At 37.4% G+C, this 144,179-nt stretch overlaps 1 pseudogene; it reads left to right on the top strand.

Moving 5' to 3' along the window:
- The first annotated feature begins 41,776 nt into the window (after window positions 1-41,776).
- LOC140519825 (calpain small subunit 1 pseudogene) lies at window positions 41,777-140,097 on the top strand (annotated as a pseudogene).
- The last annotated feature ends 4,082 nt before the right edge of the window (window positions 140,098-144,179 follow it).

Raw genomic sequence — 144,179 nt, 5'->3', positions numbered from 1 at the left:
CTCTTTAATTCCTCAGGATATATTTGTCAGTTTCATTCTATTCAGTATGATCCATCCTCCAGACCTATTAAGGCTATTTAGAGTCCCAATTGTTCCATTAAACATGTGAGTCATCCCTCTCAGCTTCATATCAGTTAGAGAGGAATGTGGGTGGCACAGCAGGCAGACTGCTAAACCTTGATTCAAGTTTAGAACTGAGTTCAGACTTAGACTCAGATACTTATGAGCTGTGCTACCCTGGGCAAGTCATTTAACCTAGATCTGCCTCCTTTACCTAATATGTAAAATTGAGCTAATTATTGCATCTACCTCTCAGAGTGGTTGTAAGGATGAAATAAAATAATATTTTTAAAGTGCCTGGCACACAGTGTGTTCGTCCTTCGTTGCCAAAGAAGACCAGGCCATCAGAGAAATAATGGCATGACTTACACTTGACTTTGTTTTTGAGTGAGGGAGGGCTGTGCAGGTCACCAGCCTCACTTCTCCAGAGGCATCTGAATCCAGGGACCAGATATTCACCTGGAGATGACCCAGGATGAGGCAATTGGGGTTAAGTGACTTGCCCAAGGTCACACAGCTGGGGAGTGTCAAGTGTCTGAGGTGAGATTTGAACTCAGGTGCTCCTGACTCATGCTTTATCCACTGCACCACCTAGTTGCCTATATCAAAGAGTATGCTCAGATGAAAACACCAAAGAATAAAACTGGAAATATTGCACACAGTAGGTGCTATATAAATGCTACCAGAATAATGATTTATGTAATGTATGATATAATCTCACTTGTATTGCTGCTAGTCAGTCATTTTTCAGTCAGCGTCTGACTCTTCCTGACCCCATTCGGAGGTTTCTTGGCAAAGATACCAGAGGGGTTTGTCAGTTCCTTCTCTGGCTCTTTTACAAATGAGGAACTGAGGCAAACAGGGTTAAGTGACTTGTGCAGGGTCACATTACTAGTTGAGGCTGGAACAGAACTCCAGAAGATGAGTCTTCCTGACCCCAGACCTAGCACTACAAAGGACTTAACTGGTACATAGATAAGTGAATATATGAGGTAATGGCAAAACTGGGTCATGCTGTGGATGCCATGCTTCTGGAGTCAGAAGACCTGAGTTCTAATATGGCCTCAGATACAGTATAGCTATGTGACCCTGGGCAAGTCACTTATCCTTGGTGTGCCTCAGTTTCTTAGCATGATAGCATGATAATAGCACCTATCTCCTAGGGTTGTTGTGAGGATAAATGAAATTTATCAAGGTCAAATAAAATAATAAAACAGTTGTAAAACACTGGTATGTCTATCATACGCACACACACATATACATATATGTCAGTTTATATATATATGTACATATATACGCACATACATATGTAGTAACAGCAGCAGCAGCAACAGAAGCAGTAGTAGTAGCATCGGCAGCATCAGTAGCAGCAGCTGCAGTAGAGTCTGTTGGCCCCAACAGGAGTTCTCCAGGTGGACTGAGATTCATTCCATGGTATATACTTTTCATAAGGAAAGAGTTCAATCATAGAGCTGAAAGAGAGATTAGAGGTGGCAGCTGTTGCTCCTTCCCTTTTTTACCTTAAGTTTCTCCCGACATTGCGTCCCTGTCCCTCAACATACATCTTGTGTTGCCTCTCTCTCTTCCCTGAATTTTATGGATTATTTCATGTTTACTGTGTTAGCAAAAGTACATATCATCAGAATGAATATTTTGTTATAAAGAATTGTATGTAGAAGCAAAAGATCACAGTTTTTGGTGGTCACAGGAACCTAACTCCCTATTTCCCATCGGTTCAATGTATCAATATTTGTATTTTTTTTTTTTTTACTTTAGCACCACCATTTTCTAAGAACATTATCCCTAGGAAAGTGGAGGACTGTTGTCAATGGGATCAGAACCAGCCTCTAACCTGGAGATTTTGGGAGCCAAGCAGAGCAGGCCAGAGGCAGGTGTGCCAGGGATTAAACAGAAGTTTAATTAATTTCAGAGTGAGGAAAATGTTTGTAAGCAGAATCCCCATACCCCCCCAAAGAGGGCTTAACATTCTGGGGCAAAGACAGGGCTTATATACATAAAAAACCACAAGGGAGTTAGACCACAACATAATCATTTTTAGGTGCCTGAGAAAATTATATTTCAATTTGTACTCAGAGTTCATCAATTTTCTCTCTGGAAGTGAATAGCAGTTTTCATCATGAGTTCTTCTGAATTATCATGGACAATTGCAGGCATTGATGGGTCCTTTGGTAACAGTCTCCAGATTGATTTTCTCAAGGCTTAAGGATTGTTGAGCCTTGTGATTACTCAGTAACTAATTAGTATTAACCAGAGTTAGCATGGCAGGAACAGGAGTACAGTACTTGGTTTGGTTCACTTGGCTGTTACAAGAAACAGGGATTGTGAGCATGTTAAGAGATGTGATAGATGGCTTTAGATTGCAGTACATTGGCTCTCAGGTCCCTGGGAAATCGGGGGAACTCCAACAAATCTAAATAGTTATTGATTAATATAAAAATCATAAATCCCTCAGTGAATTGAGCACCTGGTGCTGATCAAAGTAATACACTTTGCCAGAGGGTGAGATCATCCAGAACACAAAGGATTGTTGTTAAGCTAAGCTCTGGGCACAGCCTGCTGGCCCAGATTTAGTTCTGGGAAACAGGATGTCTCCAAATATCTTGACACTGTGTTTGTTGTTTGTACTTTGTTCTCAAAGAGGACCAATGACATTAGGAAGGTGATTTCTTGGAGGCAAAGCTGTGCGAAGTTACTAGCCTCACTCTCTCCTCCAGATCCATCTGGGTCTAATGGGAAGACACAGATCAGGACAAATGGAGATGGCCCCAGATGCAATGGGAGACCTTGGTGTTTTTAAACTTTCTTTCCCAGGTCTCAGTTTATCAGAGGCAACACTCATCTAGTGATTAAATTTAGGTAAGAAATGAGGCAAAAATGGACTCTTTTCCTTAGTCAAAAACAATAGTAACCAAAGCATCAATAAGGAAGGGGAAGACCCTTGGGGTTTCTGATCAAAACAGGAACAATTATTATTCACATTCACTCTGAGCCATCAAAACCCAAATAATCCACAGAGCATTGACTGTAGAAGGTGCTGAAAGAACTGGTGGATGTGATTGCTAAGGCACTGTCAGTGATCTCTGAAAGAATACAGAAATGTTGAGGTGCCCCAGGACTGGAGAAAGACAAACCTTATCCCAGTTTTCAATAGAGGGAAGAGGCTGGATCCTGCAAACCATAGACCAGTGAGCATGACTTTGAATTCTGGCAAAATACTAGAGTGCATTATTAAAGGGGGAGTTCATGAACATCTAAAAACAGAAGCAGTGCTCACGGAGGATCAGCATAGTTTCATCAAAACCATACTATGCCAAATAAAATGTATTTTCTGTTTTTGCCAGAGGTACCAGACTTGTAAAAAGGGGAATATTATGTGAACAGTTTTACAGTTTTCTTTTAAAAATATTTGCCAGTCATGCATTTAGGAGGATTGAGAACTGATTGAATGATTAAGCTGAAAGAGTTTTATATAAACTTGCAAGGAAGTTTTGAGTGGAGTCATAGGATTCTATCCTGAGTTCTGCTCTATTCTTTTTCAGTGATTTGTAAAAAAAAAAAAAAAAAAAGAAAAAAAAAAAAGCAATATCATGCAAAACAAATTGCAGATGTCACATTGCTAGGAGGTACAACTATCATGTTGGAATAAAGAGGCAGGATGCAAAATGAATTCAACTAATAAACTAATGGATTGAGTAAAAAAAAAAATGTAATCCACATAAATGTAAAGCCACAGAATATGAGAGTTGGGAGGACTCTCAGTGATCATTTAGTCTGATCCTTGCATAATAAAAATTATAATAATGATAAAATAATAAAAATAGATAGACAGTATTAACAATGGGGCATCATGAGTTAAAATGGCAAGATACCCATTGCCCGAATGAGAGACATTGTGCCCAGAATGAGAAAGGTGATAATCTTTCTTGACTCTGTCTTGGTCAGATCATATCTGAAGCACTATATTAAGTTTTAAGCATGACATTTAAGGCAGGTATTAATCTAGAGATCACACAGTGGAGGGTGACCATCACTGTAAGTAGCCTTTACCACATGATGATTAGTTAATGGAACTTGAAATGTTTATACTTTCAAAGTGAAGACTTGAGAGAGAGGGTAGGATGTTGGCTTTAATTCTTTGAAGGGCTAGTATGTGAAGGAGAGATGAGAATGTTTCTGCTTTCTCCCAAAGGACAGGAATACGAACAGTGGAGGAAGGATTTTTAGCTAGTTGGTTTGTTGTTTGTATTAGACTAGGTCTCTCTAGCTTCCCCTGGCTGGAAGTAGAGTAGCATCTCCAGGGTCCAATCCCATTACTCATCAGCACAAGAGTTCTTATCTGTTCAGTTCTTGATCTGATCTGGACTGGTTCACTTCTCTTTAGGCAATCTAGCAACCACTGCTCTCATTGACTCATCGTATTGATGCAGGACTTAGTTCAGACACCTAATTGGCTTAGTATATTACAACTCAAAACTCCTATACACAAGCAATCCACCATTCTCAGTCTACCTGTTATCCAAGATTGTAAGCATGTACCACCACATCTGGCTTTAATGGGATAAATTAAGGGGGTGGGGGAGGTAATAAGGGAAATTCCTATAAAGAAGGAATGTGCTGCTTCATGACTTTGTAAGTTCATTTTCACTACAGATCTTCAAGTGAAAAATGGATAACCACTTGAGCATATTTTAGAGAAGATCCTTGATCAAATATGGATTGGACCACAAGGCCTCTGTGATCTCTTTTGAATCTGATACTCTATGATTCTGTGTCATCCATACAGTTAGATTGATAATAAGTGACAAAGGTAGGAAAAGAAAGAACCCCTTAATTTTTGACTCCCACCACAGTTCTCTTTAGAAACAGTCATGCCTAAACTTATCTCAGTGCACATACCTGTAATGTTAATTAGGAGTTAAAGATCTTCCCATTAATAGGCCTCAGACAACTTTTGTTAATTTCTGAGACACTGGGTCACAAGGGTCATGACGTTCTCCAGCTCTGAAAAGTGTATATATACTCTGAAGTGAGATTTTACTTATGTTTTTTTTTACTGTTTAAAAAAATAATATTTATTGGTTTTCAGTTTTCAATGATCACTTCCATCAGTTTTAAATTTTCTCCCCCTCCCTCCCTGAGATGGCATGCAGTCTTATATGGGTTCTACATATACATTCTTATTAAACACATTTTCACATTAGTTACGTTGCATAGAAGAATTAAAATGAGTAGAAGAAACCACGAAAAAAACAAAACAAAACATAACGCAAGAGAAAATAGATTGCTTTATTCTGCCTTCTGACTCCATAGTTCTTTCTCTGGATGCGGATGGCATTTTGCATCGAGTCCTTTGGAAATGTTTTAGGTCTTTACATTGCTGTGAAGGGCTAATTCTATCAGAAACAGTCCTCACACACTGTGGCTGTTACTGTGTATAATGTTCTCCTGGTTCTGTTCATTTCACTCAGCATCAGTTCATATAAATCTTTCCAGGTTTTCCTGAATTCCATCTGTTCATCATTTCTTATAGCACAATAGTATTCCATTACATTCATACACCACAACTTGTTTAGCCATTCCCCAATTGATGGGCATTCCTTTGATTTCCATTTACTGGTCATGACAAAAAGAGCTGCTATAAATATTTTTGTGCATGTGGGACATTTTCACATTTTTATGATCTCGTTGGGATACAGCCCTAGAAGAAATATTGCTGGGTTGATGAGTATGCACATTTTTATAGCCCTTTGGGCATAGTTCCAAATTGCTGTCCAGAATGGTTAGATCAGTGATGAGGTTTTACTTTGAGGATTACTCTTTGGAAGATGGTTCATGTGCCAGATGAGACTCTGGGTAGCTGTTAAGAAGTTGCCTGCTTTGAAAACCCAGATGTTGGTGCTTCTCTCTCTGGTAACTATGTACGTATGTATGAAATGGTCAGACATTTAGATCTGCCTGTTGATCTGTGATGTATGTATTGCTTATGATCAGACAGTTAGAAGCCCTGTCTATTGGTTTTTATTTCACTGCTTGTATTTTCTGTGTTGACATATAATGAAAGAAGATTGTTGACCCCTCAAAAGTTGCTTTCCTTTTAGAAAAGCAGATCTAAGAACCTGTACAGCAAGCCTACCTATGTATGCTGGGTGCTTACCAATACAACACCTACATACAAAATGAATCTAATTCAATAAGATTTTATTCAGGATCTGTGTTAGGTAAGGCGCTATTAGCTAAGCACAGTGGATAGGATGCTAGTGCTAAAGTGAGAATCATCTCCCAGAATTCCAATCTGGCCTCAGACACTTACTAGCTGAGTGATCCTGGGAAAATCATTTAACCCTGTTTGACTTAGTTTTCTCCTCTGTAAAATGAGCTAGAGAAGGAAATAGCTAACCACCCTATCATCTTTGCCAAGAAAACCTCAAATGGCATTATGAAGAGTAGGACACAATTGGAACGACTGAACAAAAGGCACTGTTAGAAGCTAATAATACAAGGATAAATGGTGGCACTACAGTCTGTTCTCAAAGAACTTATATCCCAATGGGGAGTCTAGATTCTGATAGACTGCCTCAATGCCTATGATTTCTGAATAGATTGGTAGGGGTTGGCAGACTATGATTCAAGTGCTAAGTTTGGCCTGCTGACAGTTTTGGTAGACCTCACAAGTTAAGAATGACTTTTGACATTTAAAATGCAACTTATTGAATAATTAATTTTACTAAAATGGTCTATAATTATATATAATAAATATTTAAATATAATTTATTTAAACACACAAAAATCATTCCTGTTTCATCAGTCATTCAAAAATAGGCAGCAGGTTGGATTTGCCAGTGAGTTGGTTTGCTGACCCCTGATCTAAACAATAGGGAGTATCTTGGAGTATCTTGAAGCAGTCAGAGTTTATTTACTACTGCCTCTCATCATACTCACAAACCTTTGTCCAAGGTTAAAGAAACATATTTATAAGAATTTCATACATTATCAAAAGCATATCACCAGAGAAACTAAACAAATGTTATATCTGAAATACTAAAGAACCAGAGAGTTCCTCAGAATATTGATTAGATTCTCTATGTCAGATTTATGAGAAAATATGGACCAGAATCATGTAGGACAAGATTTTTTTTTAGGGGAATAAGCTTTTAAGAGCCAGCTATGTTCCAAGCCCTGTGTTAAGCATCTTACAAATATTATCTCATTTGATCCTCAAAACAACTCTGTGAGGTACGTGTAATTATATTTTTCAATTTTTTAACATTTTTATTTACAGTTTTGAGTTTCAATTTCTATCCTTCCCCCTCTTTGTGAGATAGTAAGAAATCAGATATAGGTTATATATATATATATATATGCAACTATGTAAAACATTTTCATATCAGTCATTTTGTACAAGATTGAAATAAAAGAAAAAAGAAAGTGAAAAATATCATGCTTCAGTCTGTTTTCAAACAGTATTAGTTCTTTCTCTGGAGGCATATAGTATGCTTCACCATTAGTCCTTTCCCACTGATACACCACTCTGCTTCTTAGTCAATACCAGATTGCTTTGATAATTACCACTTTGTAATACAGTTTGAGATCTGGTACAGCTAGACCACATTTTTTTCATTGATTCCCTTGATATCGTTAAGCTTTTATTCTGCCAGATGAATTTTATTATTTTTTATTGTTATTATGATGGTTCAGCCTACCCGTGATCAATTAATATTTTTCCAGTGGTTTAAACCTGATTTTATTTATGTGAAAAGTGTTTTGTAATTGTATTCCTATTGTTTCTGGGTTTTTCTTGGCAGATAGATTCCCAAATATTTTATATTGTCCACAATATAAATTTTTTCTTTCTATCTCTTGCTTCTAGACCTGGTTGGTAATATATAGAAATGCTGATAATTTATGTGGGTTTATTTTGCATCCTGAAACTTTGCTAAAGTTGTTAATAATTTCAAATAGTTTTTAGTTGATTTTCTAAGTATGACATCATATCCTCTGCAAAGTCACAGTTTTGTTTTCTCATTGCCTATTATAATTTCTTTAATTTATTTTTTCCTGCTTACTGCTATAGCTAACATTTCTGATGTCATACTAAATAATAGAGGTAGTAGTGGGCATCCTTGCTTCACTCCTGATTTTATTCAGAAAGCTTCTAGTTTATCCCCATTACTGATAATATATGATAATACTGATGTTTTTAAATAACCATTACTTATGATTTTAAGGTAAGCTCCATTTATTCCTATGCTCTCTAGTGTTTTATTTCATTTTTTTTTTTAAATAGTAATGGGTGTTGTATTTTGTCAAAGGTTTTTTCTGCATGTATTGGAATGATCATAAGGTTTCTGTTGCTTTTGTTATTGATATGGTCAATTATACTGACAGTTTTCCTAATATTGAACCAGTCTTACATTCCTGGTATAAATGCCACCTGATCCTGGTATATAATTCTTGTGATATATTGCTGTAATCTCTTTGCTAGTATTTTATTTAAAATTTTTGCATCAATATTCATTATGATGACTTTTTCTAAGTCCCTAACCACTGTGTCACAATGATTCACAGAAAATAGTCATTGTATGTATTTTTTTTTTTAAATTATGGACCCTGAAAATCCTACTTGACTTAGGCAAGCAGGAAGCAATGGAAATAACACTGGCTTAGAAGTCAACAGATATGAGCTCTATTCCTCACTCTGATAATTTTATGCATGTCATTAGACATGCCATTTCCTCTCTTTGACTATGATTTCTCTCTGTATAAAATGACAGGTCTGGGCTATCTACATCTACATGTCTCTCCCTTCAATGTTTTAGGATTTTATTATTCAATAACTTTTTTGTTAACTTATATGTTAGTTTAAACACAGTCTTATTTCATAGGTCATACAAAAACAGGCACTAGGTTGGATTTGGTCAGTGAGTTAGTTTGCTGACCCCTGACCTACACAATAAGGAGTATCTTGGACTATACATTGAAGTAGTCAGAGTGTATTTGCCTCTAATCACATTCACAAAACTTGGTTCAAAGTTAAAGAAACATATTTATAAGAATTTCATACTTTGACAGCTTCCTGCCATTAGCACAGAGCAAACATTAGACTGTAAATGCAGAGATTTGATTTCAAGTCTTGGCTCTGCTTCTAACTATCTGTGTAACTTTGGATCAGCTACCTTCACCTTTAGGATCTCTGGGACCTCTGATGAGGCATTTGGATTTAGATAACTCAAATACTCCTTTGCAAATCCAAAATTCTATAGCAACCTTTTAAAGTTTCTGTTTCTTTCCCTCTCTTTCTCTGTCTCTGTCTTTGTCTCTCTTCTCTCTCCCCTTGTCTCTCTTGATCTCTATCTCTTTTTCTATGTCTCTGTGTCTTTCCTATCTGTCACAGACACAGACACAGACACAGACACAGACACAGACACACACAGACACACACACACACACACACACACACACACACACACATTCCAGATTCCAGATGAGATATTAGGCCAAATGACTCTTTTGATTCCCTATAAATTAATTATTTATCAGGTTTCACCTTACTCTACCCAAACAGACTAGTTCAATAGTACATTGCCCTAATATGGTTGAGGCATACCAATTTATTCATTAAGACATTTCCCATGTATAGCCATCAGAATCTTAAGGTTTTGTTCTGAAACTTTTTTTTGACTCATATAGAGACATATAAATATGGTTTCTAGCTACATCAGTTAGTCTATATGATTAAAATTCATGTAATTTATTTTGACTTTTAAAAGCATCCAGCTTTTTGTTGTTGTTGTTCCAATTGTCTTTCTCTTACTTGTGTGTTGTGGCTGTTGCAGCAAGTTAGAAAACAGATTCCTGAGAGCATTATGAATTATTTAGTATGAATTTGCATACTCTCAGGTTGTAAGTGCTTTGCAAATGTCCTATAAATATGTGAAAATATTACTGTCTAGCCAAGACAGGACAACCAAGTTATATTATAGAATTTGTAGCATATTGTCATGGTCAGAGCCCAGAAAGGAAAATGTCATAATTGACTCTTGATTCAATTCAATTAAAGAAGCATCTATTAAGTACATACTGGGTATAAGACAATGATATTTGTCAGGAGTACAAATGCAAAACAAAAAATAGAATTCAATAGAATTCTATGAATTTGTACTCTATAGCATCATGGGGGTAGAAGTACAATATTTGCACAGATAAGTAAATACAAGATAATTGGAGAGGGAAAAGTATGCTAAAACCTAGATAGATCAGGAAAGACTTCCATATGGATATAGTGAATCAGCTGAACTTTGAAAGAAGCTAGAGATGCTAGGTAATTTTAAATAAGGAAAAAGGGAATTCTAGGAATAGGGGTCAAACTATGCAAAGGGACAAAGGAGGAAATAGAATGCTGATTTCAGGGAATATCAAGTTGGAGAGTTTATTTATATGGAAAGTAAAGAGTGGAGGGTGGGGCAGGAAGAAATGTGAAACAAACCTGGTGAGGCAGGTTGGATCCTTATGGTTAAGAATTTTAAATGCCAAGCTGAGAAATTAGTATTTTATCCTACAGGCATAGGCAATAGGGGACAAATTGAGTTTTCTTGAACAGGGTAATGGCATGGTCAGAATGCTTACAAAAAGATTATTTTGGCACGTGCACAGAAGATAGGTTAGAGAGTTGAGAGTAATTAGGAGGTTATTGTTATAGTTTAAGTGAGAGATGGTGTGTGTCTGAATAAAGGTGATAGCCCTGTGTGTGGACAGACGGAGAATAAATACAACTTAACAAACCAATTATTTGGGGTGGGGAATGATGTTGAAAAATAATGATGAGTAAAGTATGACTCTTAAGATTTCAGAGCTGGGTGATTGGAAAAATGGAGGGCCTTCAATAGAAACAAAGAAATATAGAGGAGAAAAGGTTGGGGAGGAGGGTGGTAGTAGATTTTCTTTTGCATATGCTGAAGCTGAGATGCCAATGAGATATCTTGGTGGAAATGTCTAATTATTAATTAAAATTATTAATGTGGTATTAGTGCTCAGGAAAGAAATGAAAGTAAGACAGATTTTGCAGGTACCACAGTTGGTCAGGAAATATTTTTTAAGCTCTTACTATATGCTATTCACTGTGCTAAGAGATGGGGATATAAAGAAAAGTAAGAGATAACCTCTGCTCTCAGGGAGATGATAGTCTAGGCACCTGAATAGAGATGGCAAGTGGGACAATAGTAGGGAAAGAGAGCACCAAGAAAGAGTCACAAATTTCAGAGAGGTCAAGAAGAATGAGGACTGATAAAAGATCATCAGAATTGGTCATTAACTTTGGTAATCTTGGAAAGAGTAGTTCTAGAAAAGTAGTGGGATCAGAAGTTATACCTCAAGGCACTGAGAAACAAATGGAAGATGTGGAAATGGAGATGAGTATGTATCACTTTTTTCTGGAGTCTGCCTGAGAACTAGATGGGGCTTGTGAGCATGGGATGGTCGGCTGAGATTTCTTAAGGATGCAATGAACTGCCATGTTAGTAGGAACCAAGGAAGGATTCAGTAGAAAAGGATGCACTGAAGATGAGAGGCAAGAAGGATATGAAAAAAGTGTGTGCCTGAAGGATGTGGAAGGACAGAAACAGACCTTTAGTCTTTTCAAGGAAAAATGTCATCTTTTCATCAGAGACTAATGAAGGAGAAAAAAAGAATGATATTTAGTAGGCTTTAAGTATGTAATGGGAGGGAATAAAAAACTGACAATAAATGGTCTTTATTTTCTTAGTAAAGTAGGTGGTCAGGTCCTCTCATGAGAAGCAGTAGAGATGAGTTGGTGTAGGAAAGTTGAGAATATGTAGAATTCACTCTGTATATAGCCTGTTTGTACATAGTTGTTTGCACGTTGTCTCCCCACTTTAAACTTGGGGGAGATGGTTCCTTGAGAGTAGAAACTGTTTTTTTGTTTTTGTTTTTGTTTTACTTTTTTGTATCCCCATCACTTAGCTGGCACACAGTCAGGGTTTAATATATGTTTAATGATGGAAATATAACTACAAGTTATGAAAGTGAGGCTCAGAATGGTTGAGTTGCCTAGGGTCACATTGGTAGTATCAGAGGTAAGATTGCAATCTGGCCATGGGTCTAGTACTCTTCCTACTGTACAATGCTATTTTTACAAGAGTTGTGATAGTGAATAAAATACTTCAGCTCTCTGCACCTTAGTTTCCCCAACTGTAATGAGAAGATATTAGAGGATTCTTAATTTTGCTTTCGTATCTAAACCCTATGACTCTAAATTTTAGTTCTACCTGGAAAATGAGTGACCCATCCCAATATCTATAGATATACCAGAATAAACATCTCAGCCTTCTCTTTTCTGTGTCATTCCATAATGCTCTTACAAGAGTCAAGAATGCTATCTTCATTACTTCAGAAGGTCTGTAATTACATTATTCTAGACCTCCTTTCCATTACTCCCATTTTTAATCTGCTCCCTGCCCCTAGATATAGCAGATAGATTTTCATGAGTCACCATGACAACTACATCATGAGTCACCATGACTACAACAACTAGGACGGTGATGACAACCATAACAACAATAGTAATAAGTCTTACCTAGTAGTTAGCTCTCTGGAGATTGACATCTAGCCTCTCTCCATGTCACTTGGTTTATTCACTACCTGGTCTGTCTTCAAAGCCTTTCTAATTTGTAGGAAGTATTCTACTGGCATAGTGGAGAAGACTGAGCATTACCTCCATGCCTTGAAGCTATCATGGTCATCCTCATTGTCATCGTCATCATTATATTTACATAGTGATGTGATTGCAAGCAAGATAAGATTCTTTTGTTATTATTTTTTGGAGTTCAGTTTCCCAGGCTCTTACTAAATTGTGAACATCTGAAGGATTAATCTCCTTTGATCCCTGGTAATTTACAGCTGTAACATATGAGGTGCTGAGCCAAGTAGGATTTTGTGCCTTCTGGCTCTGAGTCTATTAATTGAAAGTGTATATATATATATATATATATATGTATATATATATATATATATATATATGTATATGTATATATATGTATATATATGTATATATATATATATTCTGAGGTGAGATATTGCCTTGGGGTTCACTCAGGGGAAGAATGTTTCACCTGAGGTCTTTTTGATTTCCCTGGATGACTCTGTATAGTCATTATTAAGCCCTGCTTCCCCTCAGCTTTGTGAACCCAGATGTCCATACTCTCTTTGTCTGGTGATGTATCTATTACTCTGTTTAGACAGTTGGAATCATATCTATTGGATCTTTACTGTCTACTTATTCCAGTTATTGTATTATTTTGCTGTGCCCAGAGCCCAGATAGGAGCAGACCCTCCTCATGTAAGGTTGGAGGAGAACTAGCTGCCCCAGAGTTGGAGTGGTGCAGATCAGACAGAAGTTGGGGGCAGGAGCCCCTGAAGCCTGCTGTGCCTGGACCCTGCAGGACCAGGAAGAGCTTGGATAGGAGCAGTTCCATGATCAGAAATGGAGAGCTGCCTGCATGTGTACCCAAGCAGGAGGTGAGAGTGGTCAGCCCCTGGACCAGCAGGAAAAACCATGGAAATTGAGACTCAACCCCAGGTTGAGATAGAGGCTTCTCAGCAGGGCAGGAGTGTGCTTCCCTACTGTATTCCCCTGGGATGAGTTGGGACGGAGTGTGTTGTGTTCTCTGCAACCCCTGGGGATGTACTGTGCTAGGGAAGATTCTGATCTGGGATCCACTGATTGCATAAACAAGTATTTTGGGACTATATTATATTATATACTGTTGTGAATGCTTTTGTGTCGTTGAAGGGTATGTGGTCACCTTGGTAATAAATTGTTATGTTGTTATGACTTGTGAATGTTTCAGTTTCTTGGCTCAAGGTTTAATTTTGAATAAACAGAGTAATTATTATACTGTGTGACCCCACTGTAAATATATTCATAGCAGATACCCTCAAGTGTGCTCTGTTGATTGGCATTACAAATGCTTTAAGTTTAGCAAAGTAATTTACATATATTACATCATCTAGTCCTTTCAACAATCCTCTGGATGAGATGCCATTGTTATCCTAATTTTTTTAAAAGAAAGGGAAAATTAAGTTTAAGAGGTTAAGTTACTTGCCCCTCCTCATATGGCTAATAAGTATCTGGGTCAGAATTTGAACTCAGGTCTTTCTGATTCCAAGTCCAGCATTCTATCTACTGCACAACCTTTGTACCTAAAAAAATGAAAGGATGACTGATATCAACATGTTGTTCAGTTGTATCTGACTCTTTATGACCCTGTGGACCACACCAATTGGACATTGGGGTTTTCTTAGGAAAGACAGTGGAGTGGCTTGCCATTTTTTTCTCCCATGGATTAAGGCAAACAGAGGATGTGACTTACCCAGGGTCGCACAGTTAGCCAGTGTCTGAGGTGGGATTTAAACTCAGGTCTTCCTGACTCCAGACTCAACATTCTATCCCCTGAAGAACATACAATTGTACATACAATACAATACAAAGAATATATAATTGTAAATGAACTGAATAAAGGAGGAAATAGATTTGATTTGTCAAAATTCAATAGGTAAAGGATGTTTTCTGTATGAGGTGGATCTGTTTGTGTGCGCACACAGGCATGCTAAAATTCTAGGACCTACCTAAAAGGAACAACAAAAATACCCTATGATCTTATTTTATCACTCATCATTTCCAGAGGACTGTGTAAGGGTCTAAAGAAAAGAAAGAGGCAGGAGTGGCTCAGAAGGATGTAAGTGGTATTGCCTGCATATAAAATTTACATAGCAATAAAGGTAGTTTAAGAGGCCCCCAAGAAATGTGCTGCTTTGGTTTAAAGCCCTTAGAGCTTTTAAGTGAATAGATTTGTTTGGGTAATTGTAAATGAGGATGTTCTTGTAAACACTGGAGACTATTGAGTTTAATTCAGTTACAGCTGGTACCGATTTGAGGTTTACATAATATTTTTGTTTTGATATGGAGTGTGATGATAGATGGGGATTTAGGATGAAGAATTCATCACTGCTTTTCTTTTGCTATTATTTCTGCTTTTGCTCCATTGTCATTCCAGGAGAGTATCACCTAAATTGTGATAATAGCCTCTTAGACTGTTTTTCTGATTCCTGCCTGTCTTCTCCTCAATCCATACTTCATGCAGCTACCAAAGTGATCTTTCTTAATTCCTAGACCTCACTGTGTAACTCTTCTCTCAAAAACTGTCATTGTTTCACTACTGCCTATGGGATGAAAATAAAAATTCCTTACCTGGCATTTAGGAGGGCTCCATACTCTGGCTCAGATCTGCCTTTTTGAATTTCTTTTTCTTCTTCCTTTCACATACTAAACAATCCAGACAAGTTGTAAAGTCAGCTGCTCCTAAATCTCGTCTAGACTTCTCCTACCTATATGCATTTGTATAGGCTGACAATTCTCAAAGCTTTTTTATCTCAAGACCCCTTTACACTCTTAAAAATTATTGAGGATGATTCAATGAACTTTGGTTTAAGTGGGTTATAGCTAGTGCTATTTATCATATTTAAAATTAAATCACCATTACAAAAATAGTTTGACCTCAAGGACCCCTTGGGGTTCCCAGATAGTACTGGAATAGAATATTCTATGTCTGGACATACTCCTTTCATGTTTCTCTATTTAGGGACAGTTTTCCTTATAACACACAGCTCAGGTGTCTTTATGTGTCTTTCCTATGCCTCCTCAATGGAAATCATTTCTCGCCTCACATAGTTTACCTTGTTTGGCTAAGGGTCTCTTTAGTCATTATTACATACAACACTGTATCACATTTCACAGAATCATAGAATTTGACAGTTGAGAAGGAAAGTTATAAAGTTTAAAAGTTTAACACAACTTAAAATATGAAAGGAATCCCTATCATAAGATAATGTTAATAAATAATATTTATATAGTGCTTACTATATGCTAGGCACTGTGCTAAGCACCCTACAATTATTATCTCTTCACAGTCTTCACAGGAGGTCTTCACAGTAACCTTGGGAAGTAGAAGTAGAGACTATTATGCTCATTTTACAGGTGAGGAAACTTAAAGCAAACAGAGGTTAAGTGACTTGTCCAGTGGCAGACATCTAGTAAGTGTCTACAACCAGATTTGAACCCCTGGCTGTCTGGACTCATAGCCTCGAACCACTTAGCTGCCTGACACAACAAGATATGTAACAAGTAGTCATACAGGCTCTCCTTTAAGACCTCCAGCAAGGGGAAACTTAGCACTTCTAGAAGCATATCATTCTCCTTTGGGGAAGCTTGAATCCTTAAGATGTTTTTCCTGACAGGAAGCCTCAAATGACTTCTTTGCAACTCCCACCCATTGCTCCTTGGTTCTGTCCTCTGGGGCCAGGCAGAATGAGTCTTATCCCTCTTTCACATGACAGCCCTTCAAATACTTGATCACAGCTGTCATTTTCTCCCTTGAGTCTTCTTTTTTCTAGGCTAAATATGACCATTTCTTCAGCCTTCAACATATGTTTATGCATATGCCCTCTTTCCCCTGGAGATAAGGGACTTTATACTATAGACTCATTGAAAGAAGTGACTATTATTTTTCATATTCATATTCCTAAATCCTAGAATGACACCTGGTACATATAGGTCCTTATTCCAAAGGGGCTGCCAAGATTCAGAATGTGGTTAGAAAATCTTTTGGATAATGACCTTCAGAACTACTGGAAAAAGATGGATTATGGAAAATGCATTGGACTTGGAAACAAAGATTCATATTTGAATGTCTCTAAATGCAGGCTTAGAAAGTATCAGATACCAAAAGCCCAGTAAAAGAAAGCACAGAGTTCACCACAAGAAAGGAAAGCAAGGAGAAGATAACACACAAAATGGAGCATCCCAGTGGGACTCTGTGAAACCTGATGGGTGTTTATAAGATCATCATTTGCATCTGGCAGATAAAAGTTTTATCTGGGAATATATTTTGGGGGGAATTTTAATATCTGGTACCCTAGGACCCCCATCCCCAAAAGGGTAACCTCTAGCTTTTTTTTTTATATGTTTCAGGTTCACAAGCCCTCAAAACAAGAACAATTTTACTTAAAGAATAAAAGGGGACTAAATTGAAAGGGGAAATACTATAATGTATGCATATAGATGCATACATTAATTTTTAAAATAGTTTTAAAAATCAATCTCACATTTCTATATTGTTCTACAGTTTATAAGATGATTCCTAACAACATTTTGAACACAAATTTTATCATCTCCATTTTATGTTAGAAATTTGAGACAAAAAGGTCCAGTGACTTGACTATGGTTACTTATCTAGTAAGTGTCAACAACAGGATTGGAACCTAAGTCTTCTGATTTTAGACCCACAACTTTTTCCACTAGAGCTACATCTTTAGTGTACAGGAAAGGGCATGACTTCTAATGAAAGAAATCATAAAGAAGATGACATTTAGATCTTGAAGAATGCAAAGATTTTAATTTTTACATACATGCCAATGGTATGCAGGGCATGTTCATCCTCATACCTTTGGTGTGAGGCCTGCTGAGCCCTTTCAGGATAGCTTTCCCCCTTTGGTGTCTACCTGATCCACCTAACTCCCACCTGTAGCTCCAAGAAGCTGTACGATGTGCAGCGGCCACACCCTAATAAACTGTTTGGGCAGATGGGCTAAACCAGATTGAGAATAGCAGAGGGATCTCAAACCTGTAAATGAGTTGGGAGGTGTCTACCCCAAGCATGTTAAGACTTCCCCTGGTGGAACAGGAGGATGAGAACAATTTGTTCCAATGTCCATGAAGGCAGTTGAAGCAAGGACTGCTGAGTACTTAGAGCTTGTTTAGTCACCAAAGACACCAAGGTCATCCACAGCATCTTGAGCCACAACAGTCATTTTCACTCTGTCCTGCCACTGGACTATGATGACACTTGAGGAGAGAGCGAGACCAGAGACTTTGCGCAATTCTGCCTCACTTAAGTTCAATTTACACATGAAGCAAAAGGTATCACCTATACCATTTTACCATTTTACCAAAGTCCTGTGGCAACAGGCAAGTGACAAAGCAGCAGGTGTGGATACACTGGGAGCTGTAATCATAACCCTGCACACAGGCAGCCGAGACTATAGGATCACCTTCTGACTAGAAGCAGAAGTGGAATTCGGCAGCCTCCTAAGTGTCTGAGTAGCCTTTTAAGGCTCTCACTGCTCACCTCCTGATGTGAAGGGGGTGCTAAAAAAGATGCCCTAAAACTTGTCTGATTACCCAATCCTGGCCTGATTACTGTGGCAGGTGGGGATCCCACCCTGTGGTAGAAACACAAAAAAATGTACAAAAACTTCTGCAAAGATGATTCCACACACCTCTAGTACATGGGATGTGTACACACTTATAGACAACACAAAATCCAGTAGATCTGAAAGTTGAACAGGTCTTGTTGCAAGAGAACTCAGCAGCTATGTACCCAAATAGCAGCCTTGAGTAAAACAAGGGTAGCAAATGAAGGCCAGCTTACTAAAGCTGGAGCATGATACATGTTTTTTTTCCTGAAGTGGCCACAGTGAAGAGGAGCACCATGAAGCTGGCATATGTTTTGCAATTATAATTACTTTATTCAACAAGCTTGTATGCCTACCAAAAGAAGTGAATGACAGACTCATGATAATGTGATTGACACTTTTGGAAAAATGCCATGCCACTATCATCAGTGCCTATGTGCCCACCATAATGAACCTTGATGAGGTCAAAGAAAACATTTTATGAAGACCTGGAGACCCTTATCATCAATGTACCAAAGAGCACAAGCTTATAACTCTGGGTGATGTTAATGCCAGAATAGCGTCACACTACTAATCATGGCAAGGATTCCTTGGGAGGAATGGAGTTGGAAACAATAATACCAATGGTTACTTATTACTGAAGACTTATGCATCTCATGACTTTCTCATCACTAACACGATTGCCTAGCCAACACTGATATTTAATTAACTATGTGATTGTAAGAGAAGAGACAGACAGAATGTGAGAGTGCAGAAGGCACTGTGTGGTGCAGAGTAATGGACTCATCATAGACTTATTCTCTCCAAATTAAATATTCACATTCAACAAAGGCAGTGGCCCCAAGACAAAAATGACTTCTAGAAGAATTAATTTCAGTAGATTAGAGCACTTCTCTGAACAGGAACAATTTGTTGCTAAATCAGAGGGAAAATTGAGCCAATACACAGTTAACAACAATGGAGCATAAAAGGAGCAAGCAGCTTTCAGAGATTTGTCATATAACACTGCATGTGCTCATCTGGGTCAGAAAACTTGCAAACATCAAGACTGATTTGGCTAAAATGTTGGGGAAATTCAGAAGCTGCTAACTGAAAAATGAGAACTCCACAAGGTTTACCATCCAGATAGTTCATCCATCTCTAAAAAGATAACATTTAATTCCATCAAAAGCAAAGTACAAGAGTTTAGAGAGATGCAGGATGCTTGGTTCAGTAAGAAGGCAGATGAAACTAAGTTTTATGCTTATAGTAATAATCTGAAGTGCTTTCATGATGCCCTGAAGGCTATTTATGGGCCAAAGACCTACGGCGCATCTCAATTACTCAGTGCTAATGGAGCCACATTGATTAGAGGTGAGGATGTGATCCTAGAGAGATAACGCTGAACATTTCCATCGTGTTTTCAACAGACTGTCATCAAGCAATGCTGAAGTCATTGGCCATTTACCTCAGGTTGAAGGCAATCTCTCCTTAGCTGAAGTTTCAACTGAAGAAGAGGTTTTGAGGGCCATTAGGCTCCTTTCATGTGGCAAACACCTGGTCCTCATTCTATTCCAACTGAGATTTAAAAAGGGGGAGGTCCATTGCTCATACAAAACTGACTGAAATTTTCTAGGTTATACGACAAAAGGAGGCTATCCCCAGGAGTTCAAGGATGCCTCCGTTGTCCTTCTCTATAAAGTAAAGGAAATAGATTGTCCTGTGACAATCATGGAGGGTGGAGGGGTTCTTTCTCTTAGTCAGTGCTGGCAAGATTCTTGCCAGAATTCTTCTTAATGGGCTGGTCCTTCAGTTGGAAGATGTTCTTCTACCTGAGGGCCAGTGTGACTTCAGAAAGGGCCAAGGAACAGTTGATATGATATTTGCTGCCTCAACTCCAGGAAAAATTCCAGGAGCAGAACAGAATTCTGTACACAATGTTTATAGATCTGACCAAGGCATTTGATACTGTCAGTCATGAGGGCTTAAGGAAAATTAAGTTGAAATTTGGTTGCCCAGAGAAATTCATCGGTATTGTATGTCAATTTCACAACAGCATGCTTTCCCAGGTTCTGGATAATGGACAATGATCTTGCACTTTCCTAGTCACCAGTGGAGTAAAACAAAACTGTATGCTTACTGTCATGCTTTTTAGTGTAATGTTTTCCACCATGTTTTCAAATGCATTCAATGAGGATGAACCCAAGGTCAATCAAGGTCAAATACTACATTGATGGTAAATTCTTCAACTTAAAAAGGCTACAAGCCAAGACTAAAATAAAGGGAGTGTTGGCGCATGATTTTTTTGTTTGTAGATAATTATGCACTCAATGCAACCTCTGAAAATGAGATGCGACAGAGTATGGATCAATTCTCTGCTGCTTGCGTTAGTTTTGGCTTAACAATTAACACCAAGAAAACACAGGTGCTGTCAACCAGCACTGCACTTTCCATATGTGGAACCATCAGTTACAGCAAATGGAGTAGTTTTAAATACTGTGGATAAGTTCACTTACCTTGGCAGTATACTTTCCAGGGATGTATGTACATTGTTCGAATGCAAAACATATAGTTGCCAAAAAGAGTATTTTATGGAGAACTCACACATGGCAAGTTCTTGCATAGTACTCAGAAAAAAATGATACAAGGACACTCTCAAGATCTCTTTTAAGAACTTTGGAATTTGTTGTGTGACATCGGAGACACTGGCACAAGATTGTGCCCTCATCAGAGAAGGTGCTGTGCTCTGTGAGCAAATTAGAATTGAAATAGCTCAAAAGAAATGTGAAATGTGCACATTTACAGAGTCCACCCCAAATGTTCAAGTGGAGTATTTGTGCCTAACCTAGCAGAGCATTCTGAGCTTGTATTGATCTGATGAGCCATTGTGAGACACACTGTAATGTGACTAACATAACGATGTCATTTTGGTCCTCTTTGGACAATAGCCAACCAACCAATCATACTTCACTCTACCATAGTATATAGATAACAAGGTCAAAAGACATTTTCCCTGTGCAGTCAATCCTAGCATTATTTTTATCTTTTTTTTTTTTTTATTTCCCAGCACTTAGCACAGTGTCTGGCATATAATAAGCACTTAACAAATGTGTTTTTTTGTTTGTTTTCTATGGTGAGGCTGCTGCTGACTACTTTTGCTTGCATTCATCATTTCTTTTATATAATCAGAGAGCAAAGCTTAGTATCTGGATTTTCAAATGACCTGGAACTGAGGAAAAACGTAATAATATAGATAATGTTATATAATATAAAACCATATAATCATAGGTCTGGAGTGCTGGACAAACCACAGGACTCATGTAATCCTATACATTTAAAATTTTTCTCTGCACAATATAAACAGAGAGTTAGTCTGGCACTGTAGAAAAAAAATGCAAGCCTGAAAACATGCATGTCAGGAGGCATGGGTTTGGATGCTGTTACAGGTATTTTTTATCATTATTAAACATAGGTGTGAATATAAATTACATGATTTAGTAAAGAAAGATCCCAAATTCAAATCCAGAACTTCATATTGCTGTCCAACACTATTTCTTACAGTGGGAACATAAAAGTGATCTTTAAATATTTGATGGACTGTTGTGCAAAAGGGGATTTAGCTTTAGAGTGCAGAGCTAGGAGAAGTGGATGGAATTTAGAGAAGCAAGTTTCTGAAAAACAGAAAGACAAATTTTCTAATATTAGAAATACTAAAAAGTTGTAGTGGTTTTCCTTAGAAGGTAGTGACTTTCTCTACAGCTGAGTTTAAAGAAGGGATAGATAAGCTCTTCTCAGAGATGTTATAGAGATGCTTACTCTTCAGATAGGGGTTGAAATCAGGGCTTCTTGGGGTTTAGGAACTTGAAAAAAACTGATAACTGCATTTCAATAAAACTGATTTTCTTTATAATCTCATATATTTTATTTTTTGCATTGAAAATATTATTTTGAAAAGAGGTTCCCAGACTTTCCCAGAAGGAAAGGAGTCCACAACTAAAAAAAAAAAAATATTAAGAACCTCTGATATAGACAAACTCAACTCCCTTCCAACTCATAGAGTCAGTGGTTCTATATTATCTTCCCTCTTTTTCCTGTGGTACTTCTGTAATTCTACATTTCAAATGTCAAACATTCAAGCATGCCAACCATTAAAGAAAGTACTATCAAAAGGCCAGCATTTTCTGATAGTTACGAAATATTTAAATAAGTCTGTAACTGTAAATTTATTCTGTTGTATAATCCACCTGTGAACTATTCATGCTAATTGGGCATCATTTTTTGTGATTGTTTATGGACAAAGGCTGAATTATTTGCCTGATTGGGTAAATTTGTAAGGATTAAAAAACTTTCTTTTTTTGTGTTATTTTCTGTATTTTATTGTTTATCTTTTGTAGAAGCTGATAATGGAAATTATGTTTCTCTATCAAAACTGCCATGAAGATGCCATCAGTTAAAATCCTTTTTGCAATATGGCATTAGTAATGGAGCAGTGAACATGGGAAAATGGCATACTGTCTTGGAAAGATGACTAGAGTGACATCAGATGACTGAAAATAATATCCTAGCTTTGCCATTCTCTGAGTGACCATAAGAAATTTTCTTCGCCTCTTTGGCCTCAATTCTATCTCTTGCATGCCATGCTTTAATAAACTGTGTTCCAAGGTGACTGCCAGCTCCAACTAGCTCTGACCTATGTTTCTACACTCTGTTTTACTGTAATTTTAGCTCTAACTACTTCATTTTCTCATTCTGAATTCTAGATTTAATTCCCCCTCTCCCCTTCAATGTACATTCTTTTACTTTCCGCTTTACTCATATATCCCTCCCTTTCTTCTGCAATCCATATATTTTCAAATCCCTTACCCAAGGACCACACAGATCCATGTGTTTTAGACAGGAGGTGAGGAGGAGGCGAAGGGGGAATGGGAATGCAAGAATGAGCTGGAGAGCACAAGGGAATTGAAGAATGGGAAAATAGAAGAGAGCAGCCGGGAGCGGTGGGACGAGGCATTCTGTGAGTTGAGACATGTAACATTTATAGCCCAACCTTATGTCTTCTGGACCACTTTTGGCTCTGAGTTCTCCTTTGCCATGCTACGCGTGACATTTTATAGTTATGCCAGACCCAGAACTGCAGGATGAGTGTCCCGTAATTTTGTGATTCTCAGGGAATTTATGACAGCGTTTAATGATGTGTTCTGCAATCGTTTACCACTCAGTTGATATAATACCTTGCACTTCTTCAAAGCTTTTAACTTTTCGAAAATTCTTTCCCATGTGTTAACTCACTTAGTTTCACATTCTCACAGCATTTTATTCTGTGAGATGGGCAGAGCAGGCATTATGATCCAATTTCACAAAGTGAAAATGGAGATGCAGCTTTCAATGCATTAGAATTACAGCGTCTTCAAGGTGAATGGGGTTTAGAACATAGATTATTCGATGTGTCGATTCAATTCTATATTTACCCTTCGCTTAATTCTGTTCTGATTACTCACATTATATCTCTGAGACCTACATAGGAGGCAGCTAATCATCACAGAGGACCTTACTCTAAATCTGGTCTCAGAGATTTACTGGGATTCTCAGCAAATCACTTAATCTCTGTCTGCCTCAGTTTCTTTATCTACAAAATGGGAATAATAACACCTACCTCCCAGGATTGTTGTGAGGATAAAATGAGATATTTATCATCACTTTATAAACATTAGAGGGCTGTGTAAGCGCCACCATCATCATCATTAGCCTTAACATTATCATCATGATTTAGTTTTTCTTAGATCTTTACATACTTTGTCTCCTCTGCCTTTCTCCTTCTCAGTTTTTGATCATTGCCTACTTTCTCCATTCCTCCCCTTTGACTTTTGCCAAAAATGACTCTGGTCACAGATTTGTTCAGGAATAAGTATGGTGAGAGACCAGTTCTGCTACTATCTGTCTGTAGATCCACTTTTCCTCATCGTTTCCTCTCATCTCTGCCTCAGTGCCCTCAATGTGCAGCTTCAGCTCTATAATGTTTTTTTAAATACAACAGGCAATCCTTCCTATCAGTGTGCAGGCGTCTTCTACCCGATTTCCCCTGATATCCTGTCATTACTGGGCTAACATCCTCCAACAGTCCCATCAGTCAAAACTGGTATTTATTCACAAATCGCATAATTCTTTGTTTATATTTATGAGATAATATTTGCAAAGCATTTGACACAAAATTCCTGGAATACAGTAGGTACTTAATAAATGCTTGTTCCCTTCCTTTTCATTTATACCTCTTTTAGTCACTTAACATGTTGTTTTTGGTCTTCTGGTTATTTGTGCACATGCTCTCTTAATAGTCTGCTTTATGGTGGGAGAATTGTAGAACACAATAGAATATTCATTGACCAAAGTGCAGCTTCTGCACTCACCTGTCTAATCTCCTGCCTGACTTCTTGTTCAAAGAGAAATGACGATTTTTCTGACTGTACTCCTTCTATCTCCTGCTGTTTGTACCCTGAAAGAAGAGAAAGAAATAGTTTGCATTGTCTCTTGCTTGATCTTCAGCTTTCACTGGGAAGATGAGTGGTAGCTACCTTTTCAGTGATGAACATTCTCATGACTGGTCATGCCCTGTAGAATAACATCCAAGTGATTCTGAACTCCTGTGACTTATCATCCAAACCTCTTTCCCCATTCTCCATGATTCCTTAGTCTCATCTTTTTTCAATCTTACCATCTCAATTTCTCAAACAATCTAACGCATCCCTGTGCCCTGTGGATTACCTATTTCATTACCAACAAACTTTTCATCATCTTAAATCTTTTCTTTACTCATTTCTTCTAAATTCTGCCAGTCACTAAGACTTGACTTTCCTCCTGATGATACAGTGTGCTTGGCCACCCTTTCTAGTACTGGATACACTTTCAGTCACCCTTCACTCAGTGATGAACATTCTCATACCTGGTCATACCCTTCATATCCAAGTGATTCCAGACTCCTAAAGATAATTAACCAAATCCCATTCCCTACCCCCTCCCCACCACTTAATTCCATATTCCCATCCCCCTCAACCTTCTCACCCCAATATTTCAAACATACTCCACCTAGGTCTTCCATCATGTCCTTCAGAATGTTTCCTCCATAGGCAAGGAGCTTCTCTTCATTTTAAATCTTTTCCTCTCTTACTCCTTCCACCCATTAGCTATTACTGAAACCTGGATCCCTATTGATGACACAGCCTCCCTAGTCACCCTTTCTAGCACTGGCATCACCTTCACTCATTATCTTCAGCTCACTGGTTGAAGTGGGGGAGTTGAAATACTACTTGAAATACTTGCTCCATGTTGCCACTTCCAGATTCTCTCCTTCTCTACTTCATAACACTTCGTTCTTTGAGGTTCATGCTGTTCTTATCTACCACCCAATCAAAATACTGGTATTTATTGTCTACAGATCCCCCCAGGTCACTTCCCTTCTACTAAATTCTTCAGTCTACTCACTTCCCCTGGTCTACTCTTCCATCCCAATTCTGACATATACAAGGATGATTATACCCTTGTAACCATCCACAAATGTACTGCCTCCATGTTCAAGCATTCCCAAATCTCCTTATCCAATAATGATCTATTGGCTTTTCACATCTCCCTTTCCCTAATAAAACCCTAGTCTTTATCATCATGTTGATCTCTCATCCCTTTATCCCCTAGAGTCTCTCTCAGGGCATCTCTCTTGAACTCATCACTGTCTCCTCTTTTTTCCATCTCGATTTACAGGTGAACTAATTCAATTCTCCTCTGTTCTCCTCTCTTGAATCTCTGACCCCTTACTCATATTGTTACTTACACCCAGGCAAACCTCAGATGTGGATCACTCCCACTATTCTTCACCTTTGCTCCTACACATGTGCCCCAGAAAGAAGGTGGTGAAAAAGCAGCATCTTTAGCTCTGGGCATTTTCTTTGGTTATCTCCTATGCCTGGAATGCCTCCCTCCTCAACTTTACCTACTGACTTCTCTGACTTCCTTTAAGTTCAAAATCCGATTCCTTGCTGGAAATCTTTTCCAATCCCTCTTAATTTTAGTGCCTTTCCTCTGTTAATTATTTCCTAATTATCCTGTATATAGCTTGTTTTGTATATATTTGTTTTCAAATTCCTTCCCACCATCCTCCCACCCCCAATTTTAAGCTGCTTGAGAGCACGGACCGTCTTTTGCCTATTTTTATAATCCCAGCACTTTAGAATAGTACCTGACACATACTAAGTGCTTCATAAATGTTTATTGATTGATTGATTCTCCTCAGCCTACTGGTCAAGGCAGAGGAGTCAGAATATTCCATACTCCCAATTGCCACTTTTAAGATCTCCCCCTATCTTGATCACTCAGTAACTTCTTTGCTCCTTTGTGGCCCATACAATCTATGCCTTCTACCCAATCAAAATCCTGATAGCTGTTTTCTACAGATTCCCCTTCCTTCTGTGGAGGTCTGATAACCATATACTGAGATTAGGGAACCCTAATGATGAGGTTTGGGGTACTTGGGACTCTAAAATACCAACATCCCAGGTTCTGCTGAATTAATTCAACTCAAGCCTTCTTTCAGCCCAAGTGAAACAAAGTTTATTAAAAATTAGCCATATTAAGTTGACTCTTAAGGAGCCTAATCATTTCTGATGCTTGTATTGGCAAGTGGGCCAGATAGAATCTCAGGTAGACAGAATCTGAGCTGGATTGGAAGCACCTAAACCTCCCATGCCTCCTACCTTCCCTATTACTGTAGAAGGCAACACTATTCTTCCAGTCTCTCAGCGTACAACTAGCAGTTTTCCTTAATTTATCAGCATCTTTTTTTTTTTCAGCCAAAGTAAAACAAAGTTTATTAAAGATTCACCATGTTGGGTTGACTCTTAAGAAGCCTCACTATTTATGATGCTTGTATAAACAAGCCAGATACGATGTGAACTAGACTGAGTCTGAGCTAGATTGAATCTGAGTGCCTTCATGGAGGCAAGATTGAACTTCTATGCAGAAAGACAATGGGAAAGATCTAGAGGTGGTGTAATAGTCTGGCAGGAGGGTCTCAGGACGATCTTGATGAGACTGGGGTAACTAGTGATGTAATCAAGGGTGGGAAAAACTGGAGGGAATTGGGAGGTATAAGACAAGGGAGGGTTTTGGTGGGAAGCAGATGGGGACATCCAGACCTAATTGATAATGGAGAGCCAGGCTAGGTTAAGGGTAACAGATTTGAGTATGAAAGGCCAGATTAAGTGGGAAGATTCAAGGGGAGTTCAAGGAGGTTCCCAGAATCTATACCCCATCACTTCATCAATAAATTCAGAACCTGCTTCACAATCTTTCTTTTCTCCCCAAATCTTACGTTTTTACTAGTGGAATTCAACTTACATATAGATACTCCTTCAAATACTGTAACTGTTCAATTCCTCAATCTACTCACTTCCCATAATCTACTCCTCAACCCAACGTAAGCCACACACACACACACACACACACACACACACACACACATACACACACACACACACACACACTCAGATCACACTACCTGTGGAAGACTATAGGGTTTTTGTTTCTTTGTTGTTGTTTTTATTTTTGAAGAATGTTTTACTTAAGGATTAAGTACCTTTTTGGAGTAAATCTGTATGACTGCTTTCTTGAGCTAAAAACTAGTGCTTATCTGTTTCAAATTTATATTTAATTTTTGTTTGGAATTAGAAAAGCAAATCTAAATAAAATAGATGAAAACTAAGAACAAAACAAAATAATAAAAATGATTGCTCTCGGGTCTTGCCTGGGGAGCCACATGTTTTACCTCCATATTCAAGAGCTTTGAAATCCACTCATAACTATAATCTATTGGCTTTCCTTCTCTCCCTCTGCCTTCTCATACCAGACCATACTTCTTTTTCTACTTCATGGCCTCCAGTCCTTCAGTCTCTCAGTTTTCTCCTAGGATATCACCTCTGTACTAGCCACTTTTTACTCTTTTCATTCTTTCGACCCTCTGGTGAACCAGTTCAGCTTTATATGACTCTTCTCTCCTGATTCCTTGCCCTTTATTATACTGCTCCTTGTGTCTTGCCAAGCCTCTGTCTTTCCTTCTTCACCTATGCTACTGGATGAAGGTGGACAAAATCATGCAGCCATCTGAATGGGTTTGATTGGATACAGGTTCTGGAAACTCCCTTGAACTCTCTTTGAATTTCCTTACTTGATCTGGTGATTTTTTGGGGTTATGATCCTCTCAACTGGCCTTTCATTACCACTACCCAATTCTCTGTTACCCTTAACCTAGCCTAGCCCTTCATTATCTGTTTCTTCCAGATTGTCTCAGGCTACTTCCCACTCTTGATCCTATCTAAGACCCCATTCTCTATGTCTATGGTAGTCACACTCCAGACATCCCAGCCTACTGGCCACTCCCATCAAGATTCTCCCTAGACCCCTCCACCAGTCACCCAGACTACTTGGTCACTCCTAGATCCCTCCCACAGTCTTTCTGTATATAAGATCCATCTTGTTTCCATGAAAATGCCCATTTTCAATCTGGACCCCTTGCATTAGCAATATAAATGCTTTGATTCTTTAAGAGTCTGGCCAATATGGTACATTTTCAGAATCCACACACCCACCCCGTATTGATGTTTTAATAAACCTTGTCTTTGACTGAAAGGAATCTTGGTACTAATTCATTTGGGCAGGACCAGTGTATTTTGGGGTCTCAGCATCCCTAAATCCCAACAGGTCTGATGGGCTTCAGACTCTGAGAACCTTCTTGAACTCACCTGAATCTTCCCACTTAATCTGGCCTTTCATATTCAAGTCTATTGCCCTTAACTTAGCCTGGCCCTTCCTTGATTGCTTCCCACCCTAGCCTTCTATTGTCTGATACCTCCCAATTGCCCTGTTTCCCACCCTATATTACATCACTAGCTACCCCAGTCTCATCAAGATCCTCCTTAGATCCTCCCCACAGAATACTGGACCACCTCTAGATCTTTCCCACAGTCTTTCTATATAGAAGTTCCATCTTGCTTCCATGAAGGCGCTCAGAATCAATCTAGCTCTGACTCTGCCTACCTGAGATTCTATTTGGCTGCTTGTCAATACAAGTGTCACAAATGATGAGGTTCCTTAAGAGTCAACACAATATGGCAAACCTTTAATAAACTTTGCTTTACTTAGGCTGGAAGAAGTCTTGAGTCGAATTCATTTGGCAAGGCTAGACGTGTCGGTATTTTGGGGTCTCGAGCTCCCCAAACCTCATGTGGTTCCCAGACCTCAACAGGTCCACCACAGATTTGTTACACAATCTCAACTGTGCTCTCACTGCTGTTAGGTAATCCTATTATACTTCCCTTATCAACTCATCTCACTCAGCACAGCATGCTTTCACACATTTTTAACCCTTCTAAACCCTCTCTCCACTCTGAGAACCTTGTCTCATATTTTACTGGAAAAATTGGGGCAATTTGCCATAAGCTTCTTTTTCTCCCCTCCTCATCTCTTATCACTCAGATATACTCTATCTTTGAATTTTGGGACACATTTTACATACATTATCTCACTTAAGCCTCACATTGACCCTGTAAGATAGGTATTATAGTCATTATTGTCTCCATTTTGTATGTCACCTTGTTAATCCCTCTGCCCAGAACAAATACATCTGGGAATACAGGCTCTGTTTGTAAGAATGGAATTCAGTGATTTGCTAAGACCCATGAGATAAAGAAGCACTGAATCTGAAAGACTCAGTACTGTTTCTTCTCACCTAGAGCAAAATATATATAAGAAGAAATGATGCAATCTGGAACATAAGAGTGAGGGGCATGAAAGCATACAGGGTATATGGATAGTTCAAGAGAAGACTTCATTTGCGGTTTGATAAGTGGAGTAGGAGAGCGATGCTTAATTTTGCTCTTACCCACCATGTTTCACTTGCATGATGAAGAGCTCTGTTACTCATTTATCCCATAATAATCTCCTACATTTCATCCCTTGCTATGCTGTTCCTTCTTCTAAATCTATTTTTCATCATCTCTGTAACTTCCAATCCCTCTGCCCTAGGTCTTTTCCTAGGCCATTGCACCTCTTCTTGCTACACGGTTCTTCCTTCCTGATCTTGACCCATTAGTGATCCAGTTCAATGCTACACTCTCCTTTTCTCTTGCATCTCTTGCTTCCTTGTCCTATCATCCTTACTTTCCAAACTTCAGAGCTGGATTACTCCCCCCATCTACTTTTTCCATTCTTATTTAGGAATTGCTGAATGGAGCCAGAGGAAATCATGTAATTATACTGACTGAGCTGTATGTTTGCAGCAAGGCAATTCTTTAACTAATTGATCCTTTGTCTCCATCTCCTCTTGCAGTGGCTGTTCCAGACCTTTTCTTTTCTTCTTTGGAATGAGAAACAAATTCTCCTGACTCCCAGCATAGGGGCTATTCGTGGTGCCACTGTAGGCTTTAATGAGGCTATTAAAAGTTTTCAAAATGATTTCTGAAATAAAAAAGAATTTTTAAGACAATCATTACTTTCACTTGCATTTTAAAAATTGATGGAGTGATGAACAATAATAACAACAGCCAATATTTACATAGAGCTTTAAGGTTTGCAAAGTACTTTGCAAATATCACATCTCATCCTCACAAAAATCCTGGGGGGGGGGGGAGGCGTGGTGCAGGTGCTATTATTATCCCCCATTAAAGGTGAAGACACTGAGGCAGAAGGTGGTGGAATGACTTTCCCAGGTCACATAGCTAGTAAGTATCTGATGCAAGATTTCAACTCAGGTCTTCTTGATTCCAGGCTCACTACTCCATCCAATAGCTGCCAGGAGGAGGAGCGGGAGACAACGTATTGAAACATTTCTTAAAGCATATGCAAACCATGTGCTTTGAAGACAAAATCAGTAGAAAAATAGAAAAAAAATAAGACAAAAAACTGATATCTATGTGATATAGTATGTTTTACAATATCCCCATGAAGAAGGTAATGCAATTATTATTTTTCTCATATTGCAAAAATAAAAAAGAACTTGAGGCTTAGTGTTTCAAGGTTACAAGTTATAGTATGTAAAGCATTGGGCTTGAAATCAGAAGCCCTGGGTTCAAATTCCTGCTGTTCCACCTATGGGTTGTATAATTTTAGGAAAGACACAACCCCTCTGTAAGTCAATTTCCTGATCCTTACCAGAAGGTATTAGACTAGGTAATCTCTAAGGGTCTTTCAATCTCTGAAGGCCTACGTCTAATTCTACCACTTTCCTGCTGTCACATGGTTAGTAAATGACAGTGATTTGACTAAACCCCTAATCTCCTGTCACCAAGTTTGATATTCTTTCCTAAGGGTCTGTCCTGAAGGAGGGTTATGGAGATACCCTGCTAGGCTGCAGATTTAAAATATCTACCTCCACAGCAGGCAGGAATGAGTGGAAACATTTAGCCAAAGAATAGGGAAACACCTGGGAAGTACTGATCTAATTATGGACAGTTAGGCATGATTTCTCTTTTGTAAATTTATGCTAACAATGCTCTCTGAATTTTTCAAAGAAATAACAGAAAGAGCTGAGTAGAGGAAGTGTGGACGTAATTTCTCAGGAAATTTCAAAAAGCATTTGATATGTAGTAGAACTGTACAAAGAACTAATCAGCACATGGCGGTGCAAATGATGAGCTCCTCAAGGGATAAAGCTTGATTTGGATATCAATGACAGGAGCCAGCCACAGCAGTGTCTGGCAAGAGTTCACAATGGGAGGAAATGGTGTAGATCTGCTCTCCAGAATCCACAGAAGAACAGAAATGTCCAGCTTTCTCATTTTAAATGGTGTGAGACAATATAAAGGTAAAACCATTGTGATAATAGAAAGCTAGAGAAAAACAGAAAGTTTAAAAGAGGATGAAAAGAGGCTAAGTTTGAACATACAAATAGAAAAGAGAGTAATATGCTAAACAAATTGAAACACCACCATCCTAATATCCCAAGCTTTGGTTCCAACATAACCCAAAGGTTTTGGCTACTCATTTCAGGGTCGTCATAGAACTAGATCAATTAGGAAAATCTCGTCAATTGTTTCCTTTTTTTCAAAATGAGGAAACTGATGCCTTGAGATGACTTGTCCAAGATCACATACTTTGTCTTTGTTTATCCTATAAACTGCCATATTAATGCCAGCTAATTATTGTTGTTTTTATGCTTCCATTCTCTAGGGACCTGTGATTTCATTGCAGGAGCTCCATCTGGTAGACTGTATTTGAGTTACAATGGCCAATAAAGAAGGTCAGTCTGATCAGCTCTTTTAAAAAGAAAGGGGTAGAGGGAATCATGCATATGGAGACAGCTAGAGTGGCCTTCGGATATCCATTAAAACAGGGTCTCGTTCCAAAGATTTCTATCAATTTGCAGAACTGGAATTCAAACTCTAGTCCAGTGACTCTATATTCAGTGTTTTTTCCACAACTTTGGTGCACCAGATTTGAGACTGTAGGACCTGAGTCTGGGACTTGGTCCTTTTCATTATTAGATATGTGACCATGGGTAATTTATCTGTATGGCACTCAGTTTCCTCATCTATAAAATGAGGACAGTGAAGTACCATGAAAGCAACCTTGGAAATCATCTGATAGAACCCACTTCTATTCTAGATGAAGAAACTAAGTGCAAGGAAAGAGAAATGATTTGCCCAAGCAAGTAGAAGATAAAGATTCATATCCAGGTCCTTGATTCTAAATCCAGAGCTCTTTCAACTGCTTGCTAATATTGCTTAACTCCTGGAGCTTTTGTAAGTTAAGCACTATATAAACTGTAAAATATATACAAATGTGAGATATTACTAAACTCTTTTGAAGTGTAGAAAATCAGACTATAAGAAGTTGTTGGGGAGGTTTCCCATTTCAAGGTGAATAAACAAAGGCAAGCATTTTATTGTGGGAAAGACACTATATAAAACTGTAAAGCACTATTAGGAACATGAGCTCTTACCATTTGAGTTATTTTCTTTGTCTTTGTTCCTCCTGTAAACTGCTGTATAAATGTCAGCTGTTATTATTGCGGTTATTATGCTTTCATACTTCAGGGACCTGTGATTTCATTGGCGGGGGCTCCATCTGGTAGACAGCATTTGAGAGTTACAATGGCCAATAGTGCAGGGCACTTCCATTAGCTCTGTCAAAAAGAAAGGTGCAGGGGAGTCACGCATATGGAGACAGTTAGAATGACTACTGAATATCCATGAATACAGGGTCTCATTCCAAAGAATTCTAGCCATGCTGTTGTTTAGCCTTATCTGACTTACTTGAAATTGGTACATTTGTAAAAGCCTCTAGCTCCCTTTGTGTGTCTCAGAATAAAATATGACCACCTACAAGATCTACACATCATCTTTTCCATTCTTGTTTGGATAGAGCCCACTTTCTGGAACGAACTACCTCTGCAGCCTTATGTTCCTGGCCCAGCCAAGGATGGGGACCAAACCAGTGGAAGCAAAGCTGACCCAAAATGCAGACATGTCTTCTCCAACCATCTTGTGTGAGGGAGAATGCCCACGTGTTTTGCGTATCATTCTAGACTCTGTAGTTAAAATAGCTTAATGGGAGGTTTTGTCTATATTCCCTAAAGTCCTGAAATTGACTAGCAAAGTCTGAACATTTTATTACCCTTATGGCCAGCCTAGTGATTTGAGCACCTGTATTTAGTTAGTCTGGTACTAGCTTCTAACCTCTGACTCCAAGAAGCTCAGTGGCCACATTACAGTAAAAGCATTTTGGTAGATGGACTAAATCAGGTTGAAAGTAACCAAAAGGCCTGAAACCCAATGGTGAATTAAGGGGAAGCCTACTCCAAGCATGCGAAGACTTCCTCTGGTGGAAGGGGTGGACAAGAACAGCTTTTTCAATGGCCATGAAGGCATTTGAAGCAGGCTTTATGGAAGACTTAGAGCTTGGTCATATATTGAAGATGTCAGTCATCCATTGTATCCCACATGGGCATTCTCTCTTACCCAAGATGGTTGGAGAAGACATAGTTCCATTTTGGGTCTGCTTTACCTCTGCTGGTTTGGTCCTTGACTGTGCTAGGAACATTAGGCAGCAGAGCTCACTGGTTTCAGAAAGTGGGCTTTATCCAAAAACGAATGGAAAGGATAATGTGTAGATCTTGTAGGTGGTCATAGCATCACTACTCATTTTGACTTTTGTTTTGTCACTAGACTTTCATGACTCTGGAACAGAAAGTGAAACTAATGACTGAGCAATTCTGCCTCACATTAATCCAATTCATGCACAAATCAAGACTACCTGGTAATGTCATTACTCCTTTTTGAAAATGAAGGATGTACAGAGTACAGAGTACAGAGTAAACCCTCTACAATCCCCTCTTCCCACCCACCCCCCAACTCCCAAGTCCAGTGCCTAGGTCTCACTTTCCTTAACAGAGAAATGAGAAGTTTGAGCTTGTACTGGGATAGGTTTCCTATAGCAGGTGGCATCTAAGCTAGGTCTTAAAGGAAATCAGCAATTTTAAGATGGGGAAATAGGGAAGAAGAGCATTCCAGACATAGAAAAGTCAGTGTAAAGGCATAGAGACAAGAGATGGAATATTCTTTGGGAGGAGCAATGAGTAAGCTAGATAATATTACCATCTGATATGTGTGTATTTGTGTGTGTGGGCAAGAACTATTTCATGTACCCACTGAATGTTCTCTTGAAAGATACCTACCAATCACACATTCCCTTTTTCCAATACGTTATTGATTTTTACCGAGAATAACCCTATACAGTCCCTTTCCCCTTCCCCATCCCTCCCACAACTGCCAGATCCAGTCCCTTATGATTCCACACTGTCACTTAGATAGAATTAGACAACAAAAACAGATAGCTGAAGATATTTCTTACATGAATATTATAATATATGAATACTATAAATAATCATATCTAAATGAAATATAAAATAGATATTATATAAATACTATATTTTATAATAGTATCAATCACATAAATATATATTTATTATCCAAATACCTACATATCTCTAGATATTATATATCTTTATATTTATATATAAATATCTATCTCTATATGAATCTGTTTAAGAATGAGGGCAGTGACTGACCCAGGGCTAACAAAGGATCAAATTCTGGTTGCCCTTTGCCTCTCTTTCTCTGGTCTGGCTAAATATTCAAACGTCATTGGGCTAAGCAACTTGTTATGTAGAAAGAGGGAGTGATCTGAGAGCTATAACAATAAATGAATGTGGAGAATGTGCCCACGGACCATTCTTGTGCCTAATTATGCCAGTATACAAATCAGTTAAAGCAGCTGTTTGGGGGACTGCATTTCATTGACTCTGGATTAGGAGAGCTTTCCAAAGGTATTCATCAACTGTGACACCGCGCCTGTCTTTTTCATCCTTCAGAGCCTGCTCTGTAAGGTGCTGTTATGATTCACACGTCATTCACACTGGAATATCAGTAACAAAGCAAGGTTTCAAACAGGAGAAGTTCTAATTAGGAGTATGATATTTCCTTTTTGTCAGTGCCTAATTAGTTTCACCATTTTCCTGTTTATAAAGGTGGCTTGGTTATAATCACAGTTCAATGAGGAAGAATTATGTAATATATTCTATTGTGTAGGAGTATGGCTAAGATCCCTAGAGGTCTTCCCCTTCATTCTGTCCACACACCAACACTCATAGCATAGAGATATCAAATAGTCACATTTCACTCTCCTTACTATTTCCTTCACAGTATGACAGACACATTAATCAGTAGAGGGGAAAATGTATTATTATTTTACCATCCAATAAATCCCATTCCAACAGCTCATAGGTTTGTGAATTTTTCAATCATTAAAGGTTCACAGCATTTCTCTCATTTTGTGGGAAGTCTTTATTCTTTTTTTCAAGTGGGGTGGAATGAGGTGTGCATGACGGAAAACTATACATTGGTAAAACTATGTTAAAAAATACTAAAATTATATTTATAAAAGATTTAGGATGGATGGTACCCCAAATACATGTTAGAAGATAGAATGCAAGAGCCAGAAGGGGCTTTAAAATATGGAATATCTCAGTAGAAGAACTGGACTGAATCTGAGAACATAGGATGCTAAATCATATTATTGAAAGTTAGAGCTAGAAAGAGACCTTGGACATAAAGTATCTTTTCATTTTGCAAAAGGGCAAACTGAGGCCCAGAAACAGAGGTTTGGAGATTTATCCACAGTCACTTATTGTAAGAAGTAGGAATAGAATTTACATCTTCTTCTTTCTACACCAGTGTTCTTAAGATAAACGGGAGCAGATGCAAAAATCTAGATAAATATGTCAGGATATCTACTGGAAAACTTGTATTCCTTTTAAGATGGCAAGTTGTTTTGGATAATCTTTTAAAGGGAGTCTGTGAATAAATAGGCATTTGCATTTGTGTCTAGAGAGGTAGTTATATATTATTACATAATATTAGTATAATAGAATTAGACAACAACAGGTCTAGCTTGGGAAGAAACAACAGAGGCTAGCTAGGTGGTACAATGGACAGTGCATTGGTCTTAGAGTCTAGAAGAGCTGACTAAAAAAGACACTTTTTAGCTGTGTGACCCTAGGCATCTGACCTTTTTCTTTATAAGTGAAATGAGGATAATAATGGTAGCTGCTTCATAAGGGTTTTATGAGGATCAAATGAGATCTATATAAAGTACTTTGAAAACTCAGGGTGCTATATAAATCCAAGCCATTATTATCATTAGCAAGTCCAACTCCTTTATTTTACAAATAAGGACAGAAGAACGTACATGGGATCCTTGAAAGCAGAGATTTTCTTTTGCTTTTCTTTTTAGTGACTGGCACATAGTAAACACTTAAGAAATGTTTATTGACCAATTGATTGTTGTTCTAAAGCTAGAAACAATCCTCAAGAGTATGAAGACCAACCCCATCATTCTATAAATATGGAATTTTCATAAGTACCACAGATAGCATAGTCATTCACAGAGTGATGGGCTGTGTACATTTTTATGGGTTTGGAGGGATGTATCCTAGGATGAGAATTACCATTGGCCTTTCCATCCTTCACCTCCCCTCCCTTCCCTTTACCTTTTCTTCCTTTTTTCCCCCCTCTTTTTCTTTCTTTTCCCTGCGAAATTGACAGACAATATGATGTAACAAGGGCAGCTAGGTGGCTCAGTGGATAGAGTGCCTGGCCTGAAGTCAGGAATGTGCACATCTTCCTGAGTTCAAATGTAACCTCAGATGCTTCCAAGCTGTGTGATCCTGGGCAAGTCACTTAACCTTGTCTGTCTCAATGTCCTCACCTGTAAAATGATATGGAGAAGGAAATGGTAAACCACTCTAATACCTATTCCAAGAAAACTCTAAATGGAGTCACAATGAGTGGAACAAGTGGAACTGAACAAGAACCATGAGATTAGAAGAGATGAGTTTAAGCTGAAAGTGGAATCCTGTTTCATGGAGTTGAAACTGGGCAGAAGAGCAGATGCAAAGCAGAAACCCTTTTAGGTTTCCAACTCTTTGATGCATCCCCCAGGTGTGTGCCCATTGTTAAATTTCCAAAGTAAGCGTTCACACCTTGGAAATTGGAAAATACTACAAATTGGACTTGATTTTCTGTTTTGTTGATTGTCTAGATTTTAGAAAGAGATGGAGAAAATGCTAATCTTGAAGATTAAAATTTAAAAGTGTGTCATTTTGTTAAATATTTACTATCAGACTCCTTATTCCTTCTAGTTATCCAAATCTCCCCAATGAGAAAACTTTTTCCTCAAGGACAGCCCTCTCTTTAGCTGTCCTGTGCTGCTAAATTATTCTTCACTCCTCTTTAATAAGTATCTTTAACTTTTCCTTTAACTGTTCCTGATCTAAAATAAGAATTACTCTGATTAATGTAATATACAATATGCTTTCAAAGTCTGATAAGATTAACTTGAATTAGAGATATTCTTAGGTTGAAAGAGGAGTTAAATTAACAAAAAGAAACTTGAGAAGAATGTCTGGGGGAGATAGTCTCCCACTTTGCCTCTGACATCCAAATCTCTTGATTACTCCAAAAACAATGTCAAGGACGTATCTGTGATGGGATTTGTGAGACAATCATTATCATCCAAACCTTTCTTAAAGGTTTGCAAAGTATTTTATATGAATTTTTTCATGTAAGCTTTATATCAGATCACTAAGTCAGGTACTATTATTAGCTCCATTTTACAACTGAGTAAACTTAGGCTGGGAGTAGTTAAGTGACTTACATAGGGTCACGTAGGTATTTCCTGTCAGAGGCAGGATTTGAACTGAGTTCTCTTTCTATGTTTAGCACTCTATCTACTGAACCACTTAAGTGCCTAATTTTCTGTGGCCGAGATCTCCAAAGTGAATACCATGTTTCTATAAGAAACAAAATAGCACATACCCAAACTGACACTTAGTGAAAGCAGCTAAGGAAAACTAAGCACTGGCATCTACAGTATACCACTGTGAGGATTTCTTGTTATTTGGTTCATTAACTCTTCCTTCTTCAAGGACTTTAAACTTTAGTAGAATGGACTAGCCTTTAAACAGTAACAAAAGGGACCAGGGGGGAGAAGAAAGGAACACATATTTATTAGGTCCCTACTATGTGCTAGCTATTTTACCAATGTGGTCTTACTTGATTCTCACAATAACCCTGTGAGGTAGGGTTATTATTATCCTCATTTTACAGATGAAGAAACAGTCATAGAAAAGTAAAGTAACTCATCTTGAGCCACATGGCTAATAAGTGCTTGAGGTCACATCTGAACTCAGGTCTTCCTGTTTATAGGGCAACAACTCTATCTACTGAGTCAGCTAGCTGCTTCAAAGAAACCTTCCTGATCTGGGATAACATTTATTCAAGGTTGGGTGTGTGTGTGTGTGTGTGTGTGTGTGTGTGTGTGTGTGTGTGTGTGTGTGTGTCTGTGTGTCTGTGTGTCTGTGTGTCTGTGTGTGTCTGTGTGTCTGTGTGTGTGTGTGTGTGTGTGTGTGTGTCTCACAGAAGATAGATAGACCTTGAATCGTCAGTCTATTGGCTTGAATTATTGCCCTGAACCTATATGGTTCAACTGTTAAGTTTCCAGTTTGAGGTAAATCCTCCTCCTCCAAGCTTCCTATGAAAAAATGGGGGCACCACACAAGACACCCCGTTTCTGAGCTATTAAAATGCAAATAGGCTGTGGCCAAGATAATGCTTGAAGCCTTATTTGCTTACATTGTAGTGTAAATAAGTTCATCACAACCTTTTTCTGGAAGCAGATTTGGGCAAGTGAAAAGGAATGAAACAGAACAGAAAGAATCAGCCACTTGAAGAGGAAAATAGAGATGCAGGAGAGGACATTGAAAAGTGATGCGAAATTTGCATCTTTAAGAAATATGCCCACTGGAAAAAGAGATAGTGACTTAATGGTAGAAGACTTGAAAACTAATAGACATTTCTGGAAAGAAATTTAACAGTATACAGTAAAAGTTTCTAAAATAACCATACCCCTTGACTCAATAATAATATTGCTGAGAATAAACCTTGAGAATATTATCACAAAGAAAATAAAAAGAACCATCTCTTTAAAGATTTTTATAGCAGCATTATTTGTAATTACAAGAAACTGGAAGCAACCCAAATGTCCTACAATGAGGGAATGCATGAACAAATTGTGCTACATGAGTGTAATGGAATACCATAATGCAATTAAGAGCAACACGTATGAAGAATATAGATAAACCTACACAAGGCTTTTTGAAATAATGCAAAGTAAAATACAAAAGCTGAAAGAAAGACTAAACTCATATACATAATTGCGAATATGAATGAAAATGAAGAGACAAATGTGAACCAAGTTGACTTAGAGGGAATTTCTCAAAAGTAGTTGCGATGCTTAATTTATTGAAATGTAAATAGTTACAAAGTAAGTTTGGTTTCATAGATGATTCATGTCCAATTAAGGATAAATTAAAAACTAAGGTATACCTGGGAAGTGTAAGATACTTATAAAGGATAAAAGGCAATGGGAAATCAACATAATGGGTTTACCTTCCATTAGCAGCATCCTTTTTCTGAACCTTATTTTTTTCATTAATAAAATGGGAATAATAATAACTTTCATTATCTAGTCAGAATTGTGGTGAGGAAAATGTTTTGTAAATTGCAAAGTAGTGTAGAATTGATCTATTGTTATGTAATAACCAGTGAGCAATGCCTAATAGCACTTGCTATGTTCCTTGATTCTCAACTCATGCCCATTTCTATACTCTACCTATCTTAGGTGAATTCAAATACTTTTAAAAAAATACACTTGCAGATCATCCTCTAGTACATATAATGGTAGAACAATTTAGAGGTAAGAATGCTGAATTTGGAGCCAAAAAAATTAACTTCATTTCACTTTAATTCAATTCAATTTAACCAATAGTTACACTGTGTACAAGATGTTATTCTAGGTGCTTGGGATCAAAAACATACAGAAAACAAACAAGCAAAACAATATGAATAAAATCTCTGCCCTTAGGGAACTGGAATCTGAGCACTCATATACTCACTGTATTCTCTTTTATAAAATGGGGAAAATCAGACTCGATGCTCTCTAAGATTTGAATCTTATGACAGAATTCATCAGCCTCCCAATTTGGGCAAGAGCTGCCTCCATTCAGATCTTCTGGTATTTCCCAATATCCTTAAGATTTCTATTGTGATTTAGCAATGAATTTGAGAAAATGACAAAGAATAATGACAACACAAAGGCACCTGCCTCACACTGAGCTCTCAGCAAATTCTACTTGAGCTGTAGTAAAAGAACTCTTTAAATAAACTGTATAATCTTCATTGTTCAGTCACATTAACATGTAACTTTAAAAAAAACAGAATTAAACTTTGGATCCTACCATGGTCCATTTTTCTGTGTCCACTTGTCAACAGTTTGCTCTGTTGCTACACATGCTTAATGAAATTAAGGCTATGGGTTTGACTAAGCTACTCAGTTTAGTGCTACTCATTGATCACAAACTACACTCCAATAGATGAGAAACCATGGATGACTCAGGGCAAACTGATGGCCACATTACTAGAAAAAGGAAAGAAAAATCAAAATAAGACAAAACAAAATATTCTAGTTATGGGAAGAGTCAATTTTTTCATCTGTGAAATGGGAAGCAATAGCTACTTTATTGACTTTTCAAAGTTGTCCAGAAAATCATATGAGAAGATAGATGTAAAAGTATTGTATAAACTCTAAAACATTATATGAATGTGCAGAAGCATTGTTGTTCTCTCTCTCTCTCCCTCCCTCCCTACACCACCCATACCCATCCTCTCTCTCTCTCTCTCTCTCTCTCTCTCTCTCTCTCTCTCTCTCTCTCTCTCTCTCTCTCATTTTCCATATTTAGTTTGACCACAGAGAAGGAGTCAGCAAGCTACTTGTAGATGGACAGTTTGCCCAGAATTTCATGGGCTCAGCTTTGGGTTTTTGGTCCCTGATCTTGGAGAACCAGAAAAGTCAAGAACAGAGAAAAAGTGGAGGGCACAGTGGTGGTGGTGGTGGTGGTGTGAAGGTGAGCTGGACAGCAGATGGTTGAGAAAGCCATGATAAGGAGAGAGACAACTACAAACCATCATTAGGAACATCTTCTGACATATAAGCCACAAATTCCTACTGGAAAATCAGAATCAATCCTGTGTTGTAATTGACCATCAGCAAGAAGGCAAGTGTCAGAGTTCATGGCTCCATGATAATGAGAGTTGGTCCCAGAGTTGGGATTGATCTTGGGATTCTTTTCACCTTGTAGCAAAGCCTCTTGTCCCTTTTCTAGTTGCTTCTTAATTCTTTATCCATTACTTCCTATTTAGAGTTTGCTTACTTTCCATAAAGTCCTGTTGGCTGGCAGAAATGCTAACTTGCTGTTTTAGGAGGGGATTCAGCTATACTTAATTGTTGCAAGTACTAGAGATTTGTCTTTATTCCTCATCATGCTAGAGTCTAGCCACAACTTTCTATGCTTTTTCTACTATTCCTCACCATGGAAGTTTAATCTGTTCCCTATGGCCACTTCCTTTGATCAGTTAGGTACTCCCAAGACCTTCATTTTAAGAAAGTTCCCAGCCTTTTAAAGGATCTCTTAGGGGGCTTCCAGGAGCCAAGATGGCAAACTGAACATGAAATTATCATTACTCTCCTATATTCACCTCAAACAATCAAAAAGCAGCATCCCAAAACAAATCCTGGAAGAGGAGAACCAGCAAAAAGATGGAGTGAAACAGTCTTTTAGTTCGAGAAACTTGGAAGATTACCAAGAAAGGTCTTTCTCATTCAGGTAAAAAGCGAATGCAGTCCTGAATGGGAAATGTCCCAGCAAGCCCTGCCTCAGCAAACTCATGGAGATGCTAAGCCCCAGTGTCGGGGAGCAGGCAAATGACAACACCAGGATCCCTCACATGTCTCAGCAGAGCCAGGGGAATGGGCAGCCTCCAGCTTTGAGAATCACCAAATGCATCAGCTTAACCCCAGGCAAACAAGCAATGTCTAGTGCCAGACTGTCGTGTGCATACGCTTAACCCTGGGCAAACAAGTAGATGCCAACCTTGCAGGTGCTAAACAAATGGGCAGACACCAGCTCCAGGACCCCACACATAACCCAACATAGCCAGCAAACAGGTAGCCACCAGCACTGGGACCACCAAATATCAGCGTAGCTGAGGAAAGCAGGTAGAAGACAACACAGAAACACCCAACTGGCCTCAACACATGCCAGACACGGGCACTGGAACTCTGGCTCAACACCAGATAAGTGGCCAAATGCCTGTGACATCCAGAAGTTCCAGTCACCCCACCACTTTACTGCCTCAGAATAGCACTAGACTCTAGGCTTCTGTAGGCCTTAGGACAACATCAGTGCAGCACCATGGAAAACAGCCAGGGCCTGCAGCTCTTGGCACAAGAAGCCTGAGAGAGTGCCCCTTCAACTCCAGGAGCAAAACTCATTTCAAAGAAAGGAAAAAAAGGCAAAAAAAAGATGAGCAAAACCACAAAACAACAACAACAACAAATATGAAAGTTATTATGGTGATAGGGAAGATCAAGACACAAATTCAGAAGAAGACAATAATGTCAAAACACCTATGGGAAAAATCCCAAAGAAAAATGAGAAGTAGTCTCAAGCCCAGAGAGAACTCATGGAACAGCTCAAAAAGAAGTTTAAAAAGTAGAGAGGTAGAAGAAAAAATTGAAAAAGAAAAGAGAGTAATGCAAGAGAATTATGACAAAAATCAATGTCTTGGAAAAAGAAAATGATTGTTTAAAAAGTATAATCAGCCAACTGGAAAAGGAGACACAAAAATCTGCTGAAGAAAACAACTCCTTAAAAAGTACAACTGGTCAAATGGGAAAGAGGGTACAAAAACTAACTGAGGAAAACAGTTTTTTAAAAGTTAGTATTGGGCAAGTGGAAGCTAATGACTCTATGAAACATCAAGAATCGATAAAACAAATTAAAAAGAATTAAAAATGGAAGAAAATGTAAAGTATTTCATTGGAAAAACAACTGACTTAGAAAATAGATCCAGAAGAGACAATGTCAGAATGACTGGATTAACCCCAAAGCCTTAATCAAAAGGAGGACCTGGACAGCATCTTTCAAGAAATCATCAAGGAATATTGCCCTGATATCCTGAATCCAGAGGGCAAAATAGGCACCAAAAGAATCCACCAATCACCTCAGGAAAGAGATCTCAAAATACAAATCCTGAGAAATATTATAACCAAATTACAGAACTATCAGGTCAAGGAAAAAAAAATACTGTATGTGACCAGAAAGAAAAAATTCAAATATTAGGGAGCTGCAATCAGGATTTCACAGGACATAGCAGCTCCAACATTAGAGGACTGGAGGTCATGGAACATGATATTCTGGAAGGCAAAGGGATTAGGGCTACACCAAAGAATCACCTAGCTGGCATAATACTCTGAGGGGAAAAAATGGTCATTCAACTAAATAAAAGGATTTAAAGTTTTCATAAGGAAAAGACCACAACCAAACTAAAAATTTGATTTCCAACATCAAGACCCAGGAAAAGCCTTAAAAAATAAAAATGGGAGAAGCAGAAAGACAGACCTGTAGAAGCTCCTCCACATACCCCATAAAATACCTGTAAAAAATGACTCTAAACAAATCCTAGAGCAGCAGAAGCCCCAAAACGACAGAGTGAAGGAGATTTCCAGCCCAGGACATCCTGGAAGACCAACAGGAAGGGTCTATCACACTAGATGTGGAGCACAGCCCAGCGTGGGCCATCTGGCACAGCAGGGACAGGATCCAGAACAGGCTTCAGGGAGCTACCAGCAGCAGCAGTTCTCAGATCTCTCAACCCACAAACATCACAGACAGCTTCAAAGGTCAGTTGGAGGGCTCCTTCACCCAGGAGAGGGGAGCGCAGTCTGGACCACCAGCAGCAGCCACTGCAGTGGCAGCATCCATTTTTGGAGCCCTCCACTTAGAGCCCCTGGGGGAATTGAGCAGCTGATTTGAATCTCAGTCCTGAACTCGGCCCTGGGGTTAGGAGCAATGCTGCTGTGGTGGAGCTGGAGGTTGTTGGGGAGAGGGAATTCTACTTGCAGATTCTGGGCAGAAAAGCTTTTCGTTGCTCCCAGACCAGTGCGCAGGCCAGGAGAGGAGTAAATTCCTCTCCCTTGATTGTAGCACTTTGGAGGAACTCAGAACTTACAGGTCCCCAGAGTATACCTTCCTCTTGACAAAGGACTCAAAAGTCAAGGAACTGTCTGGGAAAATGCTGAAAAGAGGGAGAAAAAAATAAGTCTATAGAATTTTACTTTCTCATCTTTTAGATGAGAAAGAACAATGCATACCCTCAGAGGAAGTCAAGGCTTCCACATCCAAAACCTCCAAAATAAATATGCAATGGTCTCAAGTCATAGAAGAGCTCAAAAAGGATTTTGAAAATCAAGTAAGAGAGATGGGGGAAAAATTGGGAAGAGAAATGAGAGCGATGCAAGAAAATTATGAAAAGCTACTCAACAGCTTGCTAAAGGAGACCCAAAAAAATGCTGAAGAAAACAACACATTTAGAAATAGACTAATTCAACTGGTAAAAGAGAACCAAAAACCAATGAGGAGAAGAATGCTTTAAAAGGCAGAATTAGCCAAATGGAAAAGGAGGTTCAAAAGCTCCCTGAAGAAAATAGTTCTTTAAAAATTAGAATGGAGCAGATGGAAGCTAATGACTTTATGAGAAACCAAGAAGTTACAAAACAAAACCAAAAGAATGAAAAAATAGAAGATAATGTGAAATATCTCATTGGAAAAAACAATTGACCTGGAAAACAGATTCAGGAGAGACAATTTAAAAATTATGGGGTTACCTGAAAGCCATGATCAAAAAAAAGAGCCTAGACATCATCTTTCATGAAATTATCAAGGAAAATTGCCCTGACATTCTAGAACCAGAAGGTAAAATAAATATTGAAAGAATCCACCAATTACCTCCTGAAAGAGATCCAAAAAACAGAAACTCCTAGGAATATTGTAGCCAAATTCAGAATTCCTAGGTGGAATTTATACCAAGAATGTAAGATTGGTTCAGTATTAAGAAAATTATCAATATAATTGACCATATCAATAAGAAAACCAACAGAAATTATATGATTATCTCAATAGATACTGAAAAAAGCTTTTGACAAAATACATCACCCATTCCTGTTAAAAACAAAAGAGAGCATAGGAATGAAGGGAGTATTACTTAAAATGACAAGCAGTATCTATCTAAAACCATCTGCAAGTATTATCTGTAGTGGGGATAAGGGACAAGTCATTGTAATATAATCAGGGATGAAGCAAGGATGCCCATTATCACCAGTGTTATTCAATATAGTACTAGAAATGTTAGCTATGTAAATAAGAGAAGAAAAAGAAATTAAAGAAATTAGAATAAGCAATGAGGAAACAATATGATCACTTTGCAGATGATATGATGGTATACTTAGAGAGCTCCAGAGAATTAACTAAAAACTAGTTGAAATAACAACTTTAGAAAAGTTGCAGGATGTAAGATAAGCTCACATAAATCATCAGCATTTCTTTATAGGACCAACAAAGCCCATCAGCAAGAAATAGAAAGAGAAATTTCTTTTAAAATAACTGTAAACAAAATACTTGGGAAGTCTACTTGCCAAGACAAACCCAGGAACTATATGTACACAAATACAAAACACTTTTCACACAAATAAAATCAGATCTAAACAATTGGAAAAATGTCAGTTGCTCATGGGTAGGCTGATTCAATATAATAAAAATGACAATTTTGCCTAAACTTACTTACTTATTCAGTGCCATACCAATCAAACTACCAAAAAATTACTTGCTAGATCTAGAAAAAGTAAAAACAAAATTCACCTGGAAGATCAAAAGGTCACAAATATCAAGGGAATTAATGAAAACAAATACAAAGGAAGGTGGCCTAGCAATACCAGATCTGAAACTATATTATAAAGCAGTAATTAGCACTGGTACTGGCTAAGAAACAGGGTGGTGAATCAGTAGATAAGATACACAAGACACAAGACACAATGACAATAGTAGCTTAGTTTTTAAAAAAACATGAGGGCCCAAGTTAGGCATAGACTGACATTTCACACTGTATACCAAGATGAGATTAAAATGAATGCTTGATTTAGACATAAAAGGTGACACCATAATTAAATTAGAATTGCAAGGAATAGTCTACCTGTCAAATGTATGGAGAACAGAAGAATTCAAGAAGAAAACAAGAAATATAGAGTGTTATGAAATATAAAATAGATTTGATTATATTAAATTAAAAAACAAACTTTTGCATAAACAAAACCAATATAATCAAGATTAGAAGGAAAGCATAAAGCTGAGAAATAATCTTTATAGCAAGTGTCTTTGATAAAGGCCACTTTTCTCAAATATATAGAGAACTTAATCAAATTTATAAGAATACACTTGATAAATGGGGTATAAATAGATAGTTTTCAGATGAAGAAATCAAAACTATCTATAGGCATATGAAGAAATGCTCTAAATCACTTTTGATTAGGGAAGTTCAAATTCAAATAAGTCAGAGTTACCACCTTAAATTGGTTAATATGACAGAAAAGGAAAATTATAATTTATTATATTAATATGACAAAAAAGGAAAATTATATGGAGAAGATGGTAGGAAACTTGAGAAACTAATACACTGTTGGTAGAATTGTGAACTGATCCAGTCATTCTGGAAAGCAATTTGGAACTCAAAATCTTGTAATAATGAATGCTAAAAATTGTATGGATATATAATTGGGGAAAAAAATAAAATGTTATTTAAAAAATAAAAAGAAAGTTCCCAGGCAGTCATGTCTTCATTCCACTCTCCTCTTTGACTGTCCATGCTATTTCTACCATGTCACTTTATTGCTACTTCCTCCTCCCTCCTACTTATCAGTTTCTATCTAGTTATTGTCTTTCTGTATTAGAATATAACTTCCTTGAGACAAGAGACTGTCTCTTTTGGCTTATATTTGTGTTTCTAGCACTTTGTACCATATCTGTCATATAGCATGCTCTTAACAAATGCTTCTGGATTACTTGAATAGGTGTTAACTTAGAATAGTATGGAATAGAAGGGAGGTCAGTGTGATACTTTGCATGCCTGGAAAGAACCTGATATAAAGACATACCAAATTTAAAACTGAGAGTTGGCATAAACCTGAGGGTTCAACTGGCAAAGTAGTAATACAAGGAAATTTTCTTTTCCTTCCCTGTCCCCCTACCCTGCTTCTGGGGAGTTACAATCTGGCATTCATTCCAGTGTTTGAAATGATATCCCACCCTCCCATAAAAAGGAAGGGAATGAATAATCTGGAAAGGAAAACCATAACCTGTGAAGGGGAGTAAACTAAAAGAAAGCTCTACTTACGAACATGGAGGATGGAGTGATTTGTTCTAGTATGCTCAAACAGGTCTTTTGCTCAAGGGATGATTGACAGCTCAGACTGACTCACTTACCAGTATCATCAGATGCCTTATATACAGAAGGCAGAATATCATCATAAATATACTTCCAATAAATAGTCTCTTTATTTCTCATTTCTCACCTGGCTGCACTACTCTGTGACATGTCTGGCTTCTCAGTCATGCCCCAGGAAGCTCATTTATTGAGAAAAACTCATCATTCTACAAGATTCCACCAGCCCTAGTAAATCCATCTCATCACTAGCCTCTGTCTCTCTAATTGAAGGGTGAAGCCACAAACCCCAAAACATTCACTTTAAGGGGGAGTTCAGCTCAGAATATCACTTCCTACCTGGCTGCACTACTTTGTGTCTCTGTATTGATTATCCTCCCACTCCCAGCTTTTCAGCTTTCTTCTGTGTGTTGCCTTCATTAGATTGTACCCTTCTTGAGGGAAGGGATTATCTTTTCCTATTTGTATCCTCAGTGCTTATCACAGTGTCTGGCACATAGTAGATTCTTAAAAGGTTTACTGATTAACTACAATTATCCCTTCCACATTTCTCCTTTCTCCATCTCAGTTTTGATATATCGTGGGACAGCATGAGAAATTTAAAAAGAAATTTGGGGGAGTTTTATGGAAGCCACAGATGACATGCAAAGACCAGCAGATGATGCAGTGCTTGTGACCCAAATTTTACAATAAGATACTGTAAACCCCTCATAGCAGAAAAAATTCAGATTTCCTCTCTGATACAAAGGGAGGGCCAAAAAGTTTTCCACAGATTTTCCAGGTGCTGCACCCTAATTCCCACAGTGTAGAAGGGATAGTGGTATACACTCTTGCTATATTCTCATCTCAATACAAAGGGAGAGCCAATATTAAGAGTTGGATGTGACTTTAATCAGTCAACTAACATTATGAAGCACCCACTATGTTTCAAGCACTGTGTGAAATATACTATGCTAATAACATGTAACATCAGAACTGGAAGGAAACTTAGAAATAAGAATATTTGAACAGGGAGAAACTTAAAACACAAATGCTTCAAATACACAGAATATTAGAATTGGAGAGACTTTAGCATAGATGTTACCATAGATAACAGAAAATGACAACTCTGGAAGACAGTTAAGAGACCATATCCAATTGTTTTATGGAACAGAAAGTTTGAGGCACCAGGAATAGAAATTATTTGCCCAAAGTGAGGCAGTAGGTCCACAGTAGACTCTAAAACAGAATACGCATCTCCTGGTTCTTATGCTGCAATTTTAATTTTTCCCAGGATACTACCCTCACCTTCCAAAGAACCGGATAATTCACACAAAAGGTTAATGTGGCAAGGGAAGGTTCATAGTTGCTCAGTTAAATGTAACAAACTTTCAGAAAGCACCAATGGAATAGGCAGACCTGTGGAGAAGTATAGTCTCCTGCTGTTGATTCTCAATCAGCCCTGCAGAGTCAGAGAGCTTCCACACTACATTTGCAAGAAAACTTTCCTGCCTATTCACAGCAGGTAAAACCTGAAGTCAGTTAGAAGCAGATGAGAGCAGTACTGCACTCACAGAACTATAGACTTCTAATGAACACCTAATGAACTTCATGAAGAAGACTGATTGACTTCTGAGCTGCTCTGAGGGCTAGAACCAAAAGGACCAGACTGCTTTGTATTTTTTATTATGCTTTAGGCTAAATGGTGGGATTTTTTCCCCCCCTTGTAACTATTTTTACTTCCTGGGAAAGTCAGGTAGATGAGAGAATACCAATTTGCTACCATTCTGTGAAGAAAGAAAAAGAGAAAGTAGAAACAGTGGCACATGAAATTTCATGGGAAAAGGAATGATATTTACTTGGAGAAGAGAAGACTTGGATGTAGCACGACAGTCAGATATATAAAGGAGTATCTCATGAAAGAAAAATTCAATGTTTTTTGCTCAGTCTTGGAACTGAAGATTAATTAATAAAGGTTGTAGAGAGGAAGATCTAGGATTGATGGATGAAGCCAAAAGTAAGAAAAAAACAAAATAAAGAAATAACCAAACAAAAAACTAACCAAAAAAACCTCTGAGGAATGAAAGATTTTCCAAAGGAATATGGGCTTTCTTCAGAGGGAATGAGCTCTTCCCCATTGAAGGTTTTGAAACAAATGCTCAATGATCATTTATTTTTGAAGTTGTAAAGGTAGTTTTTATTAGTAGGGATTAGATTACATGGAATTAGATGTCTCAACTTTGAGACTGTTTCTAAAATAATCCTAGTTATGTGGAATTGAACTTTAGTAAATGTCCATAAAATGTTTTCATATGTCAAAACTCACATTAGTCTACTTTCTTCTTTTCTGAGATTATCACCTTTACTAACCATTTAGATTAAGAATATCTCCTGCAACATAGTGTAGAAGGGGGAAGAAATTGTTTTAAGTCATCATGTTATCGTTGCTAGATGGAGCAGGAGGTAAGAGCACTGGATGTGGAGTTAGGATCACTTGAGTTCAAATCCAGGTTTAGAAATTCACTAGATGTGCGACCCTGGGCAGGTCATTAGCAGAGATTTTTAAAAATTAAAATGTTCAAAGTTGTGCTGCTGATAACTGGAAAAACCAAGATTCAAACCCAGTTATTTATATACTAAATTCAATGTTCTTTCAAATCAGAGATGGGGAACCTGTGGCCTTAAAGCCACAGGTTCCCCACATCTGAACTATACTGACCTGACAATTGTATACTGGAATACCTAGGGTTCCTGTATTCAATAGTCTGAGAGATGGGGTTTTAGGACTTGAAGAAAAAAGTGGGAAAGTAGTTGTGACTGTGCTACTAAAACACCATGATATTTTCCTTGTGCAACAAACACTTCTCCTTCTCTCTGACTGAACCTGTATTACCAACGTAATCACTTTCTTCCAAATTGTTACAATCACACACTTCCAACTCTGTCTCTAAAGGTCTGGGTCACAGTAAGAAAGAACTGATATAGATAAATTGCCAAGATAACCTTTTGCTGGAGTTGTTAGCATGATTGATATGAGTCATTACATAAGTAGAGATCATTATTTTTTTATTGGCAAAATGGGATTTTTCCAACAAGGAGTACCCACTGAGTCCTAAATCTGTGTCTAAGAGACAGATCTACTCAGTTTCAATGGTGAGGATTATGGCAAGGAGCCTTGGCATTTCAAGGGTGGAAACTATCTCCCTGGGGAGTCAGCATAGAGATCAGCTGTGGGATCTACTTCTCCCCTGTAATTTGATACATTCATTATCTCTTGAGTGAGAAGGGAAGTTATTAAGGGCAATGACAGATTAGTTGGAGCATATCATATATTTTAGCAATAACAATTGGGCTCCTGAGGAACAATTGGGACTCACTCCATCAATACAGATTAAAACCCATGTACGTCTTGGTACATAAATCCTAGGGACTTGCCACAGGTGCATAAAACAGCTAGTGCCAGAGAGAGTATTTGAATTAGAGAGTTTTTGAATTCAGATCTTCTTGACTGCAAATGCAGCATGCTATCCCCATTGACAAAGTGCCTCTTTTCATAGAAAAATAATTAAGTTAAATTAAATGAAACTAACATTTATTAAATTTCTGCTGGATGCAAAAAATTAGGAACCTATGGTCTCTACTCTCCACAAGCTCACCTTTTACTTAGGGGTTCATGTTAGAAACACTAGGAAAAACAATATAATTAAAAATAGATTTCTATGAGGGAAAGTGGAAGACTCAAGATTAAGTGTTCTGAAAACATTTGAGAAGGTAGAATACAGTTTCAATTTGGGATGGTGCAGTGGATAGAGGACTAGACCTGGAATCAGGAAAACCTAAAGTCCAATCCAGTATTATGCATTTACTAACTCTGCATTTCTGGGCAATTCACTTAACCTCTATCTGCCTCAGTTTCCTCAATTGTAAAGTATAGATTATAACAGCACCTATGCTGTAGGGTTGTTGTGAGAATAAAATGTGGTATTTGTAAAAAATACTTGGTAAATGATTAGGTGAGACAGGTAAGTGGTACCATAGATAGAGTGATGGGCCTGGGGTCTGGAAAACTCATCCTCTGACTTCAAATCTAGCCTCAGGCACATAATAGCTATGTTACCGTGGGCAAGTCACTTAACCTTGTTTGCTTTAATTTTCTAATCCCTAAAATAGAGAGAGAAGGAAATGGCAAAGCACTCTAGTCTTTGCCATGCAATTCTCAAATAGGGTCATGAAGAGTCAACCAAGACTGGAAAACCCTTTATTTACTTCTTTCCTTTCTTCCTGAAATGAAACATGAAACTCAGCATTCATAAGATGATTCAAATAAACTCAGGAAACATTTACTGACCACATAGTTTTTGTACTAGGCATTGAGGAAATATGAAGAGGGGGCAGGTGATCATTTCTAGAGGTCCTCAGTAATAGGGGAGGCTGCCTAGAGAGCAGACTTGAAGTCAGAATGACCTGGATTTGATTCCTGCCTCAGAGACTTACGAGCTTATTGACCCTAGTAAAGTATATCTATCTCTCTGTACCTGACGTTCTTCATCTGTAAAAGGAGGGAGGGGTTATATCAACTACCTGTGGTACCAATGCAATGGCCATGAATATCCAAGCACAATTCTGAATCATGAAATACCATAAACTCTCCATATGGAAGGCAGAACCAAAACATGTATTCAAACACCACAAAGCCAAATCCTTCATAGTAACAAAAATCTATACATAATAACAATGCAAGAACAACACCATCCCCAGGCCTTTCCCCTGCTAGACTTCCCACAAATCAGGTCTATTAAACAAATCACAACTAGGTTCTCTTAAACAAAATCATAAACAAGCCCTTTCACTCATGCTAGCCAGTAGCCTGTATCCTTTCTTGCTCTGTCTGCTCTCAAGACTAACTTCATCTCATTTCTGCTATAGCTCTACCTTTTCCTGTTCCACCCATTCAACAAACTCCTCCCACCACAGACTCCATAGGACCCAGGCAGGTCACATGGGTCTATTAATGAATATGAAAGATTTTTCATTTAAATTACCATTCCATATAGCCTGAAGAACTTTTATATTCATTACATAGGTCGGGTCTGTGGGGCAACTGGTATCAGCAGAACTTTACCAGGATAACAGAAAAATAAGCATACAAAACAATATTTTAGGCAACTGGTATCAGTAGAATTTTACAATGGTATAACAGGGATCACACTAAATGAGCACATGAAACAATATCTTAGGGTAGGCTTGAGCACAAGGACCCCACCATTCAACTCGTAATGAATGGGGCCCAAAATCTTGGGGTAAGGGGAAAAGATCTCTTCTTCTATGGCTTCTTCCTGCTGAAATTGGACTTTGAACTGTCCCTGTCCCAAGAGTTCCCATTCAAGGGATCAGTTCCTTATCTGGCATCTGGAGTTGGTCAATGCCAGGTCCAGGGGTGACACAGCACATTGGACAAGGGGTGACATCAGGCTTAAGCAATCAAGCAATCAAGGTGGAGGGTACTAGGTCTACAGAAAACAAATCTGACAAACAAGGTGAACAGCAAAAAGCCAAAAAGAAACAAGGAGACAATAATCAGAAGTAGGGTAGATATAGGGTCAATCAAGCTTCTGGGGTCCGTGAACCCACTATCATAGCCTCATTCATTATTGTTTACTGTTTCCCACTTTGAGGTCCCAGGGTCATCATCCTGGCTAGAGGCACATCCTCTTTAATATGAGCTGGGGCCTCGCCAACCCCCTCTCCCCCATTCTCCCAGCAGATGTGCCAAACCTGGATACAATGTTTCAGAATGATCTGCAGGGGCAGCTCCTACCTCCCTGCTCAGTCTAAAATCAAACCTCTTTCCCTGATACATTTTATACAGTTCATTAGCTGTAATGCCATCTATTCTTCCAAAATCTAGCCCTGCTCTCAAAAGAGCTGTAAACAATTCTTTTCTTGTCAATCTATTATGACTTTGATTCCGTTGGTTATTTATTCTTCTCTCTGGAGGAAATTTCTCTTTTTCACTAATTCTCACCATCCAAGGTACCAATGATTCTCCCATCCTTAGGGTGAACTGACTCAAAATATTTGTGACTTTCTGCTGAGTAGAATCCTCAATTACCTCCTCAAACACTATGGGGAACCTCTGACTCTCCTGCTTCCTCCTTAGTACTGGCCAAACCTCAGCCTCCTCATTTATTTCATCCTCCATCCCACATCCTCCTGGCCTGTGTTTAGGCAGAAATCAAGCCCAGCCTATGTAAGGGCTGAATTCACTTTCTTATTGGTAACTTTTCACCCCTTATGAGTCAAACCAACAACAGCTGAAACTCTCTAGCTTCGTCTCCTAAAGGACAGCTTGAACACTGCAGGATAAAAAGCTTTGATGAGGGCTGGAAGGGTGGTGTGGTAAGACCCCCACAAAGACCAGGGTACCAGGATCAGGCCTCCTGGAAAGAATTCTCTAACTCAAGCATTGTTGGTTAAGGAGTGGTCAATTCTTAAAGGACTTTTGGCATCTACTGCACAGGTATTTTACCCAGAATTCATCAGGAAATAGCCCAAGCAGGGGGCTACCTGGAGGTATGGTTTTAGGCCTGAAACATCAATAAGTCAACCAACAGTCAGAGCTGGCTCAGAAATACCAGGTTGCTCTCATCAATGGCTTGTTAGACAAGATAAATGTAAGGGAGTATACATATGTTTAAGTCTAGGATACATATGATTGGTCAGTGAGTAGTAAATGTTATGACCCAGTGAACAGCCAGTTCAGTCAGTACATGGTTGGTTCAGACTAATAAGTTGTATAGGTGCAGGTGGCTGCTGTAGCAGGAAGGGAGATAACAGTTGTTGCTGGGGCAGGCTGTGTCCTTGGGCTGGGGAGAAACTGCCTGAGATGGTATTTTGAGAATAGGGAGGAATGTGATTTTTAAAGAGAAATGTGATTTTAGAATTGGGGCCCAAGCACATGTACCCAAGCACCCCATCAGCTTCTCCTGCAAACCAGTCAACTCCCATTCCATCTGAGCCCTTCCAGCTTGATTTAGTTATTTTTTCTTTTGCTCATTAAAAGGGTCATTCCCTGATTACTTCTTAAAGAGGTCTATTCACTGAATGGGCATTATCTTCCTTTAAGTGAGTACCTGAAAAGGCCTTAGCCTAAAAAGTCCAAGGTCTCCCATTGCATCTTGGGCCATCTCCACTTATCCTGATGAATATCTGGTCACTGGATCCAGATGGCTCAGGAGCAAAAAGTGAGACTGATGACCTTGCACAGCCCTCCCTCACTCATAACAAAATCAAGTGCAAGTCATGTCATCATTTCTCTGATGTCATGGTCTTCTTTGAAAATGAAGGATGAACACAAAAACAACAACCATCTCTGCTTTTACATATAATTCGATAGTTTGTGAGCAAGGCCCAGCCTCTCCTACATACCCCTGTAATTTCTTTTGCTGGTTCCATTATTATTTTCTGCAAACATCTCTCCAAGTCTCTGGGTCTTCCCTTCTATAGCCTCAGTTCCTAGTATTCACAAAGGCCTGTGCCTTTAGCCCATTCTCTAGCCAGGGAAGAATAAAGCAAATCATCCCACCCTGGGACATCCATTTCTTCCTCTGTCTCCTCTGTCTTTCTCTCTCCAAATAGAGGTCTGATATTTCACAATCCCATACCTGTGGCTATTTTTAGCCCAATGAGATATTCACAGTTCCTATGGCGTCCATGAATATCCCAGAGCAATTCTGAATCATGAAATGCCACGGACTCTCCTCATTGAAGGCAGAACCAAAACATTTATTCAGACACCAGAAAGTCAAATCCATTGCAGTAACAAAATTCTATATAGAATGACAGTGCAGAGAACAACACCATCTCCAAGCCTTTCCGCTGCTAGACTTTCCACAAACCAGGTCTATTAAACAATTCACAAGCAGGTTCTCTTAAATTAAATCACAAACACGCCCTTTCACAGCCTGCGTCCTTCTTAGCTCTGACTTCTCTCAAGACTAACTTCTCAGCTGTACTCTAGGTCTGTTTCTTCCTGCTCTACCCAATCAGCAAACTCTTCCTACCACAGGATACATGTGTCCCAAGCAGGTTACATGGGCTTATTATTGAATATGAAAGATTTTTCATTTAAATTACCATTACACTACCCTACTGGACTGTTGTGAAAGTCAAAAGACATAATGTAGGTAAAGAGCTTTGCAGGCATTAAAGTACTATGTAATTACATTCTATAGCAGAATATTTGAAGAAGAATCCTAGGGGCAGAGTGCCATGTTAAAACAGAAGTGAGAAGTACTTCTAGTTGGCTCATGTCTCTTTTCCTTCCTCTTTCTCCTTCTTGTTCTTCCCAGAGGAACAAAGACAAGGAAATGAGGAAAAGGTTTACTGAATTCAACACCTCTTTTCTACCATTTTCTAGAGGAGAACACTGAGACTCAAGGAAGTCAAATGACTTCTCTAAAGTCATACAGGTACCAAGCACCAGAGATCAAAATGGAGCCCAGGTCTTCTGATTAAGTGAATTCCTTTGCTTGTTTTTTTTTTTTCCTCTCTTGGTACAGATAAAGAATATTTATCTACTCTAGTATTGTTGAACTGTTGTTATTAGGGGGAATGGCATTGCTGGCTACCACCTACTTACTGATGAAAATTTTAAGCCCTTAGGTTGGTTCCGCAATAACAGATATAGATAGATGGACAGAGAGACAGACAGATAGATGACAGATAATAGATGAGTTTTGTTGTTTAGTCATTTCAGCAATGTCTGCCTCTTCATGATCTTATTTGAGATTTTCTTGGCAAAGATACTGGAGTCATTTGCATTTCCTTCTCCATCTCCAGATGAGGTTAAGTGACTTGCACAGAGTTACACAGTTTGTAAGTGTCTGAGGCCAGATTTCAACTCAGAAAGACATCTTCCTGACTCCAAGCCCAGCATTCTTTCCACTTTACCACCTAGCTGCCCTTTTAGATAGATGATAGATTTATAGATAAGAGATAGATGATTGACAGATAATAGATTTATAGATGACAGTCGGATTAGAATTCTGTGCAAGAATTTCTAATTTAGTTGGACCTACTGCTGTATGAAACATCATTTTGGGGCTTCACTGGAGGGACTGAAAGATACTGAGCTAAAATGTAAGAGGTGCACCTTTGAGAATTTAGACATACTTATATGACTTTCCAAGCTATACCTTTCTTGAGATCCTGACTCAGGAGCTGACGCTGAAAAAAAAAAATCGTTGATTTTATTAGTGTGTAGAGACCATTAATACTTACTCTACAACTTCTGATATTAGAGAATTGCCTGGAAGCACTGAAAGTTTAAGTGACTTGCTCAGAGTCATGCAGCCAGTTGGAACCAAAGTTGAGACATGAATTAGAATTTTGTTTTTGTTTCCCTTCAAACTTTGTGCAATTATGTTTTGCCAATCTGCTTTAATGTAACCTATTTCCACATGCTCTTAATAAGTGAGACTCAAATCTCGATCTTCCTGATGCCCAGATAATCTCTCCATCTACATGCTAATATATTTTAAAATGACTCTTTTTTTTTCTGCTCTGTCCTCCCAAATGAAAATTCTCATTCACTGCAGCCACAATTTAATTCTGATCTGATTAAGGCCATTGAGAATTGAAATATAAATGAATTTAAACTTCAGAAATCACATTTGTATTCCAAAACATAATTGTGGGAGCTTCAGTGATTCTCCACCTCATGGAATACCCTAAGAAATATATTTTTTTTTTCAGTAAAAGTCAACTGTGTTGCTGAATTCAGCAAGATTCCTGTTCCATTCCATTCAATTCAATTCAATACAAAGACTGTGGCCCTGAATCAAATATAAATTCCCATTCAGTTATGGTCTGAACAAGATGACCTCTTACATCCCTTTCAAATATACTTTCTGAGATTGTTTGTGTCAGTCATGTAAGGACCATCCCATACTACTGCTGGAGAATCATTACTAACAGGGGAGTTTGAATCATGAAAATGTAGATCTGGAAGGACCACAAGAGTGCAGCCACTAATGGACCAGCCTACATCAGAACACCACAATTTCTACAACATTCCAGTGAAATGGACTGGACATCCAAACCCTGTTTTAAGAACTTCAGTAAGTCTCAGTATCATATAGAGAAAAGAATGCTGAATAGAATCCCTTTTCCTCTGATCCTTGGTACCATGCCAATATATGACTATATTTGCCCTTGCCATCCCTTCTTCCCCAAAACGAACATTTTCCCAGGAACTGAAATGAGATTAGCATCTTTGAGGAGCAGGTAGTTATATCTAATCACTTTCCCTTTAACAGCTTGCAGAATATGTTCTCTATATAGTGTTAGTAAAAGCAGAGTTATATAGATAGGCTAAGCATTTTTTCTGAGATAAAATCAACGTTGTTGAATCAAAATTTGTTTGGAAAAATTGTAGAACCTTTTATATAAACAGAGATATTTGGGGAAATGGGGTGAAGGAAGGTTAATGTCTAAGAAAAAAAAGTCAAATATATCCCAATATTCTCAAAGACAGAAAAATGTCATGTAACAAAAAAGTGTTTATAGCATCATTTTTGTGACAACAAAAACTAGACATGAAATGAGGGATCATCAACTGGGGAACAGGTAGACAAACTGTAATATATATATATATGTATATATATATATATAATATATGAATGAATAGGAATTTTATTACACAGAAAGAAACAACTATAGAGAATTAGATCAACATGAGATAACTGATGCAGAGAAAGTAAGGAGAACCAGGAGAACAAAACACACAATGATTACAAAATTATAAATGAAAACAACCCTATAAGAACAGTCAAACTTGGATAAATTGCAATGATTGATGCTGATATCAGGTAACAGATGATTGAAAACTTCCCCCTCACTTCCCAGGAGAAAACAGAGGAACAACCATGACAACATTAATAAACTAATATTTCCATAACATTGACTATGTGCCAGGCATTGTGCTAAGTATTTTATAATTATTATCTCATTTGATCCTCACAACAACTTCGGAACATAGGGGCTATTATAACCCTCTTTTTCCATATGAGGAACCCAAGACAAACACAGGTTAAATGACTTGCACCAAGTGATATAGCTAGTGAATGTCTGAGGCCAAATTTGAATTTGAATTCATGAGTTGAGGCCCAGAACTGTATCCACTAAACTCTGGGTATGGAATACATTATCTGATGTACTTCTTCTCTAAGTCTATCTTCCTTGACTGCCTTTCCTTGTTACAGAGGAAGGATTCAGTGTTGAAGAGATAGGTTGGGCAATATTTCTGGTGTTAAACAGAAGACATAAATCAAACTTCAAATAAAAAGGCAAAGAAGGACGCTATTACCATGACGATGAGACATCTAAGCTACAGCACTCCATATGGTGCTCCATTTTATCTTCAGTAATTGCTGTTTCTTCACTACATGATTCTCTACCTTTTCTAAAATTCATATCCCAATGTTTCCTAACTTGATTCAGTTATTATTTGCTACATATGGTTACAAAAAACTATTATAAAAGACAGAAAGCAACTTTTATGCATTTAAACTATTATTATATGATTCCTTATATCAAAGATAAATTTACTATGCATTTCATATAGTTCTGTCCATTGGGACCAAGCAAAGCCATTCTCATCTGTCTTCTATGTAACAGCCATTTGAAACCTGAAACATTAATCATGACACTCATATGCCCTTTTTTCCTTTGTCTCAGTATTTATAGTTCTTTCAAAGGATCCTTATAAGGAATAGTTTCAAGTCCCTTCACCATTCTAGTTACCTTCCTTCAGCTTGTCAAAAATTTTCTAAAATATAGTGCCCAGAACTTATGACTAATATCCAGGCAGAATCTAACCAAAATCGCACTACACTTACCTTCAATTCCACACTCATTTTAAAGTTCATTGTATGTGCAAGGCACTTGGGATACAAAAAGAAAAATAAGGCAGAGGAGGAAGAATGTATCATCAAAATATCTACAACATTCCTGTGAAATGGAGTGGATATCCAATCCCTGTTTCCAGAACTCCAGTAAGTGCCAGTATCATGTAGAGAAAACAATGCTGAGTAGAATCCCTTTTCCTCATCCTTTATTTTCCTATTCTATGAATCATAGATATGGAACTTAAAGGTCCCTTAGAGATCAGCTGGTGCAAGCTTTTCACTTTGTAGATGATATTGAACCCCATACAGGTTAAGTGACTTGCTTGAATATTCAGATAGTAGGGTCAGAGTCAGGATTTGAACTCATGTTCTCTGCCCCCAGAGTCAGGATTCTTTATGTTATGTGATGTTATCCTCCTTTTTTGTTTATATAGTTTAAGTTCATATTAACTTTAAAAAATGTTATGCCATTGATTCATATTAAAAGTTTCTGAAATATTATATATTTATTATTCTGAAATATTATACCTTGGATGGGGTGGATATTGGTCAAAAAATGTTTGACTTTTATGGCACTGCTATTTACTACTTGTGCAATCCAGGGCAAGTCACATAAACATCTGGGCTTCCATGTCCTCATCTATAAAATGAGTGGGTTGGGTTAGATAATTGCCAAGGATTTCTTTAGGGGTAAGATAGGGTGATTCTGAAAATTCTCATTTTTAAGTTGTAATATAAATGAATATGTTATAATGGAGTCAGGTCACTTTACCTAGAGTCCAATCTTACTGGGCAAATAATACAGACCCTTGGGTTTAGTCCAAACATTTCATGCAATTCATTTCTCTGGTGATAGCAAGGACTCAGCAAATACATCACCTGATGCTTGGGAATAGTAACATATCATTACCTCTTAATGCATCATGACATCACAAATGTCAATCTTCTCCTCAGCCTTCCAGATCTGCTCTTTAATGACTCTAATGGGTGATGTAAGGCATTTGCTGAATATTCTTCCAATAATCAGTGTTTGCTTTTGGTTGCACTACTGGGAGTCAATCAGTGTCATGAAAGTCCAATACTAAAGCAAGTAACGGGTGTTCTTTTCTTCTTCTTCTAACATCAGTGTTATATCACATTTTCTAGATGGGGGGGAGAGGGAGGAAGAAAACAACCTTAGCATTTCCACACAGTATCTGTCATCCCAAGTGACAGCATATTAACTTGGGAAGGGTAATTTCTTTTTTGTGACTTGTTTGTAATGGCCCCACAATTTCCCAGACTTCAATTCCATCAAGGGACAAGAAATAGAGAACAAATGAAACCCTGTAGAGGAGGAATGATTGGTTCTTTTCCCCTCATCTTTTTTGAGAAAAAAGCAGCTTCATTGGAAAATGAAAACAAAGCAACAGAGCATAATTTGTTGCATTGTGGGTTTGAAGTCCTACCAAATGGATCATAACATCTTGTGACTATTAACAGGAATGGAAATATTGGGCTAGATTGAGTGTCGAGGGGGCATTTTGTGGATTTTTGAACTGTCAGGCTGGTATAAGAGATCCTCTGGCAGGCGACATAAATCCACTTCTCTGCCTTATTAGTCACACTGCTGGAATTGAAATTTGGACTTTCTAAAACTCTAATTTGATAGAGTCTAGCATGTAAGGTTAGGAAGAGAAGTCCTTGCCAGCTTCCTCATTTTAGTTGAATTCTCTCCAGGGTGTTTTTCCTTTTATTTGTCCAGTAGAATTGTTTTGAAGTAAAGAGAGGTGGTATGGCATAATGGATAGTGAACTGCATTTAGTCAGCAATGAATGAGTGAACAAGTGAATGAAAGTACATTTAGTAACTGGATACTAGTTCCATAATAGCAGGGATTATCTTGTTCTTGTGTGTGTATTCCCAAGAAATATGCTTATTAAATTATCTATCTATCTTCATCTGTCTGTTATCTCCCACATGCTATATACTAGGCATACAAATATAATAGCATATACATATTCCTTATCCTAATAAGGGGAAACAATTTACATATAGGGAGTGATAGGTAGAAAAGTATAGCAGTGGTTAATTACAGTTCTGAGAGCAAGATAAGGAAAGAAGTAGGCAATGGGAGCATAACCTCAAGGCAAGAGTTCATACCTGGACATCATTTTAGAGGCTTTATTTAGAGACTAGAGGAGGAACACCAGCAGCAATGCTGAATATATTTGAAGGTGAAAACAACCTAGATAAGTGTGAACAAGAATAGGCATATTCTGAAGACTGAGTGCTAGGAATTTTAAAAACATGCCTGCATACGTAGATATGCATGTTTCACATGTATGTATTTATATACATATAGTTTTGCGCATGTATGTGCACACATGCATAAATCATGCATAATACATTTATACATAACTTATAGCAATCTTAAATGTATATACATATAAATACATATGTATATATGTGATACACATCTGAATACATAGTGTTTATATGACATAACAACTAATGGAAACCTCTACCAAGATTTAGAGGAGTTGGGATCCATCCATGTCAGTGGAAAGAATTGCCCATGCCAAAGAAATCCCTTATTTTTTGAAGTACTTACCTATATTGCTATGTACTTTTAGGCAGAAAGAATCAAAAACCTTTAGAGGTCTACCAGTTCAAGTACCCATACAATGCAGGAATGCCTTATGCACCTACTCTGACAAGTAGTCTATTCTCTCTACTCTACTGCTAGTAATAGTCTGCTGAGTATCCTGAAAAACAAACATCCCATTGGTATTAACTCTGGCAGAAAATTTAATTGTTTAATCATTGGTAATACTTTCAAACTGCAATATATTAACACATATATCTTTATTTCAAATCTACTTTTAAATGAGTATATCTTTTTCCCACACATATATGTAAGTATGCATGTATGTACACACACATATATACATATATATATTTTGAAATGAGAAAATTATGTTCCAATTGGCACTCAGAGTTCATTGGTTCACTCTCTGGAAGTGGAAAGTGGTTTTCATCATGAGTCCTTCTGAAATGTCATGGATCTGTATGTTCAGAGTAACTAAGTCTTTCACAGTTGCTCATCATTACAATATTGCTGTTACTATGTATAGTTATCTACTGGTTCTGCTTATTTCACTTGGTATCAGTTCATGTATGTCTTTCCCTGTCTTTCTAAAACCATCCCCCTTGTTATTTCTTATAGCAAAATAGTATTTCATTACAATAACTTGGTCAAGATGATGGATATCCTTTCAATTTCCAATTCTTTTACATTACAAAAAGAGCTGCTATAAATATTTTTGTACATATAGATCCTTTTCCTTTGTTATTTTTGGGGATGTAGTCTTAGTACTGATATTGCAAAGTCAAAGACATGTACAGGTTTATAGCCCTTTGGACATAGTTCCAAATTGTTCTCCAGAATTATTGAATCAGTTACCAACTCAACAAACAGCTCATTGGTGTCCCAATTTTTCCACATCCCCTCCAGCATTTGTCAAAATTTCTGATAGGAAGTAATTTTAACTTGTCTTTCTCTAATCAACAGTGGCTTGATTTAAAGTATCTTTTCATATGACTATAGACATCTTGGATTTCTTTTTCTGAAAACTGCCTGTTCGTATTCCCTGACCATTTATAAATTGAGAGATGGCTCTTATTTTTACAAATTTAATTCAGTTCCCTACATATTTGAAAAAAAGAAGTTTTATCAGAGAAACTTACTGTAATTTTTTGTATTACTTCAATGTCTATGGTAGCTTATATCAAAATAGAGTTTCCTTAATTATCTCTTTTAATTAGATCTATTTTTGTTTTTCCTTTGTCTAAGAGCCTGATTGCTATTCATTCTTTTTTTTTTAGCTTCAGCCAAAGCATAATAGATTCTGCTCCACCCCGTTGTTCTCTCTGTGTGTGCCTTTCTGTTTCAAGTCTATCTCTTGTGATATATTGTTGGATTCAGGTTTCTAAAGTATTCTGCTTTTTGCTTCCATTTTATGAGTTTGTCCCATTTACATTCACAGTTATGATTACTATGTATTTTCCTTCACTCTATTTTGATCTGTTTATCTTTTTTTCTCTCATTTTACCCTGCTCCTCCTTGAGTCTGTTTTAATTCTGACTACTGCCTCCCTTAGTTCGCCCAGCCTTTTATTGTCATCCCCTTTCCCCTGTTTTCTGCTGTCTTTTCCCCTCCTACTTTCTTTTTGGGTAAGGTAGGTTTTTATACTCAAATAAGTGTGTATTACATAGATAGATGGATGAATGGATGGATGGATGGATGGATAGATAGATAGATAGATAGATAGATAGATAGATAGATAGATAGATAGATAGATGGATAGATAGATAGATAGATAGATAGAGCTTTAACTCCTTGAACTAACAGCGTTGGCAAAATACATCCTTTAATAAATGCTGTGGATAAGTTCACTTACATTAGCAGTATACTTTCCAGGGATCTTTTCATAGATTATGAGGTTGATGGAAGCATTTCCAGAGCAAGTTAAGTATTTGGGAGGCTACAAAAGAAAGTATGGGAAAGGAGGTATTAGACTACCTATCAAATGGAAGGTCTTACAGAGCTGTTGTGCTGAGCTCATTGTTGTATGCCTATGAAACCTGGGGAGTCTATCAGGGCCATGCCAGGATATTGAACTGCTTCCACTTGAATTGTATTAGGAAGATTCTGAAGATCATAGGGCAAAATAAAGTATTAGACACTGAGACCCTTTCTTGAGCCAAACTGCCAAGCATTCAAATTCTATTAGAGAGTAGCTGGCCACATTGTTTAAATACCATATGTATTTTTACCTAAAAGACTATAAAGAGAGTTAATACAAGGCAAGAGCTCAAACTGAGGTCAGAAGAAGCAGTACAAGGGCACTCTCAAGGTCTCTTTGAAGAATTTAAGTATTGATTGTAAGACATGAGAGATGTGGGCACAGAACAACTCAGCATGATTTGCCTGCCTCAAAGAACATGCTGTGCTATTTGAGCAAAGCAGAATCATAGCACAAAGGAAACGTTAGCTGCACGAATCTAGAAACATCTGCATCTCAAATGTTCAAATGGCCTACCTATGCCTGACCTGTGGTAGAAAATTCCAAGCTCCTATCAGACTGGTCAGACACAGTCAAACACACTGTATCTTGACCCCACTATTGTGATGTCATTGATTATTTATGAATACGGAGGATAATCAACAACAGCCGTATCTACACTGGACCCCACTGTCACATAAGTGACTGAAAAGTGCAGAGGACATAAGATATCACTATGTTTATTGTTTATTGGTTTAGGGAAACATTTATTTTTAGTGCAAAATATATCCTTTAAAGCTTTACTCAGATCAAGAGTCTTACACACACATTTCAATATCATGTAAGCCTCCATGACAGAATCTGAAGATAACTAGATTTCATTCACTCTCTACTTCTATCCAGAAAGAAGTGAAGTCTGGAAAACTTTGCAGCTATTACAATAAATCACAACTAGAAATAGCTCTATATCTACTTATTTATCCATCCATTCATCTATCTATGCTTCTGTCAGTCTATCTATGTATCTTTTAAAGGTCAATAAGATTGCATTTTCTTGATGTCGTGCAAATCTAATCAGAAGGGTTTTAAGCAGAAAAAAGGATTAAGAAGGCAATGGATGGCCAAAGGAAATCCCCCTAAGCTAGATACATTAGAGAGTAGATAAAATGAAGTATAGCAGTTGAGAACCCAAAAGTTCACAGAAAAGAAGATTTCTTGAAGAAAATCCAGTAGTCAAACTGAAGTTCCTAAATATGCATAAACAATGTCTAGAGTTCATAATCATCTAGAGCAGGAGAACTTAAACTTTTTGTAAATCAAGCCTATAGACCCCTTCTCAGAATAATGTTCTTAATTACACAAAATAAAATACAAAGGATGACAAAGGAAATTAATTACATTAGAATGCAGGTTTTTTTTTTTTCTCATCTAAGTTCATACACCACATGATATCTAGCCACAGATTCCTTAAATAATCTGGGTTAAGAATTCCTCATCTAAAAAATACTAGAGGCTCTAACCTGCAGAGGTCAATTTTACCTCATAATTTTCACCGAGATTTGTTCTATAGGTCTGGATGGTTTTCATTCATTCCAAAGAAACAGGATATGTAAAAAAAGAATGGTAGCATTAAGTAGTAACAAGATTTGTTAGGGCAGAGCCAAGATGGCAAAGTAGAGGAAGTTACCCAGCTGAATTCTTCCAATATTCCCTTTCAAATAACTTTAAAATAATGTCTCAAAACAGATTTTCGGGGTGGAACCAAGAAAAAGTGGGGATGAGACATTTTTCTGGCCTAAGAAAACTTAAGAGCTTGGCAGGAGAAATCTATGAAACTGAGGTAGAAGTCTCACAGCACATGAGTGAAGGAGGCAATAGTAGTGACAGCAAAAGCCTCAGCAGCTTTGGGAGCTTTGAGCCCAGAAACCATAAGGGAACCAGAAAGAGATTACAGGGGGCCATTTTCTGGTTCTGGGGACAACTGGCACTGATTGGCAAGTCTATTTCCCATATGCAGTTTGAGGTCTCAGTTCTAGGACAAAGAGGAGTGCTGGGCTTTGGGAGCAGGGGTCTTGATTGCAGTTTCAAGGCAAAGAGGAGTGCTAACATGTGCAGATGCACAGTCCCTTTTTGGGTAAAGATCAGAGCAAAGACAAAGAGAGCAATGACCATACTTTTCCCCATATCATACCACTTTGGAAACACTGAAAACTTGCAGAACCCCAGAATTAGCTCTGAAAACAGCAGCACCAAAGAGCCTGAATGTTGAGACAGTGCTTTCCCACCTCTAAGTTAGCACACTGCCCCCTCTTTAACATAAATTTCAAAGTCAAAAATGGGTTAGAAAAACATGCAGGCAACAAAAAAAGAATTTGACCATAAAAACTACCACTGTGGCAGGGAAGAGCAAGACATAAACTCAGAAGAAAAAATGTTTCCCTAAACCAATAAACATAGTGATATCTTATGTCCTCAGCACCAAAAAAGCATCAAAAATGCTCATTGGGTTCAAACTCAACAAGAATTCCTGGAAGAGTTAAAGAAAGAGAAGAGTAATAGAGGTAAAATTGAAAAAAAAAAATGAGGGTGATACAAGAAAATTATGAAAAGGGAATTAACAGCTCAGTGAAAAAGTACCAAAAAATACTGAAGAAAATCATGCCTTAAAAAACAGAATTGGCCTAATGGTAAAAGAGGCACAAAAAATTCACTAAAGAAAAGAACTCCTTAAAAGGAAGAATCAGTCAAATGGAAAAACAGGGACAAAAACTCACTGAAGAAAAGAATTCCTTAACAACTAAAATTGGTTCAGTGTAAGCTAATGACTGCATGAGACAATAAGAATTTTTTTTTTTTAAAAGTCAAAAGAATGAAAAAACAACAATAGAAGAAAATGTGAAATATCACATTGGAAAAACAATTGATCCAAAAAATACATCCATGAGAGATAATTGAAAAATTATTGGACTACCAGAAAATCATGCTCAAATAAAACACCTAGATAATATATTTGAAGAACTTATAAAGAAAAACTGCCCCAATATCTTAGATTTAGAGGGCAAAATAGAAATTGAAAGAATCCACCTATTGCCTCCTGAAAAAACATCACAAAACAAAAATTCGCAGGAGTATTACAGCCAAATTCCAGAGCTCCCAGATCAAAAAGAATATATTTCAAGCAACCAGAAAGAAACAATTCAAATATTATGGAATTATAGTCAGGATCATACAAAATTTAGTGGCTCCCATGCAAATTAGTGGAGGGTTTGGAGGGCGATATTCTGGAGGGCCAAGGAAGTAGGATTTCAATCAAGTAAAACCTACCCAGAAAAAGTGAGTGTAATCCTTCAGAGGGGAAAATGGATATTTAATGAAATAGAGGAGTTTCAATAATTCCTAAAGAAAAAAACAGAGCTGAATAGAAAATCTGACATTCAAACCAAAGATTCCAGAAAAGCATCAAAAAATAAATATGAAAGAATAATCATAAGGGACTCTAAATAAAGTTAAACTGTCTGCATTCCTATATGGACAGATGATACAGGTAACTCCTAAGAACTTTATCATCGTTATGGCAGTTAGAAGGAGTCTCTATAGACCAAAGGAATGGGTCTCAGCCTATTATATTGGGATTTTCTCCCCCCAAAAATTAAGGGATGAGAAAGAGGGATGCACTAGATGAAGGGTGAGAGGAGAGGAAGAATGGGGGAAATTATCACACACAAAAAAAGAGGCCTACAAGGAAGAGTTTTTATAAAGGAGGAGAAAATGGTGGGCAAAAATGCTTAAGCTTCACTTTCATCAGAATGGGTTTAAAGAGGAAAAACTACACACACACACATACACACACAGACACATGCAAACACACATATGCACACACACTGAACTGTGTATAGAAATGTAACTCAACTAATAGGGAAATAGAAGAAGGGAAGGGAAAAGGAAGGGAAAAAGAAAAGGGAAGGGATGAAAAAGGAGAGGGCAAATTAAGTAGGGCAGTGATTAAAAGCAAGTAGATTTTTGAGGAGGGACTGGATAAAAAGAGAAAGAGATGAAAAACCAGAAAATAATGGGATGGAGGAAAATACACAATTAATAAACACAACTGTGAATAGAAATAGAATGAGCTCACTATGAAGTAGAAGCAGATACAAGAATGGATTAGAAACCAGAGTACAACAACATGTAGTTTAAAAGAGACACATTTGAAACAGAAATTCACCCATATAGAGTTATAATAAAGACCTGAAGCAAGATCTAATAAGCTTCAGCTGAAGATAAAAAGGCAGGTGTACCAGTCACAATCTTATAAAGTAAGAAAAAAAAAGATAATCAAGGAAGCTACATTTTGTGAAAAGCTAACATAGACAGTGAAATAATATTCCAAATTTTGTAGCAAGTTTTTCCTAATAAAGTCCTCATTTCTCAAATATATGCTGAAAATAGAACTATGTCAAATTTATAAAAATAATAGCATTTACTCAATTGATAAGTGGTCAAGGGATATAAACAGGCAGTTTTCAGAAGAAGAAATTGAAGCTATCTATGATTATATGAAAAAATGTTCTAAATCACTATTTATTAGAGAAAGGCGAATTAAAACAACTCTGAGGTACTACTTCAGACCTATCAGAAATGACAGATGTTGGAAGGGATGATGGAAAAGTAGGTACACTAATGATCCGTTGGAGTAGTAGTGAAGTGGTCTAATCATTCTGGAGAACAATTTAGTACTTTGCCAAAAGGGCCATAAAACTATGCATACCTCGTGACCGAGTAATACCAGTACTAGGACTGTATTGCAAAGAGATCAGAGAGAAAGGGAAAGGACTCATATGGACAAAAATATTTATAGTAGCTCTTTTTGCGTTGGCAAAGAATTGAAGATTGAAGAGATGTTCATCAACTGGAACAAGTTGTGGCTTATAATTGTGATGAACTTTTGTTGTGCTGTGGGAAAAGACAAGGTAGAGGTAGTTTCACCAAAACATAGCAAGACCTATATGAACTGTGGCACAGTGAAGTGAGAGATCATTGTGTATAGTAATAGCAATGTTGTAAGGGTGATTAACTGATAAATTTGGCTACTCTGATAAATACAATGATCCAAAAGACTTATGATAAAAAAATGCTACCCAATTCTAGAGAGTGAACTGAGTACAAATTGAAGTATAATTTTCTCACTTTAATTATTTTGCTTATACACACACATATATATGTATGTAAATATGTTTTGTATAATTTCACATGTGGAATTGATACCATATTGATTGCCTTCTCAGTAGGTAGGAGAGGGTGTGACAGGGAAGGAAAGAGAATTTGAAATTCAAAATGTAAAAAGAAAAGATAGTTAAAATTTTTTTTAAAAATTGGAACCTGGGTGAGTAGAGAAAAACAATAGAAAACACAGAGATAAATGAACTTTTCCTTAAAATGATAAATAGCATATATCTATATGTGATGGGTATAAACTATAACACATTCCAATAAAACCAGAGATAAAACAAACCAGCAAATGAAGATAGGCTCATATGAAGAAATCAAAGAACCAGAAGAAGGAAATATGGTGGAGAGGATTATGGTGAAAATCAATAGAAGAAGGAACATAGTTGATTTTGTCATTAAATTATACTGCAAACCAGTCAGACAAATAGGAGATAGATGAAATGTGGGGAAAATTACAAGCTTAGCACTAAGATTTAGCATAGTAATAATAAAATACTTCAAATATCCGGACATCTGTTGGATCTCAGTTGTAAGAAGAATAGGTAGTCACTTCTTTATCTAGACATAATTTCATTTTTCAAAAGAAGGAGGAATCAATGAAAGGAAAACTTTTTCTGGATCTGATTCTTGGTAACAGGAAGGAACTCATTGCTGGGTCTGACATGATTGAAAGTTTGGGTGAAAGAGACCTCTCCTTCCTTTTTGTGTTTGTCCTTCCTTCTCGAAGGAAGATGATGAGATGACTTGCAGTTGACTTTGATTTGAGTGAGGGAGGGCTATGCAAGGTCACCAGCCTCACTTTCTCCTCCAGAGCTATCTGAGTGCAGTGGCCTGATATTCATCAGGATGACTGGAGATGGCCCAAGATGCAATGTGGGACCCTGGCCAATTTAGGCTAAGGTCATGTCATATTCTCACTTTGATTGAGATACACCCATTCAATGAATAGACCTCTTTAAGTAGTAACTACTCAAGGGATGACCCCTTTTTAATAAAAAAAAAAAATCAAACTGGGAGGGGAAGACCTTCAGGGTGCCTGGGTAAAAGAGAAAAAGTTAATATTTAGTATTGACACTCACTCTGTGCTAGGTGGATGGGGACCTATTGTCCAGTCTGTGATCTCCAGAGTGAGTTAGGCTTAAGGCTTGGTCTTTGAGCAAGAAATTTAGCCAGTAAACCCAAAGGAAAAAAGGCAGCTTTTGACCATGGAGGTATACCTTCCCTTGGGTAGGAGGAATGATTGAAATTCCTCTATTTCATTAAATATCCATTACTTGTATTTTTATCTCCAGCTCTTAGCACACTTTGTGGTAAATAGCATGTACTTAATACATCCTCTCCTCCCCTCTCCTTCCCTGCCTTCCTCTCTCCTTTATTCCCCTTCCTTCCCTTCATCTATCCTCTCCTCCCCTCTCCTCCCTTTCTCTCTCCTGTTCTGTCCTGTCTTGTCCTGTCCTGTCCTCTCTTCTCTTGGGTTTGCTGGCTGGATTTCTTGCTCAGTCTCCAGGCCTGAAGTCCAATTCACCCTGGACCTCATAGATTGGACAACTTAAAGAGACCTGTTCACTGAATGGGTGTATCTCACTCAAAGTGAGAATCTGATAAGATAGCGTAAAATGGCCAGGGTCTCACACTGCTTCCTGGACCATTTCTGGTCATCATGATGAATATCAGGCCACTGCACCCAGATGGCTCTGGAGGAGAAAGTGAGACTGGTGACCTTGACCAGACCTCTCCTTCCTAGAATTTGTGATAAAGAAGGAAAGGAAATATGAGCATAATCTGAAAATATGCCCTAGGTTTTGGGAAGATAAATTTCAAAGGTCTCAAAAAATGATAGATAGAATCTCACAGACCAACACTCTGCTGGGAAAGTCAGTCATGGAGGTATGAAAGAGTCTCAAAAGCAAAGTTATGATGACACAAAGAGAAACAATTTCAGGGAGGAGGAAAATTGGGATGTCTAAAGAGAGTAATGCAGATGAAGAGGGAACTCACCTAGTACCTTATACATAGAAAATAAATGTCTGGAAGATGATAACAAAGACAGAGAAAACACATAGATATATTATAGTCCTGTAAAAGCAGTGTCAGGAGTACCAAAGCTCAGAATGAACTGAGGCCACAGAAAACAACTAAAGACAATAATAAATGAGGGTTATCATTTCTGTTCTTTGCTCTGCTGCTCTTCTCTAAAATGGGAGGGAAAAAAAAGATCAAAGAAGGTACTGGACTTTTGCTTAGATGGGTCTGATAATGCTAACTGAGCACAAACTAAAAATTGAGTTGAATTTTTGTTTTGCTCTTTTTTTTATGCCATTGATAAAACCATTGCATTTGAAACTACAGATCAAAACCAACAAACAAGTTGATATTGAAGAGAAGTGAGGAGAAAGAAAGAAATCTCCTAGCTGCCCTGGATGAAGTCATGCCCCTGGCCTAGAACTTCTTCCTCCAGTAATGATGTGATAGCTAACCCACTGTCAGTGATATTTCAAATACTATAAAGAGTAGGAGGGGTACCACAAGATAAGATGTACTGATTTTCAAAAAAGGGCAAATAAACAGAGATGGCAAACCATAGACCAGTGAGCTTGACTATGATTCTTGGGGAAATTCAAAAATTAATCATTAAAGAAAAAGCTGCTGAACATCTAGAAAAGAGAAGCTGTGTTATAATTATAATGGGACAATAAGGTTCATGAAGAAGTCATGATAGACTTACCCTATTTCCTCTTTTTTGATGGGATTTTATTCACTTGTAATAAGAGGAAGAGTTATGCATATTTACTTGAATTTTTAGAGATACTTTTTATTAAATATTTCAAGCTATTCTTGTGGAGAAAAAGAAGAAATGTGGAGTAGATGACAGTACTGCAACATGTGTTAAGAACTTGTTTATGACTAGACTCAAACATAGTTGATAGTGATGTAATGTCTAAGTGGCAGTTCCCCATATATCTGTGCTTAGTTTTCAGCTATTCAAGTGTTGTGTCATTTAGAGACAGGAATATATGTATTGTTCATCAAAACTGAAGTTAAAATAAAGTTGGGAGGGATAGTTAACACAATGTATGAAAGAGTCATGATCTCCCCAAAACTACTGACAAACTAGAAATTTGGGCTGGATCTATTAAGATGAAATACAATACACTTGAGCATAAAAATCAGTTTCACAAATCCAAGAGGGTAAAGACAATTGATCAAAAATGGCTCCAGGAATTGTAGTAGACTTCAGATTCAATATGTGTATTGAATTAGCATTTTTGCTTATTGTTAATGTAATTTTGATTCTTAATGGCAAGATCTTTCCCATCCATTAATAGATGCATGGAACTGCTCAAGTCACGTGGAAGCTTGAGTCACATGAGTCAAATCATGTGTAATAGGAAGGGTTGGAGCAAGAAGAGTGGAACAGAAAGAGGCAGAGCTAGAGTAGAGCTGAGAAGTTAGTCAGAGAGCAGTCAGAGCTGGGAAGAACAGAGACAGTAAGCAGCTTGGGTTGTGAGTGTTTGTGGGAAGGTCTGATAATGTTTATAGACTTTTTGGTTACTATGATGGATTTCTTTGTTGCTATGATGGATTTGGCTTTCTGGTGTTGGGATGTGGCTTTCTAATGTTTGAATAAATGTTTTTCTTCTGCCTTCTATTGGCAGTCTGTTGTGCTTTGTGATTCAGAACTACACTGTTGGTGTCATGAATATTGCCTTGGTGATACACTATGAGACAGCAGTGTAATCTGGCAGCCACAAAAGTGAGCACAGTCTTGGGCTACATTAAAAAGATCTAGGTTCTAGTAAAAAGGAAATAATAGTCTGACTGTACTCTAATCTCATAGGACTCCATATGCAATACATTTTTATTTCAGTTTTGTGCACTACAGATCAACAGAAACATTGATAATGGGGAGAGTGTCCTGAGTAGAGTAACCATGATGATGAAGGTCCTTTCACCTATATCATTTGATGATCAGTTGAAGGAACTGCGTATGTTTAGCCTGAAAATAAAAGACTCAGGGAAGAAAACACTCCAGCTTTCTCCAAGAGTGTGAAAGACTATACTATGAAGAAGGGGTAGGACTTACCATCTTGGCTCCCAAAGGGTAGGACAAGGAGCAATGGATGAAAGTGGCCAAGGGGAGAATATACTATTGTTTAAAATGTCAATTCATAGACAAAACTGATTACTAAGTGAAAGCCCATCTGCACCATTATTTAATTAATACACAAAAATTCATGATTTCCTTAATATAGGTACCTAACCTTCTCCCCCTTCCCCCACTACCAAAGCAGACCATTACTGTCATTAGGGTCATTTGCAGCCAAGATATCTATCCCATGTTAGTCACCCTTTCAATAGTGAATTTATTCACATTTAGCTACCTTTATGGAAGACACTATACATCACTAGGTCAGTACGGGAAATCTCACTTTTAAATAGAATGGTCAGATGTTTCACTGAAGAATTCAGGGTCACCTCCATGCTCTAAGAAGACCTTGGAGGACTTAAGTGAAGGAATACTTAATAATCAATAAAGATAACAAGACTTTCTTTTCCTCTTATCCATACTTCATCCATCAAAGTTCCTGCCCCTTCTTGGGGATGAGAACAGTACCTTGGAAACTTGATTTTTAAATAATCCAAACTATCTCATTCAACATTGATTTAATTAATTGGAAAAAATGACAAATCTCTGCTCACTGCTGTGGAGACATAGCCCCGTTGCCACTGAGGTCAACCTCAAAATTGTGACAGATGTTGTGGCCACAGACTTTTATTTTACTTTATTTGCTCAGCCTGTTTTGATAATCTTCACATTTGCTATTTTAATCATTTTTACAAGATTGAATCACATAATTTTCTCCATTTAAAATTTTTCTTCTTTGTTACTGAAACACTCCCTAACAATTAATCAAACCACAAAATTATCAAGATTTCCCAAACAGATTGGTAATTTCCATACTTTTCAATAACTATTTTGGACACTTGCAGTTTAGCACATTAAGATGCTTATTAGTGGAGAGTTGTGGAATGAGCTCCAATTAGTGAATTACAGTGTATTCATTTCACTGCACCAAATGCTCATTAACAGATTGTTTGATTTTTCTCCCCCATCCATGCTATAAAAATGGCTAATATGCCTTACCAGTAATACATATTCTCATGGTCACATGATGAGTGTCTTTTGCTTACAGCTGGTCAAAGCAATAGCATTTTCAAAGTTATTTGACCTTATGAAGCCAGATTCTCTCCCATACTAATTACCTTGTATTGCATATGTTTTTGAGAAGTTCCTCTAATTCTGCTAGGCAACTAGGGGTACCTCTGAGTATATTACTGATATAGTACATTAAATGGTGTTATTGTAGTCAAAATATGTATCATTTATTGTTGTTCAATTAAAGAATGTCTGTCTCTCCTACTGTGATGGTGAAAATGATTATGGAATCATATGATTATGAATGTAGGTCTTGAAGAGATCTTTAAATTCACCTAGTTCAACACTAATTTTATAGATGTTTGTGGTAACATAATGATAATGTAGAATGGGAATAATGCTGACTAATGGTAGCAATGACTGATGAGTTAATAATAATAATAACAGTTGTCAGTTACATAGTACTTTGCTTACATATCAATTTCTTCACAACAATCCTATGATGGTGACAGTGCAAATATTATTACTGCCATTTTACAGAAGACAAAACTGAGTCCCATAGGGATATCCAATTCAGAATTAAAACCATTTCTTCTAACTCCAATCCAATGTTCTGTCTATTGCAACATAACTATGGTGAAAGTAATGATGATGAAATCATGGTAACAATGATTGTGACAAAATAATATTTCCATTTCATGAGATCTTCAGTGTATTGAAGCTTCTAGGGTAAGCATCATATTAAGAGTCTTCAATTAGAATGGCTCTCATGCCTCCTAACAGCAGCAAAATTTCACTATGAACTACAAAGCATTTTATTATCCATATACTTATTTAGTCTGCAGACCACGCCACATCTCTAGTTGGCAAGTTGATACTCATGACTGCACAGGAAACCCATAACATGTAATCTCCCTAGCTCTGAACAACAACTGAATAACTAGGTTTGATTTTATTTCATTGGCATAAAAGTTTGCTAGTTTATAATTGGTATGAACTATTGCAGCCCAGAATAAGATGTGATAAAAATGCCAACTCCCTAATCTTTTTGCATCTTAAAATCCAGTTAGACCAAAAGAAATGTTCAAGATTCAATGTTATGGAATAATAGATTTATAACCCACTGCTATGCAATGGGTCCTCAAAAGTCATATAATCCAACTATAGTCATATAATAATCTTATCATTTAGACACTATGGACAACTTCGGTTGATAAGAAATTTCTTATTTCCTAAGGCAAACCACTCTACTTTTATATAGCCTAATTGTTATGGAGCTGCCAAATGAACTGCCTTGGAGCTCTTCTACAAAACAATATTTTGCTTTTTTTTTTTTAATTTTCAGTGCTTAGTACAATGCCTGACACATAATAACATTTAATAAATACTTACTGACTGATTGACTGGTAATTATAGATGAGAATATTGAAGCTCAGGTTAGGGAAGTAACTTACTTAAATTGAGAAAGTGGTAGAGTTATGAACTGAACAGAAATCTTTTGATTAGTAGTCTACAATGCCATGGCAAAACATGGAATGAAAAAGAGGAAATCACTTTCCTTCCTGCTTCCAAGGGATTGTTTTATTTTGTGAAGTAATGCTATCAGTTGTTTCCTAAATGACTTGTATGTATTACCTCTATCCCATGGAATCTGTCCTGTTCATAGAATACTATAGAGTCAAAAGCTTAGAGAAGCATCGTAGAACATTCAGTCCCAGAGATTTTAAGAACACACAGGTAGTAAGTAATAGGTCTGGGATTTGAACCTTGGTTTTTTGCCAATCTGGGACTCTTACAACTACATCAAGCCACCTGATTCCTTCCTTCCCTCCTTCCTTCCTTCCTTCCCTCCTTCCTTCCCTCCTTCCTTCCCTCCTTCCTTCCCTTCTTCCTTCCCTCCTTCCTTCCTTCCCTCCTTCCTTCCCTTCTTCCTTCCCTCCTTCCTTCCTTCCTTCCCTTCTTCCTTCCCTCCTTCCTTCCTTCCTTCCCTCCTTCCTTCCCTCCTTCCTTCCCTCCCTCCTTCCTTCCTTCCTTCCTTCCTTCCTTCCTTCCTTCCTTCCTTCCTTCCTTCCTTCCTTCCTTCCTTCCTTCCTTCCTTCCTTCTTTCCTTCTTCCTTTTCATCCTTCTTTCCTCCCTTTCTCTCTCTCTTTTCTCTCTCTTTCTTAAATTTCTTCCTTCTCCTAGAAACTAGTCTTTTTAACTGCAGCTATTGCAAAGAATGAAAAATTAGCATCTAAACTAGTTTCATTTTCTCTGATTCTGTCCCTTCTGGTGTTGTCTCAGTGTTGCCTGTCTGACCTACTCCTGATTTATCAACTCTCATTTATGTAGTTTGAGAGTGGACTGGAGAATGGGAAACCTTTCAAGGGAAAGGAGCAGTGATAAAGGATACCAGCCCTAAGAAATATAAGCATTCTCTTCACTTTTCCTGCTAATATGCATTCACATACCAAGGGAAGAAGGAAAGGAGGAATGAAATCACTAAGGGGAAGAATAATTTTGTCTTTTGCTCCCAGGAACAATTTTGATGCAGTGGCAATTCTAACCAATACTCCTTCCTTTCATGCTTCCTAAATTCCCTTTGTGAATGAAGGAGGGGGGGGGGCAGCTTCTCTCTCATGGCAAATAATGCTTACTTTAATATTTCTAAATGGCTGTTATTTCATTAGGGTAAATATTCCTTTCACCCATAAGGATCACCAACTTGAAGCAGCAAGGTGGCAAGATGGTTAGAATATTGACCTTGGAGTCAATTGGAGTTTACATCTTTCTTCAAAATAGTTTTGTAAAGTTAGAGTCACTTATTAACCTTGCCTCAGTTTTCTCATCTGTAAAATGGTGATAATAATAGCATAGTACCCATCTCACAGGGTTGTCATGAGGGTCAAATGAGAAAGCATATGTAAATAAAGCTCTTTATAAACTAATGTAAGCTATTATTAACATCTGTCAAAGTTTTGGTGACTCAAAACAATTTAATGAAAATTTCTTAACTATACACTATATAAAGAGTGATGTATTAAGCATTGAGGGAGAGAGACAAAGTTAAAGAAAGACAAGATAGGGGTTCACAGAACTTAAGAGTTTTGGAAATACTCTTTAAGCATCCTCGTTGTGGAAAAAAAATCACCTAGGTCCAATACAGCCAAGTGATTTGTTGTTTAGAATCTCTGCACTTAACTGTGAAGATCATTGGACAACAGATACAAAGTCCTTTTCCGAGTTTATTCTCAAAGACTTTTTAATATGATGACACCTTGTAGAGTGTGGTCTTTGGTGGCACACCTTTGAGAACCTAGGTCACACCCATACTATAAAAATGCATGAGAGCGGAACTGTAATGGAAATGGAAAAACAGATCTAATTTACAGAACATTGTATGCCTTACAAAGTGCTTTACTTAAAAAAAAAAAAAAAACAGCTGTCAAGGAGGGAGCAAAAGTATTATAGTCTTTCTTTTACAGATGAGGAAAAAAAGACTCAGGTAAAGTCATTTATTCTGAGTAAGAGCAGTGTATGGTGAAGAAAAGAACCTCGATTTGGATTGGGGTTTTCTGATTTCCAATCAAGGGCTCTCTATAATGTATCATACTGCCTCCTAAATCTCATTGACATTATACTTTACTCATAATTCCAAACACTTACCCAACTATCATTCTAGACTCTAATCATCTATAACATAATCAACCTAAAAACCAACTTTGATTCTAACGCTGTTTACAGGATTAGAGTGATGGGATCCTAATAAAGCTGCCCCAGTCCCAATATTCTAACTTCCTTATTATAGACCCCACTAAAGAACATGCCCTCTGCCTTTACCTAGCCACTCACCACCCTTTCTTCCCTGACTCAACATCCTAACTTTTTCATAGATGCCTCACTGCTCACTAGAACAACAGGTGTGTCCACGAATTCATATTTCTCACAGAAACAGCACGTATATCCATGTGATGGGATCCCAGCCATTGCCTCTAGGTAGCCACTGCCCCCAGACCCATTCCTCATACTTCCCACAGAAACAGCAGGTGTGTCCTTGCACTCAACTACAACCACATGCATCTAGTCTTAGACAGGACCACAATACACAGCCAATCAGAAAGCAGCACCACCAGGATGGCCAAGCAGAATGTGGATTCCAAAATAATAGAAGGGACTTTCCCTAAGTTGGCACCTGCACACTTAAATAGTAAAGAATTGACCTACAGTGACTTAAGACATAGAGGCTTATTGTAATATCATTATCCTACATACATACCTCCCCCAATGGGTTTTTCTGTATTTTGGATACAGAATGTATTCTGCATTGTGGATACTTGCAGGAGCAGTTGCAATGTGACTGAGACCTCTTCCCTATTAACTAATCCCTTAACAAACCCCTCCTACCTTTTTAATATTCATAATTTCTATTGTATGTTCTATCATTACCCTATAAAAATCCATCTTTCTTTCTCTGAAGTTGCTGGTTCCTCTTAGAACTTAGCCTGCTTCAGGAGAGGCATTATTCTCAATAAATGCCTATTTTTCGTTGAGAGGTGGTCTGACTGAATTCTTTGAGAGGGTTCCACCATAACACATCATGAAACTGCAACAAGAGGATTTTAAGTTAGAAATCCTATTAGAAATTATATATTCCAGTAATTCTTAACTTTTTGTTTGTTTGTTTCATGGACCCTGTTGGGTTGTTTTGTTAAGCCTATTGACCACCTTCTTAGAATAAGATTTTTAACTGTGTGAAGAATGTAGGATCACTAAGGAATCCATTCATGATATGTACAACAAAATATTAAAATATTAAAAGAGTAAATTTCTAGACTTTATGTTAAGAACTCCTAATCTATTCTGGGGGTGGCAGAGTGGTTAGATTGCCAGGCCTAGAGTCAGGAAAACTCCTCTCTCTGAGTTCAAATCTGGCCTCAGATACTTACTAGCTGTGTAGTCTTGGGCAAGTCACTTTACATCATTTGCCTCAGTTTCCTCATCTGTAAAATGAGCTAGAGAAGGAGATAGTAATTCATTCTAGTATCATTGAACAAGATTGAAAAATGACTAAGCAATAACAGTCTATTCCAACGTCTCAATTTAGTACTGAAGAAATTAAAGCCCAGCAGGGGAGGTAAATTTGCTCAAGGTCATACAACTAATATATTTTAGAGTCAAATTTGAACTCAAATATTCAGACCTCCAGATCCATACTCTTGTCTCTCCACTGGGGCATCTCTCAGAGAACCTCATAGCTTTAGCGATTAGCTTCTCTTTCCTTTTTTCAAGTATCAAGTGGTTTAGCTCTTAGATGCTAATTAAAAAACAGAACTAGAGACATACCAGTTCCCTACAGCCTGCACCAACAGCATCATTCATTAATTTATGACATAAATTGGCTAAATAATGCAAGGTAGGGGGATTTCTCCTCCTTTCTCCAGAGGCTACCATTTTGAAGAATTACCCCAGCCCTCTATCAATTCTTTAATGTCGCCACTGAAAACATAGTAATAAAATACTGCTTAAAAACATGTGGTCCTAATTGCTGGATTCAACAAAAGTAATAGTAATTAGCCTTAAACTGCAGTCTACATAGAAGCCCTATGGCTAAAATAATTTATTCCCCAGCTGAATATAAAGCCTTTTCTAAAGAGTCTCATTTGTTTTATACATGGCAGTTTTCAAGCCAGTGGGTAAGTTTGGGGTGGGTGTTCATGCCATGGAAGGGAACTCCTGGCAGAAAAATGAGTGTGAAGAAAGGCAAAAAGGTGGAAAATAATGGTCACAGGTTCAGGGAATGGTAGACTAATGTGTCTGAAGCATGAGTTTCATGAAAAGAATAGGGGGTCATAATCAACAAGTTACAACTCCACCAAAGGGGTCCAGCCTTTGGCAAAATCATAATCTAGTAAAAGTTGCATCAGCGTTCCTCAGTTCCCTGTTTTATGTCTCTCTCCTAAAAGACTTGGGGATTTTATGTTTTCCTCTTTCTACCTAGATATACCCCCAGTACAGCCTCAGTCAAGGTTGCCTTTATGGTGTCATTCTCTACCCATATGCAACCTATATCCTTCTATTAAAATTTGCCTTCTGATGTTCCATTCCCTTTGACTCTGCCTTCTGGCAAGATCTGATAAAGTAATGGAATCCTGCCTTTCCCATTTCTGTTGATGACTCTGGACACAGCAGATATAGTATACTAACAGAAGAAAGTGAGAGGGGATTATAAGAATTGGGCACCAGTATTTTGTTTCAAACATGAAAATCCTATACATGGGCTTTGATAGGACCTCACCTGATTTTCCTGTAGTTTGATCTCTATTTATCTTACAGTTTAGTTCTACTTGTCCATTAATATTCCCTATATGAACCTCAAGTTCTAGGTCTGGAATCAGAAAGAGCTGAGTTCAAATATGGTCTTAGACACTTACTAGCTGTGTGACCCTGAAGTTCCTTAAGTTTCTTCATCTGTAAAATGAGTTGTAAAAGGAAATGTCAAACTATTTTTTTCCAGAAAACCCTAAAAGGGGTCATGAAGTGTTGGACACCACTGAGAAAGACTAAATAACCAAAACAAAATATGAACCTTATTGAACCTCCCTACTTATTCATCTCCACAAAAGGCCTTGGAACAAATGGGCCTCCCACATGATTCTACGTAATATTGAAAAGACTGCTGTGTTCTAAGTCTGTGGCACAGAGTTCAGATCCTAGTTCTATTACTACCAATGTGACTTTTGGCAAATTTTTGAAGGATTTCTGGCCTTTCAGTTTTTGCTCTGGAAATTTAGGGAACTGGTGTGGCAAATAAAGCACTGGAGTTGGAGTCAGGAAGATGGACTCAAATCTCACTTGATTCATTTTTGTAGAAGCTGAATGACCCAGGCTATCTTACTTAAACTCTCTGTTTCTTCATTTATAAAATGAAGAGGTTATATTTGAACTTTAAGGTCCCTTCTAGCTAAATCCTACCAGCACTCTATCAGGTGAACAATGATCATCACAATTTGAGACTCTTAATCAACTTCCAAGGCCAAGCTTGCACCTCACCAATTCCCAGTCCACAATATTATCTCAGTCACCAAATTACAGTATGTTGCCCTTTTGATTACATTAATGAAACATGCATTGTTGAGTGAATGTGAAAATATTCTCAGCTTGTTTCTGGTTAGACATGTGGGAGATTTGGGTGTCTGCTTCTAGCCATTTGTGACTAAGGAGTTTGCAATGGAAGCTAAAAAAATGTTCCCTAAGCAACTGCTGACCCAGAAGAACTGAGGACTCAGTAGATGTACAAAATGGAGAACGTTTGCCTGATATCTCCTTTCTGGTAGTAAATCATGGGGTCTGTTTCCAACTTTATCCTAAGAGTCAGATTGGGAAGGAATTATTTGTCTTACCTCTTACAAAGGCTCCATGTGGCCATGGATTCATGTCTACCTTTCCCTTTTTTATTTGTTCTTTTCTGATCTTAGAAAAATGATTATTTCGTGGTGCACATATTCAGGACAGGCAATGACTTTGAGAGTTCTAAAATGGCTAAATGTCAGGAGAGGCCTGTGAGTGCAAAGGTTATGATGCTTCCAGAATGGCAGTGACTAATGTCAAGAAAATCTGTATCACAAAGAGTGGGAACACATAAGATTATTGGTACATCATGGCTCATTTATCCAGAAAATGTATTGGATGTTTGCTAAATGTCTAGCCAAGATGAAATGGAAAATAACTAATTAATATTCCTGTTAATTGTTTTATGCTCTTATGAGGCTTAAATTTTAGACTCTCAACAGTAACAGTAGTTGAAAGTAAAGTTACAGAATTCTGCCCTAATCATTCTGGTATATGTGTTGGAAATCTTTTTTGCTTTGAATTTCTTTTGTTTTCCTCTTTCTGTTGGAATAAATTACCTGGACCATTCTTATTTATGTTTATATATTTTTAAATTTTCCCCTTGTGGGGGAAAATTATAGAAATTATCAACTTGCAAACAATAATTCTGGCATATTTAGCACTGTCCCCAAGATGCTCGAGTCTTAACAAGGCAATGAATGTGAAAATGGTGAACCTTATCTTCCTTATTAAAAGATATGATTCACCAGAACTAAATCTTGTCCCCAAACTCAAAGTCTGGGTATGAAATAGGGAGGAGTGAATGGCTTCAGACTGTAAACTTCCTAAGAGTGGATTCTGTCTTTTAAAATTGAGCTATGAGTTCCTTGAGAATAGGGATTATTACTATTATGTTATTATTATTATTGTTATTATTTGCTTTTCTTTGCATCCTTAGCAATTGGTATAGTGCCTGACAGGTAGAAGGTGATTAACAAATGTTTGTTGATTGACTACTTTGCACTCATCCAAATGCTTTCTCCATCCTACATAAAAAATAGAAATGTCTTCTTTACCCATTCCCCTTTTGGAAACGAAAGCAGACACACAGACCATGAAGAGAAAGGACAATCAGAAAAGTTTAAAGTTTATGACCTAGTAGAGAAAAGGTAATAGGAAAAACATAAATTCATATTATTAACAATATTGTATAACTAATTTAGGGTCTATTATAGTGTTGTAAGGGATAAGCCTGGATTGAACTGGACATAATTGCAACTCCTATTTATATAGTACCTTAAGATATGCCACTCACTTGACATATTATATCAACTTATTCTCATAATAATTCTGGATGGAGGATAGTCATTATCATCCCCACTTTACAGATGATGAAGCTGAGGCTGAGTGGTTAAATAACTTGACAAAACATGATATAAATAACAAACAACAGAGTCACATAGCTAGGGAAAAAATCTTGAAGGTAATTTTGCACTCAGGTCTTCTTTTCTTCAAGTCTAAGGCATTTTTATACCATACTACCTTTCTGAAATGAGGGGTGAGGGAAAGGGAAGAGTCAAAGAAAATTAAATAATTTTGAAAAGCAAAGCCATGTGATGTGCTTCCCTTGAAAAATTCCCTTTGATAAATTCCAACCCTATGTTGGTTGAACTAAAGGATGTTTTCTGTCAGTAGGTTAAATTTTTAGAAAGAGACCTTGGCCCCACTGTGGGCTTGGATGAGGTCATCTAGCTTATATTCCCAGGAATAATTGATGGAGGTGATGGCAATAAAAGTTATGAAAAGCCATCCAATATCTTTCTAAGCTCATTGGATAAAGGGATTTCTATTTATTATGTCTATTTACATTGACTGTCCCCAAAACCTGATGAATGAGAGCCAGCAAACCCATTGAGCATGGTCGTGGAGCACTTGTTTTATGTGCAGTCTTTCCTTCTACTCATTTGCTTCCATTCATTGAAGTTGGGAGAATCTCTACAACCTTTAAATTCCTGAATTTGCTGAATTGTGCACATGATTCAAAATATTTTACAATAGCTATATAAAAATTACTGCAAAATTTAAGCTGTTGAAAAGGTATAGATACACTGGCAAGTTTATAAGAAAGTCTGGCAATTTTTATTAGGCTTCATGTGTTATCATGTAGAAAGAGATTAGGAGGCAGATGACTTGGGTTTTGATTTAGCCACAGCTTAGCTCTGTGATATTGAGGAAACCTCATCATTCTGGGACTTGCTTCCTCTTCTGTAAAGAACTAGCTTGCAAGTTTTCAATCTCTGACATTCTATAAAAGCTGAATTCTAATCCTGATTCTTTCTCAATTTAGCTATATAATCTTGAACTTGTTAATTCTTTCTCTTTGTGCTGTGGCTTTTTCATCTGTGACATGAAGGAAGTGGTATGGTATCACTCCTAACAATTGACAAGTTACATTTGTAAAGCAGTTTTGTCCTTGACAACTTTTTTGAGGTAGATGAAGAAAGGAATTATTATTTCCATTTTAGACGGGGAAAAACTAAAACCCAGGAAGGTTAGTAAATCTATGATCACTTTGGTTTCCTCATATTGAATGAAGCATTCATATGATGACAGATTTAACACTGGAAGGAAACTAAAGGGTCATCTGGTCCAACCTATTCATTTAAAAGGCAGAGAATATAGTTAACTCATAAAAGGTTAGGCAGGTAATAAGTGGAAGGGTCAGAATTTGAATTCAGACATTGATTCCAAATGAAACTCTTTTTCTACTGCAACTGCTTCTCTTAGTCTTTGATCAAATTTAAGCACTAGTATAGAATCAATTAAAAGCAGTAATTGTTAAAATTTAATTAATTCATGTATTTTTATTTTTCTCAATAAGGTCAAGCTTTTTATTCAAATGAGGCAAATTCTGAAAAGTCAGAAAATGAAAACCAAAAAACCATATTTGGACAGGTGGTGTCATCTTACTGAATAGAAAGAAAAAGAATTCCTTTTGCCCAACTTTATGCCCACAAATTCAACAATCTAAATGAGATGGATGAGTATTTTTAAAAATATAGATTGCCCAGATTAACAGAAGAGGAAGTTGAATACTTAAACAACCCTATCTCAGAAACAGAAATTGAACAAATCATCAATGAACTCCCTAGGAAAAAATCTCCAAGGCAGAATGGATTTACAAGTGAATTCTATCAAACATTTAAAGAACAGTTAATTTCAATACTATATAGACTATATGTGAAAATTGGGAAAGAAAGAGTCCTCCCAAATTCTCTTTATGATACAAATATGGTTCTGATACCTAAACCAGGAAAATGCAAAACAGAGAAAGAAAATTATAGACCAAGTTCTCTAATGAATATAGATGTAAAAATTTTAAATAAGATTTTATCAAAAATAATATAGCAGCTTATCAAGAGAATAATACATTATGATCGGGTAGGATTCATATCAGGAATGCAGAGCTGGTTCAATATTAGGAAAACTATTAGCATTATTGACCATATCAACTATAAATCTAACAGAAACCACATGATTATCTCAATAGATGCAAAAAAACCTTTTGACAAAATACAACACCCATTCCTATTAAAAACACTGGAGGGCATAGGAATAAATGGAGCTTTACATAAAATAATAAGCAGTATCTACCTAAAACTTTCAGCAAGCATTATATGCAATGGAGATAAGCTAGATGCACTTCCAATAAGATCAGGGATGAGACAAGGATGTCAATTATCACCACTATTATTCAATATAGTACTAGAAATGTTAGCTGCAGCAATTAGAGAAGACAAAGAAATTGAAGGAATTAGAATAGGCAAAGAAGAAGCTAGAATAGGCAAAGAAACTCTTTGCAAATGATATGACGATATACTTGGAGAATCCCAGAGATTCAAGTAAAAAAATACTTGAAATAATAAATAATTTTGGCAAAGTTGCAGGTTACAAAACAAGTCCACAAGAATTTTCTGCATTTCTATATATTAGTAACAAAGCCCAACAGCAAGAGATACAAAGAGAAATACTATTTAAAGCTAGGGTAGACACTATAAAATATTTGGGAGGCTACCTGCCAAAACAAATCCAGGGAGTATATGAACACAATTACAAGACACTTTTCTCACAAATAAAGTCTAATCTAAATAAGTGAAAAAACATGAGTTGCTTGTGGGTAGGCTGAGGCAATATAATAAAAATGACAATTCTACCTAAATTAATTTACCTTTTTACTTCCATACCAATCAAACTATCAGATAATTATTTGCTGGAGCTGGAAAAAATAATATCAAAATTCATCTGAAAGAACAAAAGGTCAAGAATATCCAGGAGACTAATGAAAAGAAATGCCAGGGAAGGTAGCCTAGCTCTACTAGATCTCAAATTGTATTATAAAGCAACAGTTATCAAAACTACTTCATACTGGCTAAGAAACAGAAGGGTAGACAAGTGGAATAAACCAGGTACTCAAGACATAATAGGCAATGAATATAACAATCTACTGTTTGATAAACCCAAGGGCCCCAGCTTCTGGGACAAGAACTCACTGTCTGACAAAAATTGGTGGGAAAACTGGATAGAAGTGTGGAAGAAACTAGGCATAGACCAATGCCTGATACCATACACAAGAATAAATTCCAAATGGGTACATGATCTAGGTATAAAGACTGATACTATAAACAAATTAGTGGAATAAGGAATAGTGTATTTATCAGATTTATGGAGAAGGAAAGAAGTTTTGACTTAAGAAGAGATAGAAAGCATTATGAAGTGCAAAATGGATAATTTTGATTACATTAAACTAAAAATTTGTACAACTAAACCCAATGCAACCAAGATTCAGAGGGATGTAGAAAACTGGGAAAGAATTTTCGCAGCTAGTGTCTGTGATAAACACTTCATTTCTAAAATATATAGAGAACTGAGTCAAATGTACAAGAATACAAGTCATTCCCCAATTGATAAATGGTCAAAGGATATGAACAGGTAGTTTTCAGAGGAAGGAATTAAAGATAGCTATAGTCATATGAAAAAATGCTCTAAATCACTATTGATTAGAGAGGTGAAAATCAAAACAGCTCTGAGATACCACATCATACCTATCAGATTGGCTAACATGACAAAACAGCAAGATGATAAACGTTGGAGAGGATGTAAGAGAGTTGGAACACTGGTTCACTGTTGTTAGAGCTGTGAGCTGATCCAGCCATTCTGGAGAGCAATTTGTAACTATGCCTAAAGGGCTACAAAAATGTGAATACCCTTTGACCCAGCAATATTGCTTCTAAGACTGTATCTTCAAGAGATCATAAAAATGGGAAAGGGTCCCACATGTACAAAAATATTTATAGCAGCACTCTTTGTGATGGCCAAAAACTGGAAATGAAGGGGATGCCCATCAATTGGGGAATGGCTGAATAAATTATGATATATGAATGTAATGGAATATTATTTTGCTATAAGAAATGATGAACAGGAAGACTTCAAGAGGCCTAGAAAGACTTATATGATTCAATGCTGATCAAAAGGAGCAGAACCAAGAGAACTTGCCGCAATGACTACAGTGTGTGAGAGTTTTCTGGTAGACTTGGAACTTCATTGCAATGCAAGGATTTAAAAAATTCCCAATGCTCTTTTAAGGCAAAATACCTTCCACATCCAGAGAAAGAACTGTGTAATTCATTCACAGAATGTAGCAGATCATTTTCTTTTATGTTATGTTTTGGTTTGTCACAAGTTTTCTCTCATTCGTTTTAATTCTTATGCACAACTATGATTATGGTGAAAATGTGTTTAATAGGAATGTCTATGTAGAACCTATATAAAATTGTATGCCATCTCAGGGAGGGAGGGGAACATAGGAGGGAGGGAAAAAAATATAAGTTATATGGTAGTGATTGTAGAACACTGAAAATTAATTTTAAAAAATGTCAAAAAAAAAGAATTCTTGTCATAACTTGAATATGATCTAGGTCACAAAAATACATAAATCCAAACATCATTTATTCTACAGAAAATCAGAATAAGAATCCCTTCTACCACTAGTCTGACAAGTGGTCATCCCACTTTAACTTAATTACCTCCAATGAGTGGGAACTGACTACCTCCCAAAGCAGCTCATTCCATTTTTGAATAGGTCTGATTTTATGGAAGATTGTTTTCTCTCCTTTCACCAAGTCTAAATCTATGTCCTTGCAATTTCTGCCCATTCCTTAGTTAACGAAACTAATATACATATAGTCAACTATCCCAATTATTCTTATACCTTCATCTGGTGTCTTTCCTCCTCTTTTTACTTTTTGAAAAACAAAACTACACAAAATAATGAAGAATCTCTCTCCATTTTAATAATCACCACTTAATTTCTCTGTAAAATTCCAAATTTCTCAAATTCAGTACTCAAATGTAGCTATTTCTCAACATAGGTTTTCCTGTAATAATATTGCACATTTCTTTGGTGCTTTACAGTTTACAAAGTACTTTTCTTCCCAAACTTTGAGGGTTAGATAGAGCAAATATTACCAACCTCCCTCACTTCCTCCATGTTAGAGATGAAGAAACTGAGGTGCACAGAGACAAAATTCTGAGCATCATAGACAAGACAGAAAGCATCTTAAGTTCACATAATTTAACACCCTCATTTTATAGATGAAGAAATGACAATAATAATAGCCAGCATTTACATGGTGCTTAAAGGTTTGCAAAATTTTTTTTAATGCATTATCTATATTTATCTTCACAAGGAATCTCTTATATAGGTACTATTATTACTTCTATTTTACAGACAAGGAAACTATTGCTCAAATTCATGTGATTTGCCCAAGGTCACATAGGTATTATTAATCAATCTCAAGTCTGTTTACTTCAAATTCAGCAAACTTTACAATGAACTAAGCTGCAAGGTCACCCATGGTATTAATCTAATTCAATTCAATTGAATATTTATTAAATACCTATTACATGCAAGACACTCTAATGGGCTATATTGGGACTCAGAAGCATGTCTTCTACTTCCCAGATTAAATCTGTCTCCACTCAAGAAAATTTCCCTTCATAACCTTGGAATTGTTGTTACTTTGCTTTTGGACTGGATTGATTTTCTTGGAGTGTGTGTGTGTGTGTGTGTGTGTGTGTGTGTGCATGTGCACACGCATTTTTTCTGTGTTTATGTTCTTGTCATTTATGTTTGATCACAGGCGATAATGCCAGGGACTGTTTTCTTAATTAAACTTATAGATAAGTGCACCCAGAGGCTACTGCTATGGGCCCAGCTAATAAATTAAAAATAAATAAATAATAATAAAGAGCCATGCCACTTAAATAGCAGGCTTACAGGCTTCCTATGAGATGTCTTCTATGCACTGCTGAAAGCATTAAAAGGATTAAGGCAATTTAATTAGAGCTAGAGCAAACCTGAAATTCCTTACCCATATGACTTTCCCCAGTGGGAGTCTCCCCTCATGTACCTACTTTATCTATGGGTGGAAATTTAGGGAGAGAGCCAAGTTACCAGTACCTTACCTCAGCTGTTAAGTCCATAAATCTTTGGGAAATAGGGGATTTCTCCAATGTGGATTTATGGTGCCATTTTCCCACTGGCAAGAACAAGTATTGCTATGCTTTTAAGAACCCTGAAGTTAGAATGCAGAATTTCATTCTAAACCCTGGCAATTATAAATTGTCCATTTCATCCAAATGCTATCTTACCAAAGATAAATTCAGGTTAATGTACTGATGCTTTTATCACCATTACCTTAAAAGTACCTGGTGACTACTTGTTAGTTGACTCAGGATAATCAACCAACTGGACTATACCAAGCATGCCTTGTTCTTAAAGAGGAGGACCATATTCCCAGGAACATAGGGTCAGCCTCATATTAAGTGGCAATTCATGGAATCACATAATCTTAGACTTGGAAGGGGTCTCAAGGTCTCATAGTCCGAAGAAATCCTGAATATGAATCATTATTACAATAGACCCAACAAGAGCCAACCAATCGCTTCAACTCTAATTGTTAGATAAATTTCCTCACATCAAATGTAAATCTCTTCCTTTTTACATTCTGTCCATTTCTCCTAGTTAGGTCCATTGGTACCAAGAAACACATCTAATTCATGTTATATTCTACAAGATGGCACTCCAAGTATGTGAAGGTAATGATCGTATACTTCCCAAAGTGTTCTCTTCTCTAGGCTAAAAGTTCACATTTTCTGCAACTGATCTTCATATAGGGTGATCTCTAGTCCTCTCACCATCTTAGATACTACTCTGGATTTGTCCTAGCAATATTTTTCTTTTTTTTAAAATACATTTTAAAATATCATTATCCAATTGCAACTCAACAAATCCAACACATTTTCTTTACAGAAATAAGTCAAGGACCTATGATTTTGTCCACCAGCCCACATTTCAATCCATTTCTAATCTACAGCCTTAGAGACTTTCCTGAAGCTCTGAGAAGTGACTGTCCTTGACTTCAAGTTTTACTCACTGCAAAGTTGCTTCTATACATTTATGTCTCTTAATACTTGTAAATTACAAGTACTGCCACTGGAGTGAAGGGAGGTGAGCTGAAGTCTCAGTGATGCTGATTATTTGTGTGACTTTTGACAAGCCTCTCAGCCTCTCTGACACTGTTTGATTATCTGTAAAAATAATGTGGGTAAAGTAGGTAATCTCTAAGGTCTCTTTCAACTCTTTTAAGTGTGTGGTTCCATAAAATTTAAGTAATTGTCCATAAAATAAGCTTTAGGGCAAGAATGTAGTATTAATAAACCAGTTGTAAATTTAAAGAATTGGACCATAATGGTTTGGATTGAGTATTTCCAATAGGAGCTGAAGTTTGGCTGCAGTATACTTTGCCTTATTAGTTATGTGATATTCTGATGTTTCCAACATTCCATGGAAAGTATTTTCAGAGACCTGCTTTTCTTCAAAAGCACTATCTTTTAGGTATCAACTAGGTTTTTCTCCTTACAAATTTACTTCTTTTGTATTTTAAAAAAATGTTCCACAACAGATAATGTTAATTTCAGGGTTTTTTGGTTTGTTTTAGGGAGCTTCTGCCTGCCTTTTCAGTTTCTCCAAAATCTCTTCTGGAATTGTGGATGCCAAAACCTTTACCATTTTTTCACGAGATTCACCACTCTTATCTAAGATAACATCACTCTTCCCAAGTTCCAGGACCTTGGAAAGATACCCACAGAGTTCTGTATTAGTCTCCCCTTCTGATGGAGGTGTAGCAATAGCTACACTTACATTCTCAGCTGTCACATCTGTTATGGCGTTTTGTTTGGAGGCAGGTTTGGCATGAATGGCTATTGTGATAGAACCACTCTAATCAACTACCACAGGTCCAGTGGGAAGTGATTTCACTGGCTCCTTATTCTGACCTTTTCCCTTCTTGGGCATCCCTGTGCCAGAAGTGAGCCTGGCCTCCACTGCCTTGACGCTTACCCGGCCCCATCAGCCCAGCGACAGATGTAGAGCATGGGCGCCCGGGTCTTCTCTGCCTGGAAAAAAGAACTGGGACTCCGAGGGGTGGCCTTCCCTAGCAACATTTTTCAAAGAAAGAATGAATGAAAAATGTTTGTGGAATGCTTGCTATTTTCCAACCACTATGCTAAGTTCTGTGGATATAAATACAAAAAACATTAATTAAAAACATTAAGTATTAATTGTATAGCAGGTGAATTTCACAAACTACTTAAATGAATAGATCCAAAGAATAGTCATTAAAGAGATAATGTTGAGGTAGGGGGAGGCCAATAATGGATGGTTCCGATGATTTGTCCTTAGTGCTGCTCTTTTTAAGATTTTTATCATTGACTTGATAGGAGGGTCAGATGATATGTTCATAGACAGCACAAAGTGGTTATAGATAGCTCACATATTAGATGGTAGAATTAAAAGTAAAAAAAAAAATAATCTACAAACTAGAACATCAAATAAGATGAACTAGATGAATACAAATTCCTTCACTTGAATTCAGAAAATCAATTTTACAAATTCAAGATAAAGGAGCCATGGCTAGATGGCAGTGTATGTAAAAAAGATAAACAAAGATATGGAAGGCTTTATCATACTGTAATCTCAATATGATTCAACAGTGTGAGATAGTAAAGGAAGCATTTAATGCAATCTTATGTTGCCATGTAAAACTAGTTCGTCGTTAGCATTTTAAAGCACTTACTATGTGCCAAGAATTGTGCTAAGTACTGGAGATACAAAGAAAGGCATAAAGCAATCTCTACCCTCAAGGAGCTCATAGTCTAATGGTATACAGAATGAACAAAGTAATAGTCAACTCAGTTCCCTAAGAAGGACATTGACACATCCAGAAAAATGGTGACTGGACTTGGGAAGGACCTCAAGAGCATGCTATAGCCCAGATTCTTATAGTCTCACTAACCACTGCAGCTGTTGGTTCTTTGTTAGACCACTAGTCTATTCCTTCCCCCTGAGCTTCATGAATGTTCTGCTCTACCAGAAGACCTAAGGTCAATTTGCTTTGTCTGTTTTCTGATGTAGAGACTGATACCAGTCTTCCCTCTCTTCCTTCTTTCCACTTTGCTAATCTGCATCTCAGACATGTGGCTTCCTGGAAATCTCTTCCCAATTTAAAAGCCATCAGAAGTTTGGGGATCTTTGGGTAAAGGCAGAATCCCCCAAATGGGAAGCCTTGTTTAGGCTCACTTGATCTCCAGAGCAGTTTACCTGGTGAGACTACATGTATGTTACCTAAAAGTCAGAGATGTGAAGGTACTTGACCTTCATTAAAGAACTAAGTAAATGTGAAAGATAACATTGAAAGACAGGTTTTCTGACTGCAAGTGAAGGGTTCCTTTAATACAAGACATATAGGTAGTGGTCCCAATGTATCCTGCCTTAATCGAATCACTTTTGTGTTCAGTTCTTGTTATCACACTATAAGAAGGAACATGAAAACAACTGAAAGATGTACACAAGAAAGCAAAATTTTCCCATCTGTGGCACAAGTGAAGGAATTAAAATCTTTTAACCTAACTAAAAAAAGATATTAGAAGGAACACAGACCTGCCAATGATAGCTGTAAGATCAATTTTGTAGAGAAGAGACTTGACTTGTTTTGCATGGCTCCTAAAGGTAAAGCTAGGATCAAAGAGGTAAAAATTATAAGGAGGTAGATTTTCATTTAATATGAGTTTGAAGGTGAGATATGTACAGCCTGTGTAATATATGTTACAGAGACAACTAGGTGGTGCAGTGGATAGAGTGCTAGGCCTGGTAGCAGGGTGATCTGAATTCAAATCTGACCTTAAGTACTTACTGTCTGTGTGACCATGGGCAAGTCACTTAGCCATTGTTTGCTTCAGTTTCAGTTTATGGAAATAAAAATAGGATCTACCTTACAGGTTGTTGTGAGGATCAAATGAGATAATATTTGTAAAGCATTTAGCATAGTACCTGATTCATAGCAAGTGCTATTATAAATGCTTATTTCCTCCCTTTCCTCCTTCATTATACAGGAAATCCAAGTAGACAAGGAAGATGTTTGTAAATGGAAGGATGGATACTTTCAGGCTAACTTGGAGAGGCAACAATGATTGGTAGAATTGTTTTTACTCTATATCTAAAGGGAGCAAAAACATCTTTTTTAACAGAACACTTGGTCATCTTGAATAATAGTGGGTCTGATAAGATTCTTCTGGGACAACCATTAAGATACACTCAGTTTGTGTACCAAAAGTTGCTGAAGAGGATGAGAATTGAGGGATAGTCTAGCTAGGGCAGGGGAACATTTACCTTTGAGGCCACGTGTGACCTTTTAGGTCCTCAGATGCATCCCTTTAACTAAATCCAAACTCCATAAAACAAATCCTTTCATTAAGGGAATTTTTTTCTGTGAAGTACAGATTCAGTCAAAAGGTGCACTTGAGGACCTAGAGGATCATATGTGGCCTTGAGGAGGCAGGTACCCCCCATCTGGCTCTAAACCCTCTAGGTTAAATCAGTGTATAACCTAACACTAGTTTACTTCAGGGCAAGGTAAGTATAGAGGATGGTAAAGAGCATGACAAAAAAAAGGAGGTTTACAGTTAGGAAATGAGAGTTTCTCAATTCACATGCATGTTTATACATATGTATATCTACACACATGCATATGTGCAGGTGCAAATGTGTACATATGCGTGTGTGTATGAATAAATGCATGTATATAAAAAGATCGATGGATACAACTGTGTAGCTGTATCTTGAGAATTGCTCCTTCAGTGCCCTCACAGTTGTGTTATATCCAGTGTCATTATATACTAATAACATATTATATATATATATATATATACATATATATTTAAGACATATAATCACGATACAACACACATATACATATACTTACATACATACTTGTGCATGGATCTATGCTGGAAGGCACACAACTCTGAAGATATTGAAATTTCAGGTCTCAAGAGAGCTGAAAAAGTAAACAATATCAAACATTTGCCAAAAAAAATTTGAATACTTTTTTAATAAAGACATTTTAGAAAATCCCAATATTCCATGTATGTCTATTCTCTCAGCATCAAAATCTTCACAAGAATAGTCTACCTAGGTATTCTAGAGGAAGAGTTGAATGAAAAAGGTAGACTTTCCATAAATGATGCTGCAGAGCAGAAAAGATCTTTGGTCATGAAACTGATGGCAAGGTGTAGAGAAGACCAGATTCCATTAAACTTATTGTTTGTTGGCTTAAAAATATACTTATTTATTTGGGTAAAATATATCATTAAAGTCTCTTCTTTAACCAGAGTTCTCCCACGTATATTTACAAATCATGCAATATTTTTTCAAAGACCTAACTACAGATAAATTTGATAGACAGGTTTTTGGTTACTAATATTTGAATGAGGCATTAAAATAGGGGATATGTACTTACCAAAAATGTTTGCTACTTTCATGGAGATTGTATGGCACAGAGTCCAAATAAAAGAAGTCTTCTAGATGAGTAAGTCTTCTAGATGTTTATTTTTTGCACATAATATTGTACCAATTGCATTGTCTCAAAACAATGTGGATCCTTCCAAATGATATTCACAGTTACTTAGAGAAATTTGCCTTCACTATCCACATAGAAACAAAACAAAACAAACAAGAACCAAGTTGATGAGCAATATCTTTTATCAAGGCTGATACAGAGTGTGACAGAACTAATTTATCAGTCCACAAATGGTAATTTAAATATCTGGGTTACAAATTGGATAAAGAATTGAAGTTGGAAACATGAAACATTGAGTTCAAATGCTGCCTCAGTTTAAGACTGGTTCTGTGACCCCAAGCAAGTCACATGAACTGAGGTGACCTTGTGCATAAAATAAGGTAGTTAGACGATGGTTTCTGTGGTTTCTTCTAGCTCTAAAATCTATGATACTATAGTCTTGGATAAAAACTTCAAATGGACAATGAGCTAGAACCAGAACTGAGAACCAGAAAGAGAGCATGTTTCATTTTCACTAGGAAATTGTACAATGATTTCAGTGATGTCAGAATTTTCTTTGGGGGAAAAAAAACCTGTGTTTTTAACATAAATGTCCTTCTAGTGATGCTGTCTGACTACAAATCATACAATATCATAGTCTCTGAAAAGCTGAAGTTGCAGGTCATCTGAAGGTATGGTGTGTGGGAGTAGGGTGTAGATCATTGTCATTGAAAAACTTGATATTCTAAAAGATGTCACCAGAGAGGTGTAAGGTAAGAGAAGGTGTTGTGGTGGTCATGTAACAAGAGCAAATTAATGGAATAAATAATGGAGATCTCATTTCCCCCACTGAAATTCATGTAGTACCAAGACATCAAAGGCAGGAATTCTTAACTTTAAAATTATATATATATATATATATATATGTAATTGCATTTCAATGTAATTAGCTTTCTTTGTAATTGTATGTATTTAATTTTCTTCCTTGAAAAATACTTTTGGAGAAAGTCCACAGGTTTCATCAAACTGCCAAAGGAGTTCATGATGCAAAATATATGTATGTATATATTATGTGAGAGCCCCTGATGTTACGGTAGGTCCTGGCATTTTGGGTGGAGTCCCTTATGGCTTTATGGGATGACATGGGAAAATAGTCAAACAGGAACAGAAGGTGTGGATAGACTGTCAGTGTTGGAACTCTGGGAGGGAATAAATACCTTGGAATGATGCCTGATCTCATCAGTATTGATAAACACAACTGGACGATTTTCACAGCTTTCATGACAAGGTCTTCTGAGGAGATATGCTTTTCATTTTGATCAGTCATCTGATTAAGTAGAAAGAGAACTAGGACTAGGAATTGGCAGATACCTGAGGAAAATCCCTTCTTTCTAGGATTCAGTTGTTGCTGTTGCTAAATCATTTTTCTTTCACATCTGACTCTCCATGATCCCATTTGGGATTTTCTTGGCAGAGACACTGGAGTGGTTTGCCATTTCCTTCTCCAGCTCATTTTACAGATGAGGAAACTGAGGCAAACAGTTAAGTGATTTGTTCAGGGTCATATAACTAGTAAATCTGATACCAGATTTGAACTCATGAAGATGAATCTTTCAGATTCCAAGCCCAGTGCTCTATCCACTGTACCAGCCAGCTGCACCTGGTTTTCAGTTACTTTCATGTTAAAATGGAAGTGTTGGAGCATAGTGATGTCAAACTCAAAGAGAAACAGGTCCCTGTGGGCCATATATTGACTTAGAAAACCATAAATTAACATTATGTGGTATCATATTTTTCTTTATTTTGTTAAATATTTCTCAATTATGTTTTAATCTGGTTCCTGTACTTGGGATTTTTGCTCAGCCGTTTGAAAGCTTTGGACTCATGGTCCCTTCCATTTAATTCCTGTTGTATTATAGCCTGGCATTTTATATTTCAATGATATTTCAGTGCTCACATTCTAAATTCTTTGTTCTAAGGTTCCCATCATCAGTTATTGTTTGTTACTTTGACTTTTGGCATTTCTATGGTTAGGCTATGACTTTACCTTCAAGACATCATTCCTTAGCTGGCTTACATCTTCTTTATGTACGGTTATACACAATAGCAGCATGTGACAGAGAATATCAGTTGAAATCAGGTAGATGTAGGTTTCAATCCCACCTGTGACAAACCTGCTGCCTGACCCTGGGCAAGTCATTAAACATCTCTGATCCCTGGTTTCCTCACCTGTGAAACGGAGATAATACTAGCAGCCACCTCAAAGAAGTACTGAGAGGTTTAATTTAGACATTGTAAGTAAGTGCTTTGCAAACCTTAAAGTGTTATATAATGTTAGCTATTATCATCTCACTTCCAAAAAAATTAAGCAGCTTAAGAAGCTATTTCACATTTAAAATGGGGTGATTAAAAATAAAAGCGGAATCCAAAGGAATTCTAAAGGGCAGAAAAATAAATGGTACCCAGATTGGACGTGAACCAATTACTTGGTTGGAGCACTAACTTTTAGTTCTGCTATTTCTAAGAGCTAAGATGAAAAACTTAGTGGGATAGCGGTTCTCACTTCCTGATAAAAGAAAACATAAATGAGTCTGGAGAACACATTAGGAGGGATTGGGTGTACTAGTTTAATTGTGGCAGAACCCCCTGATAGGTACCATCAGAGTAAGAGCCTGAGGAAATTGGAAATTGATTGTGGTGATTGAGGGAATAGGAGTGCAGAGTCAGTCAATCAGTCAACATGAATTTATTAAGCATATACGTATGAAACAACATACTAAACACTGAGGATGGGAAGAAAGGCAGAAATAGATCCTCTCCTTAAGGGCTCACATTTTAATGGGAGAGAGACAATACACAATCATACATACGGAATACATAAGACCTGGAGGTGATATCAGAGGGAAAGTGCTGGTAGTGACTGGAAATAGTAATAGAGTGGTAGGAAGGACGTATTTCAGAAAGTGACACATAAGTAGAATCTAGAAAGAAAACAGAGGAAGCCAGGAAGTAGAGATGGGTAATGGAGAATATTCCAGGGGGAAAAGTATCATGTGTGATAATAGCAATAAAAACAGTGTGATTGAATAGCAATATGGAGGGGAATAAATTGTAGGAAGACAGGAAAGATGGAAGCCAAGTTGTAAAATGATTCAAAAACCAGGAGAATTTGATACTTGAACCCAGAGCTAACAAGGAGAGACTGGTGCTTATTGAGAAGGGAAGTGATATGGTCAGACAAATGCTTTCAGAAGATCCCTTGGCAGCTGAGAAGAGGATGATCTGCAGTAGGTTGACAATTAGAGCAGAGAGACAAACCAGCAGGCCATTGCAATAGTCTATGTGCCAAGTAATAAAAGTCTACTCCAGAGTGATGGCAGTATCAGAGAGAAGGGGATGTATCAGAAAGATGAGGTAAAGGTAGAAACAATTGGACTTGACAACACTGAGTCTAGCACCATTGCCAGTATATTATGCTGCCACTGAGAATCGAGAGAGTGTATTTTTAAAATAGGATAAGAAACTGAAACCAAATGAAGCAACTTGGCATGGTAGAAACCCTACTAGAATTGGATTCAAAAGCCGTGGATTAGAAATCTAGTTCCGCATGTTATTATCAATATGACCTTCAATTACTCATTTTTGGATTACCTTTCCTTGTTTCAAGTTGTCAACATGCACCCTTGAGGCTTTTTGTGTGTTAAGCATTTCCTTTATATAGAAGAAATACCTGTCCTGTGACTGATCTACTGTGTACATTGAGTATTTTTCTAGAAGGGATGCTGATAATCACTTTGAGAGAGATCCCAGATATCAATCATAGTCAGGAATGTGTTGGTAAATGTTTAGCAACCAGCTTTCAGGGAAAAATGTATGCATGATATATATTTAATCTGGATTATTGACATTTTCTGGATTAGTTTCTTAAGTCTAGAAATCAACAAAATGATAAAGCAAGTCATGCTATGTTATATCATTTGCCAATTCCCCAAATGTAATAAATGCTCATATTGAGAGTGGAACAATATTCTCTGGAAAGCTGGTTAGAATCATCTGTCAGGACAACGCTGTAAGATTTTTCCTCTAGCTCTTTGGTGGGGGAGTGTAAAGAGTCAGAGACCACAAAAAATGCCTCAATCCCTGTTTTTTAGAGACTTTGTTTTCCGTCCTTACCTAAGGACTGAACTAACCTTTCTACTTGATCCCAGAGCTGGGTTCTGGTAGGAGGCAAGGGCACCATGTGCTATGTGGCTGGTAGTATAGTATGTGGCTACATCACCCCTGGCAGTAGTCAGCTGCTTTTGACTGGACAGACCTATACATGCTTCTGTGTACTTCCAACCCAGACTTGCATGTAGTAGTGGGAGAATCTATACAGATACATTCTGGTCATCACTTTTGTAAAGAAAGAAAATAATTAATATCTACCCAAGGCTATACTATCAATTTTTTTTTACACCAAAACTTTTATTAATAAAGTAAAGTGAATTGTGATAAATGTTTCCTAGAGATTATGCTTTTGAGATAATAAATCTTGGAAGTCCTTCCTTTTCCTCATTAGGCAAGATGCAATCACCCCATGGCAATAATTTCTGCAACTAAAACGTAGGTTAGTAAGGTACATTTGATGTTCATTCACATCATGTAATTGCACTATTGAAATGAACCTCAGAGGTCATCTATTATTTTTTCTGTGACCCAAAGAATCAATTAGGTTAAAGCTATTCCTTATAATATCCAGTGAAAGGAACTCTCTCTTTTCCAAAGTGAATCCAACACACTTTTCTTTAGTTATGATTGTTATTTAGTTCTCCTTCTCCGTGTAGGTGTCTAGTCTTTTTCTCAAGTTGAACCAAAATCTGCCTCCTTCTAAATTCTACCCATTATCCCTAGTTCTTCTCTCAGGGAATAAGGAAAAAGTATTTAAATCCTCTTCCACTTGATAACCTTACAAGACAATATAACACTGGACGCCTAATCATACACTAAGTATAAGTTAAGTATACCAAATAGATTAAAATAATCTTACTTAAAGAAGAAGAGGATGAACCAGCGAACTTAAGATGTGGAAGAAATTATGTTTTCCACTTCTCTTGGTTTATCCCTCATACTTTTCCTTCATACTTTATAGTGAGAGAAATGATTTTTAATAGTTAATGATTTGGGGAGATTCAGATTCCTGCCCCATTCACCTCCCCCTTTTTAGTCCTTGTTTCAGGACCTCAGTCTCTGAAGATTAAGCTAAACTTTTCCTCTATCCAGACCCTACCCAGAAGGGGCAGCCATTGTATTCTACTCAGGTCTGGGTGGGAATACATTTTTTGAATAGATTGTCCAATTTGGAGGTAACTTTAGAATTAAATGACATAATTAAAGTTCAGGTCCAGCCCCTCATTATTATATTAGTTTTCTCTTATTGTTAGCCAATCACAGTTTATTGCCACCCTTGGAAATCCCATCCTCTACCAATGGGCATATTAGCCATGAGCCCACCTGCATGTTTGCCTTTGGCCTAAGAGAGACAGTCAAATGACCATACTTTTATTAAAATGCTGGAATAATTAACAAAATGATTATATTAGTCATAAATCGTATCTCTCAAACCTTCTTAAATGCCACAATAGCATTCCTATGTTTCCAAAACACTTTCCTCAGAATTACTTCATGAGATAGATATGAGATACAAATGGAAAAACTGACACACTCAAGAGAGAAAATTGATGTGACATACTCAAGGTCACAAAACTAGGAAATGGAAGATCAGTGTCTTTATGGAACTCATTGATTTTTACTTCCAGTTCAGCGCTCTTTCCATTAGATGATGTTGATGGCGTTGATAGGTGCTTGACTTTCAAATTTATAATTGCTTTTGAATATAAATGAGAAGATAGCATTTCTTGGCCAGATGTTTTGCTTTTTTTTTTGAGAGAGCTTGCCACCAAATGGAATTAATTCAGTTTAATTGGTTGTAATCATTGTGTTCACGTAGAGAAGGAAGAGATTGTTTTTAGTGGGTCATCCCTTCTCAAAGGACATTTTCAATTTGAGAAGTCATCAGTATAGCAGTAGATTATTTATAAGTATCAGGTGAATTCAATACAATTATCTAAATATCTGGTCATATTATTTCATTTTTCTCAGAAAGAGAAGAAACAGGAAAATACTACGTCTATAAGTTGAATACACTGAATGAGAACAGAGGCTTTGGCTCAGAATTCTAGGGTCCAAATCCTGGATCTGTTATTTACTAACTGTTGTGACTTTAGGTAAGATACAACTCAGCATTTTAGTTTCTTCCTTTGTAAAATGGGGTTGAACTAGATAATGCTTCAATACCTTGTTCAGTTGTGCTGGAATTTTGATTCTGTAGAAATATATTATAACCAATTTTATGTTCAATAAACCCAATTCCATTCATCATGTATCTTGAATTTCATTTCCTAGTTCTTCAGTCAATATTTTCCAATGGACATTCCCAGAGCTTTCATTAGCAATCCTTAAATATGAGGTTTCAAGTAGGGTTATAAATGACTTCTAAGAGTAAAGATTAGATAAGAACATACAATACCCTATTCTAACATCCATTGGATTTATAATTCTGTAATCTGTCCGCATCCATTATTTCACATGGCTATGAATAGAATTCAATATCATTTTGATTTTATTAAACAATAGAAATATATCATTATCTTATACCAAGTCTCTGGTCCACTACAATCGCTAGATCTTGAGGTGTTAGGTACAAAGGTGTCTGAATATAAGTACAACAGTTCTCAGTCACCTCTGGTTTTCTTCCACTCTAGAAAATGAAATACTTAGAGGGAACAAAAAGAGAATTTTTTTTTATCACAGTCATTTAAAGAAGTGATTTCTTTAACATAAAAAAGATCAACAGTTTTCATATTCTACTGATGACAAAATACAACCAATTCTCGATCAAGTCATAGAAAAATCCTATTATGTAGTTCATCACACCCAGAATAACAGGACCTGCTACAAAATATGATTTATGTGTATATTCAACATTTGTTTTTAGAGCCAAAATGACTTTGCTCTTAATTTGTTGAGACTAAAATGATCTCTACTTAATTCTATTTAATTAGCTCTCCTTAATTCCATCTAATAATGCTGTTATACACAAAACATTTGCTGTGCCTCATTTTTTTCTGCAAAATTTCTCATCAATGCCCTTAATTACCTACTGACATCACTATCTTGTTGTTGTGGACTTTCACACATTCCTGTGTACAGCATGGCTCATAAAGTCTAATGAGAATAAGTTCATTAAATTAATCCCAATAATTAACAAACTTGCTGCCTGCTTCTCAGATGTCTAATTTGTGACACAAACTTGGCAACAGTTTTCAGCTGCAGAAGCAGGGATTGCATCCAAAAAACCTTTTTAAGAGAAGAGGAGATTCATCTTCATTAGAATTTCATCGTCGGATTTACAATCCATTGCTGATCTCTATTAACAAAGAGGCACTTCGGCAGTTAAAAAAAGAAAAAAAAAGAAATAAAATGACCAAAAAGGAGTAAGTGAGTTCATGAAGGCAATTTTTCTTCGCATGAAGCTGTCTTTTTTTTTTTTTTTTTTTTTAACTAAAGAAGAAAATCACTGTTTGGTTTCATTATCAGCATAATTCCACTGAATGGATTTGACTCTTGTGGTAATCCAACCTTTCCAACATGTAAATAACATTTTCAAATACCTTTACTAAAATGAAATTTCAAGGACTTTTATTTTGATTTGTAATAAAATAAAGTACATAGAAGCCTGACTTCTGAGAGTGCCATTAGACTGTTGGCTGTTTGAGCATAGGGATTTTTTTTAAACTTTGTAATTCCAGTCCCTAGCAAAGAGCTTGATACATGGTAGGTACTTAAATGTTTGTTGATCAACTGACTCAGAGTGCTGCCTTTTTGCCTAATAGAAGTGCACTTCATGTCATCTGATCACAGTATGTAAAGTTGGAAGGGACCTAAGAATTCATTCTAGTCCAATATCCTTATTATATAATAGAGGGATCTTTATATGTTTACTCACATATACTTTGAATTCTTGGAATCTCATTGTGAAAAATCTGCATATCAAAATCTGTTAGCCAGCTTAGTAGCTAAACCTTTCTGTTCAAGCCTCCATCACAAAAAGGTTGTTTGAGCAACAATAGAGACTTTTCTTTCATATTTGGTCTGTCCAGTGAGAAACTCAGGGAATATATGTCTCTGTTTTGTGAAGTCTGTCTGATTATTCTAACTTTATTTGATATGGTATATTTTAGGTGAGAGAAAAATGGAATTATTAACATGGAATTTGTTGACCTCCAAGGTGTCTATGAATAGATTTCAGGGCATATGTGAACTTTGAAGAAAAATTTATTTCTTTATTTTTACTAAAATTTTACTAAAATTTAGTATTTTCTTCAATTAGGAATGTAGGCAATAAATATTATTCTGTTAAGAGTCCCCAGGTTTTACTGGACTGCCAAAAGCATCCAACACACACAAAGAAACACACATGCACAATGTTAAGTACTATTTATGCTGAGGATATGATATTAATTTTCCTATCGTTTCTCAATCTGAATGGGACATAATAGAGCCTTGAAGGCTCCCCTCAAACAATGTGTTTCCTGCATACATTTTAAAATGAAACAAAATTGTATAACCAATGAGATGAGAGATTTTTTTTTTAATGATGGGCTGAGCACTGACAATAAGCCAATCATAAAACAGGAAACACAGTATATTCTTGCCAAAGGTGTTCGCCAGAATATCAGAAAATTATAAAAGCAGAATTTATGGTCTACACAGCAAAAATGACGGGCAGAATAGAAAAGAATTGAATCGTCATTGACAGGTCACATCAAAGAAACAAAAGAGAGTAGGGGATGCAAATATGCAAAAGTGAAGAACAATCTAGAAGAATAGAAATAAAAAATCCATAACATTAAAAGAAAAATGCCCACTATCCAATCAGAACATACTGATCCTGAAACAGTATGTATAGAAACAACATATTGATCGTGTCTCCCAGAAAAAAAACCATGTTAGGACAAAAACATGAATAATATAATTCAAGAAATAATACAAGAAAACTGACCAGAACTTTTGAACAGAGAATACGAAATATCTATTGAAAGAATTCATATATTACCTCCAGGAAAAAAAAAAAAGATTGCAAAGGAATTTAAGAACAGTGGAAGAATATATGATGGGTATACATATGCTATTAATAATTTGTCCACGAAAAGTGACTTTAGATGCCATAGACATCAATATGCAATAGACATATAGAACTGAAAAAGAGATAGATTAGTCATTTCTTAATGATACATGATAAACGGATAGCTTATGTTCTGCTTTGGTGTTATTGAGATATTAAAAAAAAAGATGGCTCCTCTGTGAAAGATTTATGGAAGGATATAAATAGGCATATCACAAGATGAGATAGGAGGGAGGGGTTGCAATCTAGATTAATGGTAGACATATTCATATCTATGAAATTATGGCTCTATGAAAGTATCAAGATTTTAGAAATTCGGGGAAAATATTTACACTATAAGCTCAAGTTATTTTACTCCTATTACAGAGCCAAACTCTAATATAGCCCCAAGATTGAAACCTTGCTAGGTACGTAAGTGATCAACTAAGAAGCGTACTTGACCAATAAAGGGCCAGAATATTGTATGTGGTGGGGATGAAGGGAAGGACTATTAATATTAATAATAATTGACATTTATCTGGTATTTTAAAGTTTGTCAAGCATCTTATGTATATACTCCCCTACTGTAATGACAAGTAAAGTAGGATCTTTTGCTATTTTTGTTTTAGTATAATCAAGAAGTATAATGCCTCTATTTGAATGTGATTAAGAGGATCTTTCCCACCTATTGATGGGTCTGCCCATTGCAGGAAGCTTGATTAGGAGAGTTGTTTCATAGGAGGGTCCCAAGTACCTTTTGTTTTTTCTATTGAGGCACTGGGCCAGAAGGTTATAGCCTCTGATTCTAAAAAGTGTATACTCTGAGGCTGAGGTTTTACTTCAGAGCTTACTGCCTAGCAGTGTTTGACCAGACGAGGACTCTGGGAAGCAACTAAGGAACAACTCCCCTGCCTCGCCACTGGCTTTGAGAAACTCAAATGTTCCCTTCCTGGTAAAGATGTATGTTAATGGTCAGATATTTGGGAAGCATGTCTGTTGTCTTTTGATTTCTCTGTATTTTCTTTGAAGTTGGGGGTGCTGATTCCCCTGAAAGGGGTGAGTGATGTACGTGCTTGGTTAAAGGATGGATACATGTGTTTGATTAAAGTGATTATTAATCCCTCAAAAGTTGTCTTGCTTTTTATGAATGCAGATCTAAGAACCTGTGATGGCAGATCCCCCTGTGGAGGTTGGGGTGCTTATTCCTACCTTTCCAGGAAAAAGCTTGAACCATCCTGAGAGCATTTACAAACTAGATGGAAGAGAAGAGATGGGTTCACTCCCTTTTAAATATCTACCAACTCTTTCGTTCCTCCTATTCAGTGACCAAAAAGGAGTTTCTTCATCTTTTCAAAGCACAAACCCTTCCGTGCCTATTCACATGTGCCCTGGAATACAAAGAAGCTTCCAAGGGAGCTCTATGGGTGCATTCTCATGAATGCTCCCTGGAGTTTTTCTCTTCCATCATTTATGACCAGAAGTTCCAAGCTTCCCCATGTGATTGTGTTGGAAATAGAGAATATTCATACATGCTCTATATACTAAAATGAGGTAATGAATATATGCACCTGCTTCAATAACTTATTCCTCATTAGTCAAATTTCCAATTATATTAGCAATAATAAAAGAAAACAAAACACATTTTCTCAATAATTACAGTCATCCAAAAGTGAATTGCTACTCTTGGAGGTAATTAATTAATCAATCAATATTTGTTAAGCTCTCACTATGTGCCAGGCATTGTGCTAGGCACTGGGGATACAAAAAGAGGGAGACAGTTCCTGCCCTCAAGGAGATTACAATCTAATAGGGAAGAGAAATGCAAAGAAGTATATATAAAGTAGGATAGATAGCCAGCATAAATAGGAAATAATTAACAGAGGGAAAGCACTAAAATTAAGAGGGGTTAGAAACTATAGAAACTGGAAATTTGATTGGGATTTAAAGAAAACTGGGGAGATCAGTAGTTGAAGTAGAGGAAGAAGAATATTCTAAGCAAGAGGAACAGCCACAGAAACCAAGAGATGGAGTGTCTTATTTGTGGGATAGCCAGGAAGCCAGTGTCAGTGGATTGAAGGGTACATGTAGAGAAGGAAGGTGTGAGAAAACTGGAAAGGTAGGAGGTGCTAGGTTATGAAGGGCTTTGGATGCCATGCAGAGCATTCTATATTTGATCCTGGAGTCAAAATGAAGTCATTGGAGTTTGTTGAGTTGGGGATTGGTGGTGGAGGTGACATGATTGAACCTACACTTTAGGAAAATCATTCTAGAAGCTGAATGGAGGAAGAATGGCTGTGAATAGAGACTTGAGGCAGGCAGATCCACCAGCAGGCTATTATAATCATTTAGGCATGCAGTAATGAGGGCCTGTGTTAGAATCAGAGGAGAGAAGAGGACTTTTTCAGAAATGTTGCAAAGGTGAAAGATAGATCTTAGTAGTAGATTGACTATGGAGCTTGAGAGATAGTGACTAATCCAGGATGATTTGAGGTTGTGACTTTCCCATCACTGGAGGTCTTCCAGCAGAGGTCTTTAGACCTTTTCTAGAAGAGTTTCCTCTTCAGATATGGATAGCCTAGTGGATGGAACATAGAACTGGGAGTCAGGAAAACTGGTTTCCTATTCTAGTTCTAAGGCTCATATTTCTAATGTAATTGTGAACACTGTGCTTAACTTTCCTAAGTTTCATTTATTAGGTAAAAATATTTGTGCTATGTGTCTCACAGGGTCAGAAAGACCCATAAAAGCACTTTGTAAACCTTTAATTACTATCTAGTCCTCTGTGAATTCCAGTTCCAATCCAAGGATGTATTGGGTAGGGAAGAAACTGGAAGTAGAGAAACTATTAAGGAAACTATGAAAATAGTTCAGACTTTAAGAACCTTTATAATATCATGCTTTGCTTTGCTTCATGTCATGAAATTTAATGCAGGGCTGAAAGTACCAAAAAGTGTTGGACATTCCATTAGTTTATTCCATGGGTGCTTAGTTACAAACATGCTTGTAATTAGTATAGTCAAGTGTTTAATCTTACACTGAACTTGTCAACTTTCCCTTCAAACTCAATCCTCCTCCTCACTTCCTGTCTCTGTTAAATGGGTTACATCATCCATTTAAGAGACTCAAGATCAAATCCTGGGAATGTGAACTGTTCTCTCCCTATTTCTACTTATTTTGTCAGATTTCTACTACGTTACTATCTCTCTCATTTCTCCCCTACTTACAACTTCCCCTTAATCATCCTAGTTTAGGCCCTTAGAATCCTTCCTCTGAACTATTTTCCATAGTATCATAAATAGTCTCTCTACCTCCACTTTCTTCCCTACTCAATACATCCTTCACATGGATGGCTACCAAAATAATTTTCTCAATCCACAGTTCTGATCATATCCAAAAATTTTCTGCAGCTCCTTATTGTATGGAAGATAAAATACTTGAATACCTTAATCAGGTATTCAAGCTCCTCCAAAAATCCAGCTCTAATTTGCCTTTCCAACTTTGCCTGCATTTTCTCTTGCATTTACTCCAGTCTGATTATCATGACTCCTATGATTCCAAATTTTGCTGTCTTTGCTCATGTAGGTCCTTGCATCAAGAATGACTTCTTTACTCATGTGTTGTTTCCTATGAAATCCTAGCTATATTTCAAAATATGCCAATTTTTTCCAGGAAATCACCTCCACCAGATAGTGATGTCACCATCTCATCTGCATACATGACCCTAAATTTGTAATCCCTTTTTATATTTATAATATTTTAATCATTCCATCATATTCTTTATATAGCTACATGTGCATATAGATACATGTTTTACTTCCACCAAGATAGAGTATAAGCTTCATGATGGTAGCTGTGTTATACAGAGATGTTTAAAAAAGATTTGTTGGGATAGCTAAGTGGCACAAGGGATTCAGCACCAGCCCTGGAGACAGGAGGACCTGAGTTCAAATTCAGCCTTAGATACTTACTAGCTGTGTGACCCTGGGCAAGTCACTTAACCTTAATTTCCTTCCTAAATTACAAAAAAACAAAAAGGATTTATTCAATGCCATCTTGCTTTTTGTTAAAGCAGAGAATTTAGAGAGGTAGTATGGTACACTGGGAAGAGCATTTTGAATCAGAAGACTTACCTCTATGACAATTTGAGTACTTCCTATGTGACCTTTGGCGGGTCTCAGCTTTTCTGGGCCACTGATTCATTGATATCAACCTGACTTAAGGATCAGCTGTGCCATTCTTCCAGTTCCTTGCCTACATATCAAAATTATATTCAAGGTAGAAGAGACCTTAGACTTTTCAATGTTAATAGCTAGACACTAACATACCAAAAATTCAAGGATCTGTGATTTCGCTGGTGTGACTATTTGCTAAACTGATGCAGACTGCACTCTTTAATTGAGTAGGTGGTCTTTGAGAATTTCTGTGGCCAAGACATTCAGCACCTTGCAGTCAACTTAGTGATGAGCTTTTCTGCACTTAACTAGTTTGGTCCATGGACAACAGATGTGCGATCCATCATTGGGCCCATACTTAAAGCCTTCCTGAATTGGTAGAACCCAGTAGAGATTATTCTGTTCAGGAAAAGCCTTCAAGAATCAAGGCCATCTCATCAGAAAGAGGCATTAAACTAGGTCTTTTGTGGAGAGACCATGATAACAATTGCAATAATTGCTGACATTTATATTATACTCAGAAATATATAAAGTGAGTCATGCACATTATCTTGTTTTTAAGATTTTTAATACTGAAAATATAACACATAAGGTTAGAGGTGGAGTAGACATGAGAAGTTATTTAGTCCAATGTCTTAACTTTGCATATAAAATACAAAGAAATTGAATTCCAGCAGAGAAAGTGAGGTTTCACAACATGGCACAGTGACTTAGGACTAAGGTGAGACTCAGTGTGTCTCTGTAGTCTGAATTGCTTGTTTTCCTCCTCCACAACAGTTATCTCTCATCTTTGTAAACTTTACCTTATACTAATCTGACTTCCTCTTCACAGATGGTCAAATCTACCAATGAGAAATAGGGAAAGGGCGAGGAGGGGGGAGAAGCCAAGACTATATCAGAACCTTGGCAAAGAATGGAAAAATTGATTAAATTCTTTCATTAGAAGAATATTAACAAAGTTTCTCTGGCTCATTTGGAGAACATGGAATTCATGAGCAAAGGGGTAGCTATAGGCAACATCCCATGAGCAAGAAAAGGGGAAAAAACGATTATGGTTTAAAAAAATTAACTAGTGAATGGAATGTTAACCTCCAACTGGGGAAGTAATTGTATTATAATGGTGATGTAAAAAACTATCAACCAAAGAAATGAACCTGAACAAAAACGCTGCTAAATGCCAAGAAAATCTGGTTACCTTTCTGGTTTGTATGCTCTACTTTTTTTTCTTCTTGTCACTAACTCTATGCTCTAAGATCTCACCATTTCCCAAGATGAAGACCATTTTTCCTATTCTTTCAGGTGCTAAGAAAGTGCAGTAATGTCTCTCTTAATGAATCCTATGAGAACAAAGCCATTTAATAAAACAAGTCTGGGTCCCAAATGTGTCAAGAAACATTGTCAGGGGAATCAATAGCAGCAGTCTTTGAAGTAGATGTGATAATGGTATCTCAGGTAGAATTTGCTATGAAGCAGAATAGGTCAAGCTATATGAGGTGTATCTGGGCTGATCACTTTTCTGGTATGGCAAAATCAAGAGCAAATATGGCCAACCCATCATATGATAATGCCAAAAACCACTGCAAGAAGCCCAAACTCTGAAACTCAAACTGGGGCCCATTGTTATCTGGACTCCTTGGATTTTAGAATGTTGAGAGAACTCTTCTATCAACTTAGTATGGCTCTCTGGTTTAGATATTTTTGTATTCTAATTTAATTCCACCTCTCTGATGCAAGAAGAAAATAGCTTCTCTACAATTCTTACTAAGATCCTGGAGAAATTTACTTGATCATCTAGCAATTTAAGTATTGTCTACCAGTGCGTGCTACACTGTCTCCACCCCTAGACTAATGGAGAGTGGAACAAGTAAATTGAGGCCTCAAACAATATTTTCATTGCTTTCCAGCACAGTTGAAGCAGGAATCTAAGATTTGATATAGTAAATGCAAATAGGGCTACTATAGCTTGGACATCTAGGGTATACTTCTCATGTCATTTCATGAGGGCTCATCCTTAGAGAGTCCTGGGTACTCTACAAGTGGTTTAGTGAGGATAAGTTTTTATTTTAGGCACAAAGTTAATCTGATGATTTCTCAGAATAATGCATTTCAGAGATATAGCCCCCATCTTTCCCAAAAAGGTCTTATCATCAACAACTCTGACTATAAAAAATGGCTCCAATTAATGAGACAATTCCAAACACAGCCACAGTAAATCTCATAGCTCCTTAGTTCTCTTTTCCTGAAATTGGTATCCTGGGGGAAACTTCTAGGTAAAGACTAGAGGAAAATCACCAAAGGCTACTATGGTCTACCTTAAACTCCAAATATTCAATAAGTTCTAAGTTGCATTTTCAAGTCAGTCAACAAAACAAAAAGCAAAAGTAACTCTCCATGGTAGTAGCTACGTGCAATCTACCAGTAGAAAAACTCCACTTTTCTTCCTCCCCAAGTCTCCCACCATGCACTGCCCCCTTCAGATAACACAGAATAGTAGAAATATGGTTCAGTGGGAGAAAATTACAGGTTTCTCCCTATGAAGACCAGTAGTCTTATTGTCACCTTGCTGCTTTCTGTTGAAAGTATTAACAACACTCTTTCCTATTTATTCCTTCTTTTCTAGGAGAAGACATTCAGGAACACTCTGAATACTTCTGTAGAAACATTCTGTCTAAGAAAGGGATATGAAAATTCTCTTCTGCCTATCAGGTATGAGACTCAAGTACCAATTTCCTCTTATCAATGAGATGTGACCAACATCCCAATTTCTCCCAACAACTGAGGATCTCCTATACCCCAGATTCCTTATAATTCAGGACAACCCTTTGAAATGTGGCATATGAAGCATGTGATTCATCTTCCAGGTCTACAATATTCTAAGTTCATACATATATCAGTGAGTTCCATCTTTAGGTGTAGTCCAGCCAAACTCATTCACTGTATTCTCACAATGGGACTCTTATTGTCTACTAGATTTGTTCCTGTTTTTTCTACAACTGTACTGGACAGTGCTTTCTGGACAGTCTGAAGTCTTCTCTCTAGGCATCACTTCCAGTTCAGCAAAGCGAACATCTGCTATATGTATAGAGTATATCCACCACAAACACCTGTGGGGAAATGAATATAAGCCACTTTAAAAGAGAAACTCTTGAGGACAGAGTGTATTACACAGCTTTTGGCAAACTCTGCCATCAGCAGGAATTGGATCCAGTCCTGCTTCAACTGTGCTGGAAAGCAATGAAAATATTATTTGAGACCTCATTTTACTTGTTCCACTCTCCATTAGTCTGAGGGTGCAGGAAGTATAGAACACGCTGATAAACAATACCTAAATTGCTAGCTTATTGCTTAAGTGCCTCCAGGATCCTAGTAAGAAACAAGGGTACCCTACACAAAATAATCTTCCCAGGAAACCTGTGCAGTTGAAACATACCATTCTCTTAAAAAAAAAAAAAAGAAAGAAAAAAGGAAAAAAAAAAACGCATGCGGTTTGAAGAATTGAAGGAAGCTTGAGGCATAAAATTAGGGGATATACTTGGGAAAGGTGGGAAATAAAGGAAGGAGTTCCAATTCAAAAGGGTTAAAAATCCTCCTAGCTTTGAGGGATAGCAGTTAATCAGAGTTGTGACCTAGCATGGTCAGGTAAAAGGTCAGAAACTTGTGCACAGGCTTGATGAGCTATTTGAGGGAAAGCCTATCCGAGAGGAGAACATGAAGTCACCTGGCCCATGTGGTGGGAAGTTCAAAATTTGAAACAGTATAAAGAGCTGCATTGGTCTGAACAAACTGTAGTCTTCCTGTAGACTTACTTGGGAGCTACTTGTTCATTCACAGGAATGAACATGAAGATTCATAAAAGCTTGCCTAATTTCACAAGTATTGTTCTTTGTTTCTCACAGTTAGGGCTTGTTTGTTGGGCTCATTTCTCACAGGAGACATGGCATACAGCTATACAAATGATGGTGCTTTCCTGAAGTAGGGGTAGATATCTTATGAGTTATCTAGAACATTCTAACAACTGTTGTAGAATCTCCCCAAGGCATTTCATTGACAAATCTTGGTGTTCTGGAATTGGTCTCAGCCTCACCTATAATGCTGAATACCTCACAGCTAAGCACATTACCATATAATGTTGCTGAATTAAATTCTTAGGCTTCACATTTCTGGGATATCTGGCTAATAAATCTTTTTCTAATTTGAGAGAATTATACTATACCCTCAGAAATGTTTTACCCTGGGTTTTCTCAATTGTCTTACTACTATGGTTTCTACCTTGGGGACAAATAGTGATTCCCACCAGGTTTCTGTCTTTTTGTCTCCAAAATTTAGGAATAATGTTTTGATTTTTTGAAGTTGTTTTTTTTTTAATCAATTAATAAGCATTTTTTTCCATGCCCCACATTTCATTCCCTACAATTAAAAAAAGAAAAGAAGAAGAAAGGAAGGAGATGAAGAAGAAAGGAAGGAGATGAAGAAGAAGGAGAAGAGTGTCATAACAAAAAAAAAAGTCAAGGAAAGCAAATTCCTCCATTGGTTATACCAAAAAAATGTGTGTCTCATTCTGCTTTTTTAGTTTATTACCATCATCAGGTCTCTAGAAACACATCTGGCCATTGCAGTCAAACTTTTTAAGTCTGCCAAAACTTCCTTTTAGAATGTAATCTTTATAGTATAAATTGTTCTGTTTCTGCTTATTTTGCATGAGTTAGTATAAACATCATCCTCAGTTTCTCTGAAACTGTCCTTTCCATCATTTTTGTAGCACAATAATATTCCATTACTTTCATAAACCATAATTTGCATAACCATTCTCTAACTGATCTGCTCTCCTTTAATTTCCAGTTCCTTTCCACTGCAAAAAGAGATACCGTAGTTTTGTCCATATAGATCCTTTTCCTTTTTGATATCTCTTTGGGGTATTGGCCTGCTAGAGGTTTTGTTCTGTCAAAAGCTATGTACATTTTTAGTTACTTTGGAAATGTAATTGCTTTCCAGAATAATTGCAACAAATAAGGTAATCATAATTATTCTATGGGGGCAACTCATACTAAGGATATAAGACAGCATGTACACAGGTAACACACAGGGCCAGCTGATAGGTATGAGGAGTGTGACTGAAGGGGTTCCATGATAGAGAAGGTGCAGGAATAGGGGAATAGGTAGCCTGAGAAATTGGCATTTAGCCTGTGGAATAAAAACAGCCCCTCTCTACTTCCATTCCTCCACTTGCTGCTTTCTCCACAGATCTTCAGATACATTAGCCTTCCATAGCTAGGCAACTTTGCAGAGGTCCTCTTCTGCTTTCAGTTGTTCTCTCTTGGGCTTTCTTTGTTGCTACTAAGCCTTTTCCCCTCTGGGAAAGGATTCCAAGAGTAATTTTCTCTAATAGCCCTAGGGATCGGCTTAGATCTTTTGTCACTCAGGCATAAGCTGTAAATAGCTAGGGAAGACCTTCAGCATTAAGTCTGTCTTTTGAACTCCTTTGATTTTTTCTGAGCTGCTACTCTGAGTTCATTCTGATGTTTGAGAGTGTGCAAAATTTTTTTTCAGTTTCTTTCCACTCCTGTCATGCCAATTGTGGTCCTTGAAAATCACTCCTTAGGAGCAAAGATGGAAAGGGGGTTGGGTAGAAGCTGGAGATTTTCTTTCTACTTTCCTGAGAGTAACAAATTTACTGGTCTATCACTAAAAATGTCTTTTGAGTTTCAGTCAATGACACAAATTTCTATCATAAATTAGTGAGATAGAAATGTACCTTTTTATCCTGTATTCAACTAGGAATCTATTTTATCTGTGGGCCAATACAAAATGGTGTACAATCTTGGTCACATGTCAAAAAATACTTATTGCCATCAAAGAGTATGAACCAAAGACTGTCTTTGCCATGAGATTAGAACTACCTAAACTGTCTTGCTATTGCCTTTCTTGATTACTTTCTCTAGTCTAAAACTCCAATTAATCCCTATTTGAAACTCTTGTACCCTCTCTTTTTTTCTATGATGACTAGGTTCACTGTAAGTTAAAATTATCCATTCTTAACTGATTCATCATTGCTAAACTGTAAAACTTTTTCTTCCTTGGGAGTCTCTCAATTCCCTCCTTAAGTCCCCAGTACTTCTTCAACCACCATCATTTTCAGCAGATATCTTTGCCTCATACTTTACTGAAAAAAATGTAGGCTATTTGTGGCTCTTCCCTCACCCCACCCCACTTCCAGCCTCAAAACCATTCAGAGTCTTCACTCCTCTTATCCTTTGTTCCCCTCTCCTTTGTCCTGGCCAAGGTCAGTTACTAGACTTCTCTGAAAACCTAGCCCCATCCAACTTCTTCTGGAGCTTGTTCCATAAATCATTCATTTTATTTCATCTTCACTTTCTCCACATCTGTACCTTCTCCATCTTTAAAAAAAAATTTCTTCATTCTTTTGATTATTTATTTTGACTTTGTGTCCCTAGCATTTGCCATAATGCCTTGTATCTATCAGTTTCAAAAAATTTTTTTAAAATTAAATTTTATTAGCTGAACTCCACTTGACCTCTTTTCTACCTAGATGCATGGTGACTTCTTGTTCCCTCAGGCCTCTGTCCCAGACATGGAACTAGCCAACACCAGTCCAATGTATTTGCAGCTTCCTTTCTGCCTTTCCTGGCCTGGCCTTGCCCAACACCATCTGAATTCTACTTTGACAACCCTGAAAACAACAACAAGATTATAATGCACACGTATAGCAGTGCATAACAATTTGGAATTTGCTAAGCACTTTCCTCACATCAGTGGTGTAGTTGTTATCATGCTAGCTCTAATAGATAAGGGGCTACAACACAGTAGTGGCTTTGTGGGTGAGGAGAATGGGACATATTGGAGACATGCTGTGAAGGTAAAAATGACAACAAATTTGGCAACAAATTGGATATGTGGTGTTAATACAACTGAGTAATCAATTAAATACTAAGGTTGCAAGCCAGAGTGACTGAGAATCTGGATGATGGTACCTTCTGCAGTAAAAGAGAAGTTCAGAATAGGAGAGAGATTTTGGGGGGAAATGATCCGTTATTTTTTTGGACGTATTGAGTTTGAGATGTCTAAGAAATATATAATCCAAATTGTACAATGAAGAATAGATGATGTGAAAATGAAGTTCATAAGATTAGGGCAGGATAAATCTGAGAGTCATGCACATATAGATTATAATTGAATCTATGGGAGATGGTGAGATCTCCAAATGAAGTTATATAAATTACACAGTGAGCAAATATTTGACACAAGATGTGAACCTAATTCTTCTCATTTCTTCACTCCATATACTGTACTACTTAGTCTCTCAAGATATGCCCTTTGTTTAAGATTTCCCTAATGACCTTATCATACCATATTTTGCATCAGAATTCTCTGGGATTGTGATTTCTTCCTTCGCTAGGTATTGAGTCTCTTTTAGACTTTGAATCTCACCCAGGAGAACACAGTGCTCTGAATATAGCAGTTATTTAATTGTACTTAATTTGTGAAATTGAATAGAATAGAAATGAAGGGCATTTGATTGGATTAGCACAAGGAACTCAAGGAAGGGAAAGAATATTAATCTTGGAGTCAGAGAACACGAATTAAAATCCCAGTCTTTACCATTTTTGCAGATCAGAGTTGTCTTTTATTTTATTTTATTTTACTTATTTTATTTTAAGGAAAATGCTTTGTAAATATGAGAGCATGATATAAATGTATAATACAACACCCTGTTACAAAAAATTACCTCATTGTAGTCTGTGGGTAATAGAATGACCCCTAAGGTCCAAGTGATTCCCTCATGTCTGACTTCAGGGAGTTTATTTCAGATGAAAAGTTTCATGAATCTGATGAGTTACAATCACTCTGAACACCCAGTTAAGGACAATTTTTTTTTTTTAACATTGATGCTTAGGCTCAATTCTCTACATAAATTTATATTTATATCCATTTCTAGTTAACCCCTGAACTCTTTGTTGTTGAAGAAAATTTTAGTTTACTGGAAATGTTTTAGCAATGGGTTTAATCGTAGTGTCTGTGGCTAGACAGGAACTGGGAGTGAAAGCTGAGGAAAGAGTCAAGCTTTTCTCAGAACTTCTTTCAGCCCAGGTCTTCCACTCCAAGATTCCTGTGGAATCAATGACCCTTCTCAATATCTCCCTTATCTGTCAAAGCTCAATACTACTCATTAAGCTCAATGGTGAGTTAGAATTTTATACTTGTTACCTCTTGAAAGAATGAGTCTATAATATTTTGATAGTTTACAGATGACCTAGGCATAGCTAGGTTTCCTCAGCCTCTCTGAATATAATCTTATAAAGCACCATTTCAATTGGGTCTTTTCTGTACTTAGTCTGAGTGAGATTAACTGACTAGGCATCCTATAGCTTACTTTAAGTGGGATGGAGTTGAAATCAACCAAACCACCCTTACAAAAGCAAAATTCCTATTGTTTAAATAGCATTGAATGATTTTCCAGTTCTCCAGACAATTTCATAAAGAGACACAGGACAGTTGTTTTCACATTGATATAGGAGAGAGTTTTCTCTGCTTATACTGTGAATATTCTAACAGTTCTGTGATGCCAGAGAAACCATACTGTCCCATAAAGTCAACCATGGAGAATAAGTTGCATACAAGCTGTATATTTAATTACTCTTTCCTCTTGTTCAGTTGATAAAAACAAAAATAATAAAAAGTTTCATTGCCCTTCTAGAATTCCACTTATTTCTATTGGCAGCTGTATCTAATCAGGACAGGGGACAAGGAGTAAAGAAGTGGAAGGTGGGCTGCAACTCACCAGGTGTCACAAATTACATGCTGAGATATATCCCTGTAGACATTGCAGAACATCTGTAAATACCATTAACATGAATTTTCCTCCTGTAATTTAACCTGAAAAAAAAAAAGGACTTGAAGACATACAATGGGATGCAGCTGGCAGAAGTCACCTTACAGTCGTCTTTGAATCCAAACTACATTTTGACAGGCAAAGGTGACACAGAGTGAAGGTAAAAGGTGTACACTGCCAATACGGGTGAATCAGACCCATTCAAATCCCCATTTTTCTTCAGCAGGAACAATGTGCTCTTTCTTTGTGTATATATGTTTATATGCCTTTTTAAATATAAGCTCAGAGTAACCTGAATCATTACCATCTGTCTCCACTTCACAGGTTGAGGCTGTATCCATATGATGCCAAAACCTCTGGTTAATAAGTTAATAATATAATCAATCATCCAGATGTTTTGCCTCCAGGAAGCCAATGAATCCATTTGACTGGATTTTATATTGAATAGGTAGCTAACTACAACCAAATAATAAGAAGTACTTGCCAATTAATTTGAGTTGATGCCAAATTGTCCTCAGTCAGATCTGCCTTCACTGAAACTGAATACATGACTTACTAGATGTCAGCAACCAAACTGAGTATTTTTTCCAGATAGTCTCTCTAGTGACCCTAACAGTTCCCAAAGGTTTAATGACCATCTCCATGCAGATGACTTTCATAACTAATTATCTGCCTAGGTTTTTTTCTCTAATCCTACATTACCATTTCTAACTAGGTATGTCAGAGACATCTCAGCCTCAATTTATCTAAAACAGAACTCATGATCATTCTTTCTAAATTCCCATTTATGATATAGCCCAATTTTTTCCAAGGCACCATTATTCTTTCAGGTTCACCAATTCATAAACTCAGTGTTATCTTTGATCATCTCTCTTAAGCACCCTAGTTATGAATCGGGTGATGAATATGATTTTTATGCCTCTACATCATCTCTGGCATCCAAATCCTTCTTTCTTTTCACACAGACACAGCTTTAATGTCACCTCCCACCCAAAGGGATTCATTGTGTCCTAATTGTTCTCTCCACACTGGATAAATTTCTGGGCTTGGAGTCAGGAAGACTAGAATTCAAATGCAGCCTCAGACACTTAACTATATGACCTGGGCAAGTCACTTAACCTCCATTTGCCTCAGTTTCCTCAACTGTGGAATGGGGATAATAACAGCATCTAGTTCTTGAATTTGTTGTGAGGATCAAATGAGATATTTGATAAGCTCTTAGCATAGTGCCTAGCTCATAGTAGATGTTATATAAATGCTCATTCTCTTCCCTCTTCCTCCCTTATCTGTGTCTTATATGAAGAAGTGGCCCTCTTGCCAAGACAAACCCTTCTACATACACAAGCGATCCCATTTCATCCCATTTTCTCCAGCATATCGTTTTCTCTGTATCATCCCTCTTTTCACTAATTTACAATCTTTTCTAGTCTTCACAATGCTCAAAAACAAAACAAAACTAAAACAAAAAACAAACCCTCACGAGATCTATCCATCCTTGCTAGTATCATCTGATATTTTTCCTATCTTTTGTGGCTAAATCCCTAGGGGGAAAAATTGTATAATTGATGCCTCAAATTGTTTCCTTCTCTGTGGTCTGGCTTCAATCAACTGAAATTACTCTCTCTAGATACACCAAAGATCTCTTAATTGCCCCCCTCTAATGGAATTTCTCAAACTTGGTTACTCTTGATTTCTCTGCAGTCCTTGATACTCTCAGTCACTTTCTTCTCCTTAATACTTTCTTTACTCTAGACTTTTAGGACATTGTTCTCTTCCTATCTGTCTGCTCCTTCTCAGTCTTCTTTGCTAACCATGTCTCCCAAGGCTCTGCCCTGATCCCTCTTCTCTTCTCCTTCTATATTATTTTACTTGGCCATCTCTTCTGCTACTCTGAGTTCAGTTATCATCTCTAGGAGGATGACTAGCAGATCTATTTATCCAGTTACAACTTTCCTCCTGACCTCTAGTCTCACATATTCAGCTGCCTATTGGACACCTTGGACTGCATGTCTCATAAACATCTCAAACTCAACAAGTCTCCAATTGAACTTCCTGTCTTTACTGCTTGAAATTTAAGTGTCATCCTCAATTCCTCATTCAGTTTCATTCCCATATCCACTCAGTTTTCAAGTCGCAAAATCTCTCTTTTATCCCCCTTCTCTCCTTTGACACTACCATCATCTTTGTGCAGACACTCTTCATCCCCTGTTTCCTCAAGTCTCTCCCTACTCTTGTCTATCCTGTAGTCAGCTATCAACTTGATCTTTCTAAAGCAAGAGATATCTTTCTCCTATCCCCATTCAACATATTCTAAGACTCCCTATAACCTCTAGATATGTCCCTGTAGATATTGAAGAACATCTGTAAATACCATTAACATGAATCCTCCTCCTGTAATTTAACCTGAAAAAAAAAAGTAATCTCTAGGTTCAAATGTAAAATCCTCTGTTTGGCTTTTGAAACCCTTCATAATCTAACTCTTTCCTACCTTTCCAATCTTCTTACACTTTATACCACACACTCTACCATCCAGTGACAGTGGTCTTGTTGTTCCTTACAAGGGACATTCCCATTTCACAGCCCCATGCATTTTCACCGGCTGTTTCCCATACCTAGAATGCTCTTCCTCCTTCTCTCCTCTTTCTGGCTTCCTTCAAGTCTCAGTTAAAATCCCATTTTAGGCAAGATGTTTTTTCTGAGTTTTTAGTGCTAGTGCCTTCTCTCAGAGATTATCTCCAATTTTTCATGTAGAAATCTCGCTGGTAAATTGTTATTGGCATGCTGTCTCCCCCACTGAGTTGTAAATTTTTTAAGGGCAGGGACTGTTTTTGCACTTTTTTGTATCCCCAATGCTTAGTGTGTTGCTTAAAGAATGGTTACAAAGATAAAAAAACAAAACAAAATAGTTGTCTCTATTGAAGGAATATAGGTCTCCATGCCTCTATGCTGTGAATTGCTATGGCAAAGAAAATTTTTAAAAAGTTCCTCATCCAATGACCAAGGCTTTGAAATTGAACCTCTTGAAACTTAGCAAAGCTGGGTATCATACAATTCTGGTCTCCTCAAAGCCTTCAGAGCTTTATATGATCTGCTAGAGCCTTTATCCTCTTCTTGGCATATAGCCTTTGAGATCCCAAGGTCTCCTTCATACTATCATAAGTCAACAGAGCACAACTTTAATGGAGACAAGCAGGGTATGTAAAAATATTATATCTTCAAGGCTATCACAGAATTAACAATTCTAACTGAAAGGGCATCTGGAGCATTGCATATTTTTGAGGAGGAATGGAATAAATTAATGCTTTTGATTTGCTAAACTTTTTAGAATCAGAACCCTTTTGGCATTCAAATATATTAATCAAACTTATTTTAGTATACCCATCTGTTCTCCAAATCACGATCTACTGTGGGTTTTCATTTAGAAGGATGACATTTACACTTTTTTGGTCTCAAAAGTAGAATTATTTTAATATCAGATATCAACAAGAGCATTGGTTGATATGTGGACTGACTGAATTCAGAAACAGGCAATGCCAAACTAAATAAACATGTGAAGTCTCAGTGATGGGAGGCTATAGTATTAGTAAGGAAGCTAATGGTGCTTTTAATCAAGCTGTGATTAATCAAGGAGTGCTCTTTTCATAATCGATAACTATTTTTGTGAATGTGTGATTCCACAGAGAGTTACTCAAATGAACAAGGTGAAGTTTTCCAATTATTTTGAAAAACAATTCAGAACTCTGAATGATAAAACAAAAACAGAGAATCAGGATGTACCAAAGCTTTCTGTCATAAATCGTCTAGCAAATCAGCATGTAGATTATTCCAGGCTCACGTTGCCTGCTTTGATATTTAAAACCACTTAAAAATTCAGTCCTTACAAATTATCTATAAATACATTAAACTCTCAAGGAACCTGCAATATTAATTGTTGACTGGGGATTTCGTGGTGCAAACAAATTATTCCGACAGAATAATGTGTCTCCTTGTTTGTTGTATTTCCCCAGGAGGTAAAACAATAAATTTCAAACTTTAAAGTCACCAAATTTATTTATCTTCTGGAATGAGAAATTTCTTTCTTCCTTCATCTGCAGTGAACCAAAATGAACCTTGCATGAGGAAAACACTCCCAAACTCAGAGGAAAAAATTTTCTTAGCCCTCTGAATTGCTACATTGCTGAACAGATTCCCGGTGGGTAGCAAAAGGATAGAATTTTAGAGTTAGAAGTCTTCTGTCTAATCTGCATGTGAGCAAGAATCCTTTCTTCAATATGCCTAAGAAATGGTCATCGACTCTACATTTGAACACTTGGCAGTTAAGTAGTATAGGGAATACTGCCCTGGACTTTCAGATGTTCAAATTCTTCCTGAGGCAGTTTCCTTCTATGTATACATAGGCCTCTCAATGGAGAGAGCACTGGGCCAGGAGTTAGGAAGACCTGAATTCAAATGTGGCCTCAGACACTCCCTAGCTGTGTGACCTGAGACAAGTCACTTAACCTTTGTTTGCCTAATCCACTGAGAAGGAAATGGCAAACTACTCCAGTATCTTTGCCAAGAAAACCCTGGATGAGGTCATGAGGAGTCAGACATGACTGAACAACAACCCAGGCCTTTCCCATCCTCTCTGAGATTCCTTATCTTTAAATGAGAATAATAATACAGAGTTGTTGTCACAATCAACTAAGACAATGTAGGTGAAGTGCTTTGCAAATCTTAAATTGATATGTAACTATTACCTTTTATAACCTCTGATGGGTCTGTATCCTAATTTTTACCTTGACTGAAAAGTCAAGTTCTATTATAAAACGAGCTATGTATCTTGGGGTTCTCATCTCAACTAATACTCTAACTGGCAAGTCAGATTCCCCAAGCAACCTACATAATGTCAGTGCTCCCTTCACTGCTGTCAGAGAGACATAAAGATACAGAGATAAATAGATAGATGGATAGATAGATAGATAGATAGATAGATAGATAGATAGATAGATAGATAGATAGATAGATAGATAAAGAGAGAGAGAAACAGAGATAGAGACAGAGACAGAGGCAGAGAGAGAGACAGAGAGAGAGACAGAGATAGAGGCAGAGAGAGAGACAGACAGACAGAGAGACAGAGATAGATAGAGGCAGAGACAGAGACAGAAGAAGAGAGAAAGAGTTTGCTTTGGCATGGTTGTGCATTTGAATGACAGATCTGGCTCAGCACTCAGTCAAGTCCATTTCTTTATCACATGGATAGTGGCCACAGTACAAAGGTAGAATACCTGCATATCCCCTGAATTAGAGAGATGACACCTTCCATTCTATATCATTGGCCATTTTCAGAAGCAAGCTTACCAAATAAGCACACTATAAGGACTCATTCTTTATAAATATTACCTATTATTCTTAAGACTTTCCATGATGAGGAACTCAGTACCACTAAAGAAAAATCACTTTCAGTTTTCAATTATTTTAATTCTTTGATAATGTTCCTTTTCACTGAGCTGCATTTTTTGCTTCCTAGTTTTCATCCAGTACTCCTCATTCTGCCTTCTAGGGCCAAGTAGAACCAGCATAATCTCTCTTCTACATGACAGCCCATCATATCCAACAAACAGAATGCTTTCCTTGAAAGCAGAGACTGTTTCCTCTGTGTCTTCATATTCCCAGCTCCTAACACAACACTTTGTACATAGTAAGCACTTAATAAATATTTGTTGAATTGAATGCTGGACAGGTGTCTCATATGTTTGTTGTTACACAAGTGTCTAAGCAATAGAATGAAAGGTTTGGACAGAGCTCTATTTCTTTGCTAAAAAAAAAAAAAAAGTAAAGAATTCAAATGAAAAGGAATCCCTTACTTTGAAGCACTTCCCTATTTATTTTCCCTACAATATCTGGTTTAAATCCTTTTCTCTTGTGATAAGTTCCCCACTCCATGTCTCTAGTAATCCCAACACTTTCAAGAGATAACTTAGACTCTTAAATCACCAAGAGAGGTGTAGCCATCCCAGAGGAGCTCAATTGCTTAAGTTTTATTCTTAATAGGGTCAAATAACAAGAAAAATTTCAAAATCATGATTTTGCTTTCTTTCCATTCATGGAGTAAGGAATACTACTATTGTTTTCTAAAGTGAATTCCTTTTGGTACCTCCTTGATTCCTTCCCAGTCTGTTCACTTGATGGCCTTACTCCAGTAACCATCCCCTCTATCATTCATATTCAATCTATTCTTCTCCACTGGTTCATCCCAACTTCTAACAAATACCCATAATTTTCCTTACTTAAAGAAAAAACTCTTCAACCTTCTACTGAATCTGCCTACCATGTCTTTGACTGTCAATTTTTGTTATTGTTGTTGTTTTAAAAAGTTGCTTAAAAAATGGGAGAGGGGAGATGTAAAGACACAGAGATAGATAGATAAAGAGACAGAAAAAGAGAGAGAGACAGAAAGAGAGAGAGAGAGAAAGAGAGAGAGAGAGAAAGAGAGAGAGAGAGAGAGAGAGAGAGAGAGAGAGAAAGAGAGAGAAAGAGTTTGCTTTGGCATGTTAATGCATTTAAATGACAGATCTGACTCAGCACACTGACTCCATTTCTCAAGCTCCCCTTTCCTCATCATCTACTTTCTTCTCTATGTAGGGCAATTGGATTTCTATTATAACCTCTCCATTGAAAATGCACTCTGAGGAGTCATCAATGGCTTCCTAATAGCTAAGACTAGTGACCTCTTGATTAGTCCATATCTATCTTTACTGTTCTGAAATGTCCAATACTGTTGTCTTGTTAAAGAGTGAGTTGGTCATGCCACTCCTTGGCTTGAGAATCTTTGGTAGCTCCATTGTCTCTAGCATAATATAGAAATAACTGACTATTGCATTCAAAACCCATCACCATCTGGCTCCAACCTATCTTTTCAGATTTAGTGAACATTACTCCTTTAAAATATTGGTTTATTTTCTGTTCTCTGACTCCAGCTCTCCATTTCTGACCTACCTGACCTTTGCCCAGGCTAGCTTTCATGTCTAGAATAGACTATAAGAACTTTTCCCTACCTTCTTAAGACTGTTTCCTTTAGGATTCAGTTCAGGATGCACCTTTTACAATAAATTCTTAACCTGGGGTCTATGGATCTCTCCTAATGGGTCTATGGGTAAATTTCAAGGTGATCAATGAATTTAGATAAACATGCTCTATATCTTCCTTTTCTCTTGCATTAAGTGAAATCCAGCATTTCCTTCAGTTGTGAATGTAGGCAACAAAGCATTATTTTGGGAAAAGGTCCATAGGCTCTCTGGACTAACAAGGACTCTATGACACAAAAAGATTGAGAGCCCCTTCTGTAGAGGAAGCTTTTTCCCACCTGCTAGTGATTTCTCTTCAAATTAACTTGGTCTGATTCTTTGTTCATATATTATATCCCTAGCAGAATGTAAGCTTCTTGAGGTCAGAGACTGCTTTTAGTGGCTACTTTGATTGAGAAGGGAAAATAATAATTATTATAATAATCATGATAACCAAAATAATAATGAGGAGAATAAGATCATTAATTAGCACTGTTATAGAACTTTGAGACTTGTAAAATACTTTATATGGGTTATTATTCCATTTGATCCCCATAAGAGTCCTGTTAGGTAGAGGCTATTATTATCTCTAGAGGATTCTCCTTCTTCTTCCCCTCCCTCTTCCCCCTCCACCTTTTGGCCCCCAGCTCTTCCCAAGCATACTCATAAATGGTTTGCCAACTTTAAATTTTGACAGACATTTATTAAACACCTACTGTGTTCCATTCACTGTCATAGACGCTGCTGGAGATATGATGATAAATAACACCTGGCCTTTGTCATTATGTCGCTCATCTGGGAGGAATCTATGTTTCTGTTCACATTGCAAGTCAGAAAGCATAGCACCTTCGGGAGATTCTGCTTAATAATATGATATTATTATCCTCCACAAACATCCTTATTTATGATTTTCCACTATTCATGTGATTATAGTCTCAGACTGTCTGTGTGTTAGACTAGCATCCTGTGGCTGCAGAATGGAGAGAGGATGCTGGGGTATTATAGGCAAAGAAGTATGAGATGTGGTCTGACAAGGATGTGCTAAAAACTCCTGTGAAATTTAAAAAAAATATATATATATATGTCTGTGTATATATGTGTATACATATATGTGTGCATACATAATGCATATTTTTTCCTCTTTTCCCTGGATCTTGGGAGGGAAAAAATGAAAAAGGTGTTAAGCTTATACACACATATACATAATGTGAGATATATATATATATATTTCCCCTTTTCACTGGACCTTAGGAAGAAAAAAAAAAAAACAACATAGCAGGTGTTAAAACAATGCAGTGTGAAGCAAATGTCCCTAATAGACCCAAGACAATATGTGCCTTAGAAAGCAGTGTGGAGAGAGCCATCTGTATTACCTTGCCTTGAAAGGAAACCAAACTTTTTTCCTCTTCCACACCAATTTCTAGTATGCCCTCCTTCACCTCTCCCCAGCAATGACTGAGGAGGACACTATGTACTGCAAGAAGAACTTCAGACTAGGAATCAGAAGACCCAGGTTTGATACTTACCACTTATGTGACCTTGGGCCAGTCACTGAACTCCTCTGAACTTGTTTCCTTATCCATGAAATAGGGATAGATGAAACTTAAAGTACCGGTCTCATAGGACTGTTCTGAGGATGGTGCTTTTTGTAAATCTTAGAGTACTACATAAAGTGTGAATTACACAAGGGAAATAATGTACAGGAATGATAGCATAGTAGGAAGGAACTGGGGTTCCATGGAAGGAGGATTGGCTGATTAAGTTCTTCCCCATCGTATGTGTGTGAGTGTGTGTGTGTGTGTTTGTATTGGGATAATCCAGACCTGTGATTTTTTTTGGTGTTGGGTTCCAACAATACACACACACACACACACACACACATACACACACACACAAGATGTGGAATTCAAGCTAGAATAGTGTGTCAGATTTAGAGTTGGAAAAAATGGAGTTCCAATTCTGTTTCAGATATTGACGAGTTGTGTGACCTGAGCAACTGTCTTGACTTCTCTGTGCTTAGTTTGCCTCATCTATAAAATAGGGATAATTATGGTCCCTATCCCCCAGGGTTGTTACAAGAATAAACTGAGATAATATTTATAAAGTGCTTTGCAAGCATCAAAATGATACATAAATGGTAACCTATTGTTATTAGCATATGAAATTTCCCTGTAGCTTATATACTTAAAGAATTGTGTGGCACAAAGAGGGAAATGGCTTGTCCAGGCTCCAGTAGCTAGTGTGTGTTTGTTACTGGCAGTGCTTGAACCGCAGGTCTGTCTGGCAGAAAGAACTGCTTGAGCTCCTCCTCCACATTAGCATTATCTCATTATTCCAGTGGTTCCCAGCTGTGTTCATAATTAAAATCTATCCCATAAACCCCCATAATTAAAATAATGATAAGATAACAATAACACTAATAATTGTTAAGAGTGCTGAACTGTTCATAGTAATAAAAAGGATTTTAGGCTTTGCAAAGTACTTAACATACAATATCTTATTTAGGCCTGACAACAGATTGTGGGGTAGGTAGCTCCATTTTATTGATGGAAAAACTGAGATAAATGAACTTCATAGTTTATCAAATCATGGAGATGGGAAGACAAAAGCAAAAACATTAGAGACTTTTTTTCTGCCTTTCTCTTTCTGTCTTTTTGTCTTTATCTCTCAGTCTCCCATAACATTTCGTGGAATCCATCTACTCAGGAGAAGAGAAGCTATGATCTGCTTTGATGAAATTTCAGATCTTTTGAAATATTCATACAGTCAAATCTTCCTCTGCTACAAACAAAGGATCTATTTCCTATTTAGGAAATGCTAGATATTGTCAGGGATATTCACAGCTGACTTTGATATAGAATTTGATGTAACTGCTATTTTTTTAGATAATGTATTTATTTTTATTTTTCAACAGTCACTTCCATAAAATTTAAATTTTCTCCTCCTCCCTCCCCCTTCCCAAATACAGCATCTGATGTGGGCTGTACATATACATTCCTGTTAAATACATTTTCACATTAGTCTGGGAGGAACCATGAGAAGAAAAAAAAACAAAGCAAAAAGAAAATAGTCTGTTCTGCTCTGCATTCCGATTCCATAGTTCTTTCTCTGGATGTGGATGGCATTTTCCATCATGACTCCTTTGGAATTGTTTTAGGTCCTTGTATTGCTGAGAAGGGTTAAGTCTATCAAAGTCAGTCATCGCACACCATGGCTGTTATTATGTGCAGTGTTCTCCTGGTTCTGCTCACTTCCCTCAGCATCAGTCGATATAAGTCTTTTCAGGTTTTTCTGAAGTCTGCCTGTTCATCATTTCTTATAGCCCAATAGTATTCCATTATGATGTAATTATTATTAACCATTGGAGTTCCAGAGAGGTCCAGTGTGATCATGGGAAGATTTTATGATATCTAAAATTTATATAGCGCTTTAAGGTTTACATGGCACCTAAAATGCATGCTCTCATTTGGTCTTTCTGACAGCCCTGTGAGATAGTTGTTATTCTTGCTATTTCTATTTTTAAAATGGGGAAACTGAGACTGGGAGAAGATAAGTGATGGATCTGGGGGCCATATAGCTAAGAAATGTCTGAGGCAGAATTTGAACTCAGTTATTCCTCCTTCGGGGAGGTAGGTGGCAGAGTGGGTAAAGCACTGGGCTGGAAATCAGGAAGACTCTTTTTAGTGAGTGCAAATCTGGCCTCAGACACTTGCTATGTGATCCTGGGAAAGTCATTTAACCTTGTTTGCCTCAGTTTTATCATCTGTAAAATGAACTGAAGAAGGAAATGGCAAACTACTCCAGGATCTTTGTCAAGAAAACCCCAAATGGGATCATTGAGTGTTGGACATGACTCAAATAACTGAATTACAAAAACAAACTCTTGACTCTAATAGTCTATACCCTATGCTACCTAGTTGCTACTGAGTCTATCAGTCGGTCAAATATTTATAAAACTCTACGTGCATGAAGGGGAGAAGGTGTAAGAAGGCTAGGAAGATAGCAAAGGGCTGGGTTTTGACTATGTCAAACAACGTAATTTATAGTTGATCCTGGATCCATAAGGAACCAATGGACCAGATGTGAGTCATCTTGGAAGCATTCTTGATGCTTAAGCTTCTTGAGTTTCTCAAATTTTTGCTTGACCTTAGACTACATTTTATATGGCTACTTAAATCATGCTGACAAAGATCATCACCCCATACCAGTCTGAGAGGCACTCTCAGATTTTTTTTCAGATTTTTCCTAAGAGTTTCTTTGTGTATAAGCTGTTCTGAGAACAGATGCTTTTACCTCAAACGACCATGTCTTGCTTCTGGCTCCTCATCAGGAGAAACTTTCACTCTATAGACTTTCCCCTTCCAGACCTGATCAGCCTACTCATATTAAAGTGTACCATTAAGTGTCATTGGCTCCATCTCTTGGCTAGACTGTCCTATGCCTTATAACCAGCTACAACCAAGGGAATGGTACATTCATGATAGAATGTCATATCTATCAAAGAGGTATTTTTCTAACCATAGCTCTAATTTCAACATTATTTCTAGAATCTGAAAGAAAACTGTCATAAGTCACCACAAAGCACAATGGTCTCTCAACCAGAGTATTTTTTCATTTTATTTGTAAAGTGATGAATGAAAGATAAAAGTCTTCCTTTGATATATTTTCCAAGCATGGAGATGGTTATATCAATAGATAAAAATCTTTGGTAGGTCCTACCAACTTGAAATAGTACAGATCCAATGACAGAATATGCTTACTTCCAAAGGGTCATGCTGGCTAAATGTGCAGAGATTTGTTACCAAAGGCTGGCCACCAAGTGATGAATTCAGGGAGCCACAGTAATTTCTGAAGGGGCATAAAAATGCAAAGCAACTTTTATTTCTGTAAGCTATCCTTTGACATTCACAGTGACAATGGAAGAATTGTAGAATATGTGTTATAGCAGCCTAGGATTCACCCAATTCTAATGCTGTCTATACAAATTAATCTAACTGTAGTACTTTTAATGCATGATCTTTGGCCAGAGAACAATGAATTTACATAGCCTTGGAATTTCTGAATGACATACACTGATATTTGATACATTCAAAGAACATTAGGAAGATACCCTAAATATTAGGTATATTCTTTTTATAGAACAAATGGAAAGAATGAATAAGAATTCCCAAATGAGATGCTATAGTGGGATTCCAAAAAGAACCAGTTGGAAGAGTACCTCTACTGATGAACTTGAAGAGTTTGTCTCTTGTCTTGGCTCTTGTTTTTTAACACAAGTTAAAGTTTCTTCAGTGGGTTCTGTTATTATTTTTCTTTTTTTTTTTTTTTTGAGGAAAGAAAGGTGAAAGAGGTATAGGGTACATCTTGTTGGTCGGGTCTGACTCAAGTCAGTCCTTTGGAATTTTCAGTTTGATACTGGAAAAAAAAATGAGAAACTGATAAATCCTTCAACAGTTAAAAAAAAGGAAGTTTATTTAGATATAGTATAGAAAGGATACTTAATAAGGCTACAGAGATTAGCTCCTGTGGAAGGAACCACTCCTCTTCTCCAGTATCAACTACTAAGAAGGATGTGGTGACTCATTAGGCCTTGGTTCATCCACCAATTCTGAAGACTCTCCTGGAAGACTTTTTATTCCCTCAGGGAACCAAGAAACAGTCCAACATGGCCTGAGACCAAAAGGAATCAAGCTTCAGCCTGTGCCCCTTTGGTCAATCAAGTCTTGGGATAACTTACTTTCCTTTTAGGCAAAGAAGTAGCCATGATAGAAAGGAGAGCAGGGAAGGATGGGTAACTGTGGTAGATATGGATCCCATCACAGGATACTTGTGGAATTGCTCAATTTTCAGTGCGTTCTTGAGTTTTGATCATAATTGTTCACATTAGCCATTCATTCCTGAGTCCCCTGACAAAGAACTTTGCGCAGGTACCAGAATAAACATCAAATAGATACAAAGAAGAACTAATGAAACATGATTCCTACTGGCTTGGAGTTATGTCGTCTGTCCTCATTTCTAACCTGTTATTTAGCAGAAGGAGGCTGTTTGTGTTTTTAATCTTTCATCCTTTTTAGAGCCTGAGAACACACTATCTGACACTGTCATAAGTGGTCCTTTTAAAAAATACAGCAAACACTGTTCTTTCATCTCCCACGCAGAAACTAGGAAATAGGACCGCACCATATGGAGTCAGTTTGTAAGAATGATGAATGGGCCCACCTGCTAACACCAATTGGATCACAAAATTAAAGCAACTGGGAGAAGGAAAAGGAGAAACTGCCAGTAAGCGAGTGTTTTTATCTTTCTTGCTGAGCTCAAGATCCCATGGAGAGCTTAATATGAGTCAATAGAGAACTCTCTGAGAAAAGGGACAAAATGCACTCATAAATGACCTCTGTTCTTTCTGCTCTATCCCTCAATAGATATTGGCAGGTTATAGTTTTTCTTTCCTTTTCTTATTAAGTGAGTGACACTGAGTCTACACACATTTTAACACCATCACAGATAGCTTTTTTTTTAACTCCTACATAGCTTACTACAGGGCCAGATGTGAATCTGAGAGAAGCAGTAGAGTGGAATACAAAAAAGCACAATCATTTGAATCATATGATCTGAATTCAAGTCCTAGCTTTAACATTTATTATTTGTGATACCAGGGCCAAGTAATTTAACTCCTTTGACCCTCAGTTTCCTCAGCTAATAAAAAGAAGAGATAAAGAGAAAGAAAGAAAAGGATGAAGGAAAGGAAGAAGGAAGGGTGAAGGAAAAAAGGGAAGGATGACAAAAGGAAGGAAGGGGAGGAGAAAGGGAGCACAGAAGAAAGGAAGAAGGAAGTAATTTAGAAGTACAGATGAGTGGAGGGTATAGGGGGAAAGATACTGAATTCCATTTTTGGACTTCCTGGGCTTAAGATACCTCTGAAATTCAGTTGGAGAGGTCTGACAGGCAGCTGGAGATGACAGACTGGAGGGCAGCAGAGAGGTTGAGGTGTGGGTAAGATCTAGGAATCATCTGCATAGACATGCCAATTGAATTCTTGGGAGCTGAAGAGATTGCCAAATGAAGTGGTGTAGAGAGAGAAGAGAAGAGGGCCAAGGATAGAGCATGGTGTCCCCCCAGGGATGTGCTGAAGTCAGCTCAAACTAGATTACAAGAGTAGATGGTAAAATTTTCAGTGTCATCATTTACATATCGGAAATAGACAAATACTTCAAATTAGGGCTTAGTTTATTGTTTTGTAGATTAGTCTAAAAACAGCAATAGAAAAATATTAATAATGCATTTTAAGCCTTAAAGTGTGTCCTGCATGCTTCTTTTCCCTCAGAGAGCTGTGTGGCCTGGGTGAATCCGTAGCAAAGGAGACTGAGAGGGTACCACTACCAGGTCAGAGAAACGGGGGTGATCATTGTCACAAAACACACACACAAACACACACACACACACACACCAAACCCCCCCACAAAAACTAGATAATTATTATCAAAAAGAAGACAATGATTGACAGTGTCAAAGGCTACAGAGAGGTAAAAAAAAAAGGCATAGGAAAAGCTCATCTGATACCTTCTAAGTCTAACCAGTATTTTTTCCTAACTTGTTGAAAGAGATAAAATGCTATGAAAATACAAAATAGTACATTAAAAAACTCAACAGTTTTTCCGCAAAATTTATTAATTTATTTGTTTTCAGTTTTCAGCTTTCACTTTCATAAGTTTTAAGTTTTTTCCCCTCTCTCCTCAAGCCAGCATGCAATCTTATATGGGCTCTACACATGCATTCCCATTAAACATATTTTCACATTAGTCATATTGCAAAGAAGAGTTATAATAAATGGGAGAAGGCATGAGAAAAACAAAACATAACATAACAAAAGAAAAAATAGTCTGCTTCATTCTGCCTTCCAACTCCATAGTGCTTTCTCTGGATGTGGATGCCATTTCACATCATGAGTTCTTTGGAAATGTTTTAGGTCTTTGAACTGCTGTGAAGGGCTAAGTCTATCAAAATCAGTCCTCCCATTCTGTGTCTGTTACTGTATATAATGCTCTCCTGGTTCTGCTTGCCTCACTCAGCATAAGTTCATATAAGTCTTTCCAGGTTTTTCTGAAGTCCATCTGTTTGTCATTTCTTATAGCACAACAGTGTTCCATTACATTCACATACCACAACTTGTTCAGCCATTCCCCAATTGATGGGCATCCCCTTGATTTCCAGTTCTTGGCCACCAGGAAAAGAGCTGTGATAAATATTTTTATACATGTGGGTCCTTTACCCATTTTTATGATCTCTTTGGAATACATCCCTAGAAGTGGTATTGCTCAGTCAAAAGGTATGCACATTTTTATAGCCCTTTGGGTATAGTTCCAAATTGCTTTCCAGAATGGCTGCATTAGCTCATAGCACCACCAACAATGAATTAGTATTCTAGCTCTCCCACATCTCCAAGATTTATCATTTTTTTGTTTTGACATGTTAGCCAATCTGATAGGTGTGATATGGTACCTCAGAATTGCTTTGATTTGCATTTCTCTAGTCAATAGTGATTTAGAGCATTTTTTTCATATGACTATAGATAACTTTAATTTTTTCCTCTGAAAACAGCCTGTTCATATCCTTTGACCATTTATCAATTGGGGAATGACTTGTATTCTTGTAAATTTGACTCAGTTCTCTATATATTTTAGAAATGAAGCCATTATCACAGACACTAGTTACAAAAATTCTTTCCCAGTTTTCTACTTCCCTCCAATATTGGTTGTATTGACTCTGTGCAAAAACTTTTCAATTTAACATAATCAAAATTATCCATTTTGCATTTCATAATGTTCTCTATCTCTTGCTTGGTCATAAAAAAATTCAACAATATAGCGTATTTTGTTGCCTTCTAAATTATGTTGCCCTGGGGAAAAGTCCTCATCACTCTACCCTAGTTTCACTTCCAAGGTTGACCTTTTACAGTATGGACCTGCTACCTAAGCAACCATTCTAACTAAATGTAATGTCCTTGCTATATTTTGAGCAGCAAAGGACAAATACTGCAAGCCGTAGTAACTCATGAAACCATCCACTAAGAACTGGAGAGAATGCAATCTGAGTCAATAGAGGAACACCAAGATCAATTAAACTCCAGAGGCATGAAATATTGAAGTAAACACGCACACACACACACACACACACATACATATATACAAGTGTATCTATATATCTGTATGCCTATGTACATATACATATGTGTTATATACATACATACACACAAATATATACACACAAGCGGCATTTTTTTGTCCACAAAAACTGCTTGCTATTACTTTCCTGAGCAGTGTATAGAGGGGGTCCATTTTACAAGTTTAGAAATAATTTACTTTAAAAATGTTAGGAGGTAAGATGAAAAAACATGTTTTATAATTTATGGTTTCTATTAGTTACCCATGCAATGCTGGATATTTCATGTGCTGGGTACTTTCATGAGTAGCTAAGAGGACACCTCTCTGCTACTCAGATCATATGAGCTATGGGTAGGATACAACATTACTACTTATATCACTTCGGTATTAAAGTCAATTTCATCACTTCATTGTCGTACCTTCAAGTATAGGGTCACAATGATGTTATTGTACAGTTCTTTTAACTCCTAAAAAACTTTTAATTCATAAACTTGAATGACTTAATTTGGGCTGTAAGTATGGTAGAACAAATCTATAAACATTTGAAGACAAATTGAATTTTTCCCTCACAGTTGGTAGATATATTTCATTTCTGCTAGGCTTCCGACACAGTTTGCCTGTCTATGGATGTCAACTATTTTATATTTTTCACAGAATATAAAACGAGTTTTGTACAGTTTAGGTAATGCATCTGTCTTTAATTCTAATAAATGTTCTTTTAAAAGCAGCCTGGTGATTGGATTGCCCATATTTATAACCTATAGTCCCTACTAAGGATCGATCCCCCTACTGGACATTTTCTCTGACTGTCCCTCAGGGCTGGAGTGCTCTCCTTCTTCATCTCTGCCTCCTAGCTTTCCTAATTTCCTTCAAGTCCCAACTAAAATCTCACTTTCTACAAGAAGCTCTTCCTAGTCCTCCTTAATTCTCTTGAACATTTTCAGTTTATCTTGTAAAGAGCTTGTTTGTACATCATTGTTTGCATGTTGTCTCTCCCATTAGATTGTGACCTCCTTGAGAGCAAGGACTGCCTCTTGCCTTTTTTTATATCCCTTGTACATGGCATAGTGCCTGCCTGGCACATAGTAGGAATTTAATGGCTATTGAACATTATTGATGGATCATTTTATAGCTACAAGTATCTTGGGAGTTCAGTTCATCCTGCACAGCTTGCCCTAGTGAAAGCATCTCCTCTCTAGCATGCCTGGCTGGGGATATGGTGAATAATTAGGTATTTGTAACTCCCAAAGATGCCAGATATTAGAAACAAATACGGATTTGGATCTGTGATTTCATTGGTGAACTCTCAGGTGAGGAAACTCCTTCAGGTTGCTATTTTCTCTACAATTTATAATTTTCTATAGTTACATAAAGCACTGAGAAGTGAATTATTTTTACCCAAAGTGACACAGCTGGTGGGTGTCAGGAGCAGGACTTGAACTCAGGTTTTCCTGGTTCTAAAACCAGCTTCCTGTATACAAGCTTGCCTTGTTTTGTTACACTTCCCTTTTTTGCACTTTGCAGATATTGCCTGTTTTTACAAATTGAAGGTTTGTGGCAACCCTCCATCAAGCAAGTCTATCAGAGCCATTTTCCCAGCATGCGCTAATCATGTTTCTGTGTCACATTTTGTCACATTTTGATAATTCTTGCAATAACAATACTATTATAACAATGTGAACTGAGCCCATATAAGTTGGTGGAATTTAATCAATAAATGTTTTAAGTGTTCTGACTCCTCCACCAACCCACCATTTCCCCCTCTCTTTCCTTCTCCTTTGGTCTCCCTATTTATTCCTTGAGACAAAGCAATATTGAAATGGGGCCAACTAATAACCTTAAAATGGCCACTATGTGTTTAAGTGAAAGGAAGAAGCAATCTATTTGGCAAATTTCATTGTCGTCCTATTTTAAGAAATTGTCATAGCCATCCCAACTTATAGCAGCTGTCACTGTGTTCGGTCAGCAACCATCCACATCAAGGCAAGACTCTTTATAAGCAAGAAAGTTAAGTGATAGCGTTATTTTTAGCAATGAAATATTTTTAATTTAGGTATGCACATTGCTTTTTTAATACATAATGCTATTGCACACTTAATAGACTATAGTGTTAACATAACTTTTATATGCATTGGGAAAACAAAAAAAAATTCTGTGACTCACCTTATTACTATATTTGCTTTATTGTGATGGTCTGGAACCAAACCCACAATATCTCTGAGGCATGTCTGTACTACCTTATGCTACCTTTCCTACGTATTCAGCCCAAAGAAAACAGAGCTATTTCCAAGATGGAATTATAAGAGCAAGGAGAGTCATTATTGGACTAGCAGCTAGGAGTCTTGGGTTTAAATCTTGCCTCTGACACACGGCTAAATTTTTCTTCACCTCAATTTTCTTATCTGTAAATTTGAGGTGATAATTCTATTTCCGAACTCACAAGAATTTTTTTTGTATGGAAAGTAGTTTATAAAATTTTAAATGGTATAAAATATGAGTTATTATTATTCACCAAAGAAGGCTTTGCTAAACATATACACCCAAAGCATATAAATATAGATGCATTCACACCCAGCGTCTGCTAAAACACTTCCAGTAACAGGGAACTCACAATTTCATGTTATAGTAAGCCATTCTGCTCTCAGCTATCTCTTATTGCTTTGTTGTTGTTGATTTCAAAATTCATTCTTTTATTGGACAGAAATTTCTTTCCCTGTCACTTCTAGTCTTACCTCTGAGTTCTGTTCTCTGTGGCAAAGCAGGACAAAACTTATTTCTCTTCCATGCTAAAACTCTTGCAACATTTCCATGTAGCCATCACATCTACTTTAAGTTTTCTCTTGTCCCAATGGAATCCCTTGCTCCTCTTTATTTGACCTGATTTCAAGTCCTATCCTCCTCCTACTTCTCTCTCTCTCTGTCTTTCTCTCTCTCTCTCTCTCTCTCTCTCTCTCTCTCTCTCTCTCTCTCTCTCTCTCTCTCTCTTTCTCTCTCTCTCTCTTTCTCCCTCCCATTCCTCTCTTCTCTTTCTGTCTGTGACTTTCACCATCCAACATTAGAAATGTTTCACTTTGATCATAGGAACTGGAACAAACACAGATCAGAACCTTTGAAGCTTAGTCTTAGAGAGTTGCTTATGTTTCAAAGACATAACCATCGTGTGTCAGAGATGGGACCTGAACACAGGTCTGCTTGACTACAAAACTGAATCTTCCTTTTCATTATGCCAACCTTACTCATATAATTAACTAATGTACCTTTTTTCACATGAACTGGTTTTTGTGCATCCTTATGCAGTTGATACTTTGGATCTAAATGAGGGATTTTACGTTTATCCCTGTCAATCGTTTGCCTGTCAAGAACTTTTAGGATCTTGATGCTATCTTCCAATGTATTAATTATGCCTCTGAGATTTGGGTGATCCATAGATATATTAAATATATTACTTTTGACACCATTGACATTCAAGTAATTGATAAAAATGTTGAACAAGATAATTGGAGGATGAAAACAGAAACAGGTCAATAATATCTCCCTATAGAATGAATCAATAATATTTTTGTGCAAATGTTTAAAGACTTAGGTATACTACCACCCAGTGCTAATCTTGTGGTTTTTATTAATGTTACTAATATTATGGAAAAGCAAGAAGGCACAGGAGAGAGTGCTGGACTTGTGTTCAAAAAGGCCTGGGTTTAAATCCCACTTCAGACACTAACTTATGGGACCTTATGCATATCACTTACTCTCTTTGACCTTCAGTTTCCTTATTGTTGATGAAAGAATAATGAGAATAGTAGTCTTAGGAGCTTGTTGTAGGGTTCAGATGAGATATTAATAAATGTTAATAAATAAAAAATGTGAGTTTTTCATAAACATACACATATATTATATAATATATATTATATATGTATATATCTCTTTAAGAATTTGATATGATGATGCGTAGGAGATGAACCTATAAACTAATGGGAATTAATATTAAATGTGTAGAGCATTTGAGTTTCTTCTGACCCACTACTTCATTGAAACTGTTCTTTCAAAGGCTGCCCATTGACCTTTTACCTGTTGAAATACAGTGGCTGTTTCTAAACACTTATCATTCTTAACCTTCTGCATTGTTTGACACTGTTGAGTATCCCCTTTTCTGAGACACTCTCTCCTCTCCTGGATTCTGTGCTACTATCATCACCTGATTCTTCTGGTATTGGCTGAATACTACTTCTCAATCATTGTTAACCAGCTCCTGTCCTTGGGTATGGGCTTCTCCTCTCACTGTTACTTAAACTTAGAAATGATTAGTAAATATAGTTGTTCAACTGAAGAATCTCTTAAAAGTAGTCACTTTTCAAAGTAATTAGTCATATTATATATATATTACATAATATATGTGTGTGTTTATGAAAAACTCACATTTTTATTTATTAACATTTATTAATATCTCATCTGAACCCTACAGTAAACTAATTAGTCATTAGTCATATTGTGAAAGGAGAATCAGGACAAAAGGGAAAGATCACAAGAAACAAAAAGCAAAGAGGGAGAAAGAGAGACAGAGAATAATATGTTTTGATCTGCATTCAGACTTCATAGTAATTTCTCCAGATGTGGATAGCTGTTTTCATGAGTCTTTTGAAATTGTCTTAGATCTTTGCGTTGCTGAGAAGAGTCAAGTCTATCAAAGTTGATCATGGCACAATGTTGCTGTTACAGTTCCTGTATATCTTTCCAGATTTTTCTGAAATCATCATGCTAATCATTTCTTATAGAACAATATTATTTATTCCATTACATTCATACATCACAACTTGCTCATCCATTCCCCAACTGATGGACATCCCCTCAATTTCCAATTCTTGGCCACTACAAGAAGAGTTGCCACAAATATTTTTGTCCATGTAGGTGCTTCTCCCTTTTGATGATCTCTTTGGGATCAGAGCTAGCAGTGCTACTGCCAGATCAAAGGGTATGCAGTTTTGTAGCCCTTTAATTTTAGTTCCAAATTGCTCTCCAGAATGGTTGGGATGAGTTCACAACTCCACCAGAATGCATTATAGTTCCAATTTTCCCCCATCTCCAACACTGATCATTTTCCTTTTATGTCATAGTAGGCAATCTGCTAGGTGTGAGATGGTACCTCAAAGTTGTTTTATTTTGCATTTCTCTCAACAATAGGGATTTAGAGTATTTTTACAAATATTACTATAGCCCGGCCCACCCCACCGTTTTGCGGCCAGACCGTGTGGAGCCAAATGATGAGGGAAGGAGGTCAGGCCAGGGCTGGGGAAACTGAGGCCAAGGCTGAGACCAGGGTCCCAGAATCATATTCCTGATTAATTCATTTCTGGGTGGGAAGGGCGGAGGCAGTGGAGGTGCTAGAGGCATGGGCAATGTCATCGGGGGCTACTCAGTGGAGGCTGCTCAGTGGAGGTGGAGGTGGCAGGGGTGGGGGTGGGGAGAAGGTTGGGGGTGTGCCATGGGCTTCCTAGGTGGTGTCATCAGTGCCATAAGTGAAGCTGCAGCCAATTATAACCCAGAGCCCTCACCCCCTTTGATCCCACTTCTCCAACGTGGAATGAGGAGGTCCAGCAGTTCAGAAGGCTGTTTCCCTAGCTGGCAGGAAATGACGTGGAAGTCAGTGCCTCTGAACTCATGAACATCTTGAACAAGGTGGTGACTCAACACCTTGACCTGAAGACTGGTGGCTTTGGTCTCTACACCTGTTGGAACATGATGGCCATCATGGATAATGATACCACTGGCAAACTTGGCTTTGAGGAGTTTAAGTAACTTTGGAACAACATAAAGAAATGGCAGGCTATCTACAAACAGTACGACATGTGTGTGTTCGTCCTTCGTTGTCGAAGAAGACTGTGCCATCAGAGGAATAATGACATGACTTGCACTTGACGTTGTTTTGAGTGAGGGAGGGCTGTGCAAGTCACCAGCCTCACTTCTCCTCCAGAGCCATCTGAATCCAGTGACCAGATATTCACCAGGATGACTGGAGATGACCCAGACCACTCAGAGACCTTAGGCAGCAATGAGGTACCAGGAGCCTTTTCAGCTGCAGGCTTCCAGCTCAGCCCAGAGCTGTACCAGATGATCATTCGGCAGTACTCAGATGAGGACGAGAATATGGATTGTGACAACTTCATCAGTCTTGTGCGCCTGGACTCCATATTCCGTGCCTTCAAGTCTCTGGACAAGGATGGCACTGGTCGGATCCAGGTGAATATCCAAGAGTGGCTTCAGATGATCATGTACTCCTGAAGTCCATGTGTCTGTCCAACTGACTGATCATCAGCCCCCACCACTACCCAGGACAGAGATTGCCAGGAAGCTTCCCTCCTCCTCCCCTGCACTTCTGTTGCTCTCAACCCTATGAGGGAACCCTCTGACACAGATACCATCAGATGCTGATGTGTCATTGTCCCAGGGGTGCCTCTCCTACCGCTGACTGTACAAATATGGCCACCATCAGCCCCTGCTCCCCATTCATCCTTACCCCCAGCTCCAGAATGTGCCAACCAACCACATGCTTCTGCCCCCCAAGAACCGCTGCAAACATGTCACATGCTGTAACATGTCAGCCTCATGCTTCCTGACTTCCTTAGAAATAGTTAACGCTCTAATGCACTGTTCCTCCCAGCACCCCTGTAAACATGCTGTAACATGCCTGCCATGCCCCAGAACCCTTAGAAATACATGTACATGCTTTAACATGTCAGCCAGGTGCCATCACACGCTGACCCCACAAGGCTCATCTGGTATCTAGTGCCTTCTCTCAAGTCCCATGTGCGTCAGGCCACCTCCCCTCCTCTCTGGGTGAACCTGGGAACAGGGACTGGTCTTCAGGGCTGCTCCAAAGTCCAAAATAAACAGTGGTCACAAGGAAAAAAAAACATTACTATAGGTAGCTTTAATTTCTTCATCTGAAAATTTCCTGTTTCTAACTTTTGGCCATCTATCAGTTGGGGAATGACCTGCATTCTTATAAATTGTACTCAGTTCTCTATATATTTTAGAAATGAGGCCTTTATCAGAGACATTGGCTATAAAAATTATTTCCTAACTTTCTGCTGTCCTAATTTTGGTGGCATTGGTTTTATTTGTGCAAAACCTTTTAATTTAATATACTCAAAATTATTCATTTTGCTTTTCATAATATTTGGTCATAAATTATCCCCTTCTCCATAGATTTCACAAGTAAAAAAGGCAATCATTTTTGAAAGTTTTATATTTATATCAGTGATTTTTATACTTATTCAAATCATGTCAGTCCCAAACCATCAATAAACATGTATTAAGCACCTACTGTGTTCTTGGTACTGTGATAAGTGTTGAGGATACAAAGAAAGACAAAATCATGGCTAGAACCCCTTAAAAAAAACAAAAATAAGCAAAGAATCCAAAATTATTCTACTCGATAGTACACTATAAAAATATAGAATTGAAATTTCTCTCTCTAGTTACCACTGGTCTCTTAATTGCTAAATCTAACGGCCTTTTCTTAATTCTCATCCTTATTGACGTTTCTGTAACTTATGATCCTGCCAGTCATCTTCTTCTCGATATTCTCCTCTCTTCAGTTTCTGTGACACTGTTCTATCCTGGATCTCTCTCCCCATTTATGTGTCAGCACCTTCTAAATCTCCTTTCCTGGATTGTCATCTAGGTCATTCTATATTACGTTGGGCATTCCTCAGGGTTTTATTCTGGACTTTCTTCTCTTTTTTCCATTACTGTTTCCCTTGGTCATATCATCAGCTCCCATGAATTTAATTATCATCTCTATACTAATGATTCCCAGATGTACTTATGCAGCTCTAACCTCTCTTCTGAACTCTAATCTTGCAAATCTTCAACTGCTTATTGAATGTCTTAAACTAGATGTCCTATAGATATTTGTTTTTGTCCAGTCATTTCAGTTGTGTCCAACTCTTCTTGACCCCATTTGTGGTTTTCTTGGCAAAAATAATAGAATGGTTTATCACTTCTTGTCCATCTGTAGATATAATAAACTCAAAATGTCCAAAGTTGAATCCATTAGATTTCCTCCCAAATCCTCTTCTCTTCTAAACCTCTCTATTACTGTTGAGGGCACCACTATCCTCCCAGTAACCCAGGCTCTCTCAGTTCCTCACTATCTATCATCCCCCATCTTCAATCAGTTGCCAAGTCCTGTTGATTTCACCTTAATAACATCTCATATAACCCTCTTTTCCTCTTGACAGTACCACCTCACTAACTCATGTTTTCCTTATCTCTCTCCAGAACTATTGTAATAGACTGCTGGTTAGTCTTCCTACCTCAAGTTTCTCTCTATTCTAGCCCATCTTTCACTCAATTATCAGATTAATTTTCCTAAGCCTAGGACTGACCATGTGATAACCCTTCCCCCTCCCCCATTATTCAACTCTAGTGGATCCTTCTTCTTTTTGGTTCTCAAATCCCTTCATAATCTGACCCATTCCAACCTTTCTAATTATTCTTACACCTTACTCACATCAATACTATGTGAGTCAGTGACACTGGCCTCCTTGTTGTTTCTCAGAAAGGAAACCCCTCTGAACTTCAGATATTTTCACTAGCTGTCCTCCATGCCTAGAATCCTCTCCCTGGTTTCCTTCAAGTCCCAGTTAAAATCTCACCTCCTACAGGAAGCCTTTTCCAATCCCCCTTAATCATCATGCTTTCCCTCTGTTGATTATCTCCAATTTATCCTATGTACATTTTTCACATGGGCTGAAGGGAAGGAAATGTGCATTTATATAGAATCTATTGTGTGCTAGGCATTATGCTAAGCATGTTTGCCAAATATTTTATTTGATTTTCACAACTCTGTGAGGTAGTTACCATTATTATTTCCATTTTACAGCTGAGAAAACTGGGTGAACAGAGGTTAGGTGTCTTGCCCAGGATCACACAGTTAGTAAATATTTGAGGCTGGATTCGAACTCAAATCTTCCTGATTCCAGCAGCTAGGTGGTACAGGGGACAGAGGGTTGGACCTGGAGTCAGGAAGACTTGAGTTCAAATCCAATTTTGGCTACTCCCTGGCTGTGTAACCCTAGGTAAATCACTTGACCTTGAGGGGAAGCTAGGTGGCACGGCGGATGGAGTGCTGGGACTGAAGTCAAGAAAACTCTCTTTCTGAGCTCAAAGTTGGCCTCAGATACTTACTCTGTGACCCTGGGCAAATCATTTAACCCTATTGGCCTCAGTTTCCTCACCTGTAAAATGAGGTGGAGAAGTGAAATGTCAAACCACTCCTGTATCTTTGCCAAGAAAACTCTAAATGAAGTCACAAAGAGTCAGATGTGACCGAAATGCCTGAACAACAAGAACAACTTCCTGACTCCAGGCCTAGTGCTCTGTGTACTGTAGCACTAGCTACCTCGACCTTAGACTTAGTCATTTTCATGCCATCAACCTGGGTCCTCCTTGGGAGCAGGGATTATTTGTTGCCTTTACACAGTACCTGGGACCTAGTAGGCATGTAGTAATGCTTACTGACTTAGAGCTGTTATAAAGAGGCCAGAGGATTTCAAGTCAGGGATGCTGTATAGCAGATGTTCCCTTTATATGATGAAGTCCAGATTACAGCCAGTTGGGACATGATGACATAGCTAGCTTGGGTAACCTCTTTAAATGGAGGATCTGGAAAGAATTCTTGCCTATGTCCTCTTCCAATCCTAGGGAAGGAGTGTCCTGAGGGGCAGGGGGTATTGAGTAAGCATGAGTTTAATAGTTTGTTTCTTCAGAATCTATTGGCTTCCATGATTAACAAAATTGTCAGCTAAGTAAACAAAACCCACATGAATGAATAAATACAGTAGATAGATAGATAGACAGACAGACAGACAGACAGACAGACAGACAGACGGATAGATAGATAGATAGATAGATAGACAGACCAATAGATAGATAGATAGGTAGATAGATAGATAGATAGATAGATAGATAGATAGATAGATAGATAGATAGATAAATAGATGGATAGATGTCATCTCACTAGAAACAGTAGTTTTCTTTTGGAAGCTGTTCCACATTTGAGTTGAGCTTTTGGAGCTCTCAATAATGCTGGGATTAAAGGGCACCTAATTTCTCTGAATCCTCAAGGATGCTCAGAAGCAGCCATGAAAATGAATTCAAAAGGTTTTTTTTTATTATTATTATTTTTTCTCCACTGGAAAGCATTACATCTCTAGCAACTGTTTATTGAATAGTTAGCTTATGATTGAGCCACCTGGTCCTATGCGCCCATGCATGGCTTACCACCTCAGATGCTGCTCGGAGATTGGTCCTTAGCTGGTTTTGAGGAATCTGTGAATAGAAAAATATAGCCACTG

This window comes from Notamacropus eugenii, chromosome 1, assembly GCF_028372415.1.
Source record: "Notamacropus eugenii isolate mMacEug1 chromosome 1, mMacEug1.pri_v2, whole genome shotgun sequence".
Lineage (NCBI taxonomy): Eukaryota > Metazoa > Chordata > Mammalia > Diprotodontia > Macropodidae > Notamacropus > Notamacropus eugenii.
The sequence above is the reverse complement of the archived record's forward strand: the minus strand, read 5'-3'. Positions and strand labels throughout refer to the sequence as shown.